This window comes from Rutidosis leptorrhynchoides, chromosome 10 (genome assembly GCF_046630445.1).
Source record: "Rutidosis leptorrhynchoides isolate AG116_Rl617_1_P2 chromosome 10, CSIRO_AGI_Rlap_v1, whole genome shotgun sequence".
Lineage (NCBI taxonomy): Eukaryota > Viridiplantae > Streptophyta > Magnoliopsida > Asterales > Asteraceae > Rutidosis > Rutidosis leptorrhynchoides.
Window position 1 is genome coordinate 297,025,621 of NC_092342.1, and position 144,179 is coordinate 297,169,799.

The following is a 144,179-nucleotide window of genomic DNA, read 5'->3' on the forward strand; positions in this document are numbered from 1 at the left end:
ATATGGTACATGATTATGTTCGTTTTGACTAGCCAACTGAATAAAAATAGCCTCAAGAACGCTTTCTAAATATTGATAAAATACTTTATTTTTGTAGTATGATATGAACATTTAGTTATTTGTGTTTAAATTTGAAATTGTTTTGGTGTTAAAAAGGGTACTGATGAATTTCGGTTGTAATTTTAGTGGAGAATAAAGTACCTGCCATGTAATGAAGATTAGTTGGATTTAACAGATAACAAGCGTTAAGGTGTGGATGAATGATATGTATTTTGATTTAGTTCAGGGATCATGAATATATTTATGAAAAATATAAGGATTATTGATATAATTTGGTGTATAACATAAGGACTATACTATCCATATAATTTACTCGTGGAATAATTATGTGTTTGCCACGTAGTTGTTAAGGTTGATTATAAAAAGGTGTGACATTTTTCTATCACACAATCATCACCTCATACCACCATCACATCTATCACATCACCGCTATAACCCATAAATAAAAACACACTATCACACCATCGTAATTAATAATAGTCTAGGGTTTAGCTTTGTTTTATAACGCTACATGAAGTATTTACCGTGCTTTTGTTTATTTAGAATTGCTGAAGGTGGAAAAGTAACGCCAAAGTTTCTTTTTAATGTTTTGAGTGATGAGTAAAAATGAGTATACAAATTTTGTTTTAAACCAATAGAAAATAAGGAAAAAAAGTTAATGAAAATATACATTCCAAAACAAACGGAAAAATAAGTACATTTCTCCATCCATAGTGATATTCGTATGACTTGTTACAAAAATAAATAAACAAGGCTTATGCGTCATGTTACATCCAGAAATGAATAAGTTATAATCATTAAACATAACATATCCTTTGCAATTTCCATGAGCATTATAACATGTTACAATCTAAAAAAATGACAGAAAAACCATAAATACGGGAATAAGTATCAGATGATAGCCTCACAAAGCATCACGAGCAGCAATTCGACAAGTTATAGCATCTCCAAGTGTCGATACGCCCAGTTCCACCCCAGTAATTTTGTAATGCTGATGAACATAAAACAAATCAATTAACAAAAATGAATATAGACAGTTCTGCACAGAATTTTCAATGACTACTATTTGAAGAGTTTGTAAAAACATGTAATCAATCATGATATAAAATATTAACAGCAATTACCCAATGTGCTCACTATGAAACATAAAAATAATTAATAATAATTCTTATATAGTACAATTATTTCATGCAAGATTTAAAAGGCTGTTGATTGCATCCGAAAATGGTAAGTTGTGCGAGTTATCAACCTTCAACAAACTAAAATATATGATAATCACTGCAAATTTCACATAAGACGGGTTTTTCATGCAATAATTGAATGTGTCTTGCAAAAAAGTTAATATATTGATCATTTATTCCCACACATAAACATGACATTTCACTACACGAAAGAAAACAAAATCAGATCAAACCTTTTGTATTTGAGGTTTGTTTGCTCGTTCTTCCAATTCTTCTAAGTCGATTTCTTTGCCTTTAATAAGTGCCTTCATAGCATTTATCTACATAAACAAAATATCCTCCTTAACAGACCATATTCATCAAAAAATAATAAAATTCAAGAATTCGTTCTTAACATGTTGATCTTACCTCTTCATCAGAAGCACCAAAACGAGCAACAAGAACATACGTAGTGCTATCGGAGATACCACACCGTTTTAACGATTCAGAAATCTAGCCAAAATCATAAATGTAAACATGAGACTTTATATAAACCACATAACAAAACAATAAAAATAAATGGAAGTTAATGTTATAGTACAGGGAAAAAGTTGTTACATGTTTAGACCCCGAGTAGTTATAAACAAGCTCGGAGTGAAGAGTACGAGTTGTCAACGAATCCCTTGATTTAGCTACGAGGGTCTTGTGAGCAGCTGCTAGAACCGGAAATATATCTGGAATCTAATTATGGTTTTTATTTTATTTATGAAAATATGTTAGAACGAACCATTTAAAGGTCATATGAAGCGCAATTTGAACTATGTTTACCAGAGATGCATTGAGAAGGGCTACTTCAGGCTCTAGTGTTCCAGCTTGCATCAGTTCCAAAAGTTCTCTTGCAAATACAACAATAAGTCAAGCTAATAATTTGTCATCTTACACAAGTTAGATAATTCAAGAGTGAATTTCAGAAAAATGTAACGAAAGTTCCAAAATAACTCGATATAGGAAACACGATTTCATTAGCACCTTAAGATAGTAGATAAAGATTTGGTTGTCTACCTGTCTAAGTTGAGCTTTTTGTTTAAAATTACATTTTCAAGAGCAGAATTGAACTTTTCACTTTTTTAATGTACAAATGAACTTACATGATCCCTAAATCAAGCTCTTTGGAACTTTCATTGCCGAGTTTGAATTTTTGCCCAATAATTAATTATACATACCGACGCAGACATCGTCAAATTATAGAAGTTAACCATCAATTACAGGTGTATGGGAGTGTTTAAATAAGTACTCATATGCTTATTTGAACATCAGATTATTTATTAAGGAATAAACACTTAAAAACAAGTAATGCTAAAAAATACTGTAAGCAATATCAGACACTTACTGTATGGAAAAAAATATATCAGAAATTGAGGCCAAAAGAAGATAAATTAACATGTTTTCAGAGTTAAACAAATGCATTTGTATGAAACGGAAGCATCAGTGGCTGTGTTTAATATACATGAACAATTATGAAAATAATATTTAATCTGGCCAATTAAATATAAAAAAAAAAAGGTACTTGGAATTGGCGACTTCTGTAAAGAGAGAAACAGATAGAGTTGTTCCGGAGATGTTGTAAATCTTCATTATATATCTGCAACGAATGGATGGTTTGGGGAATTAGTTAGGGTTTAGCAGATACTTCATACCTGAAAACGAAAAATTACTGGACAATTAAAGGCTGCAGGGTGATTATAAAGATTATACCTTTATGAAGGAAATATTTTCGGCGGTGGTCGGTAGTTTATTCGCCGGAGGTGCCGTGGGCAACAGAGGTACCAAAGAGCTGCCGGCGACCGAAACGGAGTTAAACGGGTTCTGGACTTCTGGTAAATGGTTTGAGGGGTTTTCTTCTTTTTTTCCTTTTTAATTAATTTGTAGTCAATATATAAAAAATACTCCCTAAATTATAAATTATAAATTATAGATAATAACTAGTCTGGGTCCGGCCCGCGCGATGCGGCGGGAACTTTCGGCATGCGTATTCATATTTAACGTAGCTTTATTTATAGAAGGGAAAACGGCCGATGTGTTAAGCGCCGTTGTTGGTGTCGTCGTCTTTAGTGTTTTTTTAAAATATGTCTGGTTCGAACGTAGTTAGTTTCATTTTATTGATAAAATTATTTCGAGTTTAACGGTGCTGGCGAAAAAATTTAACTCCCGACGAGCAGGAAGATACAGGCTGTCGTTGTATTTAGCGTTTTTTAAAAGTGTCCGTTTCGAACGTACTTTTTATAGTTTTGTTCATAAAATTATTTCGAGTAAAACGCTGCTGTCAGAAAAATCTAACTCGCGGCGAGCGGGAAGATACGGGCTGTCGTTGTGTTTAGCGTTTTTTAAAAAATTGTCCGTTTCGAATGTAGTTAGTTTCGTTTTGTTCATAAAAATATTTTGAGTTTAACGGAGTGCTTGGTGAAATTTAACTCAGAGCGAGGAGGAATATACGAGCTGTCGAAGTGTTCGGGTGGAGTTTTTATTTTAAGTGAGGGAATTTACGTTTTACCCCCGGAGTGCAGGGGATTTTTTTTAAGTTGGTTATAGTTAAGGGGGTATTTTTAATTTTTTGGGTTGTTTTTTGGGTTTGACCTGGTTTTGTTCTTGGTTTTGTGTCAAACGACACAATTCTCCACGAGAATTAGTAGTGTAAGGGGTAATAATAATTATAATAATTAATAATAATAATTAATAATAATAATAATAATAATAATAATAATAATAATAATAATGGTAAATTTTACTTTAATATTTTTAAAATTATGAATAAAACTTTTAATGTTTAATTTTTAAAATAAAACTTACCAGTTTATGGTGTTGGTAATTTTCAGTTTAATGTTTAAATTTTAAAATTAACATTAACATTTTGAATAAAACTTACTTTTATTATGTTTTTATTGTATTTGTGATTTTGATAGTTCTATATTTTATTCGGTTTATACCTTGTTGATTTTTGAATCCGTTTATTTATATTTTTCCGTCTCAAATATATGGTTCATTATTCCTTTTTGATATATACTAAATTAATTGTTTAATTCTATAAATGAAAAAAAAATAATGTAATGAATTTCTTTTGTGTCTCTACTTTAAGAAAAGGACTCAGATGATAAGATAGGTTGGTTTCGAAAACTTAGGTTCTCAGAATTACCTGATATAGTGGGATGTTCAAGAGAGTAAGTGTAACCTGGTAGATGATAATTGGGTCGAACATCTATGGGGCTCAGCATCTGTAAACTACATCCAAAAGCCAAAAATCGGTAAATCAGGTGGTATGTTGCTGTTATGAGATCCAACAGTCTTCCATGTCAGTGAGGCGGTTGAAAAGCAATACTTCCTTGCCATCAAAGGACAGTGGAAAGGACGGAATCGGGATACTATTATAATCAACGTCTACGGTCCTCATAAAGATGAAGAAAAACGAAGATTTTGGGATAGTCTGAATAATATTATGAACGTCCCTGATATTGAATGGGTAATTGGGGGGATTTTAACGAGGTTAGATCACAAGGTGAACTGAATTTTCAACGAAAGAAGAGCTGTACTTTATAATGAATTTATTGAACGCAACAACCTTATTGACGTCCCATTAATTGGGAAAAGGTTCACGAGAATTAGCGATAATGGTGTAAAGTTCAGTAAACTTGATAGGTTCCTCATCTCGGAAAACTTCTTGCAAACGTGGGTGATATATCTGTGATTGTGCTAGAAAGAAAAACATTAGACCACACTCCTATGCTACTTCGTGACAAAAATAATGACTTCGGCCCCAAACCGTTCAAAAATTTTGACATATGGCTTGAACAAAAGGAAACTGAATCGATTATAAGTGAAGGTTGGAACAAGGAAGTAGGAGGATCGCGTCCAGATTGTGTATTTAGAAATAAAATGAAAAACGTTAAGGAAGCTTTGAGAATCTGGAGTAAAAATCGTTATGGTCCGATCGATATTAAGATTGATGAATGGAAATCTATGGCTAATGAACTTGAACCAAAAGCTGATTTAGGTGTACTTACTGATTATGAATGTGATGAATGGAAAAAAGCATGGTTCAATTGGTTGAAAAAAGAAAGAATTAAGTCGGATATTGATAATGCTAAAAACGAACATATATTTCATAGCATTATTCCTCAAGAAAGACAAGCTTTTAGTTGCAATTGTTCTATTTAAAAGTGATATTCGTTTAAATAATAAAAAGTGAAGACAAAAGACAGATTCGATGAATTGAAGACGCAAACGACCAAAAAGCTCAAAAGTACAAAATATAATCAAAGAGGTTCCAATTATTGATAAGAAACGTCTCGAAATTACAAGAGTACAAGATTCAAAACGCAAAGTACAAGATATTAAATTATTCGCAAAGACGTTCGAAAATCCTGAACCGGGACCAGAGTCAACTCTCAACGCTCGACGCAACGGACTAAAAATTACAAGTTAACTATGTATATAAATATAATATAATATATAATTAATTATATAAATTATATATATATTATATTTATATAATAATCCGTCGGCAAGAAAGGCTCCAAAATGGTGCGAGCTGTAAAATCGAACTCCGCGACTTGCGGAGTTCAAAGAGGGAAAAGGCCGCGACTCGCGGAGCTCACCTGGACTCAAATCCCTATAAAAGCAAACGCAGTTTGATCGCAAAAAGATCCAAAAAAATTCAATCTCTCTCTATATATGTATACGTAAATATATATAATTTTTATTTTTATTTTAAATTCTAATAATAAGGGTATGTTAGCGAATGTTGTAAGGGTGTAAGTCGAAATTCTGTCCGTGTAACGCTACGCTATTTTTAATCATTGTAAGTTATGTTCAACCTTTTTAATTTAATGTCTCGTAGCTAAGTTATTATTATGCTTATTTAAAACGAAGTAATCATGATGTTGGGCTAATTACTAAAATTGGGTAATTGGGCTTTGTACCATAATTGGGGTTTGGACAAAAGAATGACACTTGTGGAAATTAGACTATGGGCTATTAATGGGCTTTATATTTGTTTAACTAAATGATAGTTTGTTAATTTTAATATAAAGATTTACAATTGGACGTCCCTATAAATAACCATATACACTCAATCGGACACGATGGGCGGGATATTTATATGTACGAATAATCGTTCATTTAACCGGATACGGGAATGGATTAATAGCCACTAGAATTATTAAAACAGGGGTGAAATTATGTACAAGGACACTTGGCATAATTGATAACAAAGTATTAAAACCTTGGGTTACACTCAGTCGACATCTTGGTGTAATTATTAAACAAAGTATTAAAATCTTGTTACAGTTTAAGTCCCCAATTAGTTGGAATATTTGACTTCGGGTATAAGGATAATTTGACGAGGACACTCGCACTTTATATTTATGACTGATGGACTGTTATGGACAAAAACCAGACGGACATATTAAATAATCCAGGACAAAGGACAATTAACCCATGGGCATAAAACTAAAATCAACACGTCAAACATCATGATTACGGAAGTTTAAATAAGCATAATTCTTTTATTTCATATTTAATTTCCTTTATTTTATATTTAATTTCACTTCTAATTATCGCACTTTTATTTATTGTAATTGTATTTAATTGCACTTTTAATTATCGTACTTTTTAATTATCGCACTTTTATTTATCGTAATTTCATTATCGTTATTTACTTTACGCTTTAAATTAAGTCTTTTATTTATTTTTAATATTTTACATTTGGTTTTAACTGCGACTAAAGTTTTTAAAATCGACAAACCGGTCATTAAACGGTAAAAACCCCCCTTTATAATAATAATATTACTTATATATATATTTGTATTTTTATAAATTTAAACTAATATAGCGTTAAGCTTTGTGAAAAAGATTCCCTGTGGAACGAACCGGACTTACTAAAAACTACACTACTGTACGATTAGGTACACTGCCTATAAGTGTTGTAGCAAGGTTTAAGTATATCCATTCTATAAATAAATAAATAAATATCTTGTGTAAAATTGTATCATATTTAATAGTATTTCCTTGTAAAATATAAGCTATTTTATATACACCTCGCATAACATCAAGTATTTTTGGCGCCGCTGCCGGGGAACTTAAACGCCGAAAGCGCAACGCTAATAAAAAGAAAAAAAAATTTATTTTTAGTTTGCTAATATAAAAAAAATACGCTTTTGTAAAAATACGTTTTAAATATTCAAAAATATAAAAAGAAAAATAAAAATAAAAATATTTTTAAGAGTTTGTTAAATATTTAAGTTTTATAAAGTTTCTTTATTTTTATTTTATAAAAAAATTATAAGTTTTATTTAAATATTTTGTTTTTATTAAAACATAAAAAAAACTGAAATATATATATATATATATATATATATATATATATATATATATATATATATATATATATATATATATATATATATATATATATATATATATATATATATATATATATATATATATATATATATATATAAATCTAGTATTAAGATTTTTATTTATAAAATTATAAAGTATTTTATTTCTATTTTAGTTTTTTAAGATAAGTTTTATTTAAATTATATAAATATATTAATTAAATTAAAAACAGAAAAAAATAAAAAATAATTGCGTCGAAAAACTGAAACGAAACAGCCTGTCATCTGAAATTTCGATCCCCGCGACTCGCGGAGTTTGTTGCCTTGAATACCGCAACTCGCGGAGCCGTCTGACACGGGTTACACAGAACCCTAATTTCGCATTAATTACGTAATTATTATTATTATTATTAATTAAAAACCCTAATTAGGTTTTAATTTTTAATTAATTAAGTTTAGTTTATTTATTTAATTTGTATATTTAGTTTAATTAATTTAAATAAATTATAAAATTAACACTCTTAATAAATAAATAATATAAAAATAATATTTTTATAAAAATTGTACTTTTTACAACTTTTAGTATATTTTTATATTTTGTCCCTTTTTAATTGTTTTAACGTAATATTTGTGTTTTTCGCTAGTTTTTAGTTTTAAACATAGTTTTTGCCATAGTTATTTTTACTTCTAGATTTTTAGGCTTTGCCGTAAAATCCCTTAAGTGCTTTTTCTTTAGACTAAGATATAGGTGCTTTAGAATTTTGCGACACCTTTTTAAGTTTTAGTACCTTTTTAAGATATTGCCATTTGGGATATAGTTTTTCCTGTAAGCTTTACTATTTTTAGACGCCTTTTACCTATGTATCAATTATCATTCCAATTAGTAATCTCAATTTGCGATTATAATTTTAAGTTAGTGGTAGTAATAAGGTTGGGTTAATCGAGTGTTTTTAAGTTCTATAAGTCAATTTTTTTTTCTTTCGTATTTTTCAACCCTTTTCTTTTTCGACGCACTCTTTTTCTTTCTTATTTCTCGCTATTCTAGTTTTAGGACATAGATTTTTATTCTACTTCTTATCTAAATTTCTTAAAATTACGAAAATTTATTTTAAGTGGTTAAATTGATAGACATCAAAATTTTCTGGTTCGTAGTAATAGTTGGATTTGTACGTGGACCGGGTTATTGGAGCCAAATAGTCCTCAATTATATTGAGACCAAACGAATCCTGCCCCTCTGCTGCATCTTTTGGCTATTCGAAACGTGGGCAAAATCAGAAAAGTCTATTAATTGGATAACTTATATAATTTTTTCTTTCCTTTTAAAAACTAATAGGATATTCAGTGAATGCACCGAGCAAGACGTTCACCACCTTTTGTACGTTCACCACCTGTAACTAGAGCAAGACATCTAGCAAATATTACCGCCGTTGATTTTCCTTTAGAATCGTCATCCAGTCGACCAAGTACTCCAATTCAAATTTCCGATAATTCATTTTTTGAACCCGACCTCACAATTGAGAATCCGGATAATATTCAGGGACAATTCATAGATCCTGAACCATTAAATTTTCCTCCGGAACCACCAATCATTCAAACAGAGATTGTTGAGGAACGAACCATTAAATCAGAATCCTCTAGTGATTCGGATTCAACAAATTCAATCATGGAAAATCTGGAACCTTTAAGTATGGAAGACCGAATGAGAGCTAAACGCACTGGCTAAGGTCACGCAATTACTCATCCAGACATTAATGCGCCAGATTATGAAATCAAATGACAAATTCTACATATGGTGACTAATCAATGCCAATTTAGTGGTGCGCCGAAGGAAGATCCAAATGAACATCTTCGTACCTTTAATAGGATCTGCACTCTATTTAAAATAAGAGAAGTTGAGGATGAACAGATATATCTCATGTTATTTCCCTGGACTTTAAAGGGAGAAGCCAAAGATTGGTTGGAATCGTTACCTGAAGGGGCGATTGATACATGGGACGTTTTAGTTGAAAATTTTCTTAAACAATTCTTTCCGGCATCTAAAGCCGTAAGACTTCAAGGAGAAATTGTTACGTTCACACAGAAGCCAAATGAAACTCTATATGAGGCGTGGACAAGATTTGGAAAGTTATTAAGAGGATGTCCGCAACATGGTTTAGATACCTGTCAAATAGTACAAATATTCTACCAAGGATGCGACATCACTACAAGGAAAGATATAGATATTGCAGCTGGTGGTTCCATTATGAAGAAAACCGAAACTGATGTTTACAAAATTATTGATAACACTGCTTCCCACTCACATGAGTGGCACCAAGAAAAAGATATCGTTAGATCATCTAAAGCAGCTAGAGTCGATTCTAGCCATGACTTAGATTCCATTTCCGCAAAGATAGATGCTGTCGAGAGACGAATGGAAAAGATGACTAAGGATATTCACTCAATACGAATTAGTTGTGAGCAGTGTGGAGGACCACATTTGACAAAAGATTGTCTCAGTATTGAATTAACAATGGAACAAAGAGAGAATATTTCATACATAAACCAAAGGCCTGGAAATAATTATCAGAATAATTATCAACCGCCAAGACCGATCTACAATCAAAACTAGAATTATAACAGAAATGTTCCATACAACAACCAACAAGGTCCTAGCAATCAACAAGTATCCAATAATACTTACAATCAGCAAAGACCTAATTTTCAAAACAAACCACCACAAACCGATGATAAAAAGCCAAATTTAGAAGATATGATGACGAAGCTAGTTGAAACTCAAACGCAGTTTTTCACATCTCAAAAACAAACTAATGAACAAAATGCTCAAGCATTTAGAAATCAACAAGCTTCTATTCAAAACTTAGAACAAGAAGTAAGTAACCTAGCAAGGTTAATAGGTGAAAGAAAACCGGGAAGTTTACCTAGTGATACAAATGCTAACCCCCGAAATGAAACAGCTAAAGCCATTACCACAAGAAGTGGTACAACACTTAAACCACCTGAAATACCTGTAACTTCTGATGAAGCTATTCCTACTCCACAAGAACCACAACCTGAACAAGATAAGGAAAAAGAACCGGTAGTTGAAAAGGTTAATGAAGATAACACAGTTAAGGCTAAACCTTATGTTAAACCATACCAACCACCACTTCCTTACCCGAGTAAAATGAAAAAAGAGAAACTTGAAGCCGAGCAATCCAAATTCTTGGATATGTTTAAACAGATAAATGTAAATCTTCCTTTCATTGATGTGATTTCAGGAATGCCTAGATATGCTAAATTCTTGAAAGATCTAATCACAAATAGAAAGAAAATGGAAGAACTCTCGGCCGTTACTATGAATGCTAATTGTTCAGCAGTGCTGTTGAATAAGATACCAGAAAAATTATCTGATCCAGGAAGTTTCACAATTCCATGTTTTCTGGGTAGTCTTAGTTCAATAGAAGCATTGGCAGACTTAGGTGCTAGTATAAATTTAATGCCGTATTCACTATACGCTAAACTAGACCTTGGAGAATTGAAACCAACAAGAATAAGCATACAACTAGCCGATTGATCAATAAAATATCCTAGAGGGATAATGGAGAACATGCTAGTTAAAGTTGGTACTTTAGTATTTCCAGTAGATTTTGTTGTTCTGGACATGGAAGAAGATTCTCAAGTTCCTCTCATATTAGGAAGACCATTCTTAAACACGGCTAAAGCAATGATAGACGTGTTTGGTAAGAAACTGACCCTAAGTATAGAGGATGAGAGTGTTACCTTTTCAGTTGATAGAGCAATGCAACAACGGCAATCTGCAGATGATACATGTTATTATATTCAAACTATAGATTCACATGCAGAATTGTTAGAAGAATTTTCAGAATTACAAGGAACATGAGAATGTTCTTTAGGAGAAGGTAATGAACCAATTGATGAAGCTGAAATGTTAGCTACACTAATAGCTAATGGATATAAACCAACAACAGAAGAAATTCAAATACTAAAAGAAGAAGACAGATATCGATATAAATCATCGATAGAAGAACCACCGACATTAGAATTAAAGCCACTTCCAAACCATTTGGAATACGCTTATTTACATGGTGAATCTGAATTACCTGTAATAATATCGTCTTCTCTTACTGAAAATGAAAAATCACAACTCATTTCTGTGTTGAAAGCTCATAAACCAGCCATTGCATGGAAGATTCATGATATTAAAGGAATAAGTCCTTCGTATTGCACACATAAAATCCTTATGGAAGAAGGTCATAAAACGTATGTGCAACGCCAACGAAGACTAAATCCAAATATGCAAGATGTTGTTAAAAAAGAAATAATTAAACTGCTAGATGCAGGTTTAATTTATCTAATTTCTGATAGTCCATGGGTAAGCCCAGTTCAATGCGTGCCTAAGAAGGGTGGCATGACTGTCATTACAAATGAAAAAAATGAGCTTATTCCTACTAGGAATGTAACAAGATGGCGTGTATGTATTGATTATAGAAAATTAAATGACGCCACCAGAAAAGATCACTTTCCCTTACCTTTTATTGATCAAATGTTGGAAAGATTAGCCGGAAATAGTTATTATTGTTTTCTTGATGGATTTTCCGGATATTTTCAAATTCCAATAGCACCCGAAGATCAAGAGAAAACCACGTTCACTTGCCCTTATGGTACTTTTGCTTACAAACACATGCCATTTGGACTTTGCAACGCCCCTGCAACCTTTCAAAGGTGTATGATGGCGATTTTTCACGACATGATAGAAGAATGCATGGAAGTTTTCATGGATGACTTTTCAGTCTTCGGTGATACTTTTGAAACATGTCTAGCTAATCTTGAACGAATGCTGATTAGATGCGAACAATCAAATCTAGTTCTTAATTGGAAGAAATGCCATTTCATGGTTAAAGAAGGCATCGTTCTTGGACATAAAATTTCAAAAGAAGGAATTGAAGTGGATAGAGCTAAAGTAGATGTAATTGCTAAACTTCCACATCCCACCAATGTTAGAGGAGTTAGGAGTTTTCTAGGGCATGTCGGTTTTTACCGACGTTTCATAAAAGATTTTTCTAAAATTGCCACTCCTATGAATAAACTCCTAGAAAAAGATGCTCCATTCATCTTTTCAGATGAATGCATCAAATCTTTTAATATTCTTAAAGAGAAACTCACTAATGCGCCGATCATGATAACACCAAATTGGAATCTACCGTTTGAACTAATGTGCGATGCAAGTGATTTTGCAATGGGAGCCGTTTTAGGACAAAGGATTGACAAATGATTTCAACCTATATATTATGCTAGTAAGACGTTATAAGGAGCACAAACGAACTATACAACTACTGAAAAAGAACTCCTTGCTATTGTCTTTGCTTTTGACAAATTTCGTTCATATCTCGTTCTAGCAAAAACGGTGGTCTATACCGACCATTCTGCTCTTAGATACCTATTTTCGAAACAAGATGCCAAACCAAGATTAATCCGTTGGATCTTACTCTTACAAGAGTTCGATATTGAAATCCAAGATAAAAGAGGAGCAGAAAATCTCGCCGCTGATCATCTTTCTCGTTTTGAAAATCCCGAATTAGAAGTTCTAAATGAATCGGCCATACAAGACAACTTTCCTGATGAATATCTATTGAAGATAGATTATAATGAAATTCCATGGTTTGCAGACTATGCAAACTACTTAGTATGTGGATTCCTTGAAAAATGATTATCGTACCAAAAACGAAAGAAATTCTTCAGTGATATAAAACACTATTTCTGGGAAGATCCACATTTGTTTAAAAGTTGTCCCGATGGAATAATACGCCGATGTGTATTTGGAGATGAAGCTAGTAAAATTTTAAACCATTATCACACAGGACCAACATGAGGGCACTATGGGCCTCAACTAACAGCAAGAAAAGTTTATGATGCTGGATTCTATTGGCCTACAATTTACAAAGACGCACACCTTCTTTGCAAATCCTGTGATGCTTGTCAAAGAGCCGGAAAAATAAGTCAACGTGATGAAATGCCACAAAATGTCATTCAAGTATGTGAAGTATTTGACATTTGGGGTATTGACTTTATGGGTCCATTTCCAAAATCTCATAATAATCTCTATATTCTCGTAGCCATTGATTATGTATCTAAATGGGCGGAAGCACAAGCTCTCCCAACTAACGATGCACGAGTTGTAGTCAACTTTTTAAAACGTCTTTTTGCAAGGTTTGGAACACCGAAAGCTTTAATAAGTGATCCGGGTACTCATTTCTGTAATAATCAACTTGAGAAAGTTCTCAAAAGATATGGAGTAACTCATAAAATCTCCACTGCTTATCATCCACAAACAAGTGGACAAGTTGAAAATACCAACCGAGCTTTAAAACGTATTCTAGAAAAAACCGTAGGATCAAATCCGAAAGAATGATCCATTAAATTGGAGGATGCACTCTGGGCTTTTAGAACAGCCTACAAAACTCCAATTGGAATCACACCTTTTAGACTTGTTTATGGAAAAGCATGTCATCTTCCAGTAGAAACTGAACACAAAGCATTTTGGGCTTTGAAGACATGTAATCTTGATTTACATGAAGCTGGACGTCTACGGTTAAGTCAACTAAACGAATTAGAAGAATTAAGACATGAAGCATACGAAAATTCGTTAATCTATAAGGAAAGAACGAAGAAATGGCATGATAAAAGAATCATAAGTTTAAAAGAATTTAAAGAAGGAGACAGAGTTCTTCTTTTCAATTCACGATTCAAGCTATTTCCTGGAAAATTGAAATCAAGATGGTCTGGACCATTCATAGTCAAAAGAGTTTTCCCATACGAAACAGTAGAATTGATAAATTCAAATGGGATTGAATTTAAGGTTAATGGTCACAGAGTTAAACATTACATAGATAGTCCGATGGAAGTTGACAACGAAGTTAATCACAATTTCGATACCACAGCTAACTAAGTGTGGGGAGAATCAAGTCTTTAAAGGATAATATGTATTTTTGTTAGAGTTAGATTTTCTGTTTTCGTGTAGTTCTCGAAAATGGAACCTGAATGGTCTTTCCCTAGCAGACCCTAAAGAACTAGTCTTCTCTCCCCATTCTGAATTTTTATTTTTTTTAGGAAATGAAGACTTCCTGTGAACTAAACCATGGTCTAATGCTACACGCTTTGATCACTAAACGTAATAATGACACACTTCCGAGTGAAATAGTATCAGTAATCAGAGAAAGATTGGACGGAGTAAGAAAAGAATCCAGATGCGAAGATAATAAGTTACAATTTGGTAAAGGAAAATCAAAATCCAAGAAGAGCACGACACCTTGAAAGATGTCACAAATGCGGAAAATGGTCACATGGAGGTAAATGTTCAAATAATCAAACCTATTCAAACACCGAATTTGTTACTTTATGCAGAGACGGACCGTTCATATGTTTAGAAGAAAAAACACTGAATGCTCGAGGTTACGCCTTTGTAGCTATGGAAAACCAATTAAACCGACTATCTTATGAGTGGGATAGATCATATCACTAAGAATACTATCTCACAGGTAAGTCTGAACAGTTTTTATTTTTTTTATTTTCATTTTTAACCTTTTGATAATAAACGCTAATTTGTTCGCTATAAAGTATTAAATTGGTATTCGATAAAATTAGGTTTGGCGACCGAAATTATTGATATCATACAAAAATTTATTACATCACTGCGAAATTTAACGTTTATTCTTAAGGTATAAATATCCTTAATCAATCAAACCAAAATATTTCAAAAATTCGTCATGAGTTAAATTAGGTCATGGAACCGAAATTACTTTACCGAAAAGAGGGGCGCATATTTTTGATAATATTTGATTGATTAAAGTGGGATAAAAGCCAAAAAGATTTTTAATTTTATTTTTACTTTGTTTTTAAAATTAATATTAAAATAATATTGTAAACTTTTTAAAATCAATATACTTAAAATTGTAAATATTTGAAAAATTAATATTTTTAATATAAGTTTGCATGTATAAAAACAAAAATATAATTTAAGTTTGGTGTGAATTTATAATATTAATTTTTAAATTAAGTTTGGTGTGAATTTTTAATTTTTAAAATATGAATTTTTAATTTTATGCATTTTAAATTTAAGTGGTGTGAATTTAAAAACAAAAATTTACTTTATTTCGCTAAGTTAAAAATATGATTTTTAAAATTCGTTGTAAGTTGAAGACTAGGTCTTTAAACCGAAATTGCTTTACCCGAGGGAGGGACGAGAAATTTTATTATCATTATTTTTAATCTTATTGACTTAAAGTATGCCAAAAACATTTAAAAAACCCAAAAATCTTAGCTTTTAAAACAATCGCTACAAAAAGACAAATTTTAAAATTTTGTCGAGGGACGAACTAGGACATCGATCCGAAACGACCTCATCCTAAATAACAAGGGAAACAAAATTTTAAAATTAATTACTTAATTGTTTTATAAGTTATAGATAGTTAAAAAAAATAAAAATAAAAAAAAAATCAAACACCGCGACTCGCGGAGTTTGAAAGAGTCAAACACCGCAAGTCGCGGAGTTCCAAAAATACAGAAAAAAAATAAAAGGGCCGAACAGATCAGTCTGCACACTACCACACACATAAAACTGCAAAAAATACCGAAAATATCCTCTAAAATCCGAATTTTTTCACCGAAAATCATCACGTTTTTTACTAAAATCATGTTGAGAAGGATGCTATCAAGGAATTACTCAAGAAAAACGGTAAATTTCTACACCTAAACACCATTTAATCTGAAAATTAGTGTTCTTGAGCAATTTTATACCCAATTCGATTTTGATGCTTTTTAGTGTAATTATGCTTAAATTGCTTGTGTATTATGCTTGTATAACCTAGATTGATGCTATTTAACATGATTAGAAGCCTTAAACTTCAAATTTTGAGTAATCTAGGGTTTGTGTTCTTGAGCAATTTGGGGCTTTTTGATATAAACAGGTTATGGCCGATTTTTGTTATGAATTGTTGCTAAATTAAGTAGTGTAACATGTTTAGGTAGTTAAATGATCCAAACTTTGAGCCTAAACATGATTTTGAGAATTAAAGTGGACTTTTTCAAGTCTAAAATTCATGAACTTGATTTTTAAGAGATAATGCCATTTGAAATTTGTTTAATTGCTAGTAATGATTATTTTGACATGTTATTTGAGTTGAATGCTTATGAACTTGGCGAACATTTTCGTATATACTTATTTGAAAAAGTGTAGATTTGATAAAAATATGAAAATGAGCTTAAGTTTGATATAAATTGAACATGTCATTGTAATTATTTTGATTGATGATTTTGCTGACACTAATGCATATTTGGATGCACAAAAATTGTGTTTGATGTGTTTTGCAGACTGAAAGGGGTGAATCTTCATCCCAAGCTAGCAATGCTCCTCCTGAGAATGCGGAACAACAGGATGTTGATAGCTATTATAAACAAGATCTACCTCATCCAGTTATGACATTTTCAGATATGCACTTGGAAGAGTTGCACCCGAACTTAAGATTTGACAGACGTTGGATAGATTATCCAAAATACCAAAGGGGCTTGCATACTCTTCATTCTAAAGCTGTTCAAGTACCCAGGGTAATAGAATGGGCACCGTTAGAAGCTGTAGAATTAGCCGGGCCAATTAGAGAATTACTTACACAGAGGTATGGTAATTCTACTTTTAACGATTGGGTACGATTATTCAGCATACGTAGACCTGTATATAAAGTATGGTGTGAAGAATTATTGTGTAGTATAGAAATAAATGATCGGGTAGTTAGTTTAACCGATCTATCTTTTATTAGATTTTTGTTAGGAGGTTCGATGCGCCACATGTCTTTACTAGACATGGCTCAGGCCTTACGTATATATACGCCTGAGGAGTTAGCATCTGCCGATTGTAGAGGGTTGATATTAAATGGTAGAAATATTGATGAAAATTTTGATACACATGGTGTATGGAGTCAAATGACTAGCCATCACCGATTTAAAGGAGAAAATTACTCTTATTTGGATATAGATAGAGCAGAGTTAAGAGTAATTCATAGGTTTTTAGCTAATTCGATTACACAAAGAGGTAAGAATAAGGAAAAGGTAAATGAACATGATTTGTTTTACCATATGTGTATTCGAGACCCACAAAGCGCTGTAAGTATACCGTACTGTGTGGGTTATTATTTATCAGCTATGGTTAGAGGGATGAGACCGCACAGTATAATAGGAGGTGGTATATTTATTACTTTGATTGCTGAATATCTCGGTGTGGATATAAGTCGAGGGGGATTACTAATCGAAGAACCAGAACCCCACGATACAATTGGTTTAAATGTATACCATGGTGCTAAAGTTTTGAAGAGGCAAAATAACGGCGCAGTACGATATAATGGTAGACATCCACAGGTTGAGAGAAACCAACAGCCAGGTAATGTGGGAGGGGGAAATGAAATGACAGAAATGCAAAGGTTTATAGCTTCACAAGAGTACGAAAATGCTAGACATCGAGCATTTGAAGATTGGCAAGTTCATCAAAACCAAATCATAGCTTATTGCCAACAAATAGGTAGAAACTATATTTCTACTCCATCGCCTGTATTTCCTCCCAGGTCTATAGAGATCCAACCACCGTATCCTACGTATAACCCAGTCGAAGCATTCTATAACACATACGATTATGCATGGAACCCCTACTGGTATCAGTATCATCCCTAGTCTACTTAGTTTTATTTATTTTATTATTTGTAATGTTGATACATTTAATACTTATGTTAATATTGTAATAGTTTTTATAATTTTCTAACTTTTATTATTAGATTTTAATAATTTTTGAATGTGGGGTAATATACCAAACTTCAAAAATATGTATATATGTTTGCAGTTTATCTTATGTACACAACAGGGAAAAACAACGCATTTTCAAAGACTGGCATTAAGTTCAGCAAAAGCAACTAATTTTGACGACAAGATGCAAAATATATGTGAAATAACAACAAGACGGAATGAACAAATGATATGCACCATTTATCATTCAGAAAACAAACGCCAATATGTTTGGAAACTTTGGTAAAATTTAATCATTTTTCTACGCTAATCACCATCAATAATTTAAATTGTTACTGATTTCTTGCAAATGAGGGCATTGCAAGATCTTAAGTGTGGGAAGGGGTTAAATTCTTTCGGATTTTTATCTTAAACACTTGGTTACCATTAAAAATACTAGTAAAGCAGTAGTTGTATTAGAATCTAGTGCTCTCTGATAATAAAGAACAACCCTAGTCTTATATACTGACTACCCAATTCTAGTAAAATTTTTCAAAATTTTCAATTAAATGAACTCAAAATCATGTTTATACATATTTATGAATGATAAAACTAGGTTTTAACACCGAAATTATTGTTACCTCGGAAAGGACATAAATTGAGAAACAAACCAAAATGTTAAAATTCATTTAAAATGGAATAGAGGACAATAAAAAGGAAAATAAAAGCCAAGTGTGGGAAAATTTACCAAGATATTTTAAACATATGTCACATATTTCTGTAACAAATAACTGAAAATACTTTTGCTTTGGACTAAACTAAACTGTTTTACCCGATGAAAGAAAAGAAGAGATGGATCTACACGATGAATCAATTCCATCGTTAAAAGAAAGTAAAGTCTTCCGAAAAAGACACGCGCTTCTTGATTTAGGTCAAGAAGTTGTCATCCAGACCAGCTGTAGGTTGACGAAAAATCTAGAAAAGTCATCACTAAAATCAGCAGAAAATCCACGAACCTCAGCATAAAACAGGGTCGCCAAGTGATCAGATTTATCCTAACCATGAGAAGGATTTATCTCGTACAATGGGGGGCACCGTGCAAATTAGCTTGATAAGACTAATGAATCAGATCCCCAGAAAGGATAATCTCCTTAAAAATTAAAAATCAGCTTTTAAGACTGATATTACTCAATCCTTGAGATTGACCTTAAAGATTGAGAATTCAAACTCATAGAATTCAATGATATCTAAACTCGAGCTTGAACGAGAAAATATTTTGATAAAATTACAAACCGATTTGTTTTCTGAAAACCCTATTTTCAATGCGTTCATTACCATTGAACGTAAAATCCTAGGAATTCACCTGGAATTCATTAGGTCATCTGAACCAAATCGGGTGTCAACCGTAAGAACGGTGGTTGCATAGCATGGTCAAAGACAAGACCTTGTGCCAGACCGAAAAAATTATAAGGGTGAGCTTTACTATTGCTCCTACCAAGGATAGTAATTGCGTCCGACACGTTATAGACCATAATTAAAAGCATGTCAGGGGACATTGCCTTAACAGTTGCTTGTTCAACGCTTTCCTTTACAACCGGACGGTAGTTTATCAAAAGGTAATATACGGGACAAGTGAATTGGACGTGTTGCTTTCCTAATACAAGGTTAGCAAGTGGGTAACACAAAACCACAAGTGTTGAGCTAAAATTTTCAAATCTGAAACCCACACAACCCATAAAAATATTTTGCAAACACCGGTGAAGGGTTATTCCGGAAAACTTATCTAGGGTAAAAAACTAGATTTAATTTTCAAAAGATCAAATGTTTTCATAAAGATCCAATTTCCTTAATGGATCTAAATTTTATAGTCATGTGGGACTGTAAACCATATCGCTACTACCATTGTTTATACCGCCGTATAGAAATCACTGATGTACAAAGTGTGAAGAATAAAGAAGTGATTCTAGTATTTCAAGACTATATTGCTTGAGAACAAGCAACGCTCAAGTGTGGGAATATTTGATAATGCTAAAAACGAACATATATTTCATAGCATTATTCCTCAAGAAAGACAAGCTTTTAGTTGCAATTGTTCTATTTAAAAGTGATATTGGTTTAAATAATAAAAGGTGAAGACAAAAGACCGATTCAACGAATTGAAGATGCAAACGACCAAAAAGCTCAAAAGTACAAAATACAATCAAAGAGGTTCTAATTATTGATAAGAAACTGATAAGGCTAAAAAGGAACATATATTTCATAGCAATATCCCTCCTAAATAATAGGTTTTCATATGTAATTGTATTATATTTTCATTGTAATTGTTTAAATAAATAAGTGCGAAGACAAAAGGCGAAAACGAAGATTTGAAGACACAAACGTCCAAAAAGCTCAAATGTTCAAGATACAATTCAAAAGGTTCAATTTATTGATGAAAAACGTCTAAAAATGACAAGAGTACAAGTTACAAAACGCAAAGTACAAGATATTAAATTGTACGCAAGGACGTTCGAAAATCCGGAGCCGGGACATGAGTCAACTATCAACGCCCGACGCAACGGACCAAAAATTACAAGTCAACTATGCACAAGAATATAATATAATATTTAAATAATTATATAAATTATTTATATATTATATATATTTAAAAATTATGTCGACAAGCTATGAGACAAATGATCCTGAGCTGGATTTTCAAACTCCGCGACTCGCGGAGTTTGAAGGCTAAAAACTCCACGACTCGCAGAGCTGTCAGAAATCAAAACTCCTATAAAAGGTCACGAATTCTGCGAGTAAAAAAAATATATAATAATAATAATACTCCCTAGTATAATATACATAAATATATATATGTATATATAGTATAGATTAGTGTTATATTAGATTAGTTTGGGTTATGTAAAAGTTATTTTTACGGGTTTTTAAAGTCGGAGCTCTGTCCGTGTAACACTACGCGATAAATAATCAATGTAAGCTATGTTCTCCTTTTTAAATTAATGTCTCGTACTTAAGTTATTATTATGCTTATTTGAGCCAAAGTAATCATGATGTTGGACTAAATATTAAAGACGGGGTAATTGGGTTTTGTACCATAATTGGGGTTTGGACAAAAGAACGACACTTGTGGAAATTAGACTATGGGCTATTAATGGGCTTTATATTAAATTAACGATACCTCGTTAATTTAATATAAAGGTTATGATTTGACGTATCTATATATAACCACATACGCTTAATTGGACACGATGGGCGGGATATTTATAAGTACGAATTATTGTTCATTTGACCGGACACGGGGATGGATTAATAGTCAATGGACTCATTAAAACAGGGGTGGATTACATTCAAGGGTAATTGGTGTAATTGTTAACAAAGTATTAAAACCTTGGTTTACACACAGTCGATAACCTGGTGTATTCATTAAGCAAAGTATTAAGACCTTGTTACAGTTCGAATCCCCAGTTAGTTGGAATATTTGACTTCGGGTATAAGGTTAAATTTGCCGAGCAGTTTATAATTATGACCGATGAACTATTATGGACAAAAACCAGATAGGTTTCAAATACATCCAGGACAAAGGACAATTAACCCAGGATAATAAATTAAAATCAAAACGTCAAACATCATGGTTACGGAAGCTTAAATAAGCATAATATATTTTATTTCATATTTCCTCGTACTTTTATTTATTGTCATTTTAATTATTGTTATTTATTTTATATTGTTATTTAAATATCGTCATTTACTATACGCTTCGCTTAAAATATAAATCGACAAACCGGTCATTAAACGGTAAACCCCCTTTTATATATTATTATATATAATTATATATATTTTGTACAAATATAGTTGTTTAAAAATATAGTGTGCAATAAGCCCGCTCTCTGTGGAACGAACCGGACTTACTAAAAACTATACTACTCTACGATTAGGTACACTGCCTATAGTGTTGTAGCAAGGTTTAGGTATATCCCATTTGTAAATAAATAATTAAAACTTGTGTAATTTGTATCGCTTTTCGTATCAAAAATATATAGTATTTCACGTACACCTCGCACGACATCAAGTTTTTGGCGCAGCTGCCGGGGAATTGGCGAAACGCTATATTTTTAATATATATTTGTATAAATATATTTTTAGAAAAACAATATAAAATTTATAAAAATAAAAAAAAAACGCGTCAAATTTTAAACTGTACCTGAGTTGAAAATTGGAACCCCGCGACTCGCGGAGTTTGAAGCCTCGAATACCGCGACTCGCGGAGCCACCCTGACACCAACAGAAACCCTAATCAGCATTTATTACGGGTAATTTATTATTTATTATTATTATTATTATTATTATTAACCCTATTTACTTATTATTATTATAATTAGTTTTAAGTTTTTAATTTAATTTGTATTTTAAATATTAATTAGTATTATTAAATATATATATATATAAATTAATACTTTTATAAAATAAATAATATAAAAATAATATTTTTATAAAAATAAATAATTTTTATAACTTCAAGTTTATTTTTATTTTGTATCTTTTCATTTGTTTTAGCGTAATATTTGTATATTTTTCGTTCGTAGCTAGTTTTAAGACATAGCTTTTGCCGTAGCTTATTTTTATTTTCTAGATTTTTAGGCTTTGCCGTAAAATCCCTTAAGTGCTTTTTCTTTAGACTAAGATTTAGGTGCTTTAGAATTTTGCGACGATTTTAAAATTTTAGTGCCTTTTAAGTCACGACTCGCTACTTTCTTATTTTTATTTTTAGACGTTTGTCGACGCACACTCTTTTTCTTTCTTATTTCTCGACGCTTTAGTTTTTAGGACTTAGAAATTTTCTCTATTTCTTATCTAATATCTCAAACGAAAAGAAAAATTATTTAAGTGGTTAAATTAATGGACGTTGACAATTTTCTGCTTCGTAGTAATAGTTGGATTTGTTAGTGGCTGAGTTGTGAACTTCCGATTTAAAGGGTTCTGGCTCCCTGCTGCATCTTTTGGCTATTCGAAACGTGGGCAAAAGCAGAAAAGTCTATTAATTGGACAACTTATATAAGTTTTTCTATTTTTATAACTAATAGGATAATTAGTAAATGCACCACATTGTAGCTAAAATTTGGCCATCGCAATAAAATGGAAAATTTTGAAAACAAGGCTATGGAAACTCTTTTTGATATCCAAAATCAATTAAATCAATATTCTCAAACGAGTGTTGATGACAATTCGTTCGGTCAATCTTGGATCACGAATGACGAAACAATAACTGGTTGTGAAATCTGTGGAGATTATCACTCAACATGGGAATGTTATTATTACGTTCCTATAAAAAATTACGCACCCACGGAACCCGAATGGAATGATTATGAAGAATACAATTCAAATTGGGATTATTCCCAAGAATATATCCAAACTCAACAACCAGTAGACGAGGAAAATTACGTGTCTGAAAATTTATTAGACAATATGAAAATCAAACTCGAAGAACTCAATGCTCAAAATGAACAAATGAGAGAGTTTGTAAACCAGCAAGCTGAAACTCTATCAGGCTACACACCTGTTGATCTGAGGAGTATTGTGCAAGAAAATCTCATATCATTGAATTTTGATGAATTCAAGAGCTCCGAAATCACCAACTATCCCGATGATACTTTTTATTCAGTCTTACCAATTTCACAACATATCGACACATTAGCCTCTACCGACGAAATCATCGATCCATCAATGGATAAAGAAGAAGTAAGGGTAACAAATTGGTACTCTTGGGAATACGATAACGTTGAAAATTTTACCCCCAAGGCCAAACCGAACTTCACCATTCCACAACCTTCCAACCCAATATTCTCAATAGACGAGTCATCCACCGAAAATGAACTACGAGCTGTAATAGATAATGACACCTCGAATTTCACCCAATTGGGTAATAGAGGTGAAAACTTTGACGTCGAGAATAAAAGGAAGGAAACGTTAGAAATTGTCCACCCTATAATATGTATGTCGGTGTATATCGATCCATTTGACCAAGAACCAGAAAAGAGACATATCCATTTACTAAAAGCTACACTTAAAAAAGAATTAAGTAGTAACGATCGGATGGGTCTAAACTTTAAACCCATTAATATATTTTATACCACCAGAGATGTAAATAACTGGCTCACTATTTTAATTCATGGAACTTATTCTACCGACTTCACATGTCGTCAGCTAAGTGTGGGGAAGTTTAACCTCACTTAACGTTAAATTAGGGGTTCGGGTTAGTGCATAACTCGTTAATAAACATGCATAATAAATTAGGGTAAAAGACGCATTTTTAAAGATTAGCAAACAGTTCAGAAAAGCAACCGTTTTTGAAGAAAAATATGTATGATAAAACAAGAAGGAATGAACGATGAGCCGCGCCATCTATCATTCGACGAGCTTTGTAATTACAAACTGGGTATTTTCAATCACTTTTCTACACTAATCACCCTCATGAATTTATAATTAGAGTCTAATTTCATGCAAATGAGGGCATTGCATGATCTCAAGTGTGGGGAAGGGTTATAAATTCTCTCGGGTTTATACTTGGCTTATTTTCTAAATTTTATGAAAATTTGAAAAATTTTAAACTAAATGAATTTAAAATCATGTTTATATATATTTATGAACGGTGAAAACTAGGTGTTAATACCGAAATTATCGTTACCTCGGAAAGGACATAAATTGAGAAACTCCCTAAAACGATTGAATTCATTTAAAATGGAATAAAGGAGAATAAAAAGGCAAAGAAAGAAACTAAGTGTGGGGAGAATGTGCCAAGTTATTCAATTAAAAACTATCTATCACATGTTTCTGTAAAGTTTATTGCAGGTGCTTTTGTTTTGGACTAAATTAACTATTTTACCCGATGAAAGAAAAGAAAAGATGGATCTACACGATGAATCAATTCCATCATTAAAAGGAAGTAAAGTCTTCCGAAAAAGACACGCGCTTCTTGATTTAGGTCAAGAAGTTGTCGTCCAGACCAGTTGTAGGTTGACGAAAAATCTAGAAAAGTCATCACTAAAATTAGCAGGAAATCCACGGACCTCAGTATCAAACAGGGTCGCCAAGTGGTCAGACTTATCCTAACCATGAGAGGGTCTGTCTCGTAAAATGGGGAGGGCACCGTGCAAATTAGCTTGATAAGACTAATGAATCAGATCTCCAGAAAGGATAATCTCCTTAAAGATTAAAAATCAGCTTTTAAGACTGATATTACTCAATCCTTGAGATTGACCTTAAAGATTGAGAATTTAAACTCATGGAATTCAATGATATCTAAACTCGAGCTTGAACGAGAAAATATTTTGATCAAAATTATAAACCGATTTGTTTTCTGAAAACCCATTTTCAATGCGTTCATTATCATTGAACGTAAAATCCTAGGAATTTACCTAGAATTCATTAGGTCACCTGAACCAAATCGGGTGTCAACCGTAAGAACGGTGGTTGCATAGCATGGTCGAAGACAGGACCTTGTGCCAGACCGAAAAATTCCTAGGGTGAGCTTTACTATTGCTCCTACAAAGGATAGTAATTGCGTCCGACACGTTATAGACCATAATTAAAAGCATGTCAGGGGACATTGCCTTAACAGTTGCTTGTTCAACGCTTTCCTTTACAACCGGACGGTAGTTTATCGAAAGGTAATATACGGAGCAAGTATACTGGACGTGTGCTTTCCCAATACAAGGTTAGCAAGTGGGTAACACAAAACCACAAGTGTTGAGCTAAAATTTTCAAATCTGAAACCCACACAACCCACAAAAATATTTTGCAAACACCGGTGAAGGGTTATTCCGGAAAACTTATCTAGGGTAAAAGCTAGATTGAATTTTCAAAGATCAAATGTTTTCATAAAGATCCAATTTCCTTAAGGATCTACATTTTCATAGTCATGTGGGACTGTAAACCACCTTTCAAATGTGCACTTTGCTTTGAAAACCGAGAGTAAATCGGCTATTTGATTGCAAGTGTCGTTGACCTAAACCCGAGGCAACTGTGGATGACACACCCACCTTTAACCATGGTTCTATCGTTACTATCATTGTTTATACCACCATATCAAAATCACTGATGTACAAAGTGTGATGAATAAAAAAGTGATTCATGTATGTTTTTATTTCAAATTCTGTATTGCTTGAGGACAAGCAACGCTCAAGTGTGGGGATGTTTGATAAGGCTAAAAAGGAACATATATTTCATAGCAATATCCCTCCTAAATAATAGGTTTTCATATGTAATTGTATTATATTTTCATTGTAATTGTTTAAATAAATAAGTGCGAAGACAAAAGGCGAAAACGAAGATTTGAAGACACAAACGTCCAAAAAGCTCAAATGTTCAAGATACAATTCAAAAGGTTCAATTTATTGATGAAAAATATCTAAAAATGACAAGAGTACAAGTTACAAAACGCAAAGTACAAGATATTAAATTGTACGCAAGGACGTTCGAAAATCCGGAACCGGGACATGAGTCAACTATCAACGCCCGACGCAACGGACCAAAAATTACAAGTCAACTATGCACAAGAATATAATATAATATTTAAATAATTATATAAATTATTTATATATTATATATATTTAACAATTATGTCGACAAGCTATGAGACAAATGATCCTGAGCTGGATTTTCAAACTCCGCGACTCGCGGAGTTTGAAGGCTAAAAACTCCACGACTCGCGGAGCTGTCAGAAATCAAAACTCCTATAAAAGGTCACGAATTCTACGAGTAAAAAAAATATATAATAATAATAATACTCCCTAGTATAATATACATAAATATATATATGTATATATAGTATAGATTAGTGTTATATTAGATTAGTTTGGGTTATGTAAAAGTTATTTTTACGGGTTTTTAAAGTCGGAGCTTTGTCCGTGTAACACTACGCAATAAATAATCAATGTAAGCTATGTTCTCCTTTTTAAATTAATGTCTCGTACTTAAGTTATTATTATGCTTATTTAAGCCAAAGTAATCATGATGTTGGACTAAATATTAAAGACGGGGTAATTGGGTTTTGTACCATAATTGGGGTTTGGACAAAAGAACGACACTTGTGAAAATTAGACTATGGGATATTAATGGGCTTTATATTAAATTAACGATACCTCGTTAATTTAATATAAAGGTTATGATTTGACGTATCTATATATAACCACATACGCTTAATCGGACACGATGGGCGGGATATTTATAAGTACGAATTATTGTTCATTTGACCGGACACGGGGATGGATTAATAGTCAATGGACTCATTAAAACAGGGGTGGATTACATTCAAGGGTAATTGGTGTAATTGTTAACAAAGTATTAAAACCTTGGTTTACACACAGTCGATAACCTGGTGTATTCATTAAGCAAAGTATTAAGACCTTGTTACAGTTCGAATCCCCAGTTAGTTGGAATATTTGACTTCGAGTATAAGGTTAAATTTGCCGAGCAGTTTATAATTATGACCGATGAACTATTATGGACAAAAACCAGATAGGTTTCAAATACATCCAGGACAAAGGACAATTAACCCAGGACAATAAATTAAAATCAAAACGTCAAACATCATGGTTACGGAAGCTTAAATAAGCATAATATATTTTATTTCATATTTCCTCGTACTTTTATTTATTGTCATTTTAATTATTGTTATTTATTTTATATTGTTATTTAAATATCGTCATTTACTATACGCTTCGCTTAAAATATAAATCGACAAACCGGTCATTAAACGGTAAACCCCCTTTTATATATTATTATATATAATTATATATATTTTGTACAAATATAGTTGTTTAAAAATATAGTGTGCAATAAGCCCGCTCCCTGTGGAACGAACCGGACTTACTAAAAACTATACTACTCTACGATTAGGTACACTGCCTATAGTGTTGTAGCAAGGTTTAGGTATATCCCATTTGTAAATAAATAATTAAAACTTGTGTAATTTGTATCGCTTTTCGTATCAAAAATATATAGTATTTCACGTACACCTCGCACGACATCAGAAACGTCTCGAAATTACAAGAGTACAAGATTCAAAACGCAAAGTACAAGATATTAAATTATTCGCAAAGACGTTCGAAAATCCGGAACCGGGACCAGAGTCAACTCTCAACGCTCGACGCAACGGACTAAAAATTACAAGTTAACTATGTATATAAATATAATATAATATATAATTAATTATATAAATTATATATATATTATATTTATATAATAATCCGTCGGCAAGAAAGGCTCCAAAATGGTGTGAGCTGTAAAATCGAACTCCGCAACTTTCGGAGTTCAAAGAGGGAAAAGGCCGCGACTCGCGGAGCTCACCTGGACTCAAATCCCTATAAAAGCAAACGCAGTTTGATCGCAAAAAGATCCAAAAAAATTCAATCTCTCTCTATATATGTATACGTAAATATATATAATTTATATTTATATTTTAATTTTAATTTTAAATTCTAATAATAAGGGTATGTTAGCGAATGTTGTAAGGGTTAAGTCGAAATTCTGTCCGTGTAACGCTACGCTATTTTTAATCATTGTAAGTTATGTTCAACCTTTTTAATTTAATATCTCGTAGCTAAGTTATTATTATGCTTATTTAAAACAAAGTAATCATGATGTTGGGCTAATTACTAAAATTGAGTAATTGGGATTTGTACCATAATTGGGGTTTGGACAAAAGAACGACACTTGTGGAAATTAGACTACGGGCTATTAATGGGCTTTATATTTGTTTAACTAAATGATAGTTTGTTAATTTTAATATAAAAATTTACAATTGGACGTTCCTATAAATAACCATATACACTCAATCGGACACGATGGGCGGGATATTTATATGTACGAATAATCGTTCATTTAACCGGACACGGGAATGGATTAATAGCCACTAGAATTATTAAAACAGGGGTGAAATTATGTACAAGGACACTTGGCATAATTGATAACAAAGTATTAAAACCTTGGGTTACACTCAGTCGACATCCTGGTGTAATTATTAAACAAAGTATTAAAATCTTGTTACAGTTTAAGTCCCCAATTAGTTGAAATATTTGACTTCGGGTATAAGGATAATTTGACGAGGACACTCGCACTTTATATTTATGACTGATGGACTGTTATGGACAAAAACCAGACGGACATATTAAATAATCCAGGATAAAGGACAATTAATCCATGGGCATAAAACTAAAATCAACACGTCAAACATCATGATTACGGAAGTTTAAATAAGCATAATTCTTTTATTTCATATTTAATTTCCTTTATTTTATATTTAATTGCACTTCTAATTATCGCACTTTTATTTATTGTTATTGTATTTAATTGCACTTTTAATTATCGTACTTTTTAATTATCGCACTTTTATTTATCGCAATTTCATTATCGTTATTTACTTTACGCTTTAAATTAAGTCTTTTATTTATTTTTAATATTTTACATTTGATTTTAACTGCGACTAAAGTTTTTAAAATCGACAAACCGGTCATTAAACGGTAAAAACCCCCCTTTATAATAATAATATTACTTATATATATATATATATATATATATATATATATATATATATATATATATATATATATATATATTTGTATTTTTATAAATTTAAACTAATATAGCGTTAAGCTTTGTGAAAAAGATTCTCTGTGGAACGAACCGGACTTACTAAAAACTACACTACTGTACGATTAGGTACACTGCCTATAAGTGTTGTAGCAAGGTTTAAGTATATCCATTCTATAAATAAATAAATATCTTGTGTAAAATTGTATCATATTTAATAGTATTTCCTTGTAAAATATAAGCTATTTTATATACACCTCGCATAACATCAGATATGCTCAGGCAAAAATCACGTTTAAAATGGGTAGCCGAAGGTGATGATAATACTGCCTTTTTTCACTCTACGATTAGAAAAAGAAACAACAAGCATAATATCCGGGGGCTGCATGTTAACGGTATTTGGAGTGAAGAACCAACTACAATTAAAAATGCGGGTTTTAATCACTTTCTTAAGGGCTTTAAACAAATCAGAGGGTTTAGTCCAGATTGGAGCACACTTGATAATCTATCTTTCAACAACATTGATGCATCAGAAGCCGAGCTGTTAGAAGCTCCAATAAGTGAAAATGAAGTTTGGAACGCTATAAAAGAGTGTGAACCAAGTAAGGCTCCGGGTCCTGATTGTTTTAGCGTTCACTTCTATAAGATATATTTCTGGCTAATAAAAAATGAATTCATGAAGGCTATAGAGTGGTTTTGGTCAAATGGTTGTATCTCGAATGGATGTAATGCATCCTTTTTTGCCCTAATTCCAAAGGTCGAGGATCCCATGAGCCTTAGTGAATTTAGGCCGATAAGTCTCATAGGGAGCTATTACAAGATTATTGCGAAAATACTTGCTAAGAGAATTCAAAAGATAATTTGCAAAATCATTGGATATGAACAAAGTGCGTTCCTTAAAAAGAGATATATACTTGACGGTATTCTTGTAACTAATGAAGTTGTTGAGCTCATGAAACATCAAAAAAAGAAGTGTTTGATCTTCAAAGCCGACTTTGAAAAGGCATTCGATAGCATAAGTTGGGACTTCTTATTCACGGTCATGAAAAAGATGGGTTTCGGGCACAAATGGATAATGTGGATTAAATCTTGCCTAAGCTCGGCTTCGATCTCGGTTCTTGTAAATGGCTCCCCTACTAACGAATTCTACCTCAAAAGAGGGGTTAGACAAGGTGACCATTTATCGCTTTATTTGTTCATAATAGCGGTGGAAGGATTAAATGCGTTTGTTAAAAAGGCACTAGATACAAAAATGTTTCGTGGACTTGAAGTTGGTGAAGATAAAGTCATAGTATCTCACCTCCAATATGCCGACGACACGATATTTTTGGAGAATGGGATAAAAAGAATATTGGTTATCTCTTTAAACTCCTCAAATGCTTTGAAATATTCTCGGGTGATAATGCTAAAAACTAACATATATTTCATAGCATTATTCTTCAGGAAAGACAAGCTATTAGTTGCAATTGTTCTATTTACAAGTGATATTCATTTAAATAATAAAAGGTGAAGACAAAAGACAGATTCGACGAATTGAAGACGCAAACGACCAAAACGCTAAAAAGTACAAAGTACAATCAAAGTGGTTCAAATTATTGATGAGAAACGTCTAAAAGTTACAAGAGTACGAGCCGCGAAATGCAAAGTACAAGATATTAAATAGTACGCAAGGACGTTCGAAAATCCGGAACCGGGACATGAACCAACTATCAACGCGCGACGCAACGGAGCTAAAATGACAAGTCAACTATGCACATGAATATAATATAATATATAAATAATTCTTAAAATTATATATATATATATATTATATATTAAAAACCGTCGGCAAACTAGCAAACAAGTGAATGTGGTCTGATCCAGCTGGCCATGCGATCGCATGGCCTGGAAGAGTTAATTCCATGCGATCGCATGGTGCACTGTAGCTGGCCACATCTATAAATTGAAGCATTTTTCGGACGAATTACTTACACCTTTTTCTATCTATCTATCTATGATATATTTATATTTATATTTTAATTTTAATTTTAATTTAAGTTTAATAATAATAAGGTTATAGTGGCAAATGTTTTAAGTTTGTAAGTCAAAATTCTGTCCGTGTAACGCTACGCTATTAATACTCATTGTAAGTTATGTTCAACCTTTTTAAATTAATGTCTCGTAGCTAAATTATTATTATGCTTATTTAAGCCGAAGTAATCGTGATGTTGGGCTAAATATTAAGATTGGGTAATTGGGCTTTGTACCATAATTGGGGTTTGGACAAAAGAACGACACTTGTGGAAATTGGACTATGGGCTATTAATGGGATTTATATTAACTAAATGATACCTCGTTAATTTAATATAAAGGTTACAATTTGACGTATCTATATATAACCACATACACTTAATCGGGTACGGTGGGCGGGATATTTATAAATACAAATTATTGTTCATTTGACCGGACACGGGAATGGATTAATAGTCAAGGGACTCATTAAAACAGGGGTGGATTACATACAAGGAAACTTGGTGTAATTGTTAATAAAGTATTAAAACCTTGGATTGCACACAGTCGATAACCTGGTGTAATCATTAACAATGTGTTAAAACCTTATTACAGTTTAAGTCTCCAATTAGTTGGAATATTTGACTTCGGGTATAAGGATAATATGATGAGGACACTCGCACTTTATATTTATGACTGATGGACTATTATGGACAAAACCATATGGACATATCGAATAATCCAGAACAAAGGACAATTAACCCATGGTAATAAATTAAAATCGACACGTCAAACATCATTATTACGGAAGTTTAAATAAGCATAATTCCTTTATTTTATATCTTATCGCATTTTTAATTATCGTACTTTTAATTATCGCAATTTTTTTATCGCACTTTAATTTATCGCACTTTAATTATCGTCATTTACTTTACGCTTTAAATTAAGTTATTTTTATTTTTAATATTTTACATTAGATTTTAATTGTGACTTAAGACATAAAATTAACAAACCGGTCACTAAATTGTATAATAATAATAACACTACTTATATATATATATAAGTATATATATATATATATATATATATATATATATATATATATATATATATATATATATATATATACACACAAATATAGTTTAAAAATATAGCGTTAAACTTGGCTAGCTCCCTGCGGAACGAACCGGACTTACTAAAAACTACACTACTCTACGATTAGGTACACTGCCTATAAGTATTGTAGCAAGGTTTAGGTATATCCACTCTATAAATAAATAAATAACTTGTGTAAAATTGTATCGTATTTAATAGTATTTCGCAATAAAAAAATAACTATTTCGTATACACCTCGCATAACATCATCGGGCTTGAAAGCTAATGAATCAAAAAGTTGTCTCTATGGTGTCGGGGTCCAAAAAGAAAATGTTGTGATAATGGCGGATTATCTAGGTTGTCGAGTAGGAGACTTTCCTTTTACGTATCTTGGCCTCCCAATTGGTAAAAGGATGAATACGCTTCGGGATTGGGAGAACATTATTGCCAAGTTTCATTCAAAGTTAGCGAATTGGAAGACTAAGTCGATGTCGTTCAGAGGCCGCCTTACCCTAATTAAATCGGTACTTAGTAGTCTCTCATTGTATGCCTTCTCCCTATTCCGTGCTCCGTCGTGTGTCATCAACTTGCTCGAGGGATTGAGACGTAAGTTTTTTTGGGGCGGGGCGGGTCGGGTGAAAATGCAAAAATACCTTGGGTCAAATGGGATAATATTTTATTACCGTACGAGGGAGGGGGGTTAAATATCAGGGCTCTTAAAGCCAAGAACTTGGCCTTATTAGCAAAATGGTGGTGGCACTTTAAAGTGGAAAATAATGCTTTTTGGTCCAAAGTGATAAGAAGCATCTACGGGAGGGACGGGGGGTTGGGAACATTAGTTTCAAATCGAAATTTGAGTAAAAACTCGGCTTGGAACACTATACGCCAAGTTGGTACTCAAATTGATAGTCTTAATATATCGTTTACTAACTCGTTTGTGAAAGAAGTTAATAAGGGTGACTACACATTATTTTGAAAAGACAAGTGGTTAGGTGATCAGACGCTCGCAGAAAAATTCGAAAGACTTTTTAGGTTTGATGTCAATGGTGATGCACTGGTTATGGATAGAATGATAAAAGAAGGCAATACATGGACTTCAAATTGGTGTTAGAAAAGGCCATTAACAGGAAGAGTGCAAACTGAGTTTACTGTTCTTAAAAATCTTATTTGTAATTTTAAGTTTGGGACAAAAGAGACAGATGTATGGTCATGCAAGTTCCAAATGGGTGGTGTTTTTTCTACAACTCTGCTTTCAAATGCTTTAAATGATCAAATACCACAGAGTCCAACGGTTTCAGTAGCTACGATGAGAAATAATCTACTTCCCCTGAAAATAGGTATCTTTATTTGGCGTGCTCTCAAGAGAAGACTACTCATCTGTGACGAATTGGACAAGCGTGGAATCGACCTACATTCTCTAAGATGCCCCGTTTGTGATGAAGCAATGGAAACGATTGATCACGTCCTTCTCGGTTGCTCGTTTGCAAACAATATATGGAATAGAATCTATAGGTGGTGGAACTTGGGTAATATGGGACGTACAAACTTAGACGAGCTGTTCAGAGGTGTAAAAGAAGTTAACAAGCCAAATTCCAAATCAAAAATATGGCAAGCTATTGAATGGATAAGTGGGTATATGATTTGGAGAAATAGGTGTAGTGACCCGAACTTTTCCATGATTATATATTATATGAGTTTATTATTTACATGAATAAATGTTTCCAACATGTTAATCAATCAAACTTGTTAAGACTTGATTATTTGAAATGAGTTTAGGTAGACAATTGACCACCCGAGTTGACCGGCGATTCACGAACGTTAAAACTTGTAAAAATTATATGATGTTATATATATGGATATACATATAGGTAACATGATAAAATGATAATTAAGTATATCATTAAGTGTGTTAACAATGAACTACATATGTAAAAACAAGACTACTAACTTAAGGATTTAAAAACGAGACACATATGTAACGATTATCGTTGTAACGACACTTTAATGTATATATATCATATTAAGATATATTCATACATCATAATATCATGATAATGTAATAATTTAACATCTCATTAGATATAATAAATAATGGGTTAACAACATTAAATGAGATCGTTAACTTAAAGGTTTCAAAACAACACTTACATGTAACGACTAACGATGACTTAACAACTCAGTTAAAATGTATATACATATAGTATATTAAGATGTATTAGTACACTTTTGAAAGACTTCAAGACACATATCAAAGTACTTCTACTTAACAAAAATGCTTACAATTGCATTCTCATTCATATTCATCAACAATTCTACTCGTATGCACCCGTATTCGTACTCGTACAATACCCAGCTCCTAGACGTATATAATATTGGTATATACACATAATAATTCAGATCTTAGCAGCCTTTGTGAGTCACCAACACATGTGGGAACCATCGTTTGGCAACTAGCATGAAATATCTCACAAAATTACAAACTAATGGAGCCTATATGGACTCCCCATTTTCACGTGAACTTCACCAACCATAAACACATTCACTTTGCAATTTTCTTGAATCAAATTACTCTCTCTCAAGTGTTCTTCCATTGTTCTAAGTGTTCTTCATTATATTCATCAAAATCTAGCTCAATCTAGCTCATAAATCTTAACCTAGATCAACATACAAAACAACAACTCAAGAAAACACCAAGAACACTTTCAAGTTACTAGCTTACTTCCAACCTTGCAAATCCATTTCAAGTAATCATCCAATCTCAAGAAATCTTTCTTAATTACAGTAAGATATCTTTTTAATTCAAGGTAATACTCATATTCAAATTTTGATTCAATTTCTATAACTATAACAATCTTATTTCGAGTGGAAATCTTACTTGAACTTGTTTTCGTGTCATGATTCTACTTCAAGAACTTTCAAGCCATCCAAGAATCCTTTGAAGCTAGATCAATTTTTGTCACTTCCAGTAGGTTTACCTACTAAACTTAAGGTGGTAATGATGTTCATAACATCATTCGATTCATATATATATATATATATATATATATATATATATATATATATATATATATATATATATATATATATATATATACGAAGAGTTGAACATGTAATCACTAGAACATAGTTTAGTTAATTCTAAACTTGTTCGCAAACAAAGTTAATCTGTCATACGCCGTCCTAATCCATCTGGATGAAGTCACCAACATCTGGTCCCATTGCGATGATCGACTTCAAATAATGTCTTTAAAATGAGAAAATGCACAGCGGAAGATTTCTTTCATACCTGAGAATAAACATGCTTTCAATTGTCAACCAAAAGGTTGGTGAGTTCATAGGTTTATCATAAAATAATTAAATTCATCATTTTGATAGACCACAAGATTTAAATGTTGGATGGTACAAATGGGCCCGAATCCTATACCCACCTGTAATGTACATGCGATATCTTTTAAATACAGTACGCCTTTCTCGTGTACGAAATCCTTTTTCATAAATCTTAGTAACCGTACACATATCTCGTGTACAAAATATAATACACATAACCTGTGTATAAAAAACATTCTCTCGATACATAACATTCACTTTACTTTCATTGCTCAGCTTGGTAACTGACCTTAACATATAATGCGCATCAATAATATCCCCAAAACAGAACATCTCGTCTGTATAATATATAAACTTCGAAGTACTAAACACCACACCCACTAGCTCTTCTGTCTAGTGAACATTCTGGGTGGGGGTGTTAAACCCGGTAGCTACCTTTAGGATTCGTGTGAATTAGGGCCATACCCGATTCTAATTCTTAGGTTACCAAGCAATAATAATTAAGGGAAAAATATTCAAAACAATTAGTGGCAATTATCACGTCCAACTAATTCAATAATAATAATCCACAGAACTTCTGTCTGCATACTAATTCATTCGAGGAATGTTTTGCTTGTGTCTATCTCGTCAAACATTTATAAAAGCATCTCCGTTCAAAAATATAGATTTCAAGGCATTTAATAAAGCAGTTGTAAAAACAGCGCATGTATTCTCAGTCCCAAAAATGTAAAGAGTAAAAGGGAATCAAATGAACTCACCATACTGTATTTCGTAGTAAAAATACATATGACGGCATTGAACGAATGCAAGGTTATATCAACTATGTATATTAATACATATAATAGTAATCAAATAATTTCATTTATTAATCTTATAATATTTATATGTTAAATGTTGTAATTATATGAAATTTAGGGTAAATCCTAAATAATATATATATAATTATGTATATTTTATATCTTAAATTATATGTTATCCATATATATTTTTAAAGTAATTAATATTTACTACACATGATTATATATATATATATATATATATATATATATATATATATATATATATATATTATATATATATATATATTTAGTATTTTATCAAAAGTTAATAATTTGTTATATGTAAAAAAAATGTTAATATGTTCAATATATAATTGTATGTAGTATTAATATAAGTATATTTTTATATACATAATATTTATTTGTTATGAAAATAATAATAATGATAATAATAATAATGATAGTTTTCAATCATTTTAATAATACTAACAATAACCTTAATGATACTACTAATTATAATGATCCTAATACTAATAATAATAATAATATATTTATCGTAATTATATTAAATTTACTTATACATAATAATCATACTTGTAATTAATTTATTATCATACTTAAGTTATTATTATCTTTAACATGCATACCAATTAATATTTGTAAGTAAAACCTATAATAATTTATATCATAATCATAGTAGTAATAACAATACTTATATTAATAGTAATGATAACTCTAAAATTTTTATAATAATACTTTTAATGAAAATATTAAGGATAACAATAATAATAATAATAATAAAAATTTAAAATTTAAAAAGAAAACTACCTTCCCAAAAGCTTTTATAAAAAGATTTGCCCGGAACCGGACTCGAACCCACGACCTCTCGTTACTCAACAACACCCTTAACCAACAATCTGTTTCTCTATTTCTGGAATCTAACATACCCGAGTTTATTTATCCCTCTTTTTTTTCTTTTCGTTTTTCTGCCCAACAACAAAAAAACATTCACGGCCCAACTGCCTCACTAGCCCAAAGAGCAATTCATGGCCCAATATCCACATAATCAAACCCAATTCCATTGTAGTATATTTAGCCCAAGATGTAATAGGGTTTTCGGGGTTCAATTACAACCACGAACAACAGAAGTCGAGAAAAAAATAAATAAATTTTTTTTCGATTACATTGGAAATTATCCGATGGTTTTGTTTGTTCGAATAGCACACGCGATCAGGAAGTGAATTTGCACAAACATTATCATCATCATGAAACCTTTATCATCTCCTCTTTATCATCGTTTTCATTATCATCGCGAAGATGGGTTAGGTTAATTGGTAATGGATGGGATTGTGATAATTCAGGATGGAACAGAAGTACGTACCGTTTGCCTGTTCTGATCGAAATAGAAACAGGTAATAATAACAACAAGTCTAAGGTTATGATGGGTATTTGTTTGGGTGGTTCACGATGGAAACAGACTCGACAACGCAGCAGTTTTTCATGATAACATCTGAAAAGATTTAGTTGTAGGTGACTGTAACAATAGAAGAAAGATAAAGAGAGATGGTGATAGAGTTGAGTTTGTGTGTGGCCTTCGTTAACAGCAAGTAACACTGTATCATCTTCTCCATTACGGCGGTTGTGACAAGAAACAAACATAGCAGAAAATTGAGCTGTTGTTTGATGTGTGAAATCGTGTCTATAATTTATAATGGAAAATGCCGGTTAAAAGATTACTACACACTAACGGGCAGTGTACCCGATCGTGTATTAGTATAAAATTGGTAATTCCGAAATCGTTCCAAGGACAGTTTAAACGTGAGAATTAAGATTGTAACTAATAAAATAAACTAAGTTAATCTATGAAAATCGAAAGTACGAGATAGTTTGTTTTGTGGCTATTTAACGATTAGCCAAATCAAAGATTGATTAAACGTAAAAGACAATATTTTTGTATTTTTCAGTTTATAAAAATAAATGCTGACTCAACGAAAAGTAAAGATATTTAAATTCAATGGATAAAAGAATATTCGCCTAGATCTCCTATTCGTAGTGTCGGATGATTTTGTTATTAAGCACCAGTTCAATTTATCAATACATGCAACTACAAAGTCGGTTTACCCAGAGTTCTCTTTTAGCAAACACGTCAAACTTAGATTTATTGGCTTAGGGTTCCCTTTCACCAAAGACCTCGTTTGTTTGTGACTTAGTAATTAACTAATTACAAGATTAAGATTCAATTGGTTACGCGTTCGCTCCACACAATTCACCCCTATTTTGTTTAATCCTCGTTACCCGGTTTACCCCCTTGGTCCAGTAAGCACCCAATTGGTTAAGACAAATCAATTGAAAACTAGTGTACTAAATTGAAACAGGATTCTCTTTGTTCAAACAAGATCACTAATCAACCTAGTAACAATAATCGACACCCACAAGAATGGTTCTTAATCAAAACTCATAATTACCATGCATTAATCAATAAAATATTAAAGTATCATCCATACACATACGAATATTCAATCTAGACAAACATTAAAAGCTTAGCCAATCATGGCTAGAACAAAAATCATAAATAAACAATTAAGAGTATTCATAATGATGTTAAGAATTAAACCTAATAAAAATTGTGTTCTTGAATGATAGACGGATCGAGACTTGTTTCCGGAATGATTGATGTGTTAGAATGACCTTGAGAAACCCCAAAAATCACCTTGGTTCGTCAAAAAGCTGCTGGAAATCGTCTGGATGCGAAAGTCATTAATTAGGATATTTTTCGGGCCTTAAATAGGAAACAAATCCGCGCGTCGCGCCAAATCACTGCGCGGCGCGCCATTTTCTGTAAGTCTGATTTCTGGTCTTCTGAAAACTGTCGAACTGATTTTTATGCCCATTGGAGCGGCGCTCCAGACCCCTTTTTGCTGAATCTGAGCTGAAAACTCACTAATATCACCTGTTTTCGAACCAAACTCGAATCAAACCAATCCCTTTCACTTGCTTTCATATAAAATCACTAAAAACCATCAAATATCTTCAAAATTCATCTCCTTGGTCTTAGAACTCGAACTTTCAAAACACTTATCAAAATAACACCAAAACGTATCCAAAAGGACCAAAATGTACCCGATATCACTAAGAAAAACGCGTACGAAATATGAGATATCAAACAACCCCACACTAGAGTTTTGCTTATCCTCGAGCAATTAAACTCGATAATAATCTTCTACCATATAATAACTCTTCAAACGTGTATGTAGAACCAAACGAACAAGAAACTAAACAAACAACTAGCATGGGCACAATTTGGAGTAAATAACAACCATGGTTCCCACTTGCATTCCCCTGAATTAACTTCCCAAACCGCAAACAATATGTAATGGATATAGTAACCAAAAATAATCTCGAATAACGTACCATACTGATGCACTAGAGAATCTCGAACCATAATATAAGTCTTCAAAGAAACCGGGAATCAAGTGGAAACCGAGCACCAAAAAGTATAGCAATCGAACATGTGTGCAAAAAGAACGCACGAGCTACCCCGCAATTGGTCAAGCCAAGCCTCCCACAGTACTTAACATCGCGTGATGTCGGTAAGAAAATAATGTGCTTAGGAGGATACACATTACGTCCAGATATCATCGATAATCATGAGGTGATCATCTAATCCGTTAAGTCAACCATAAAGATTGAGGTTCATCAGGCTTAAAAGCTGATATCTTACCTTTTCGGAGGTTATCCACTGGGAATCTGATCAATCACTGACATTTTATGTATCATGGTGCGCTTCCCATTTGGCTAGCAAATCTCCCTCATTGAGACAAGCTTTGACTACCAATTTCCCTGTTTGACGTTGAGGCCTGGTAGATTTTCAGTCGATTTTAGCAATGACTTTTCAAGATTTTTCGTCACCCTACAACTGGTCTGGACTACATCTTCTAAAACAAATCAGCAAGTGTGTCGTTCGGGAGACTTGACTCCCTTAAGGATGGAATGGATACATCCTATGTGGTTAAATAAAGTGGTCGGGTGCAACATTGTCCTTGTTAGGAGAAACAATGAGGATCGCCCTGTTTAAGTTTTCGATCTAGCTCATGGTCCGGTTTCGACCACACGCTACTATCACCGTTCATACGGTTGACACCCGCCTTGGTGCAGATGACCTACGTACGAATTTTTATGTTCATGTAGGATTTCACATTCCAAATAATGAACATGTTTTGAAAGTTCAAGACTTTCTCCTCTAACAGTACCTCATCGTGAAATGATGGGTAATGAAATGGTACAGCTTAAGAGGTATACGTACCAAGTAAAATGGTCGGAAGACTTTACTTCCTTAATGAGTGGATCTGAGTCACTCGGGAATGCTAATCTATTTTAATTGACACTCGGTTCAAATCCCAAAAACCTTTGGGTGCCATAGCTTTTGACTATGGGTTGTGTTGTCTAAGCAAACACAAGCACGTAGCTATTGTTCCTAAAAAGGATAACACTGGTGAATCTCTAAGCTCCTCTTCCCACAGTATCACACCATAAGATGATGTAATAATAAAATGATATAGTTTTGGAAGTCTGCTATACCAAGTAACCAAAAGTTTTTGATCTGGCACGTGATTCGGTCACAATCACGCTATGCAATCACCGCTCTCTCACGGTTTACACCCGTTTTGGTACAGGTGACCTACTATTGAGTTCCCCGAACTCGTAGGATTTCATGTCCAAAATAATGAACATGTGGAACAATTTTGGCTTCTTTGAAAACACAAATTATACCATAAAATACCAAGCCAATTTTCAAAATAACGGTTTTGGCCGAATTTTCAATTATTTTTTTTTTTCAAACTAACTTTTCTGTTTGTTTTTTTTATTTTACCCCTAATTTTTCAATTTTTTTTTACGACCAAAACCCGTGAAACGTCAAGTCTTTTTTAAATCAAAACTAATATGATGATGATTCATTAACAACCAACCCGAGAGATTTTACATCCCCACCCCACACTTGAGATCAAGTAATGTCCCCATCACTTGAGATCAAAAATAGATAAAAATCGAAAGGGTTATGGGAGAAAGAAAATATAAAAACTTATCGAGTTAACCACTAATCGCGGAATGCCAGTGACAGATGGCGCTGAACTGACTGCCAGCATAAGAACATCGTCCATTTCCGATCATCACACCAATATCATCAATCATGCAATTTTGCTGAACTTAATGCCAGACTTGAAAAATCGTTTCACCAACAAACCTAAGAAAATAAAAACATACGAACTACATAAACGGGGCAAGGTGGCACCACCCGATGTCGAAACGCCTTGTCCCTCAAATAAGTTGCAGAGTACATAAACAGAAAATAAAATTATTCAAGTACAAACCAAATGAAAAAGAAATAGTTTCAAACAAATACAACATAACATGCGCAACAATCAATCACTTCTCGGCCAAAAATCTCTGGTAGGGTCCCAATTCACACCATACGTATCCTGACAAGCTTGGTACGGGTCATATGAAGGATCCGGTCTCGGAGGAGTAACTGACGTATAATCGGGAATGGTAGTGCGCGTTGGAATATACGCCTCCGGGTTCTGACGCATCTGACGCTGAATTTGTCGCTGATGGACCTCCCACTGATTGTGGGCCCTAATTCCCCTAACATCGTACTCAACCCTGTCAACACGCTCTCCCAAATGACCCAACTCTGTTCCAAACTGTCCCAAGGTTGTGTTAATCGACCCATAATTGTTTTGGTGCCAAGTCATCAAATCCTCGTTATGCCTACGCTGCTCCGCTAACATCCGCTGATTATGCTCCACCTGAGCATCATACGCTGACCTGCTGTCCCTATACTCTATATGAAGACCGTCTACACTGTTAACCAACGAATTCCAACTCTCTTCACCCATTGACCACGTACCCTGTACGTTCGCAGCACTCGAGCTACCTGCCTCATACGTGGATCGACTAGCCCCACGTCCACGTCTACGACCTGCACCTTCACCTGGCTGTTGCTGTTTCTGTTCATCAGACCACAAAACCCAACCTGCTGGACCACGACGGATAAACTCAGCTTTCGAAAAAAATAGAATGTTAGTAGGCATCGCCTCAAGTCCCACTACATCACACCTACTAGTCGGGACCAAGAACGCACGAGCTAACCTAGTAACAAAATGCCCCCCTAACAATGGGCGTTCCATTCGTGTGTCTGTTCTAATTTCCTGCAACCATACCCCTAACATACACGGGACATCGATTGGCTCCCTCAGTTTAATTTGTTGTAGGATCCAAAGATCCCTTCGCTGAATTTTGTTCGCGTTTCTCCTAGCCATGAACATAGTAGCAATCATCTTAAAAATTATTCGGTCCTCAGGAAGTCTAAGCATCGACTGAACACTTCGACTTGAACTAAACAGACCAGCACTAGCATTTGCCACAGTTGGCCAATAATCACTTTCACTGAAAACTTCCTGCCCAAACACTCTGCAATTCATCAAATGCCACTTCAAATCATTATTAGTCAACTCGGGATATAAATCCAACGCCCGAGCCAACGCAACTTTAGACATGCGACGCTCTAATCCGCCAAGCCTAAATGTCAAGAAATCTACCTCGGTCGGAGAGACTCGAGGGCAACAACTAACAGTTGAGAAGAACTCTATAGTTATCTGCTCATAAATATCTTCATTAATTTCAAATAACCTTTCATAAGGTCTCAACTCATTACCCGCATAAACTACCTACAAGTAACGACGCAACTACCGAACAATATTATTACCCAATGATGAAAGATGCGACCAATCCAAATAAAAAGTTCGCTCAATCGGACGAGCGCTATTTGTTGTGAACCTTTCTTCCAAATCCTCATCATTCGAGATGTGGGATAACCATAATTCAGGATTATTCAGTGGTTGCCTTGGTTGTTCCTGGTTTCCTCTTGATCTCTAAATTCATGAAACAAGTAAAGAAAACAAAACACAAAACTCAAAAGTTAGTGTTAGTCATAATAATAAGCACCAAATACCCTTTACAACCAAACCATGTTTCATTTCAATCCACTTTTGAAAACAATCACCAAGTTAACAAATAACAATTGTAAAACAATGCCAAGACCACAAATCTATCTCATATCATACTATCATGTAAACCAATTCATCATATCAACGACACTCACTTAACACCATTACCAAAATATTAACAAACATGACTACTCATAACACTTTTAATTTCCACAAATCTAGACAAGTTCATCATGTTTACCAATGTTTACCAATGTAAATTACTACCACCAACATACTCATCACAACTCAAAACTTATGTTTAATCCTCACTAGCATGGCATCATACATAACTAAACCAATTTTGCATCAAGTCATTCAAACCAATATGACCCGCCCATATGAACACAACCCCACACTAGTTCAAAAACACATAAATAATTCAAAAACTAGAGCAATTTCAAGCATGTAACTCCTTTATCACCTACAAATTCGCATTCCCAAACATACAAACCCTAGTATCAATTGCAACTTCTAAAAACACAAAATTAATTATGAATTCTAAGCATACAATCATAATCTAACAAAACCCATCACTAATTAGAACACAAAATCCCAATTGAACAAACCCCACACTAATTCATCATATAAATCAAAGATTAAGCGTGTAATTACATAAAATAAGATGAAATTAGTAAGATAGGAAACAAATTCAGGCCTTAGGGTTAACCATTCTTGCAAGATTTGAAGTTAATAGAACAAGTAATTGAAGTATTTGAAATTAGGGTTCTTGGATTTATGTGTTTGTATGTGAAGAAAGTGAGATAGAATAGAAGAAATAAGTGTTTTGGGGTGAAATAAGGCTGTAAAATCCGACTCCTAATTTGTGTGGTTAAGAAAATTCGGTTTTATTTCATTTAAAAAGCAAATAAGGCTGCCCGACAGCAACCGGCAAGGCACGCCAGGTTTTCGCGCGGCGCGCCAAAAGGCCGCGCGGCGCTCCATTTAACTGAAAAATCATTTCGAGGCTTTTTAAAGATCTGGAACTTCAGGTACTTTAATTTGGAGCGGTGCGCAAGGATATGGAGCGGCGCTCCAAGTGCTGTTTCCTCAAAAATTCGCAATTTTAAGCCATTTTAACCCATTTTCTCAACCTAAAAACCAACAAACAACCCCAACAAAAATCCGAGCATGATCACATTGAACATATCATCAAACAAGCACAAAAACGTACAAACTCTACAACTAAGTGAAGTTTATTACCGAGTCATTCACAAGACTCGTTTCCAACTTCAAGTAACCTTAGGATCGGGTTCAACGTGAACCCCGTCATCAATATCCAATGGACCATCAAAATATTTCTTCACACGATGTCCATTTACCTTAAAGGTAGTACCACTAGCATTTTTCAACTCAATCGCACTGTAAGGGTACACCTTAACAACCTCAAATGGTCCCGTCCACCGGGACTTAAGTTTTCCCTGTAAAAGCTTCAACCAAGAGTTAAACAAGAGCACTCGATCGCCCTCATTAAACTCTTTCGGACCCTTTAACCTTCTATTATGCCATAGCTTGGTTTTCTCTTTATAAATTAACGAATTCTCATACGCATCAAGGCGTAATTCACCAAGCTCATTCAATTGCCCCGCCCTTAGGCGTCCGGCTTCCTTCAAATCTAAATTGCACTTTTTAAGTGCCTACATCGCTTTATGCTCAATCTCTAATGGGAGATGGCACGCTTTCCCATAAACTAACCGATAAGGAGTGGTACCAATTGGCGTTTTGTAGGCGGTTCGAAACGCCCACAAAGCTTCATCGAGCTTATTCGCCCACTCCTTCGGGTTCGATCCCACAGTTTTCTCAAGAATCTCTTTAAGAGCTCGATTGGTATTCTCAACTTGTCCGCTCGTTTGGGGATGGTATGAAGTAGAAACTTTATGGAGAACTCCATATCGCTTCAATACCTTCTCCATTTGGGCGTTACAAAAATGAGTACCCCTATCCCCAATTAAAGCTTTAGGAGTTCCAAATCGAGAGAATAAACACTGAAGGAACGAAATCACAACTCGTGCATCGTTTGTAGCCAAAGCTTGTGCTTCGGCCCATTTAGACACGTAGTCAATGGCAACGAGTATGTAACTATAATTCTGATATTTCAGAAATGGCCCCATAAAGTCAATTCCCCAAACGTCAAGTACTTCGCAAACTTGGATACTTTGTTGAGGCATCTCGTCTCGTTTGGTGACTTTACTGGCCCTCTGACAAGAATCGCACGATTTACAAATTCGGTGGGCATCCTTGAAAATTGTCGGTCAAAAGAAGCCGGCATCATAGACTTTACGCCCCGTGATTTGGGGTCCAAAATGCCCACCGGTAGGCCCACTATGGCACTCGGTCAAAATACGCATACACTCCTCACCGGAAACACACCGGCAGATAACCCTATCGGGACAACAACGAAAAAGATAGGGAGCCTCCCAGAAATAGTACTTAAGGTCACTGAAGAATTTCTTCCTCTTTTGATGTGACCACCCTTTTTCCAAGAATCCCCCAACGAGATAATTAGCAATGTCCACGTACCATGGCTCGTCCACCTTGTCCATCGCCATGAGATATTCATCGGGAAAATCATCATGGATACTCGATTCGTGAAGGACTTCGAGATTTGGATTCTCGAGTCTAGACAAGTGGTCAGCCGCTAGATTTTTAGCACCCTTCTTATCCCGGATCTCGATGTCGAATTCTTACAAAAGCAAGATCCATCTAAGCAGTCGAGGTTTTGCATCCGATTTCGAAAATAGGTACTTCAGAGCAGAATGGTTCGTAAAAACAATAGTCTTAGACAAGACTAAGTAGGACCGGAACTTATCAAACGAAAAGACCACCGCAAGGAGCTCCTTTTCAGTGGTAGTATAATTCAATTGCGCTCCCTGCAAGGTCTTGCTTGCATAGTAAATGGGTCGGAAGTGTTTCTCGACCCTTTGACCCAAAACAGAGCCAACAGCAAAATCAGAAGCATCGCACATAACTCGAATGGAAGGGACCAATTCGGAGCAATTATGATTGGCGCATTGATTAGTTTCTCCTTAAGAAGATTGAATGCCTTTAGGCACTCTTCGGAGAAATTCCAAGGCGTGTCCTTTTCGAGGAGTTTGTTCATCGGGTTAGCATTTTTACAAAAATCCTTAATAAACCGCCGGTAAAAACCGGCATGCCCGAGAAAACTCCGAACACCCTTAACATCGGTGGGAGGTGGAAGGTTCTTAATAGCCGTTACCTTCGCAGGATCCACCTCGATACCGTCCCTAGAAATCTTGTGCCCGAGAACTATGCCCTCTTGAACCATGAAATGGCACTTTTCCCAATTGAGCACAAGATTAGACTTCTCACACCTTTCCAACATCCGCTCTAAATTAAGAAGGCATGAATCAAAAGTGTCACCGAAGACCGAAAAGTCATCCATGAACACCTCCATGCAATCCTCTATCATATCGTGGAATATGGCCATCATGCACCTTTGAAAAGTGGCCGGAGCATTGCAAAGGCTAAAGGGCATGCGTCGGTATGAAAATGTGCATACGGGCACGTGAAGGTAGTTTTCTCCTGGTCCTCGGGTGAGATAGGAATTTGTAAATAGCCCGAAAAACCATCAAGAAAACAATAAAAGCTGTTTCCCCCGAACCTCTCTAGCATTTGATCCATGAAAGGTAACGGGAAGTGGTCTTTGCGTGTGGCGTCGTTCAACTTCCGACAGTCAATACAAACACGCCACCCTGTGACAGTCCTAGTGGAAATTAACTCATTTTTATCATTGGTGGTAACAGTCATACCACCTTTCTTAGGTACACAGTGTACCGGGCTAATCCAAGGACTGTCAGAGATCGGGTAAATCAGACCTGCATCGAGGAGCTTAATGATCTCTTTCTTCACGACATCTTGCATGTGTGGGTTCAACCTCCTTTGTCGTTGCACCATAAGTTTGGAGTTATCCTCCATTAGGATTTTGTGGGTGCAATAGGAGGGACTAATACCCTTAATGTCGTGATTTTTCCATGCAATGGCCGGTTTATGGGCCTGCAGCATGGTTACAAGCTCAGTTTTCTGACTTGTAGTAAGAGAAGAAGAAATAATTACCGGGAGCTTAGATTCCTCCTGCAAATAAGCATATTCCAAATGATCAGGAAGTGGCTTCAATTCTAACTCGGGAGGTTCTTCAATTGAAGACTTGCTCCGGTAATCCGCATCACGTTCGAGTTTTTTGAACTCCTCCTCAGTCGGCTCATAGCCATTTTCCATCAAGGTGGTCAAAATATCCACCTCCTCAACCTGCAACTCTTCATCAATTTCAACCAATGAACATTATCCTAAACCCTGTAACTCTGGGAATTCCTGCAACAACTCAGACTGGACATTCACAGTGTTAAGAAAATAACATGTATCATCAGTGTAGGTAGGGTATTTTAAAGCATGGTCGATTGAGAAAGTTGCATGCAAATCATCTATCCTAAGGGTCAACTGTTTTCCATAAACATCAATGATACACCTAGCAGTATTCAAAAATGGCCGACCCAAAATTAGTGGAATCCTCTCATCCACTTCCATATCCAACACCACGAAATCGGCCGAGAAAACCAATGACCCGGTCTTAACTAGCATATTCTTGATAATTCCACGAGGGAATTTAATAGAGCAGTCAGCTAGCTGAATAGCCATACGCGTGGGTTTCAACTCCCCGGGGTCTAGCTTCAAGTAAATAGAATAGGGCATTAAATTTATGCTAGCCCCCAAATCTTCCAACGCCCTCATACAATCCAAATTACCCAGTAAACAAGGAATGGTAAAACTCCCAGGATCCTCAAGCTTCTCGGGAAGCTTGTTTGCAACTACCGCTGAGCATGCGACATTCAACCTGACTGAAGACACATTCTCCAGCTTCTTCCTGTTAGTTAGCAAGTCCTTAAGAAACCTTGCATACTTGGGCATACCTGCAATCACATTAATAAAGGGCAAATTTATGTTAACTTTTTTAATCAAGTCCATGAACTTGGACTTTTCTGCCTCCAGCTTTTCCAATCTCTGCTTCCTCGGGAATGGGAGCGGTGGTTGATACTCTTTAACTACCGGTTTAGTAGCAACAATTTCTGGTACCCTCACAACTTTCTCAATCACCTGTTCTGGCTCCTTATCCCCCTCCAGTTCACTAACAACAACCGGCTCACTATCCTTAACCAACGGTACTCGCAAATCATACTCATCGGGCTTCCTCGGTGAATCATATGCTAAACCACTTTGAGTGGTGATAGCATTAATGTGCCCATTCTTCGGGTTAGTATCTGTCTTACTCGGTAACTCCCCCGGTTTCCTCACATTATTCTGATTAGCAAGTTGACCAATTTGTTTCTCCAAATTTTGAATAGCTGCTTGTTGATTTCGAAACATTTGATCATTCTTCTCATTGTTCTGAGCAACAGTAGTAACAAGCTGAGTTTGAGAAATCACAAGCTTTTCGATCATAGCTTCAAGGTTGGAGTTTTTCTCTTCGGCTTGGGGTTTCTGAAAATACCCGAGAGCTTGCTGTTGATATCCTCCACTAGAACCTGGCTGGAACCTCGAACCTTGATTAACTTGAGGATTATAGGGATTGTTGAAATTCCTATTAAACTGCGCACGTCCCTGAAATTGATTGTTGTTCTATTGACTAATATAAGCAATCTCTTCTTTCTGATTCATAGTCAAACCCGCATCACAATCTTTTGCCAGATGTAATCCCCCACAATACTCACAACCAACCTTCATACCATGAATATCCTTATTTAACTTCTCCAAATTCCTACCAAAGGAATCCAACTTAGCACTTATAGACCCAAAATCGTCATATGCACCATGGGTTTTGGTTCTCTTAACTGAAGCTGAATGGAATGACTCATGATCTTGATGCCATTCATGACAGTAAGCAGGTTGCTTTTCAATTATCTCTAGCACCTCTTCTTCAGTCTTATCCATTAATGTACCACCTGCTGCTTGATCAATAGTCTGACAAGTTGGGATGTCACAACCCTTGTAGAAAATCTGGACCTTTTGTAAATCATTCAACCCGTGTTGTGGACACGAGCATAGCATATTAGAATAACGGTCCCAAGCATCAAATAGTGTCTCACTGCTCTTTTGTCTGAATTGAGAAATTTCTGCTTGAAGTCTAGCAGCTCGAGACGCAGGGAAAAACTTCGATAAAAACTTATCCATCAAAATCTCCCAAGAGGTAATCGTACCCTCTGGTTGCTTATCTAACCATCTCTTTGTTTCTCCCTTAAGAGTCCAAGGAAAAAGTCTTGTCTTGATCGATGTATCGGCAACCTCATGCAACTTAAACAAATTGCAAACATCATTGAAAACACGAAGATGCTCGTTAGCATCCTCACTATCCTTGCCATGAAATTGGCAGTCAGAAGAAATCAAACTCAGGATCGGCCCTGTAATTTGAAAAGGCTGAGTGATGTTCGGTTGAGTAATCGAATTGCCTTGGCCCCCTCGTGTGGCCTTCAACTTTTCTGCCATAGTCTGAGGACGAGGTGGTTGTTCAGCTCGGTCAGCCATATCTTCAGTCTCGAAAAGATCTAATGAAATGTAAGATTCTTCTTCTTCTCTGATTTTAGGTGGTGTATCGGGCACCACAGTCTCAGAACTACTACCCAAATTAATTATATTAGCACTTGAAGAAAAAGATGAATCCATTGTAGACTGTTGCTCTTGACTTAACGCTCTGAATAACTCTCTTTCAGGTTCTGCAAATGGTTGAAGAATCGGAGATTTAGAAGAACGCGTATGTGGCATGCACTACCTGTTATCTGCGAAATCACAACTAACAACTGATTAAACGCACCGATTCAACTGAGAAAACCAAAAAGAAATGATAAAATATAACTAAACTAAACTAAAAACAATTAGATAACAATCTTAATTTTTGACACAACTGTCCCCGGCAGTGGAGCCAAAAACTTGATGTGTGAAATCGTGTCTATAATTTATAATGGAAAATGCCGGTTAAAAGATTACTACACACTAACGGGCAGTGTACCCGATCGTGTATTAGTATAAAATTGGTAATTCCGAAATCGTTCCAAGGACAGTTTAAACGTGAGAATTAAGATTGTAACTAATAAAATAAACTAAGTTAATCTATGAAAATCGAAAGTACGAGATAGTTTGTTTTGTGGCTATTTAACGATTAGCCAAATCAAAGATTGATTAAAAGTAAAAGACGATATTTTTGTATTTTTCAGTTTATAAAAACAAATGCTGACTCAACGAAAAGTAAAGATATTTCAATTCAATGGATAAAAGAATGTTCGCCTAGATCTCCTATTCGTAGTGTCGGATGATTTTTTTATTAAGCACCAGTTCAATTTATCAATACATGCAACTACAAAGTCGGTTTACCCAGAGTTCTCTTTTAGCAAACACGTCAAACTTAGATTTATTGGCTTAGGGTTCCCTTTCACCAAAGACCTCGTTTGTTTGTGACTTAGTAATTAACTAATTACAAGATTAAGATTCAATTGGTTACGCGTTCGCTCCACACAATTCACCCCTATTTTGTTTAATCCTCGTTACCCGGTTTACCCCCTTGGTCTAGTAAGCACCCAATTGGTTAAGACAAATCAATTGAAAACTAGTGTACTAAATTGAAACAGGGTTCCCTTTGTTCAAACAAGATCACTAATCAACCTAGTAACAATAATCAACACCCACAAGAATGGTTCTTAATCAAAACTCATAATTATCATGCATTAATCAATAAAACATTAAAGTATCATCCATACACATACGAATATTCAATCTAGACAAACATTAAAAGCTTAGCCAATCATGGCTAGAACAAAAATCACAAATAAACAATTAAGAGTATTCATAATGATGTTAAGAATTAAACCTAATGAAAATTGTGTTCTTGAATGATAGACGGATCGAGACTTGTTTCCGGAATGATTGATGTGTTAGAATGACCTTGAGAAACCCCAAAAATCACCTTGGTTCGTCAAAAAGCTGCTAGAAATCGTCTGGATGCGAAAGTCATTAATTAGGGTATTTTTCGGGCCTTAAATAGGAAACAAATCTGAACCGGGCTCAAAGTGGCGCGGCGCGCCATATACTCGCGCGGCGCGCCAAATCACTGCGCGGTGTGCCATTTGCTGTAAGTCTGATTTCTGGTCTTCTGAAAACTATCGAACTGATTTTTATGCCCATTGGAGCGGCGCGCCACCTTTTGGAGCGGCGCTCCAGACCCCTTTTTGCTGAATCTGAGCTGAAAACTCACTAATATCACCTGTTTTCGAACCAAACTCGAATCAAACAAATCCCTTTCACTTGCTTTCATATAAAATCACTAAAAACCATCAAATATCTTCAAAATTCATATCCTTGGTCTTAGAACTCGAACTTTCAAAACACTTATCAAAATAACACCAAATCGTATCCAAAAGGACCAAAATGTACCCGATATCGCTAAGGAAAACGCGTACGAAATATGCGATATCATTGTTCGAACCAAAACAAGTAGTAGTTTAGCAGGTATCCAAGTGAGGGTTCGATGATTTTGAATGGTAATTTGAGGTTGAATAGTTGTAATAGAATCAGGTATATATAGTGGTAGAAATCGTAGGTGATGCTGGAAGTGGTGTTGTTGCTCAATGTTGAGTGGTAGTCGTGGGGTTTGTTCGAAGGTAGCAGGTGGTCATGGTCTTGATCGTTAACAGAACTAGTCGAGCAATGGTAGTAGTTTGAGTAGAAAACAAGTACGACGATGGTGGTTGATTTCGATGGTTATTCATGAAAACAGAAGTAAAGAAATAGCAGTTCACGATGATTTAGGCTGTTGTTTTCGAATCGGAAATATAAGTACAAATGGTGGTGTATTTCTGGGTCATCACATCGAGGGTGGATATGGGTTTGAACTGGTGATCTTCATTGAACAACAAATCAATAGTCGCAGGTTGTGGTTTGATTATTGGGTCGAGTCTTACTAGAGAAAGGAATAGCAAATAGAAGTTGTTAGATGATGATGAATGTGCCTGAATAATGATATAAACATAATAAAGAAATAATATAATAATAAATTTAATATAAAATATTAATACAACGTGCTAAAAATATATCTTAGAAGTATAGTCTGCCGACAGTTTTTAAGGGGTATATTTCGTACCCGTTGTTAAACAGTGACGGATAAAAGTCTTCAGAAAAATCCCATATTTTTGAATTAACTATATTTATTTATTTTGGTCATTATGGTATAAAATTCGAGTATTAACTATTAAATAAAAATTACATCAACTGTCCCTCTCATTTATGGGTGAAATATAAAAAGTGTTAAAATTTAATAACTAAATCCTAAATACATTTTTAGTAAGCCTAAATTTTATAGAACTCATTTTCGGATCATCGTTTATTTTAAAATCACATAAGTTCATTTTTAATTGATTAATAACTATCAAGATGACAAACGAGTGCTACGAGCATTTATTAAATAAATTCTAAATCATATATATATATATATATATATATATATATATATATATATATATATTCAATATACTTTTCATATATATATAAATTTATAGTAATATTATATATTATTTTTATTTACACAAATGAATTAAATCACATAAGTTTCTCTTTCATATTTATATATTTATATTTAAATATTTATGTATTTATTTACAGATAGTGTTTCGCGAATCATCGGGAATAGTCGAAGGTCAAATGAATATATGAAACACAGTTCAAAGTTTTTGAGATTTCAACATTTCAGCCTTTGCTTATCGTGTCGAAAACATATAAAGATTAAGTTTAAATTTGGTCGGAAATTTCCAGGTCGTCACAGTACCTACCCGTTAAAGAAATTTCGTCCCGAAATTTGATTGGGATGGTTATGAATAATAATAAGTATGTTTTCATGACACATACGAGTTGATAAATAGAGTTTTATTACCATAGAGTAATATGGATAAAATAATTTGAGTACTCGAAGTGCATAAGTGAAGCTATCGCAAAAGATTAAAATAAAGAAATAGAGATTCGTCTTAACTTTTGACGTAGTCATGGTTGATTTCCGGAAATCAAGAAATTTAGAGGAAATCTTCGTAATAAGATTTGGTATTTCTATAATTAAGGAAATTAGGATCATCTTTGGTTAAATGCGATAATCTGTTTTGATTGTTCTGTCAGATATTTCACTATAAATCCACCCTATTCATTTCCTTTATTTTATGGAGTTCCATCCTTTTGTTTTCCCTTCCAGACTTTAAGTCAAGCGAATAATGGTCCAGAATTCATAGATATAAAGTTTCGAATGAACATGGCTAATGTTCTAAGAGAGAAATCGTAACAGCACGATCTTGTTTGGTTAAGTTACCGGAATTCAAAAGAGAAGATAGAACTATCAGGAAGATATGTTCTCGATATGTTTGGAGATTAAGTAGAATGTAAGAGTCGTGTAACATGACACATGATAACGTTATGGTCTGTGAATCATCATGTTTCATTAGAAGCTCGGCATGACTTACTGCAATATAATCACGTTGATCAAGTGTCATTATATTATACTAACTCATGCTTCAATTTCCAACACTACTTCAAAAACATTCATACTTTAAATTCGAAAGTTTACAGGTTATAGAAACTAACAGTTTCTTATATGATGTAACACTGATAGCGCGAAGAGATAAATGATTTCAGATAAGATTAGTTATGAAAATATCGAGGATATTTATAATGAAAGATACGATGATATCTTAGAATTTCTAATATCGATGAATGATGATGAAGATTTGTCCATAAAGATTTAGAGTCAGGAGCAATGTACTTGATAATGACTTCAGCAGGTACTGAATTATTTGGATTCCTTGAAGGTAGCTTTAGTCTTTATGATTTGTTCACAGCCTCCTTCATAGTTTTGTATAATTTGCTTTTCGGTACTAAATTTTCTATTGAGCGTTTCCAACACTCCATTCTTTATCATCATACTTTTGACTGTTAAAGTCATCAACAGTTTTCTTGTTTTAACAGCTTTCTTAAAATTCAAAGAACTGATTCGTAGACTAGAGTGCTTTTCAGAATTTTAGAATGGGAGATTATAAGTCTAAGAGATAAATGTTATATGTATACATATAACTATTAATGTAGGAACACAGCGAGATTCAAAATACTGATTGCTGATTTCCCGATATTTGGTATGGCAATTCTCTTTACAAGATGCAGATGAGTATATAATAGGGTTTTAATGAACAAATATAATGTTTCTTCAGAAAGACTTAAGGCCTGCTAGCGTGATGGAATATAAACGGTTCCCCTATAACGATGATGAAAGGCAAACTTATATATCAAGGTTATAATAAGGCTAATCCGAATGAAAAGTCGAAGTTGACTTGCTGGAGATGTGACAAAATTGGCTATTCTGAAAAGAAATTGCATTGTTATTTTCGAAAATAACAATGCCAAAGGAGCTAGCACAGATACGTGTTAAGCGTTTACTCAGTTTTCGAGTGTTTTCAGGTGCATAACTATATGCATCAATCTTTTCTTCTGTAGATGAAGTGTGGTTGGTTCATCCTCTCGAGTGAGGTGTTTTCAAGAATCATGAAAGGTTTGAACGCAGATTGTAATCGTCAAGATACAAATGAGGTTTAAGATGAAATCAAATGGCAAACATAAAGAATTGTTTAGTTTCATATGTTATAATCAATATTTTAATTCATTTTAATTGTCCAATGTTGATAGTCCACAGCTAGTAGTCCACAGTTAGCAGTTCAATAATTCATATATAGTTTAATATATTATATTCAAATTAATTAATACATGTCGTGACCCATTATATACATGTCTCAGACTCGATCACAACTCAAAGTATATATATTATTATAGAATCAACCTCAACCCTGTATAGCTAACTCTAGCATTACTGCATATAGAGTGTCTATGGTTATTCCAAATAATATATATAGATGCGTCGATATGATATGTCAAAACCTTGTATACGTGTCCCGATATTTAAATGCGTAAATAACAGTATTTAAATGACGATAAATAAAGTGCGTAAAATAAATAACAGAAATTAAATGACAAAAAATAAAATTACGAGAATTAAAATTGCGATAAATTGCGATAATTAAATGTAATAAGGAAGTAACAGTTAGCTAGGAACAGTTAGCTAGGATTTTGTTAGCGTGGATTCTTAACAAAAAATTTCTCATAATTAATTTGTTTGTTTCTAACAAATTTTATTTTTGTCCAATGTTTTCTTCATTATGCCACTTGTTGGATTCTGGTAAGTCAAAATCCAAATATGAAATTGAATGAAAATGGTTATTCTGTGGTGAACGGATTCATATATCTGTGGATGTAAGTAGGATAGTAAATGACTGTTGAATCAAATTTGAAGAATGTACAGTGTAACTTATTAATGTGAAATCTAAATATTCCTCGGGTATTACCTACCCGTTAAAATATTTTCATCATTAACAGTTTTTACGAAAAAATTTTTAATTACAATCTTTATGAAAACAGATATGCACATATATTTTCTTCAGATGTAATACAGATTTAATGAGTTAATATAATATTAATCTCATTTGTTTTACCATTAGAACTAGAATACATAATCTTTAAAAAATTAGAGATTACATAATCGTCATGCAGAACGGAGATAATTGATGTAGAACGATACGTAGTATGATGATTATAATCGAGGTACAGAATGAGATGTTGAGGCATGTGTTGTTGATGGAATGGGTGTTGTTACTAATGGTATTGTTGGTGCCGGTGATGTTGCTGAAGCTGGTACGTTTTGCACCAGATTTTCCAAGGCTACAACTCGGGCGTGAAGCTCGTTAACTTATTACTCCGGGATGATTGTCGGTAGGAACGAGCGATTGAATAATGTTTAGAATCTGAGTTGTGACACAGTCATGGCGAGATACTCTGGAAATGAGAGAGAAAATGGTGTTTCAAACAGGTTCACCGGTAAGTGCTTCAGGTTCTTCGCCAAGAGGTGAATCCGGTTGATGGAAGGGATCGCCTTCTTCGCGTCTCCATTGATTAAGTCGACTACGATCCCATCAGATGAATTGGGGATGGCTGATTGGTTGATTCATTCTGGTGACACTGCTTTCGGAGCTTTGGTGGACATCCATGTCGGAATAGCTGTCGGAATCTAAGGAATTTTAACTAGTTGCAAGTTCCATCATGTATGGTTAGATAAAAGGGTTTGCGATATGAAATGATTTTCGGCTATCGGGTGGTATTCTAATTACATAGGATATCTATATAGAGCAAAAGATTTCGTAGATTATAGAGGAATTTACGACATATGTCAGGCAAGTCTACAGTAATAGATGCGCTAAGATATGAATTATCAGATACGCTAAGATATGTATTTTGTCTATACACTATTAATGCAATCAATGCAGTAAGATGTGTTTAGACTAAGAGTGATAAGCAAGTGATTTCCTAAGAATGATAAGCAGATAATTTTCTAAAAATGATAAGCAGATACTTTTCGACACAAAATGATAAGCAAAACTTTTGACATGCAGACACGGTCGAAGTCCAGACTCACTAATGCATCTAAACAACTATCAGTTAGACACACTAATGCAAGACCTGATTCACTAAGACCACCGCTCTGATACCACATGTCATACCCCGTCCTAATCCATCTAGACGAAGTCACCAACATCTGGTCCCATTGCGATGATCGACTCCAAATAATGTCTTTAAAATGAGCAAATGCACAGTGGAAGATTTCTTTCATACTTGAGAATAAACATGCTTTCAAGTGTCAATCAAAAGGTTGGTGAGTTCATAGGTTTATCATAATATAATCAAATTCATCATTTTGATATACCACAAGATTTAAATGCTGCATGGTACAAATGGGCCCGAATCATATACCCACCTGTAATGTACATGGGATATCTTTTAAATACAGTACACCTTTCTCGTGTACGAAATCCTTTTTCATAAATCTTAGTAACCGTACACATATCTCGTGTACAAAATATAATACACATAACCTGTGTATAAAAATCATTCTCTCGATACATAACATTCACTTTACTTTCCCTGCTCAGCTTGGTAACCGACCTTAACATATAATGCGCATCAATAATATCCCCAAAACAGAACATCCCGTCTGTATAATATATAAACTTTGAAGTACTAAACACCACGCCCACTAGCTCTTCTGTCTAGTGAACATTCTGGGTGGGGGTGTTAAACCCGGTAGCTACCTTTAGGATTCGTGTGAATTAGGGCCATACCCGATTCTAATTCTTAGGTTACCAAGCAATAATAATCAGAGGAAAAATATTCACAACAATTAGTGGCAATTATCACGTCCAACTAATTCAATAATAATAATCCACAGAACTTCTGTCTGCATAATAATTCATTCGAGGAATGTTTTGCTTGTGTCTATCTCGTCAAACATTTATAAAAGAATCTCAGTTCAAAAATATAGATTTCAAGGCATTTAATAAAGCAGTTGTAAAAATAGCACATGTATTCTCAGTCCCAAAAATGTAAAGAGTAAAAGGGAATCAAATGAACTCACCATACTGTATTTCGTAGTAAAAATACATATGACGGCATTGAACGAATGCAAGGTTGGCCTCGGATTCACGAACCTATATCAACTATGTATATTAATACATATAATAGTAATCAAATAATTTCATTTATTAATCTTATAATATTTATATGTTAAGTGTTGTAATTATATGAAATTTAGGGTAAATCCTAAATAATATATATATAATTATGTATATTTTATATCTTAAATTATATGTTATCCATATATATTTTTAAAGTAATTAATATTTATACACATGATTATATATATATATATATATATATATATATATATATATATATATATATATATATATATATATATGTATATTTAGTATTTTATCAAAAGTTAATAATTTGTTATATGTAAAAAAAAATGTTAATATGTTCAATATATAATTATATGTAGTATTAATATAAGTATATTTTTATATACATAATATTTATTTGTTATGAAAATAATAATAATGATAATAATAATAATGATAGTTTTCAATCATATTAATAATACTAACAATAACCTTAATGATACTACTAATTATAATGATCCTAATACTAATAATAATAATAATATATTTATCGTAATTATATTAAATTTACTTATACATAATAATCATACTTGTAATTAATTTATAATCATACTTTAGTTATTATTATCTTTAACATGCATACCAATTAATATTTTAAGTAAAACCTATAATAATTTATATCATAATCATAGTAGTAATAACAATACTTATATTAATAGTAATGATAACTCTAAAAATTTTATAATAATACTTAATGATAATATTAAGGATAACAATAATAACAATAATAATAATAATAATAATAATAATAATAATAATAATAATAATAATAATAATAATAATAATAATAATAATAATAATAATAATAATAATAATAATAATAAAATTTAAAAAGAAAACTACCTTCCCAAAAGCTTTTATAAAAAGATCTGCCCAGAACCGGACTCGAACCCACGACCTCTCGTTACTCAACAACACCCTTAACCAACAATCTGTTTGTCTATTTCTGGAATCTAACATACCCGAGTTTATTTATCCCTCTTTTTTTTTTCTTTTCGTTTTTCTGCCCAACAACAAAAAAACATTCACGGCCCAACTGCCTTACTATCCCAAAGAGCAATTCATGGCCCAATATCCACATAATCAAACCTAATTCCATTGTAGTATATTTAGCCCAAGATGTAATAGGGTTTTCGGGGTTCAATTGCAACCACGAACAATAGAAGTCGAGAAAAAAATAAATAAAAAAAATTTCGGTTACATTGGAAATTATCCGATGGTTTTGTTTGTTCGAATAGCACACACGATCAGGAAGTGAATTTGCACAAACATTATCATCATCGTGAAACCTTTATCATCTCCTCTTTATAATCGTTTTCATTATCATCGTGAAGATGGGTTAGGTTAATTGGTAATGGATGGGATTGTGATAATTCAGGATGGAACAGAAGTACGTACCGTTTGCCAGTTCTGATCAAAATAGAAATAGGTAATGATAATAACAAGTCTAAGGTTATGATGGGTATTTGTTTGGGTGGTTCACGATGAAAACAGACTCGACAACGCAGCAGTTTTTCATGATAACATCTGAAAGGAATTAGTTGTAGGTGACTGTAACAATAGAAGAAAGATAAAGAGAGATGGTGATAGAGTTGAGTTTGTGTGTGGCCTTCGTTAACAGCAAGTAACACGGTATCATCTTCTCCATTATGGCGGTTGTGACAAGAAACAAACATAGCAGAAAATTGAGCTGTTGTTCGAACCAAAACAAGTAGTAGTTTAGCAGGTATCCAAGTGAGGGCTCGATGATTTTAAATGGTAATTTGAGGTTGAATAGTTGTAATAGAATCAGGTATATATAGTGGTAGCAATCGTAGGTGATGCTTGAAGTGGCGTTGTTGTTCAATGTTGAGTGGTAGTCGTGGGGTTTGTTCGAAGGTAGCAGGTGGTCATGGTCTTGATCGTTAACAGACGTAGTCGAGCAATGGTAGTAGTTTGAGTAGAAAACAAGTACGACGATGGTGGTTGATTTCGATGGTTATTCATGAAAACAGAAGTAAAGAAATAGCAGTTCACGATGATTTGGGCTGTTGTTTTCGAATCGGAAATATAAGTACAAATGGTGGTGTTTGATGATAGTGATATTTTGATGAAGGTGAGTTTGTGTTGTTCTTGATTAGATACATAAGCATATAATAGTAAATGGGTATAGTGGATTCTCTTGATGGTTGTCGAGTGAAACGACCCGTCCATATTACTATAAACGCAGTACGTTCCATTGGTCCCATAGCGAGGTATTTGACCTCTATATGATACGTTTTAGAAAATATTGCATTCGTTTCATAAAAAGCACATCATTATTATACATAATGCATGTTTTAAACAAGTGGGCGATTATTTAATAAATATTCCCCAAAATACATCGGTTTTCAAATACTACACACGTGATGTAACAGTCAAATATAATACATGATAAAGGTTTTATTGAATGCAACACTTTAGTTAAATAAAAGTATGAGACTCCATGCACAGCTTGCTCAGATAATGCAACAGCGGAAGACTTTCTTAAGGACCTGAGAATAAACATGCGTAAACAGTCAACACAAAGGTTGGTGAGATATATAGGTTTATCATCGATATAAATATAGACCACAAGATTTCATAGTTATAAATATATGTACACTCGCAAGTGTATAAAAGTATTCTATAAGTTGTTGAGCGCTTCGGTAACCATACTTAACCATTAATGTGGCATATTCCCTTTATTATGAAATCTCCCTACACTGTACCAAGTGTAGTAAAAATGAAGTACTATGCAACTGTTTACGATAGTAGAGTGACTAGCCCGGTTGGGGTTGTTAAACACGATAGATCTATCAATAGGATTTGCGCTTACATGTTCTTACAACATGTAAATATTAGTTACCAAGCTATTAGGGAAGATATGCAATGTGGTACAACTCAACGTAGAATATATTTTAAGTACTTGTATCCATGGTGTAAAACATAAAATGCATGTATTCTCAACCCAAAATATTTTTAGAGTTTAAAAATGGGACTATATACTCACAGTAGTAAAAGTATATTAATAATAAGTTTTCAACTTATTAAAAATATGACCGTCGTCCTTGGATTCACGAACCTATAACAATAATAACGATTCAGATAATAATACAACATATGAATAAAATAAAGCAAGTTCATAGAATACTTATATAATAATTTTTAACATTTTATGTTAGTAGTCCATTGTTAGTAGTCCTTTGTTAGTAGTCCAAAATAGTCCGAAAAGTCCAACAGTCCAATAATCGGTATACATATATATAATCTTAGAATTACCCCACGACGTATTGTATACGTATTATCTTTGCATCAACCCAGAGACATATTGTATATGTATTGTCTTAGAATTAACTAAGACGTATTGTGTACGTATTGTCTTAGGATTTATCAAAACGTATTGTATACTTATTGTGTTAGGACGTACCAAGAATATTATTATACATATATACAATCACAGAATTAACCAAGATTATAATATTTTGTTATACTACTGATAACATGTCCAAATATATATAGGATATAGAAAAAGTTAACAAGGATATGGTTAATATAGTTTTTATAATATAAATTTCGTCCATACAACGTTAATTTTAGTTTAAGAAAATGTGGAGTAAAAATGAGTTAAAATGGTCCTTATTTATAAGCTTATAATTTTGGCTTTTAGTAAAAATATCTAAGATAAGTTAAATTGTATTAAGTCATGCATGACATATTAAATTGATTAGATCATGGATGACATATTACACAAATAATTACAGATTTCTATTGGTATATACCAATAGTAAATACTTCTAGAAGCTGTGTATAATACGGGTAAAAATACCGTATGAATGCGAGTAGAATTCTTTGAGGATATTGAACGAAAATATGAGTATAGCTATTCTTTATATGTATTGGTATATTATAAAGTGTATTCAATACTTGTAAGGATGTATTTACACTCGTAATACATTATATGTAAATACATTTTAACATAAGTTAATTACGTCATTTAAATAGTAACATATATATTGTTTGAAAACTCTTTAAATTAGTAGTATGAAAATATATATATAATACTTCGTTAATATACTTAATGAGATATTTAATTATCATATTTTCAAGTTATATATATATAAATCTATATATATACACAATAATTAAACAATTAAACAATTAAATCAAGTTATGACGTTCGTGAATCGTCGGAATAAAAGGGTGACCAAAATCTTGTGTAAAACTATTTCTGGAGGTTCAAGATTTATTAAAATTCATTACTTATCAAGTCGGAATTATATAAAGATTAAGTTTTAATTTGGTCGGAAATTTCCGGGTCGTCAAAGTACCTACCCGTTAAAGAAATTTCGTCCCAAAATTTGATCGAGGTCGTCATGGCTAATAATAAGAATGTTATTATGACGAATATATGTTGATTCATAGGGTTTTATCATGATTGAGAAATATGGATAAAATGATTCGATTACTCGAAACGTATGAGTGAAGCTATCGTAAAAGAGTGAAATGAGAAAATAGGGATTCGTCTTATCTTTTGACGTCATCACTGTTGATCTTCGGATTAAAGAAAATCTTTGTAATCTATATAAGATTTGATTCTTCGGCGATTAAGGAAATTATGATCCTCTTCAATTTAATGCAATAATCTGTCTCGATTTCTCTGTCGAATATTTTACTATAAATCAACCTCCTACGTTTCCTTATTTCCACATCTCCCATCTTTTATACTTTCTTCCTTTCTTCGTACTTCCAAAACATTCGTCAATATGCTCCATCCAGTTTTAATTCTTGATATATTCTTGACTATCACATCTGTCATTCTTCTTTTTCATCTTCCACCGGAAGAATCCGTTAATTTCTACTATGCTCTTGGGTTTATAGTGTTCTTAGTTTTTCCGTGTCTTTATATTGTTATACGCATCGATATACACTGTTTGTAATTTCTGCATTGTCTTCGTGCTTATATTTTTCCTTATATTTTGGAGTTTCATGCTTCCATCTTCTTTTCCCGACTTCAAGTCAAGCGAATAATGGTCTAGAATTCATAGATATGAAATTCGGAATGAACATAGCTAATGCTCTAAGAGAGAAAATGTAATAGCACAATTTGACTTGTGAAATTACCAGAATCCAAAGGAAAAGATAGAACTATCAATAGAATATGTTCTTGATATGTTTAGAGATTAGATTGAATGTAAGAGTCATGTAACATGGCACATGATGACGTTATGGTCTGTGAATTATTACATTCTATTTAGAAACTCAGCATGACTTACTGTAATATAATCACATTGATCAAGTGTCATTATATTATACTAACTTATGCTTCAGTTCCTAACACTACTTCAAAACATTCATATTTTAAACTCGAAGGTTACAGAATTTAGAAACTAAAATAGTTTCTTTTATGATGTAACATAGATAGCGCGAAAAGATGAATTATTTTAGATAAAAATAGTTATGAAAATATCTTCAAAAATATGGAGGATATTTATAATGAAAGATATGATGATATCTTAGAATATCTAATATCAGAGGATGATTAAGAATATTGTCCATAATGGTTTAGAGTAAGGAGCAAGGTATTCGCTAAAGACTTCAGTAGACACTGAATCATTTGGATTCTTTGAAGGCAGATTTAGTCCTTGTGATTTGTCCACAGCCTCCTTCAGGGTTTGCTCAATCCGTTTTCCTGTTCTAAACCTTCTCTTTTTCTGTGCTTTGCTAACACAATATTCTTTATCATCAACTTTTGACTGTTACGGTTGTCTACAGTTTCTGCTGCTTCATTCAGCTTTTTCAAAACTTCATAGTACTGATTCATAGGCTGAAGTGATATTCCGGATTTCAGAATTATAATTCCAGGGGATAATGTTATATGTATATGCAGAAATGATGTGAGATTCAAGAATAATTATTGATGCTTCCTGGGGTTTGGTATGACAATTATTGTTACAAGATGTAGATGGGTACATGATAAGGTTTTATAGTGATCTTTCAGATAGATTTAAGTCAAAGAGCAATAAAGTTGCTGGTAAGCTTACTACTAATGTGGTGGAATATAAAAGGTTCCCTGGTAACGATGGTGAAAAGATAACGTATATATCAAGGTTATAATAAGACTACTCCGGATGAAAAGTTGAAGTTGTCTTTTTGGAGCTGTGATAAAATTCTCTATTTTGAAAAGGGATTGTAAAGTTATTTTGGGTAATAATAATGCTAAAGGATCTGACACGGATACGTGTTGAACCTTTGCTTAGGTTTAAGTGTCCTCCGAATGCATATCTATATGCATATATTCTTCGTATATATCGTGTGATTGGTTCGATTATTCCTTAGTTGAGGTGTTTTCAAGAATTTTGAAGGGTTTGGATGCAGGTTGTCATCGTCAATATCCGTATAATGAATTTGTCGTGAATCTTGAATGATACGAATATCTTTATGAGTTCTGTGAATGAAAGTGATGTTCTAGTATAGTTTGAATTTAAAGTATGATTTTGAAGGATGTAGGAATTTAAGATTGATGGCACTTCTTAAATCTTGACTTGGATTTTGATCTGTCAAAATCAGAATATGTAATTGAATTGGTATGGAAAATGGTTGTCTTGAATTTTGTGAAATGATGTATATTGCTATGAAATGAGAGAGTATAATTAACGATTGTCGAAACATCATTGAAAATGTACAGTGTAACATATTAATGTGAACTTAAGTATTTCTCGGGTATTACCTACCCGTTAAAATAAAATTTCACAAGTAATATTTTGTACAAAAGAATTTTTATTACAGTCTTTAGGAAAATATATGTATGTATATTTTCTTCAGATGTAATATGGATTTAATGAGTTAATATTATATTAATCTCATTTGGTTTACGGTTGGAACTAGAAATGAATAATCCCTAAAACTTTAGAGATTACATAATCGCTGAATATTTCTTCAACGTAAATGAAATAATGAATTAATACTTTATCACTCATTATTGTTGGTATCCCTCAGTGTCTGCGGTGCGTATGATGTTGATGCTCGTAATGCGGCTTGTGATGTTGTTGGTACTGCTGGTGCTGGTACTGGTAGTGATTTGATGTGAGTATAGATGATGAGAATTTGTTTTGTTTTGTATTGTGAAAGAAGATGTTTAAAGTTTCTTGAATAAAAAGAGAGGTCAAGAGCTTTATAAAGGGAATGAAATGATGTAGGATGCATTTGCTAATGAAGTTTGCTTTTCATGACAGTAAATAATTCACCATGCAAGATACGGAGTAAAGGTCGGATAGCCTCAATAATATTAGTAATATTATACTCGTTGCGGCATATCCTGGAAAGGAGAGAGAAATGGTGTTATGAACGGGTTCGCCGGTAAGTGCCTCATGTTCTCCACCGAGAGGCGAATTAGATTCATGAAAGAGATTGCCTTTTTCTTGTCTAAATTGATTGATTCATCCACGAACCCACCCCTAATTCATCCAAAAAAAAGTGATGACTAATTGGTTGGTTCATTCTGGTTAAACTACTCTCGGAGCTCAAATGAAATTCCATATCAGAATAGCTTTTAGAATCCAATGAACTCGAGCTTTGTGAAGGATCCGCCTTACACGATCAGAGAAATGATTGTTGATATGAAAAAAAAAATTAGGACTTAGATTGATATTCTTAATACATAATTTACATATGTATATTTAATACCAAAATCCCATAAGTTACGAAGGAATTTACGAAAGATGTTAGGCAGAGTCTACCGTGATAGATATGAATATATCTATACACTATCTATGCAATAATTGTAGTAAAACGTGTCTAGATTAAAAATTGATAGGCAGGTAATTTCTGACAAAAATGATAAGCAAAATTTATAATATGCAGATACGGTCGAAGTCCAGACTCACTAATGTATCCTAACAATTACTAGTTAGACACACTAATGCAAATTCTGGTTCGCTAAGACCAATGCTCTGATGCCAACTGAAACGACCTGTCCATATTACTATAAATGCAGTACGTTCTCATTGGTCCCATAGCGAGGTATTTGACCTCTATATGATACGTTTTAGAAAATATTGCATTTGTTTCATAAAAAGCACATCATTATTATACATAATGCATGTTTTAAACAAGTGTGCGATTATTTAAGAAATAATCCCCAAAATACATCGGTTTCCAAATACTACACACGTGACGTAACAGTCGAATATAATACATGACAAAGGTTTTATTGAATGTAACACTTTAGTTAAATAAAAGTATGAGACTCCATGCACAGCTTACTCAAATAATGCAACAGCGGAAGACTTTCTTAAGGACCTGAGAATAAACATGCGTAAACAGTCAACACAAATGTTGGTGAGATATATAGGTTTATCATCGATATAAATATAGACTACAAGATTTCATAGTTATAAATATATGTACACTCGCAAGTGTATAAAAGTATTCTATAAGTTGTTGAGCGCTTCGGTAACCATACTTAACCATTAATGTGGCATATTCCCTTTATTATGAAATTTCCCTACACTGTACCAAGTGTAGTAAAAACAAAGTACTATGCAACCGTTTACGATACTAGAGCGACTAGCCCGGTTGGGGTTGTCAAACCCAATAGATCTATCAATAGGATTCGCGCTTACATGTTCTTACAACATGTAAATATTAGTTACCAAGCTATTAGGGAAGATATGCAATGTGGTACAACTCAACGTAGAATATATTTTAAGTACTTGTATCCATGGCGTAAAACATAAAATGCATGTATTCTCAACCCAAAATATTTTTAGAGTTTAAAAATGGGACTATATACTCACAGTAGTAAAAGTATATTAATAATAAGTTTTCAACTTGTTAAAAATATGACCGTCGTCCTTGGATTCACGAACCTATAACAATAATAACGATTCAGATAATAATACGACATATGAATAAAATAAAGCAAGTTCATAGAATACTTATATAATAATTTTTAACATCTTATGTTAGTAGTCCATTGTTAGTAGTCCTTTGTTAGTAGTCCAAAATAGTCCGAAAAGTCCAACAGTCCAATAATCGGTATACATATATATAATCTTAGAATTACCCCACGACGTATTGTATACGTATTGTCTTTGCATCAACCCAGAGATGTATTGTATACGTATTGTCTTAGAATTAACTAAGACATATTGTGTACGTATTGTCTTAGGATTTATCAAAACGTATTGTATACTTATTGTGTTAGGACGTACCAAGAATATTATTATACATATATACAATCACAGAATTAACCAAGATTATAATATTTTGTTATACTACTGATAACATGTCCAAATATATATAGGATATAGAAAAAGTTAACAAGAATATGGTTAATATAGTTTTTATAATATAAATTTCGTCCATACAACGTTAATTTTAGCAGATTTTGTTTTGATCGCCAAATATTTATTACAACTCCGTTTAAAGTGAATCAAATTGCTATGGATTCATTAAGAAGTAAATTTTACAAAACCAATTCAAAAATTTCATCCCAAGTAGTAATTTTTAGAGCTTTACCCTCTTTTTGTGTCGATGGACAGATTTGGAAAAATTCCGGCATCCACCCAATATATGATTTTTTATAAAATACTTCCACTTTGTCTAAAATCATGAAAAAAATACTGGAAGTCCTATTTACATATATTAACATATTTACAAAGTCTTAGCCTCGAACTCAAAGTCTAAATAGGTTTTTTATTCTCAATCCAAAACAGCCCGCTTTTTACCGAATGGAGATTAAAGGATATATGTTAAGTTTCAAGGTGTTCTTCATATGTACAAGTTATAAGTTCTTATATTAACTTAATATAACATCATAATACATATAAATAAGTGTTATTAGAGTTAAGTTAGAAAGATTAGATTAGTTTTCAAACAAGCATGGTGCTCACTAAAACAAGTTCTAGTTTTTACAAGTTTTATAAGTATAATAAGATAGCAACTATACAAGGAATTGAACAAGGATTTTGAGAAGTATTTTACCTTGATTATGAAGAGAAAAGTTGCTGAGATTAAAGTATGATATGAGAGCATTCAAGTGTGTGTTTTTAGTTTAAGAAAATGTGGAGTAAAAATGAGTTAAAATGGTCCTTATTTATAAGCTTATAATTTTGGCTTTTAGTAAAAATATCTAAGATAAGTTAAATTGTATTAAGTCATGCATGACATATTAAATTGATTAGGTCATGGATGACATATTACACAAATAATTGCAGATTTCTATTGGTATATACCAATAGTAAATACTTCTAGAAGCTGTGTATAATACGGGTAAAAATACCGTATGAATGCGAGTAGAATTCTTTGAGGATATTGAACGAAAATATGAGTATAGCTATTCTTTATATGTATTGGTATATTATAAAGTGTATTCAATACTTGTAAGGATGTATTTACACTCGTAATACATTATATGTAAATACATTTTAACATAAGTTAATTACGTCGTTTAAATAGTAACATATATATTGTTTGAAAACTCTTTAAATTAGTAGTATGAAAATATATATATAATACTTTGTTAATATACTTAATGAGATATTTAATTATCATATTTTCAAGTTAAATATATATATCCATATATATACACAATAATTAAACAATTAAACAATTAAATCAAGTTATGACGTTCGTGAGTCGTCGGAATAAAAGGGTGACCAAAAGCTTGTGTAAAACTCTTTCCGGAGGTTCAAGATTTATTAAAATTCATTGCTTATCAAGTCGGAATTATATAAATATTAAGTTTTAATTTGGTCGGAAATTTCTGGGTCGTCACATCGAGGGTGGATATGGGTTTGAACTGGTGATCTTCATTGAACAACAAATCAATAGTCGCAGGTTGTGGTTTGATTATTGGGCTGAGTCTTACTAGAGAAAGGAATAGCAAATAGAAGTTGTTAGATGATGATGAATGTGCTTGAATAATGATATAAACATAATAAAGAAATAATATAATAATAAATTTAATATAAAATATTAATACAACGTGCTAAAAATATATCTTAGAAGTATAGTCTGCCGACAGTTTTTAAGGGGTATATTTCGTACCCATTGTTAAACAGTGACAGATAAAAGTCTTCAGAAAAATCTCATATTTTTTAATTAACTATATTAATTTATTTTTGTCATTATGGTATTAAATTCGAGTATTAACTATTAAATAAAAATTACATCAACTGTCCCTCTCATTTATGGGTGAAATATAGAAGTGTTAAAATTTAATAACTAAATCCTAAATACATTTTTAGTAAGCCTAAATTTTATAGAACTCATTTTCGGATCACCGTTTATTTTAAAATCACATAATTCGTTTTTAATTGATTAATAACTATCAAGATGACAAACGAGTGCTACGAGCGTTTATTAAATAAATTCTAAATCATATATATATATATATATATATATATATATATATATATATATATATATATATATATATATATATATATATACTTTTCATATATATATATATATATATATTTATAGTAATATTATATATTATTTTTATTTACACAAATGAATTAAATCACATAAGTTTCTCTTTCATATTTATATATTTATATTTAAATATATATGTATTTATTTAAAGATAGTGATTCGTGAATCATTGGGAATAGTCGAAGGTCAAATGAATATATGAAACACAGTTCAAAGTTTTTGAGATTTCAACATTTCAGCCTTTGCTTATCGTGTCGGAAACATATAAAGATTAAGTTTAAATTTGGTCGGAAATTTCCGGGTCGTCACATAATACTTCTAACTTGAATTTTAAAATCAACTAAACACATGTTCTATATCTATATGATATGCTAACTTAATGATTTAAAACCTGGAAACACGAAGAACACACTTTAAAACCGGACATATGCCGTCGTAGTGAAACAGGGGGCTGTTTTGGGTTTGATAATTAAAAAATATGATAAACTTTGTTTTAAAAGTTGTTCTTCTAGAAAAATGATTTTTATTATGAACATGAAACTATATCCAAAAATCATGATTTAACTCAAAGTGGAAGTATGTTTTTCAAAATGGTCATCAAGACGTCGTTTTTCGACTGAAATGACTACCTCTTACAAAATTGACTTGTAACCTGTGTTTCTGAATATAAACTTATACTTTTTCTTTTTAGTTTCATAAATTTCAGTTCATTATGAAACCATAGCAACTTGAATCACTCAAAACGGATTTAAAACGAAGAAGTTATGAGTAAAACAAGATTGGATAATTTTACTTGTTGTAGCTACGTGAAATTTGTAACAAATCTATACAAATCATAACTTAACTAACTTATATTGTATTATACATGTATTCTAACATATATTATGAAATCTTAGGATACCATAGACACGTATACAATGTTTTGACATATCATATCGACCCATCTATATATATATTATTTAGGAACAACCATAGACACTCTATATGCAGTAATGCTTGAGTTAGCTATACAGGGTTGAGGTTGATTCCAAAATAATATAAATACTTTGAGTTGTGATCTAGCCTGAGACTTGTATACACTGGGTCGTGGATTGATTCGAGATAATTTATATTGATTTATTTCTGTACATCTAACTGTGGACAACTAGTTGTAGGTTACTAACGTTGGACTGCTAACTTAACAAACTTAAATCATTAAAACGTAATGAAAAATGTTGTGAATATATTTCGATCATACTTTGATATATATATATATATGTATATAATTGTTATAGGTTCGTGAATCGATCCGTGGCCAAGTCTTAATTTTCGACGAAGTAAAAATCTGTGAAAGTGAGTTATAGTCCCACTTTTAAAATCTATTATTTTTGGGATGAGAATACATGCAGTTTTATAAATGTTTTACGAAATAGACACAAGTGATCAAAATTACATTCTATGTTGAATTATCGAACCGAATATGCCCCTTTTTAGCTTGGTAGCCTAAGAATTGGTGTTTATGATAATTACCACCAATTGACGCGAATCTTAAAGATAGATCTATTTGGCCCAACAAGCCTCATCCGAGTTATGGATGCTTTAGTACTTCGATTTATCATATCCGATGTGAGTCTCGGAATGATGGGGATATTCTATATGCATCTTGTTAATGTCGGTTACCATGTGTTCATCATATGAATGATTTTTATGCAGATTGCATGTTATTGAGAAATGGAAATGAAAATCTTGTGGTCTATTATTACGAATTGATAAATATATAGGCTAAACCTATAACTCACCAACATTTTTGTTGACGTTTAAAGCGTGTTTATTCTCAGGTGATTATTAAGAGCTTTCGCTGTTGCATGCTAATTTATGGACAAGAGTTGGAGTCAGCATGCTTGTATAATATTGTTTAAAAACTGCATTCGAAGACATATATTGTTGTGTAATATTATTGTAAACCATTATGTAATGGTCGTGTGAAAATGCTATATTTCAGATTATCATTTTTGATAATCATCGTAATATTTTAAAGGTTATGGTTTGTTTTTAAATCGAATGCAGTCTTTGAAAAACGTCTCATATAGAGGTCAAAACCTCGCAACAAAATCAATTAATATGGAACGTTTATAATCAATATGAATGGGACATTTCAATAGGAACCTCACATTATTTCAAAAGAAAAAAGGAAACTGACCGATGACCCTAAATGAGATTCAAATTAAATCTTTCGAATGGATTTCGTGTCGCTCGAAGAAGGTAAATCTCGATTGGAACCAATGACCCAGCCCTGGTCTTATATACTGACTACCCAATTCTAGTAAAATTTTTCAAAATTTTCAATTAAATGAACTAAAAATCATGTTTATACATATTTATGAACGATAAAACTAGGTTTTTAACACCGAAATTATTGTTACCTCAAAAAGGACATAAATTGAGAAACAAACCAAAATGTTAAAATTCATTTAAAATGGAATAGAGGACGATAAAAAGGAAAATAAAAGCCAAGTGTGGGAAAATTTACCAAGTTATCTTAAACATATGTCACATATATCTGTAACAAATAAAAATACTTTTGCTTTGGACTAAACTAAACTGTTTTACCCGATGAAAGAAAAGAAGAGATGGATCTACACGATGAATCAATTCCATCATTAAAAGGAAGTAAAGTCTTCCGAAAAAGAAACGCGCTTCTTGATTTAGGTCATGAAGTTGTCGTCCAGACCAGCTGTAGGTTGACAAAAAATCTAGAAAAGTCATCACTAAAATCAGCAGGAAATCCACGGACCTCAGCATCAAACAGGGTCGCCAAGTGGTCAGATTTATCCTAACCATGAGAAGGATTTATCTCGTACAATGGGGGGGGGCACCGTGCAAATTAGCTTGATAAGACTAATGAATCAGATCCCCAGAAAGGATAATCTCCTTAAAGATCAAAAATCAGCTTTTAAGCCTGATATTACTCAATCCTTGAGATTGACCTTAAAGATTGAGAATTCAAACTCATGGAATTCAATGATATCTAAACTCAAGCTTGAACGAGAAAATATTTTGATCAAAATTACAAACCGATTTGTTTTCTGAAAACCCTATTTTCAATGCGTTCATTACCATTGAACGTAAAATCCTAGGAATTCACCTAGGAATTCATTAGGTCACCTGAACCAAATTGGGTGTCAACCGTAAGAACGGTGGTTGCATAGCATGGTCAAAGACAGGACCTTGTACCAGACCGAAAAATCATAAGGGTGAGCTTTACTATTGCTCCTACCAAGGATAGTAATTGCGTCCGACACGTTATAGACCATAATTAAAAGCATGTAAGGGGACATTGCCTTAACAGTTGCTTGTTCATCGCTTTCCTTTACAACCGGACGGTAGTTTACCGAAAGGTAACATACGGGACAAGTAAACTGGACGTGTTGCTTTCCAAATACAAGGTTAGCAAGTGGGTGACACAAAACCGCAAGTTTTGAGCTAAAATTTTCAAATCTGAAACCCACCAAACCCACAAAAATATTTTGCAAACACCGGTAAAGGGTTATCCCGGAAAACTTATCTAGGGTAAAAACTAGATTTAATTTTCAAAAGATCAAATGTTTTCATAAAGATCCAATTTCCTTAATGGATCTAAATTTTTATAGTCATGTGGGACTGTAAACCATATCGTTACTACCATTGTTTATACCGCCATATAAAAATCACTGATGTACAAAATGTGAAGAATAAAGAAGTGATTCTAGTATTTTAAGACGATATTGCTTGAGGACAAGCAACGCTCAAGTGTGGGAATATTTGATAATGCTAAAAACGAACATATATTTCATAGCATTATTCCTCAAAAAAGACAAGCTTTTAGTTGCAATTGTTCTATTTACAAGTGATATTCGTTTAAATAATAAAAGGTGAAGACAAAAGACAGATTCGACGAATTGAAGATCCAAATGACCAAAAAGCTCAAAAGAACAAAAGACAATCAAAGAGGTTCCAATTATTAATAAAAATGTCTCGAAATTACAAGAGTACAAGATTCAAAACGCAAAGTACAAAATATAAAATTGTACGCAAGGACGTTCGAAAATCCGGAACCGGGACCAGAGTCAACTCTTAACGCTCGACGCAACGGACTAAAAATTACAAGTTAACTATGTATATAAATATAATATAATATATAATTAATTATATTAATTATATATATATTATATTTATAAATAAAAACCGTCGGCAGAGAAAGACTCCAAGGGACTGAGCTGTAATTTCATTCTCCGCGACTCGCGGAGTTTGAAGGCAAAAATGCCGCGAGTCGCGGAGCCCCAAAAGTCGACTTTTCCTATAAAAGCAACCGAATTCTGATCGCAAAACATAATCTTTTTCTTCTTCTCTCATTCATACGATATATTTATATTTATAATTTATATTTTAATTTTAATTTTAATTATAATTCTAATAATAAGGGTATGTTAGCGAATATTGTAAGGGTGTAAGTCGAAATTCTGTCCGTGTAACGTTACGCTATTTTTAATCATTGTAAGTTATGTTCAACCTTTTTACATTAATGTCTCGTAGCTAAGTTATTATTATGCTTATTTAAAACGAAGTAATCATGATGTTGGGCTAATTACTAAAATTGGGTAATTGGGCTTTGTACCATAATTGGGGTTTGGACAAAAGAACGACACTTGTGGAAATTAGACTATGGGCTATTAATGGACTTTATATTTGTTTAACTAAATGATAGTTTGTTAATGTTAATATAAAGATTTACAATTGGGCGTCCCTATAAATTACCATATACACTCGATCGGACACGATGGGTGGGGTATTTATATGTACGAATAATCGTTCATTTAACCGGACACGGGAATGGATTAATAGCCACTAGAATAATTAAAACAAGGGTGAAATTACATTCAAGGGTAATTGGTGTAATTGCTAACAAAGTAGTAAAACCTTGGTTTACACGCAGTTGATAACCTGGTGTATTCATTAAACAAAGTATTAAAACCTTGTTACAATTCGAATCCCCAATTAGTTGGAATATTTAACTTCGGGTATGAGAATAATTTGACGAGGACACTCGCACTTTATATTTATGACTGATGGACTGTTATGGACAAAAACCAGACGGACATATTAAATAATCCAGGACAAAGGACAATTAACCCATGAGCATAAAACTAAAATCAACACGTCAAACATCATGATTACGGAAGTTTAAATAAGCATAATTCTTTTATTTCATATTTAATTTCCTTTATTTTATATTTAATTGCACTTCTAATTATCGCATTTTTATTTATTGTTATTGTATTTAATTGCACTTTTAATTATCTTACTTTTTAATTATCGCAAGTTTATTTTATCGTACTTTTATTATTCGCAATTTCATTTATCGTTATTTACTTCATGCTTTAATTTAAGTCTTGTATTTATTTTTAATATTTTACATTTGGTTTTAACTGCGACTAAAGTTTTAAAATCGACAAACCGGTCATTAAATGATAAAAACCCCCCTTTATAATAATAATATTACTTATATATGTTTGTATTTTTATAAAAGTAAATTAATATAGCGTTGATCTTTGTTTAAAAAAGATTCCCTGTGGAACGAACCGGACTTACTAAAAACTACACTACTGTACGATTAGGTACACTGCCTATAAGTGTTGTAGCAAGGTTTAAGTATATCCATTCTATAAATAAATAAATATCTTGTGTAAAATTGTATCGTATTTAATAGTATTTCCTGCAAAAATTTAATACTATTTTGTATACACCCCCCTACGACATCAAGTATTTTTGGCGCCGCTGCCGGGGACATCTTCTTAAAAGCCGGAAGCGCAACGCTATATATAAAAAAAAAAGATTTTTTGTTTACTTTTATTAAAATTCGCTTTTGTAAAAATACGTTTTGAATATTCGAAAATATAAAAAGAAAAACAAAAAATTTATATATTTTTAAGAGTTTGTTAAAAGTTTTATAAGTTTCTTTATTTTTATTTTAGTTTATAAAAATATAAGTTTTATTTAAATATCTTTTATTTATATTAAAACAGAAAATTAAAAAATAAATAAATAAATAAATAAAAAACGCGTCGAATTTAAATAAGCTGTCATCTGAATTTCTGAACCCCGCGACTCGCGGGGTTTGATGTTTTAAATACCGCAACTCGCGGAGTGACTCTGACACGCGACAGAACCCTAATTCAGCATTAATTACGGGGTATTTAATAATTATTATTATTATTAACCCTAATTATTATTATTATAATTAATTTTATTTTAACTTTTACTTTTTATTTAATTTATGTATTTAGTATTAATTAGTTTAATTAAATTATAAAATTAATAGATTTAATAAACAAATAATATAAAAATAATATTTTTATAAAAATTGTAATTTTTACAACTTTTTGTATATTTTTATATTTTGTCCCTTTTTAATCGTTGTAGCGTAATATTTGTATTTTTTTCGCTCATATTTAATTTTAAACTTAGTTTTTGCCATAGTCATTTTTACTCCTAGATTTTTAGGCTTTGCCGTAGAATTCCTTAAGTGCTTTTTCTTTAGACTAAGATTTAGGTACTTTAGAATTTTGCGACGCCTTTTTAAGTTTTAGTTTCTTTTTAAGTTATTTCCATTTGGGATTTAGTTTTTCTTGTAAGCTTTAATATTTTTAGACAACTTTTACCTATGTATCAATTATCATTCCAATTAGTAATCTCAATTTGAGATTATAATTTTAAGTTAGTTGTAGTAATAAGGTTAGGTTAGTCAAGTATTTTTAAGTTTTATAAGTTTCTTTTATTTTTTCCGTCACCTTTTATTTTTCAACCATTTTTCTTTTTCGACCTTTTTCGACGAACACTTTTTCTTTCTTATTTCTCGCTATTCTAGTTTTTAGGACATAGATTTTTATTCTACTTCTTATCTAAATTTCTTAAAATTACGAAAATTTATTTTAAGTGGTTAAATTAATAGACATCAAAATTTTCTGGTTCGTAGTAATAGTTGGATTTGTACGTGGACCGGGTTATTGGAGCCAAACAGTCCTCAATTATATTGAGACCAAATGAATCCTGCCCCTCTGCTGCATCTTTTGACTATTCGAAACGTGGGCAAAATCAGAAAAGTCTATTGATTGGATAACTTATTATAATTTTTCTTTCCTTTTAAAAACTAATAGGATATTCAGTGAATGCACCGAGCAAGACGTTCACCACCTTTTATACGTTCACCACCTGTAACTAGATCAAGACATTTAGCAAATATAACCGCCGTTGATTTTTCTTTAGAATCGTCATCCAGTCGACCAAATACTTCAGTTCAAATTTCCGATAATCCATTTTTTGAACCCGACCTCACAATTGAGAATTCGGAAAATATTCAGGAACGGTTCGTAGATCCTGAACCATTAAACTTTCCCCCGAAACCACCAATCATTCAAACAGAGATTGTTAAGGAACGAACCATTAAATCAGAATCCTCTAGTGATACCGATTCAACAAATTCAATTATGGAGAATCTGGAACCTTTAAGTATGGAAGACCGAATGAGAGCTAAACGCACTGGCCAAGGTCACGCAATTACTCATCCAGACATTAATGCGTCAGATTATGAAATCAAAGGACAAATTCTACACATGGTAACTAATCAATGCCAATTTAGTGGTGCACCGAAGGAAGATCCAAATGAACATCTACGTACCTTTAATAGGATCTGCACACTATTTAAAATCCGAGAAGTGGAAGATGAACAGATATATCTCATGTTATTTCCCTGGACTTTAAAGGGAGAAGCCAAAGATTGGTTGGAATCGTTACCTGAAGGGGCGATTGATACATGGGACGTTTTAGTTGAAAATTTTCTTAAACAATTCTTTCCGGCATCTAAAGCCGTAAGACTTCAAGGAGAAATTGTTACGTTCACACAGAAGCCAAATGAAACTCTATATGAGGCGTGGACAAGATTTGGAAAGTTATTAAGAGGATGTCCGCAACATGGTTTAGATACCTGTCAAATAGTACAAATATTCTACCAAGGATGCGACATCACTACAAGGAAAGATATAGATATTGCAGCTGGTGGTTCCATTATGAAGAAAACCGAAACTGATGTTTACAAAATTATTGATAACACTGCTTCCCACTCACATGAGTGGCACCAAGAAAAAGATATCGTTAGATCATCTAAAGCAGCTAGAGTCGATTCTAGCCATGACTTAGATTCCATTTCCGCAAAGATAGATGCTGTCGAGAGACGAATGGAAAAGATGACTAAGGATATTCACTCAATACGAATTAGTTGTGAGCAGTGTGGAGGACCACATTTGACAAAAGATTGTCTCAGTATTGAATTAACAATGGAACAAAGAGAGAATATTTCATGCATAAACCAAAGGCCTGGAAATAATTATTAGAATAATTATCAACCGCCAAGACCGATTTACAATCAAAACCAGAATTATAACAGAAATATTCCATACAACAACCAACAAGGTCCTAGCAATCAACAAGTATCCAATAATACTTACAATCAGCAAAGACCTAATTTTCAAAACAAGCCACCACAACAAACCGATGATAAAAGGCCGAATTTAGAAGATATGATGACGAAGCTAGTTGAAACTCAAACGCAATTTTTCACATCTCAAAAACAAACCAATGAACAAAATGCTCAAGCATTTAGAAATCAACAAGCTTCTATTCAAAATCTGGAACAAGAAGTGAGTAACCTAGCAAGGTTAATAGGTGAAAGAAAACCGGGAAGTCTACCTAGTGATACAAATGCTAACCCCCGGAATGAAATAGCTAAAGCTATTACCACAAGAAGTGGTACAACACTTAAACCACCTGAAATACCTGTAACTTCTGATGAAGCTATTCCTACTCCACAAGAACCACAACCTGATCAAGAAAAGGAAAAAGAACCGGTAGTTGAAAAGGTTAATGAAGATAACACAGTTAAGGCTAAACCTTATGTTAAACCATACCAACCACCACTTCCTTACCCGAGCAAAATGAAGAAAGAGAAACTTGAAGCCGAGCAATCCAAATTCTTGGATATGTTTAAACAGATAAATGTAAATCTTCCTTTCATTGATGTGATTTCAGGAATGCCTAGATATGCTAAATTCTTGAAAGATCTAATCTCAAATAGAAAGAAAATGGAAGAACTCTCGGCTGTTACTATGAATGCTAATTGTTCAGCAGTGCTGTTGAATAAGATACCAGAAAAATTATCTGATCCAGGAAGTTTCACAATTCCATGTTTTCTGGGTAGTCTTAGTTCAATAGAAGCATTGGCAGACTTAGGTGCTAGTATAAATCTAATGCCGTATTCACTATACGCTAAACTAGACCTTGGAGAATTGAAACCAACCAGAATAAGCATACAACTAGCCGATAGATCAATAAAATATCCTAGAGGGATAATGGAGAACATGCTAGTTAAAGTTGGTACTTTAGTATTTCCAGTAGATTTTGTTGTTCTGGACATGGAAGAAGATTCTCAAGTTCCTCTCATATTAGGAAGACCATTCTTAAACACGGCTAAAGCAATGATAGACGTGTTCGGTAAGAAATTGACCCTAAGTATAGAGGGTGAGAGTGTTACCTTTTCAGTTGATAGAGCAATGCAACAACCACAATCTGCAGATGATACATGTTATTATATTCAAACTATAGATGCACATGCAGAATTATTAGAAGAATTTCCAGAATTACAAGGAACAGGAGAATGTTCTTTAGGAGAAGGTAATGAACCAATTGATGAAGCTGAAATGTTAGCTACACTTATAGCTAATGGATATGAACCAACAACAGAAGAAATTCAAATGCTAAAAGAAGAAGACAGATATCGATACAAATCATCGATAGAAGAACCTCCGAAATTAGAGTTAAAGCCACTTCCAAACCATTTGGAATACGCTTATTTACATGGTGAATCTGAATTACCTGTAATAATATCGTCTTCTCTTACTGAAAATGAGAAATCACAACTCATTTCTGTGTTGAAAGCTCATAAACCAGCCATTGCATGGAAGATTCATGATATTAAAGGAATAAGTCCTTCGTATTGCACACATAAAATCCTTATGGAAGAAGGTCATAAAACGTATGTGCAACGCCAACGAAGACTAAATCCGAATATGCAAGATGTTGTTAAAAAAGAAATAATTAAACTGCTAGATGCAGGTTTAATTTATCCAATTTCTGATAGTCCATGGGTAAGCCCAGTTCAATGCGTGCCTAAGAAGGGTGGCATGACTGTCATCACAAATGAGAAAAATGAGCTTATTCCTACTAGGACTGTAACAGGATGGCGTGTGTGTATTGATTATAGAAAATTAAATGACGCCACCAGAAAAGATCACTTTCCCTTACCTTTCATAGATCAAATGTTGGAAAGATTAGCCGGAAATAGTTACTATTGTTTTCTAGATGGATTTTCCGGATATTTTCAAATTCCTATAGCACCCGAAGATCAAGAAAAAACCACATTCACGTGCCCTTACGGTACTTTTGCTTACAAACGCATGCCATTTGGACTTTGTAACGCCCCTGCAACCTTTCAAAGGTGTATGATGGCGATTTTTCACGACATGATAGAAGAATGCATGGAAGTTTTCATGGATGACTTTTCAGTCTTCGGTGATACATTTGAATCATGTCTAGTTAATCTGGAACGAATGCTTCTTAGATGCGAACAATCAAATCTAGTACTTAATTGGGAGAAATGCCATTTCATGGTTAAAGAATGCATCGTTCTTGGACATAAAATTTCAAAAGAAGGAATTGAAGTGGATAGAGCAAAAGTAGATGTAATTGCTAAACTTCCACATCCCACAAATGTTAGAGGAGTTAGGAGTTTTCTAGGGCATGCCGGTTTTTACCGACGTTTCATAAAAGATTTTTCTAAAATTGCCACTCCTATGAATAAACTCCTAGAAAAGGATGCTCCATTCATCTTCTCAGATGAGTGTATCAAATCTTTTAATATTCTTAAAGAGAAACTCACTAATGCACCGATCATGATAACACCAAATTGGAATCTACCATTTGAACTAATGTGCGATGCAAGTGATTTTGCAATGGGAGCCGTTTTAGGACAAAGGATTGAAAAACGATTTCAACCTATATATTATGCTAGTAAGACGTTACAAGGAGCACAAACAAACTATATAACTACTGAAAAAGAACTCCTTGCTATTGTCTTTGCTTTTGACAAATTTCGATCATATCTCGTTCTAGCAAATACGGTGGTCTATACCGACCATTCTGCTCTTAGATACCTATTTTCAAAACAAGATGCTAAACCAAGATTAATCCGTTGGATCTTACTCTTACAAGAATTTGATATTGAAATCCGAGATAAAAGAGGAGCAGAAAATCTCGCCGCTGATCATCTTTCTCGTCTTGAAAATCCCGAATTAGAAGTTCTGAATGAATCGGCCATACAAGACAACTTTCCTGATGAATATCTATTGAGGATAGATTATAAAGAAATCCCATGGTTTGCAGACTATGCAAATTATTTAGTATGTGGATTCCTTGAAAAAGGATTATCGTACCAAAGACGAAAGAAATTCTTCAGTGATATAAAACACTATTTTTGGGAAGATCCACATCTGTTTAAAAGTTGTCCCGATGGAATAATACGCCGATGTGTATTTGGAGATGAACCTAGTAAAATATTAAACCATTGTCACACAGGACCAACATGAGGGCATTATGGGCCTCAACTAACAGCAAGAAAAGTTTATGAAGCTGGATTCTATTGGCCTACAATTTACAAAGACGCACATCTTCTTTGCAAATCCTGTGATGCATGTCAAAGGTCCGGAAAAATAAGTCAACGTGATGAAATGCCACAAAATGTCATCCAAGTATGTGAAGTATTTGACATTTGGGGTATTGACTTTATGGGTCCATTTCCAAAATCTCATAATAATCTATATATACTCGTAGCCATTGATTATGTATCTAAATGGGCGGAAGCACAAGCTCTCCCAACTAACGATGCACGAGTTGTAGTCAACTTTTTAAAACGTCTTTTTGCAAGGTTTGGAACACCGAAAGCTTTAATAAGTGATCGGGGTACTCATTTCTGTAATAATCAACTTGAGAAAGTTCTTAAAAGATATGGAGTAACTCATAAAATCTCCACCGCATATCATCCACAAACAAGTGGACAAGTTGAAAACACCAACCGAGCTTTAAAACGTATTCTAGAGAAAACCGTAGGATCAAATCAGAAGGAATGGTCCATTAAATTGGAGGATGCACTCTGGGCTTTTAGAACAGCCTACAAAACTCCAATTGGAACCACACCTTTTAGACTTGTTTATGGAAAAGCATGTCATCTTCCAGTAGAAATTGAACACAAAGCATTTTGGGCTTTGAAAACATGTAATCTTGATTTACATGAAGCCGGACGTCTACGATTAAGTCAACTAAACGAATTAGAAGAATTAAGACATGAAGCATACGAAAATTCGTTAATCTATAAAGAAAGAACGAAGAAATGGCATGATAAAAGAATCAGAAGTTCAAAAGAATTTAAAGAAGGAGACAGAGTTCTTCTTTTCAATTCACGATTCAAGCTATTTCCTGGAAAATTGAAATCAAGATGGTCTGGACCATTCATAGTCAAAAGAGTTTTCCCATACGGAACGATAGAATTAATAAATTCAAATGGGATTGAATTTAAAGTTAATGGTCACAGAGTTAAACATTACATACATGGTCCGATGGAAGTCGACAACGAAGTTAATCACAATTTCGACACCACAGCTAACTAAGTGTGGGGAGAATCAAGTCTTTAAAGGATAATATGTATTTCTGTTAGAGTTAGATTGTCTGTTTTCGTATAGTTCTCGAAAATGGAACCCGAATGGTCTTTCCCTAGCAGACCCTAAAGAACTAGTCTTCTCCCCCCATTCTGAATTTTTATTTTTTTTAGGTTTTTACGAAATGAAGACTGCCTGTGAACTAAACCATGGTCTAATGCTACACGCTTTGATCACTAAATGTAATAATGACATACTACCAAGTGAAATAGTATCAGTAATCAGAGAGAGAATGGACGGAGTTAGAAAAGAATCCAGATGCGAAGATAATAAGTTACAATTTGGTAAAGGAAAATCAAAATCCGCAGCGAAAAGAAGAGCACGACACCTAGAAAGATGTCACAAATGCGGAAAATGGTCACATGGAGGTAAATGTTCAAATAATCAAACCTATTCAAATACCGAATTTGTTACTTTATGCAGAGACGGACCGTTCATATGTTTAGAAGAAAAGACACTGAATGCTCGAGGTTACGCCTATGTAGCCATGGAAAACCAATTAAACCGACTATCTTACGAATGGGATAGATCATATAACTAAGAAATTTATCTCACAGGTATGTCTGTACAGTTTTTATTTTTATTTTTATTTTTAACCTTTTGATAATAAACGCTAATTTGTTCGCTAAAAAGTATTAAATTGGTATTGAATAAAATTAGGTTTGGCGAGCGAAATTATTGATATCATTCAAAAATTTATTACATCACTGCGAAATTTAACGTTTATTCTTAAGGTATAAATATCTTTAAACAATCAACCCAAAATATTTCAAAAATCCGTCATGAGTTAAATTAGGTCTTGGAACCGAAATTCCTTTACCGAAAAGAGGGGCGCATATTTTTGATAATATTTGATTGATTAAAGTGGGATAAAAAGACAAAAATATTTTTAATTTTATTTTTACCATGTTTTTAAAATTAATATTTGAACCCTTTATAAATATTGTAAACTTTGTAAAATCAATATTTTTAAAATTGCAAATATTTAAAAAAAAATTAATATAAGTTTGGTGTGAATTTATAATATGAATTTTTAAATTAAGATTGGTGTGAACTTTTAATTTTTAAAATATAAATTTTTAATTTTATGCATTTTAAATTTTAAGTTTGGTGTGAATTTTTAATATTAATTTTGAATTTCATATTTAAGTTGTGTGAATTTAAAAACAAAAATTTACTTTATCTCATTAAGTTAAAAAATATAATTTTTAAAATTCATCGTAAGTTGAAGACTAGGTCTTTGAACCGAAATTGCTTTACCCGAGGGAGGGACGAGAACTTTTATTTTCATTATTTTTAATCTTATTGAATTAAAGTATGCCAAAAACATTAAAAAACCAAAAATCTTAGCTTTTAAAACAATCGATACAAAAAGACAAATTTTAAAATTTTGTCGAGGGCCGGACTAGGACATCGATCCGAAACGACCTCGTCCTAAATAACAAAGGAAACAAAATTTTAAAATTAAGTACTTAATTGTTTTATAAGTTATTGATTATATAAAAAAAAAAATATCAAACTCCGCGACTCGTGGGGTTTGAAGGGTAAAATGACGCGAGTCGCGGAGGGACCAAAACCAGAAAAAAATAAAACGTAAAAAAACAGATCAGTGCACTCCACAACTCAAAAACACAGCGAAAAACTGCTGAAAATACACCCAAAAACACCCCCAAAATCCCAATTTTTAACCGTTAATCACCAAATTTTTTACTAAAATCATGTTGAGAAGGATGCTATCTAAGAATTACTCAAGAAAAACGGTAAATTTCTACACCTAAACACCATTTAATCCGAAATTTGGTGTTCTTGAGTCATTTTTTTCCCAATTTGATTTTGATGCTTTTTAGTGTAATTAGGCTTAAATTATTTATGTATTATGCTTGTATAACCTAGATTGATGCTGTTTAACATGATTAGAAGCCTTAAACTTCAAATTTTGAGTAATCTAGGGTTTGTGTTCTTGAGCAAATTTGGGGCTTTTTGATATAAACAGGTTATGGCCGATTTTTGTCATGAATTGTTGCTAAAATAAGTAGTGTAACATGTTTAGGTAGTTAAATGATCCAAACTTTGAGCCTAAATATGATTTTGAGAATTAAAGTGGACTTTTTCAAGTCTAAAATTCATGAACTTGATTTTTGAAAGATAATGCCATTTGAGACTTGATTAATTGCTAGTAATGATTATTTTGACATGTTATTTGAGTTGAATGCTTATGAACTTGGCGAACATTTTCGTATATGCTTATTTGCAAAAGTGTAGATTTGGTAAAAATGTGAAAATGAGCTTAAGTTTGATATAAATTGATCATGTCATTGTAATTATTTTGATTGATGATTTTGCTGACACTAATGCATATTTGGATGCACAAAAATTGTGTTTGATGTGTTTTGCACACTGAAAGGGGTGAATCTTCATCCCAAGCCCGCAATGCTCCTGCTGAGAATATGGAACAACAGGAGGTGGATAACTACTACAAGCAGGATATACCTCATCCAGTCATGACCATTTCTGATATGCACTTGGAAGAGTTGCACCCTAACCTGAGATTTAACAGACTTTGGATAGATTATCCAAAATATCAAAGGGGTTTGCATACTCTTCATTCTAAGGTTGTTGAGGTACCGAGGGTCATAGAATGGGGACCCTTAGAAGCTGTAGAATTGGCCAGGCCAATTAGGGAATTACTTGTACAGATGTATGGTAATTCTACTTTTAATGACTGGGTACGTTTATTCACCATGCGTAGACCTGTATATAAAGTATGGTGTGAAGAATTGTTATGTAGTATAGAGTTGAATGATCGGGTAGCTAGTTTAACCGATCGTTCTTTTATTAGATTTTTGTTAGGCGGTTCGATGCGCCACATGTCTTTACTGGACATGGCTCAGGCTTTAAGTATATATACGCCTGAGGAGTTAGCATCCGCTGATTGTAGAGGGTTGATACTAAACGGTAGAAAGATAGATGAAAATTTTGATACACACGGTGTGTGGAGTCAAATGACAAGCCATCACCGTTTCAAAGGGGGAAATTACTCTTATTTGGATATAGATAGAGCCGAATTAAGAGTGATACATAGGTTTTTAGCTAATTCGATTACACAAGGGGGTAAGAACAAGGAAAAAGTAAATGAACAGGATTTGTTTTACCATATGTGTATTCGAGACCCACAAAGCGCTGTAAGTATACCATATTGTGTGGGTTATTATTTATCAGCTATGGTTCGGGGGATGCGACCGCATAGCATAATAGGAGGTGGTATTTTTATTACTTTGATTGGTGAATATCTCGGTGTGGATATAAGTTGGGGGGGATTATTAGTAGAAGAACCAGAACCCCGCGATACTATAGGTTTAAATGTATACCATGGTGTGAAAGTTTTGAAAAGGGGAAATAACGCCGCAGTACGATACCATGATAGACATCCACAGGTGGAGAGAAACCAACAGCAAGGTAATGTAGGAGGGGGGAATGAGATGCAAGAAATGCAAAGGTTTATAGCTTCTCAGGAATACGAAAATGCTAGACAGAGAGCATTTGAAGATTGGCAAGTTCATCAGAACCAAATCATAGCTCATTGCCAACATATAGGTAGAAACTATATTCCTACACCGAAACCCATATTCCCTCCCTGGTCTATAGAGATGCAGCCACCATATCCTACGTATAACCCTGCCGAAGCATTCTATAGCACCTATGGTTATGCCTGGAACCCCTATTGGTACCAGTATCATCCCTAGTATACTTAGTTTTATTTATTTTGTAATTTGTAATTATTGATACGTTTAATACTTTTGTTAATATTGTAATCATTTTTATAATTATCTAACTTTTATTTTTAGATTTTAATAATTTTTGAATGTGGGGTAATATACCAAACTTCAAAAATATGTATATATGTTTGCAGTTTATCTTATGTACACAACAGGGTAAAACAACGCATTTTCAAAGACTGGCATTAAGTTCAGCAAAAGCAACTAATTTTGACGACAAGATGCAAAATATATGTGAAATAACAACAAGACGGAATGAACAAATGATGTGCACCATTTATCATTCAGCAAACAAACGCCAATATATTTGAAAACTTTGGTAAAAATTTAATCATTTTCACACAAATCACCCTCAATAATTTAAATTGTTACTGATTTCTTGCAAATGAGGGCATTGCAAGATCTTAAGTGTGGGAAGGGGTTAAATTCTTTTGGATTTTAAAAAAAATTTTACTTTATACACTTGGTTACCATTAAAAATACTAGTAAAGCAGTAGTTATATTAGAATCTAGTGCTCTCTGATAATAAAGAACAGCCCTGGTCTTATATACTGACTACCCAATTCTAGTAAAATTTTTCAAAATTTTCAATTAAATGAACTAAAAATCATGTTTATACATATTTATGAACGATAAAACTAGGTTTTTAACACCGAAATTATTGTTACCTCAAAAAGGACATAAATTGAGAAACAAACCAAAATGTTAAAATTCATTTAAAATGGAATAGAGGACGATAAAAAGGAAAATAAAAGCCAAGTGTGGGAAAATTTACCAAGTTATCTTAAACATATGTCACATATATCTGTAACAAATAAAAATACTTTTGCTTTGGACTAAACTAAACTGTTTTACCCGATGAAAGAAAAGAAGAGATGGATCTACATGATGAATCAATTCCATCATTAAAAGGAAGTAAAGTCTTCCGAAAAAGAAACGCGCTTCTTGATTTAGGTCATGAAGTTGTCGTCCAGACCAGCTGTAGGTTGACAAAAAATCTAGAAAAGTCATCACTAAAATCAGCAGGAAATCCACGGACCTCAGCATCAAACAGGGTCGCTAAGTGGTCAGATTTATCCTAACCATGAGAAGGATTTATCTCGTACAATGGGGGGGGCACCGTGCAAATTAGCTTGATAAGACTAATGAATCAGATCCCCAGAAAGGATAATCTCCTTAAAGATCAAAAATCAGCTTTTAAGCCTGATATTACTCAATCCTTGAGATTGACCTTAAAGATTGAGAATTCAAACTCATGGAATTCAATGATATCTAAACTCGAGCTTGAACGAGAAAATATTTTGATCAAAATTACAAACCGATTTGTTTTCTGAAAACCCTATTTTCAATGCGTTCATTACCATTGAACGTAAAATCCTAGGAATTCACCTAGGAATTCATTAGGTCACCTGAACCAAATCGGGTGTCAACCGTAAGAACGGTGGTTGCATAGCATGGTCAAAGACAGGACCTTGTACCAGACCGAAAAATCATAAGGGTGAGCTTTACTATTGCTCCTACCAAGGATAGTAATTGCGTCCGACACGTTATAGACCATAATTAAAAGCATGTCAGGGGACATTGCCTTAACAGTTGCTTGTTCATCGCTTTCCTTTACAACCGGACGGTAGTTTACTGAAAGGTAACATACGGGAAAAGTAAACTGGACGTGTTGCTTTCCAAATACAAGGTTAGCAAGTGGGTGACACAAAACCGCAAGTTTTGAGCTAAAATTTTCAAATCTGAAACCCACCAAACCCACAAAAATATTTTGCAAACACCGGTAAAGGGTTATCCCGGAAAACTTATCTAGGGTAAAAACTAGATTTAATTTTCAAAAGATCAAATGTTTTCATAAAGATCCAATTTCCTTAATGGATCTAAATTTTTATAGTCATGTGGGACTGTAAACCATATCGTTACTACCATTGTTTATACCGCCATATAAAAATCACTGATGTACAAAGTGTGAAGAATAAAGAAGTGATTCTAGTATTTTAAGACGATATTGCTTGAGGACAAGCAACGCTCAAGTGTGGGAATATTTGATAATGCTAAAAATGAACATATATTTCATAGCATTATTCCTCAAGAAAGACAAGCTTTTAGTTGCAATTGTTCTATTTACAAGTGATATTCGTTTAAATAATAAAAGGTGAAGACAAAAGACAGATTCGACGAATTGAAGATCCAAACGACCAAAAAGCTCAAAAGAACAAAAGACAATCAAAGAGGTTCCAATTATTAATAAGAAACGCCTCGAAATTACAAGAGTACAAGATTCAAAACGCAAAGTACAAAATATAAAATTGTACGCAAGGACGTTCGAAAATCCGGAACCGGGACCAGAGTCAACTCTTAACGCTCGACGCAACGGACTAAAAATTACAAGTTAACTATGTATATAAATATAATATAATATATAATTAATTATATTAATTATATATATATATTATATTTATAAATAAAAACCGTCAGCAGAGAAAGACTCCAAGGGACTGAGCTGTAATTTCATTCTTCGCGACTCGCGGAGTTTGAAGGCAAAAATGCCGCGAGTCGCGGAGCCCCAAAAGTCGACTTTTCCTATAAAAGCAACCGAATTCTGATCGCAAAACATAATCTTTTTCTTCTTCTCTCATTCATACGATATATTTATATTTATAATTTATATTTTAATTTTAATTTTAATTATAATTCTAATAATAAGGGTATGTTAGCGAATATTGTAAGGGTGTAAGTCGAAATTCTGTCCGTGTAACGCTACGCTATTTTTAATCATTGTAAGTTATATTCAACCTTTTTACATTAATGTCTCGTAGCTAAGTTATTATTATGCTTATTTAAAACGAAGTAATCATGATGTTGGGCTAATTACTAAAATTGGGTAATTGGGCTTTGTACCATAATTGGGGTTTGGACAAAAGAACGACACTTGTGGAAATTAGACTATGGGCTATTAATGGACTTTATATTTGTTTAACTAAATGATAGTTTGTTAATGTTAATATAAAGATTTACAATTGGGCGTCCCTATAAATTACCATATACACTCGATCGGACACGATGGGCGGGGTATTTATATGTACGAATAATCGTTCATTTAACCGGACACGGGAATGGATTAATAGCCACTAGAATAATTAAAACAAGGGTGAAATTACATTCAAGGGTAATTGGTGTAATTGCTAACAAAGTAGTAAAACCTTGGTTTACACGCAGTTGATAACCTGGTGTATTCATTAAACAAAGTATTAAAACCTTGTTACAATTCGAATCCCCAATTAGTTGGAATATTTAACTTCGGGTATGAGAATAATTTGACGAGGACACTCGCACTTTATATTTATGACTGATGGACTGTTATGGACAAAAACCAGACGGACATATTAAATAATCCAGGACAAAGGACAATTAACCCATGAGCATAAAACTAAAATCAACACGTCAAACATCATGATTACGGAAGTTTAAATAAGCATAATTCTTTTATTTCATATTTAATTTCCTTTATTTTATATTTAATTGCACTTCTAATTATCGCATTTTTATTTATTGTTATTGTATTTAATTGCACTTTTAATTATCTTACTTTTTAATTATCGCAAGTTTATTTTATCGTACTTTTATTATTCGCAATTTCATTTATCGTTATTTACTTCATGCTTTAATTTAAGTCTTGTATTTATTTTTAATATTTTACATTTGGTTTTAACTGCGACTAAAGTTTTAAAATCGACAAACCGGTCATTAAACGGTAAAAACCCCCCTTTATAATAATAATATTACTTATATATGTTTGTATTTTTAAAAAAGTAAATTAATATAGCGTTGAACTTTGTTTAAAAAAGATTCCCTATGGAACGAACCGGACTTACTAAAAACTACACTACTGTACGATTAGGTACACTGCCTATAAGTGTTGTAGCAAGGTTTAAGTATATCCATTCTATAAATAAATAAATATCTTGTGTAAAATTGTATCGTATTTAATAGTATTTCCTGCAAAAATTTAATACTATTTTGTATACACCCCCCTACTACATCAACCATATATCCCTAGGAAATTAGCGAAACAAACTAAGTCCGAAGAAGAAGAAACGAGTGAGTCGGAATAAAGAGTTGTAATCATGTTGTGTAATATATGTATTGTAGTGTGCTTGTATTTTCATGTTATATGTAAAAATTGCTTGTATTGTTTGTTAATTATCTTTTACGAATCTAATCCTTGTTTATTTTACAGTATAAAAACAAAAATGGACGTTAAGGATAGACAATCAAAAATTTTAGAAGAACTACCAGGGGATATGATTGATGAAATCTTGTCTAGAGTCGGGCAGAATTCATCAGCACAATTATTTACGGTGAAATTAGTTTGTCGAACGTTTGAAAGACATTCCAGGCATGCCTTAGTTTATAAAAGGCTTTCCTTTGAAAGATGGGGTATATCACATTGGGGAGACTTTAAGTTACGCCAAGTTTTCTTTAAGGCATTTAGTGCGGGAAACACAGATGCAATTTTACGCTACGAGTTAAGAACCTATTTTGACTCAACATATCCTAACATAGGACTCCGTTCTTTAGAAAGAGCTTCTAACATGCAACATAAAGAAGCAGGTTATGCTTACGGGTTAGTAATGTTCGTTTCTCACCAAATTGAGAAAACGAACATTGGGTTGCAACTTTTAAATAAAACATTCCCACAAGTGACGGACTCGGTAGTTGAGGTGAGAAACAAGGTTTTTAGATTGTTACAGGCTGTTGGACATTACGTAACCCTCGTCCTTTTGACATCATTACAATATGCTGCCTAGCCAACGGTCACAACGGTTATTTTTCACAAGACCAAGGATGGGAAATAATTTTAGTAAAACCAAAATGCATGACTTGCTTCTGGACTTATGAATTACGTGTCTTTATTTCTTTTGCTGAACGACTTGCGTATTAACTAGAATTGCCTTTATAGCTACCGTGTAGCAAAGTTATTATGTGCTATATTTCATCCTATATGTAAAATAGTGGTATTGTATGTTTGTAAAATATTGTATAAAAGTTTGAACGCGAAATATTATTGTATTTAGTTTTTCATGTAGAATCATAGTAGTTGAATTGTATATTAGCTACTAAGTATGAACTTAACGGGTAGGTACTACCCGAATTAAAACTATAAAATGCTAATATGAAGAAAAAGCTTTTATAAATAAGTTCATATTATGCTATGAAATACTATTGACTACTCTTAAATTCTATATGAATAACTCAATTCTTTTGGCTATTTTTTTGAAGGAAATGGCACCGACGACTTGTCAGAACTTGAACATGAGTGAGGAAGATTTTCGTGTTTTCCTTGCTGCAAACATAGCCGCAGTGCAGGCCGCAATGCAAAATAACAACAATAACTCTAGTTCTAGCAGTGGAGCTAATTCCACAAGAAATCGTGTATGATGCTCCTACAAAGAATTCACTGCCTGTAAACCTTTGGAATTCGATGGAACCGAAGGTTCAATCGGATTAAAACGGTGGACCAAAAAGGTTGAATCGGTGTTTGCCATAAGTAAATGTACTGAAGAAGACAAAGTAAAGTACGCTACGCATACCTTCACAGGTACTGTGTTAACATGGTGGAATACCTATCTTGAGCAGGTAGGACAAGATGCTGCTTACGCACTACAGTGGTCAGCATTCAAGCACTTGATGAACGGGCAGTATCATCCCAGAAATGAGGTCAATAAGCTCAAGGTAGAGCTTAGAAGATTACGAACGCAAGGTTTTGATATCACCACGTACGAACGACGATTCACAGAGTTGTGCTTATTGTGTCCCAGAACGTTCGAAGACGAAGAAGAAAAGATCGACGCATTTGTAAAAGGGCTACCGGAAAGGATTCAAGAAGATGTAAGTTCACACGAGCCCGCCTCCATACAAAAGGCAAGTCGAATGGCTCATAAACCAGTGAACCAGATTGAAGGAAGGATTAAAGAGCAGGCGGCCGAAGAGGCTAACATAAAACAAGTCAAGAGAAAGTGGGAAGAAACCAGTGACAAGAGTCATCAATACAACAATAACAATCACAACCACAATCGCAATAACTATCCCAACAACCGCAACATCAGTCGCAACAACAACAATCAAAATCCCAACAACAACTTCAACAAATGTCCCAACAACAACTACAATAACCGTCCCAACAACAATAACAACAACAACAATCCCAACAACAATCTCAATAACAACAATGGCGACAACAATCAGAAAACTCCATGCTATAGGTGTGATGGATATCATTCGGATAAATACTGTAAGGTTGTATGTACCAAATTTAAAAGACCGGGTCATGGTGCGACAAAGTGTGAAACTTTCGGACCAACGATTAGAGGAACAAATACCGCCCACATTGTTTGTTTTGAATGCGGGAAGAAGGGCCACTTCAGAACTACGTGCCCAAACCAGGGAAATAATAATGGGCAAAGCTATGGAGGAGTTTTTAACATTAATGCGGAAGAAGCGAAGGAAGAACCGGAGCTTGTTACGGGTACGTTTCTTATCGATGAAAAACCTGCTTATGTTTTATTTGATTCGGGTGCGGATAGAAGTTATATGAGTAGAGATTTTTGTGATAAATTAAGTGGTCCATTGACACCTATGAATAATAAATTTTTACTCGAATTAGCAAACGGTAAATTAATCTCAGCAGATAAAATATGTCGGAATCGAGAAATTAAACTGGTTAGCGAAACATTTAAGATTGATTTGATACCAGTAGAGTTAGGGAGTTTTGATGTGATAATCGATATGGACTGGTTGAAATAAGTGAAAGCAGAGATCGTTTGTTACAAAAATGCAATTCGCATTATACGAGAAAAAGGAAAACCCTTAATGGTGTACGGAGAAAAGAGCAACGCGAAGTTAAATCTTATTAGTAATTTGAAGGCGCAAAAGCTAATAAGAAAAGGATGCTACGCTGTTCTAGCACACGTCGAGAAAGTACAAACCGAAGAAAAGAACATCAATGATGTTCCCGTCGTAAAAGAATTTCCCGATGTATTTCCGAAAGAATTACCGGGGACTACCTCCACACCGATCCATTGAATTTCAAATAGATCTTGTACCAGGAGCTGCACCAATAGCTCGTGCTCCATACAGACTCGCACCCAACGAAATGAAGGAACTTCAGAGCCAATTACAAGAACTTTTAGAGCGTGGTTTCATTCGTCCAAACACATCACCGTGGGGAGCTCCTGTTTTGTTTGTCAAAAAGAAAGATGGTACATTTAGATTATGTATCGACTATAGAGAGTTGAACAAACTTACCATCAAGAACCGTTATCCACTACCGAGAATCGACGATTTATTTGATCAGCTACAAGGTTCGCCAGTTTACTTGAAGATTGATTTACGTTCTGGATATCATCAAATGCGGGTGAAGGAGGATGATATTCCAAAAACTGCTTTTAGGACGCGTTACGGTCATTACGAGTTTATGGTTATGCCGTTTGGGTTGACTAACGCACCAGCTGTGTTCATGGACCTTATGAACCGAGTGTGTGGACCATACCTTGACAAGTTTGTCATTATTTTCATAGATACATACTTATTTACTCAAAGAATGATCAAGAGCACGAAGAACATTTGAGAAAATTGCTAGATTTGTTGAGGAAAGAAAAACTGTACGCTAAGTTTTCAAAGTGTGCATTTTGGTTGGAAGAAGTTCAATTCCTCAGACACATAGTGAACAAAGAAGGTATTCAGGTGGATCCGGCAAAGATTGAAATCGTTGAAAAGTGGGAAACCCCGAAAACTCCGAAGCATATACACCAATTTTTAGGACTGGCTGGTTACTACAGAAGGTTCATCCAAGATTTTTCCAAAATAGCAAAACCCTTGACTGCATTAACGCATAAAGGGAAGAAATTTGAATGGAAGGATGAGCAGGAGAAAGCATTTCAATTGTTGAAGAAAAAGTTAACTACGGCACCTATATTGTCATTGCCTGAAGGAAATGACGATTTTGTGATATATTGTGACGCCTCAAAGCAAGGCCTCGGCTGTGTATTAATGCAACGAACGAAGGTAATTGCTTATGCGTCCAGACAATTGAAGATTCACGAGCAAAATTATACGACTCACGATTTGGAATTGGGCGCTGTTGTTTTTGCATTAAAGACTTGGAGGCACTACTTATATGGGGTCAAAAGTATTATATATACCGACCACAAAAGTCTCCAACATATATTTAATCAGAAACAACTGAACATGAGACAACGTAGGTGGATTGAACTGTTGAATGATTATGACTTTGAGATTCGTTACCACCTGGGGAAGGCAAATGTGGTAGCCGACGCCTTGAGCAGAAAGGATAGAAAACCTATACGAGTAAAAGCTATGAATATAATTATTCATACTAACCTTACTACTCAAATAAAGGAGGCGCAACAGGGAGTTTTGAAAGAGGGAAAATTGAAGAATGAAATACCCAAAGGATCGGAGAAACATCTTAATATTCAGGAAGACGGAACCCGGTATAGGGCTGAAAGAATCTGGGTACCAAAGTTTGGAGATGTGAGAGAAAAGGTACTTAAGGAAGCACATAAAACCAGATACTTAATACATCCCAGAGCGGGAAAGATGTACAAAGACCTCAAGAAGCACTTTTGGTGGCCGGGTATGAAAGCCGATATTGCTAGATATGTAGGAGAATGTTTGACGTATTCTAAGGTCAAAGCTGAACATCAGAAACCATCAGGTCTACTTCAACAACCCGAAATCCCATAATGGAAATGGGAAAACATTACCATGGATTTCATTACTAAATTACCAAGGACTGCAAGTGGTTATGATACTATTTGGGTAGTAGTTGATCGTCTCACCAAGTCAGCACACTTTCTGCCAATGAGAGAAGATGATAAAATGGAGAAGTTGACGCGATTATACTTGAAGGAAGTTGTCTCCAGACATGGAATACCAGTCTCTATTATCTCTGATAGGGATGGCAGATTTGTTTTAAGGTTTTGATAGACATTACAACAAGCATTGGGAACTCGTCTAGACATGAGTACTGCCTATCATCCACAAACTGATGGGCAGAGTGAAAGGACGATACAGACGCTTGAAGACATGCTACGAGCATGTGTTATTGATTTTGGAAATAGTTGGGATCGACATCTACCATTAGCAGAGTTTTCCTACAACAACAGTTACCACTCGAGTATTGAGATGGCACCGTTTGAGGCACTTTATGGCAGAAAGTGCAGGTCTCCGATTTGTTGGAGTGAAGTGGGGGATAGACAAATTACGGGTCCAGAAATTATCCAAGAAACTACCGAGAAGATCATTCAAATTCAACAATGGTTGAAAACCGCCCAAAGTCAACAAAAGAGCTACGCGGACAGTAAAAGAAAAGATATAGAATTTGAAATTAGTGATATGGTTATGCTTAAGGTATCACCTTGGAAAGGTGTTGTTCGATTTGGTAAACGGGGGAAACTGAATCCAAGGTACATTGGATCATTCAAAATTATAGATCGTGTCGGACCAGTAGCTTACCGACTTGAATTACCTCAACAACTCGCCGACGTACATGATAATTTCCACGTATCGAATCTGAAGAAATGCTTAGCCAAAGAAGATCTCGCTATTCCTTTAGACGAAATTCAAATCAATGAAAAACTTCAATTCATTGAAGAACCAGTCAAAATAATGGATCGTGAGGTTAAAGGACTTAAGCAAAACAAAATACCAAACGTTAAGGTTCGATGGAATACTCGTAGAGGACCCAAGTTCACCTGGGAGCGTGAAGATCAGATGAAGAAGAAATACCCACACTTATTTCCAGAAGATGTGTCAACACCTCCAACTGCTTAAAATTTCGGGACGAAATTTATTTAACGGGTAGGTACTGTAGTGACCCGAACTTTTCCATGATTCTATATTATATGAGTTTATTATTTACATGAATAAATGTTTCCAACATGTTAAGCAATCAAGCTTGTTAAGACTTGATTATTTGAAATGAGTTTAGGTAGACAATTGACCACCCGAGTTGACCGGCGATTCACGAACGTTAAAACTTGTAAAAATTATATGATGTTATATATATATATGGATACACATATAGGTAACATGATAAAATGATAATTAAGTATATCATTAAGTGTGTTAACAATGAACTACATATGTAAAAACAAGACTACTAACTTAAGGATTTCAAAACGAGACATATATGTAATGATTATCGTTGTAACGACACTTTAATGTATATATATCATATTAAGATATATTCATACATCATAATATCATGATAATGTAATAATTTAACATCTCATTAGATATAATAAACAATGGGTTAACAACATTAAATGAGATCGTTAACTTAAAGGTTTCAAAACAACACTTACATGTAACGACTAACGATGACTTAACGACTCAGTTAAAATGTATATACATGTAGTATATTAAGATGTATTATAACACTTTTGAAAGACTTCAAGACACATATCAAAGTACTTCTACTTAACAAAAATGCTTACAATTGCATTCTCATTCATTTTCATCAATAATTCTACTCGTATGCACCCGTATTCGTACTTGTACAATACCCAGCTCCTAGACGTATATACTATTGGTATATACACATAATAATTCAGCTCTTAGCAGCCCTTGTGAGTCACCAACACATGTGGGAATCATCATTTGGAAACTAGCATGAAATATCTCACAAAATTACAAACTAATGGAGCCTATATGGACTCCCCATTTTCACGTGAACTTCACCAACCATAAACATATTCACTTTGCAATTTTCTTGAATCAAATTACTCTCTCTTAAGTGTTCTTCCATTGTTATAAGTGTTCTTCATTATCTTCATCAAAATCTAGCTCAATCTAGCTCATAAATCCTAACCTAGATCAACATACAAAACAACAACTCAAGAAAACACCAAGAACACTTTCAAGTTACTAGCTTACTTCCAACCTTGCAAATCCATTTCAAGTGATCATCCAATCTCAAGAAATCTTTCTTAATTACAGTAAGATATCTTTCTAATTCAAGGTAATACTCATATTCAAACTTTGATTCAATTTCTATAACTATAACAATCTTATTTCGAGTGGAAATCTTACTTGAACTTGTTTTCGTGTCATGATTCTACTTCAAGAACTTTCAAGCCATCCAAGAATCCTTTGAAGCTAGATCAATTTTTGTCACTTCCAGTAGGTTTACCTACTAAACTTAAGGTAGTAATGATGTTCATAACATCATTCGATTCATATATATATATAACTATCTTATTCGAAGAGTTGAACATGTAATCACTAGAACATAGTTTATTTAATTCTAAACTTGTTCGCAAACAAAGTTAATCCTTCTAACTTGACTTTTAAAATCAACTAAACACATGTTATATATCCATATGATATGCTAACTTAATGATTTAAAACCTGAAAACACGAAGAACACCTTAAAACCGGACATAAGCCGTCGTAGTGAAACCGGGGGCTGTTTTGGTTTTGATAATTAAAAACTATGGTAAACTTTGTTTTAAAAGTTCTTCTTCTTAGAAAATGATTTTTATTATGAACATGAAACTATATCCAAAAATCATAATTTAACTCAAAGTGGAAGTATGTTTTTCAAAATGGTCATCAAGACGTCGTTTTTCGACTGAAATGACTACCTCTTACGAAATTGACTTGTAACCTGTATTTCTGACTATAAACTTATACTTTTTCTGTTTAGTTTCATAAATTTCAGTTCATTATGAAACCATATCAACTTGAATCACTCAAAACGGATTTAAAACGAAGAAGTTATGGGTAAAACAAGATTGGATAATTTTACTTGTAGCTACGTGAAATTTGTAACAAATCTATACAAATCATAACTTAACTAACTTATATTGTATTATACATGTATTCTAACATATATTATGAAATCTTGGGATACCATAGACACGTATACAATGTTTTGACATATCATATCGACCCATCTATATATATATTATTTGGGAACAACCATAGACACTCTATATGCAGTAATGCTTGAGTTAGCTATACAGGGTTGAGGTTGATTCCAAAATAATATATATACTTTGAGTTGTGATCTAGCCTGAGACTTGTATACACTGGGTCGTGGATTGATTCGAGATAATTTATATTGATTTATTTCTGTACATCTAACTGTGGACAACTAGTTGTAGGTTACTAACGTTGGACTGCTAACTTAACAAACTTAAATCATTAAAACGTAATGAAAAATGTTGTGAATATATTTCGATCATACTTTGATATATATGTATATAATTGTTATAGGTTCGTGAATCGATCCGTGGCCAAGTTTTAATTTTCGACGAAGTAAAAATATGTGAAAGTGAGTTATAGTCCCACTTTTAAAATCTATTATTTTTGGGATGAGAATACATGCAGTTTTATAAATGTTTTACAAAATAGACACAAGTGATCAAAATTACATTCAATGTTGAATTATCGAACCGAATATGCCCCTTTTTAGCTTGGTAGCCTAAGAATTGGTGTTTATGATAATTGCCACCAATTGACGCGAATCTTAAAGATAGATCTATTTGGCCCAACAAGCCTCATCCGAGTTACGGATGCTTTAGTACTTCGATTTATCATATCCGATGTGAGTCCCGGAATGATGGGGATATTCTATATGCATCTTGTTAATGTCGGTTACCATGTGTTCATCATATGAATGATTTTTATGCAGATTGCATGTTATTGAGAAATGGAAATGAAAATCTTGTGGTCTATTATTACGAATTGATAAATATATAGGCTAAACCTATAACTCACCAACATTTTTGTTGACGTTTAAAGCATGTTTATTCTCAGGTGATTATTAAGAGCTTCCGCTGTTGCATGTTAATTTATGGACAAGAGTTGGAGTCAGCATGCTTGTATAATATTGTTTAAAAACTACATTCGAAGACATATATTGTTGTGTAATATTATTGTAAACCATTATGTAATGGTCGTGTGAAAACGCTATATTTCAGATTATCATTTTTGATAATCGTCGTAATATTTTAAAGGTTATGGTTTGTTTTAAAATCGAATGCAGTTTTTGAAAAACGTCTCATATAGAGATCAAAACCTCGCAACGAAATCAATTAATATGGAACGTTTATAATCAATATGAATGAGACATTTCAATAGGAACCTCACATTATTTCAAAAGAAAAAAGGAAACGGACCGATGACCCTAAATGAGATTCAAATTAAATCTTTCGAATGGATTTCGTGTCGCTCGAAGAAGGTAAATCTCGATTGGAACCAATGGCTCATCAATCCGAGCTCGTATGATGATCATGGTTGAGGTTGACATCAATAGGAATATTTGAATTCGTGTTTTTCTTTCAAAAGTAGTTATCTGTTTCGATTTTAGATGCTTAGTAGTAGCCTTTAATCTTGACAATATTCAGCATGCTCTCACATGCTTTGTTTCTTTTTTTCTAATGAAAATTTCTTGCTTTCCAAAAAAATAAAAAAAAAATAAAAAGATATGATAAAAATAGGGAGTAAGACTTTAAAGTTAATAAAAAAGTATAGGTGATATTATTTTTCCTTAAATTGTGTATTTTTTTATGGGGATAATAGATTTGAGACGGAGGAGTATATCGTTTTTTTGCAAAATAATAAAATAAAGAAAAATGTTTTTGATTAGTTTAATCATTTAAAGAGTTAATATAACTAAGTTACTATAATTTAACCAATTAAGGATTATAAGTTTTTTTGACACTTCTATAGTTTATATTATATTGCTAAAATGATGATGTCATTATTATGCTAATTCCTTTGTTAAGAAAAAATCAAAAAGAAAAAGAAAAAAATCTAAGCATGGTGAGTGATATCATTAATTTAAATAATTTTAAATTAAAATTAAATCTTATTAATTAATTATTATTATTAAATCAATAATTATTTTAATTATTAAAATTAAATAATTTTAATTAATTATTTTGAATTGAGTACGAGAAGGTATATAAGTTAGGCAGAAGGAAGTCAATTCTACATTTATATTTTAATTTATACCTTTAAAATAAAATTACAACCGATATTATCTCTTATGATTGGATGTGGATTGTTTAATATGCATTTTAGGTGTTTGATGAAATGTTCAGCTGGCGAGTTTCTTAGTCGGACTATGTGGTTTCACGGGTCATTAAACTAAATAACTTCAGCATTTACGTTCACTTAATACCTAAAACATATCATTAAAGTGTTTCATTTAAACAAACCCGTGATTCCACAGGTCATTTCACTAGTAATTGATTAAAAATGAAAAATGAATCTTGGTCGATCGCAAGTCAGTTAATCTGGTTCGGTTGCAAGTCGCAAGGTCTTCTTAATCAAGACTATGCTGGTCATGATCAAAAATATTCCGATAGCAACTTGAAAATTATCAGTTTATTGTGTTGGTAATTAGGATAGTTAATTCGGAAATTTTCAAGACGCAAGGTACTTCAAACTTGCAAGATTTTTTCAATTTATTTTATTTGAGTGCGCATTACTCGTATTATATTATTCGTGTTTTGTTAATATCCATTGCTTACAAGGATTGAATACAAAAGTGATTGCCTATTTTTTACTCACTTGTATAGATAAAAGGGGAAAAAAGAGATACCGCAAATGACATATATAGTTGATAGTTGATACTAGAGCATTGACATATGCAATATCCTTCTTATAACTTTCTATATAAAGCAAACAGAGATACAAATAAAATTAGGAATACAATACTTGTGTTATATGAATTATAAAGAAGACAACAACATATGGGTTTATAAAGACTGCCCAAATACAGTAGCCATCACAATTCCTTCATATCATAAGCTAATATCAGAATAACATTCAAATCATCGAGTTTTGAGTCATCATAGTCATAAACTCATCCATATCAATCACACCATCCTGGTTCGAATCCACAGCTCTAACCATTTTTCGACAATCTTGCAAGCTACACCTCTCCCCAAGCCTTTTCATCAAATCATACACTTCCTCAACACTTATCTTCCCATCTCCATCCAAATCAAACGTCCTAAACGCACTTTGCACATCACCCGCTTTTATCCCACCACCCTTTCTTTGTACCTCCATAAACTCCTTGAAATCAATAAAACCATCGCCGTCCAAATCTGCCACCTCAAATATCTTTTGTACGTCTCTCTCTGTACCCCCTTGTCGCAAAGCTTTGATTATAGCCTTGTATTCACCCCTCGATATCTTGCCATCTTTATCACAATCAAATTTGTCAAAAACACGCCTCATTTCAGACATGTTTGGTTGGAATAAAGGTAGGCCCGAAAGTTGCCTATCGCTACTAGAGAACATCCGACTTGGTTTCTTTAGAAACTTGCGCTTTGAGATGTTGTATTGGATGTCAAGAAAGCTTGTTTTCGACATTGTTTAGATGAATAGCTATTAAATCAAGTTAGAAATACTTAAAATTTTAAGGTTAGGGGTAGGTGTTTAGATGCCTAATGGGCTATACTTAAAGTTAGAATATTGTGTGAAGCAACTTGTTTGGAGATATAAAGAGAATTATAGAAGGAAATAAAGGAAAGCTGGTGGCATGACAAATGGGCTATACTTAAAGTTATTCTTGATTCTTTGTGTGATTTAAGAAAGCAAGTATTCCATTCAATCCATTAATGGTACATGCCTAAAATGTTCTTTTTAACTAACATAATTTGAGTTTATTATTCAACCAAATGTTTTTGTTTTCTTCCCTGTCAAAATTTACAACCACATCATAAGAGCATAAAACACAAATCGTTTGGTTAGGCCAAACTTTCATGTTACCATCTCACATTTTCAGTTTCTCCTTTTGCATAAAAGTTGTTTATGTTAGTTTACTTGAAAAATAGTCCCTCGTACATGTGAACTATTTAAAAAGGTCCTCAAAACTTTATTTTTCCACAACTTGATTTTTACTTTAATTGCGTTCAACGTCCCTTTATGACTTTCTCGATCGGCGCCGTTTCCTAAGCATACCGAGAAAGAGTTAGCAGAGTCGTCTCCCTCCTCCTAAATGACTCAAGCACAACTAGAGTTCACTCACCCACGTGCCCAATACTTGAAAATGGAAAGCCAGGGGAATGCTACCAACTCCCTTTACTCCCACGTTGGAAAGCATATGAACTTGACTGAACTGAATGACCAGCCCCGGGCAGAGGTAAAATAAGAAGGGATAAGATAAGACAGTAGCACACACCACTTTTTCAGTAGAAGGTTCCAGTCAAGCTAGGGGATGGGATTCATTCACTTGCATTCTGCTACCAGACCGCCCGTGCCCACCCACTTGTCTCGCCTGCGAACAATCGGTCGAAGGAGCGGAGCTTAGACCGAATAGAGCTTACCTACGGCACCTGGATTTCTCCGGCGCATATTAGCTTTTAAAATGTTAAGCATACAATCTAACAAACAAAGTACGTTAATTACCACAAATACTAATGTCTAACTATGTTCGGTGTGACCCGAACTCCCTACCTCTTGATTGAATGTTCCCTCATATTAGGTCAAAGGATCTTTGTTTCACTAGTTGATTTTTAAAATCTATACTATACATTATAATAAAGTCACTATTGAGATATCACTAATTTAGACTTTTGATCATGACCATTGAATCAAGAAAAAGACGTTCCATACCCCTAATTTTCAACCATTAGATCATCTAAAATATAGGTATAACTCAATAACTAAAATATGTGCATTTTTTTCCTTTTTTACCCTTACACTATTACGCTACATACAGACTGGGTTCAGTGAAACAACACAGAAACAATCGAGAGTTTTAAAGAAATCCCTAAAATTCAACTGGTAACACAAAATCGATGAAGACAAACCTTGCAGCTGTTTACCATGTAAACCTTAATTCGATTTATATATCTACACATCTTCGTCATCTCTCAAATGAAGCAATCGTTTAATCAGTCGGTGCACAATCGTGTAAGTTAAATCGAATCCCAATTCATTATTTTAGTTCATAGGTTTTCAAAAAACTACTAATAATCTAAAATATTATTGATTTCATTTAATCAATTACTACGTAACTATTGTATTTACCACTTCGTAATCGTGTATTTCTAGGGTTTAGTTAAATTCTTGAATAATCCTTGATTTCATTCGATTTGTCGGATATATGGAATATTCAGGTTACTTTTTCAATTAGCAATTAAACCTTAACAATTAATATGAAGATTCAGACAATCGCTAATAACATTTAGGGTTAATCCTTGATTGAAATGTTAAATTTGGTTTATACATGAATTCAGTTTAATCACTCATATACAATTTAGTGTAAATCAATAGATTTAATTGTTTGATTTCATGGATACTCAAAATTTCTGTGATATTTTTATTAATGATTATTATTAGTGAGTATGTTTATGTGATTATGATATCTGAATCTAATAGTATGTTTATGTGATTATTGACTTTTAAGGAAGTATGGGGAAATTAGTGCTTCAAGAGTTGAAGACTTGTGTTTCATCATAGATGACAGTATACTAAAAAGGAGGTATCTTCTTTCACTGCTACTACTAAGGGTATGTTTGGCAAAACTAGCTGGAAGCTGCAAGCGTTTAGCTGCAGGCGTTTAGTTGCAGGCGTTTAGCTGAAAGCGTTTAGCTGAAACTTTTTAAATGTATTTAATTGTTTGGCAAAGTAGCTGAAGCTGTTATAAAATAAATAAAATGACAAAAATGGACACTAGAAAAAATACTTAAATATCATTATATGTAACAGACTGAAACCCGGGCTAGTTGTAAGTGGACTATTTTTGCCCTTAGGGTTTGTGCTTAGTCTTAAGTGCTTTTATTTTAATTATTTAATTAGTGTTTTATTATATTTGTGTTGTGTCCAGTTTGTGACAAGGGTCCCAGAACAGGTTTGTTTATTTTATTTGGACTTCGTTTGGGTTACCTAATCCTGTACGAAAGATATCTGATAACTGGTAAATACCCGTGTGTTGCTCAGTGTGGGAATTAAACCCAACTAAGAGACTAGTGTACTGTATTTCCTTCCCATTTCTAGAAAATTCATTCTTCACTCCCGTACCTAACTTCCACCTCTTCAAACCCTAATTCCTAAATTGTGTTCTAGAGCTCAAATTGTTCATACCATCTTGTTTCTTACAGATTACTGAGTCTATAAAGGTAAGTAACATGTGTTTTTGTGTACAATTCGTTGTTAAATTCTTGGTTTTGTGTGAGTTTTGTAAAAAACTTGAATTTGTGTCAAAACAAGTGATTTAAGTGTTGTTATGGTCAAATTGTTGTGAGTTTTGAGTCTATAACAAGTAGTGAACAAGTTGTGGTCGATTTTGGTGTTTAAGACGAGCTCTAGATCGAGATTTGAGGATTTCATCGTGAAGTCCGTAGCCTTTGTTCAGTTTCTGAGGAAGATGAACACAGTCGGCCGACTGTCGGACGACAGTCGACCGACTGAGGGTGAACCGACCGACTGAGGGTGAACCGACCGACTGGCGAGTGAACCGACTGACTGAGATTTGCCTTCGGCCGATTGATGTATTACCCAATGAATTGACCGACTGGACAGGTCAGTCGACCGGTTTTGTCGACAGTCGACCGACTGTAAGTGTCAGTCGACCGACTGTGTGTACAGGGCAGAATGTTTTACCAAAGTGCCTTTTTCTAGCCGTTATACTGCCCGTTTATATTTTGATGTTCAGGATGTAAATTTTGAAAATGCACAAGTGTTAAGCATGAAAATTTTAGCGGAAGCATTTTTTTATGAATTTGCTATAATTCGCTGTCAGTGTGTCAAATCTTGATGGAAACACTATTCTAACTTGGTTTTTGCTGTTCTCAGGAGATAAGGACAAGGAAGAAGCTCAAAAATAATAACTGAGCAGTTGCTGGTAATTGGTGAGTGGGTCTATCTACGGATAGAGTTTAAGTAGCATATCATGCTACTGTGGTTGACTCTTTTACCAGGCATAGTGTAGAAATTGCTATGATAGAATAATATCGTTTGCCTGATGTTGTATGTGAATTATGTGTACACTGTGTGAATGGCACCAGTCGGGCCTAGGGAGACTGGGGACTCGAGACCGTGCCTAGGAGAGGTTAGAGTCCGTATGAGGTCAACCGTGCCGAGGGGAGGTTGGGTCCATAGGCTACTGATTGTGGAGTATAGTGTGAATGATGCATCCCCTGCATCTGGATAACTATACTGTGAATTGAGTAGCAGGGACTATCGGTAGACTCAGGCCCGATCAGCTGAGAGTTGTGTGCTCGTACAAGCCGCCGATCCTCATATTGTCTTATTGTATGCTAGTTGGTAGTTAGCAAGTGTGGTTGTTAGCATATAGCTTGTGTGTGGCTTAAGCTATATCTGTTAGATAGATTCCATTCACTTAGCGGTGCGCTAATCCCCCACATGTTTCCCCCTTTGCAGGTTTAGGTACTGCTAGATGGGATGGGTATTGATGCAGAAGACATGTTTAACAACCCAACTCTGATGTGGACTTTTGTATAAATAATGTTTTGTAATAACGTAACCCCGTTGTGTAAACTTAAACATAATTGCACGGATTAATGTAATGACGTGACTTATATTGTGTTTATTATTAAAGTCTTCCGCTGTGTATTAAAAAAAAAATGGCCGGTGTTACAAGTTGGTATCAGAGCATGGTTTGGCAGCAAATACGTGCGCGTATTTTGTTCCCAAACCCTGAGGCAAGTCAAACATGTCTGTGGGAGTGGGGGCTAAGTGAAAATAGGATATACGTGTGTTAGTTGTGATTGAACTAACTGTTATCCACTAAGCTTTTGTGTGAGCTGTTTTGTAGCACAGGTATGGCTGATAGAAACGCAACTGGCCCATCTAACCCCGGAACATTCAGAGCACCAGAAGAGGGTGTTGAGTCGGATGATGATCAGAGTAGTTACATCCTTCAGTTAGAAAGCAAGCTAAAAGAGGCTGAGGACAAAATTAATGAGCTTGAATTGGCAAGGCATTCTGGAAATGATGATACACCACCTGGATTCCCAACCGCGCAATCCCAAACGATACCTAATGTGCACCAGAACCAGTTTCAGAATCAAATACCTAACCAATATTATATGCCACCGCAAAACACTTTTACTTACCAAAATCCCATGATGATGAATCCATACCAAATGCAAATGTTCCAACCACCTTACATGCAAACACCCAAAAAGTGTACTTATAAGAACTTCCGTGATTGCAAACCCTCCGAGTTCTCTGGAAGTACTGATCCGACTGTAACTCTCAATTGGTTGCGAGAAATTGAAAGGGTATTTGAAGCGTGCCAGTGTGAACCCGAGCTGAAAGTGACATATGCTAGTCGAATGTTGAAAGGTAGGGCTATGATTTGGTGGGATTCCTTGATTTCCAGTATACCGAAAGAACAAGTGAGTATGATCACTTGGGAGCAGTTTCATGGGAAGGTGTGTGAACAGTACTGTAATCCGTTTGATATGAACCGAATCAAGACTGAGTTTCTTGAAATGAAGATGACACCTCAAATGACGATCGACGAGGTAGTAGAGAAGTATATGGATAAACTAAGGTTTGTACAACAGTGGGTGCCAGACGAAGCGTCTCGTATACAACATTTTGTTAATATCATTTTGCCCGAGTACCGAACTTTTGTTAGAACGGCTACGTCGTTGTCTCAAGCGGTTGTGATGGCTAAGATGGTAGAAAGTGATGTTCAGGCCGCCAGAAACAGAATATTTGGTAATGTGCTACAACAAGGTGGGCAAGTATCTGGTCAATCAGGATCTAAATCCAAGAAGTCTAGTGGGTTTAAATCGAAGGGTAAAAGTGGTCAGAGTAGTTCTGGGTCTGGATCAGGTAAAGGGAATTGGTGTCACACGTGTCGATCTTCTCACAGTGGTCAGTGTTCTGAGGCTACAAGAAGATGCTTAAAGTGTGGTGTTGTTGGGCATGAGTCTTCAGCATGCCCGTATCCGAATAGTGTGTGTTGGAGTTGTCACAAACCAGGGCATCGTGCAATTAGTTGTCCGTCGAAGGGTGGTAGTTCTGGGGCAGGGTCAGGGGCGCGTTCAGCATCAGCCGTAGGGTCAACTGCCTCGAGTGGGCAGAAGAGGAAGAACCCTCCAACAGCAGAGGCTAGAGCTTTTCAGATGTCAGTTGAGAATGCTGTGGCAACCGACGAAGTGATCACCGGTATGTTTCTAATCAACTCAATACCTGCTCGTGTATTGTTTGATTGTGGTGCCAATAGGTGTTTTATGTCCCTAGATTTCTGTGCTAAGTTGAATTTACCAGCTACTGTGTTACCCAAGCCGGTTAGTGTAGAAGTAGCCGATGGTAAGACCACACCCGTCACAACATATGTGTCTGGGGTTTGTATAGAGGTCGAAGGGAAGTCTTTCCCAGTGACTTGTTTAGTGTTACCTATTCCTAGCTTTGATTTAGTATTAGGAATGGATTGGCTGAGCTCGCTTAGGGCTAATATTAAGTGCGATAGGAAAATGATTACCTTTCGTTCGACCGATGGAACCCGTGTTGTGGCCCGAGGGGAGCGGGGCGGGTATAATTTTCCGTTGATAACCTTGATGAAAGCGAAAAAGTCGATGGAAAAGGGTTGTGATTCGTTTCTTGCGTATGTGATTGATGCGAAGAAAGAAAAGAGAACAGTGGCCGATATTCCAGTAGTATCAGAATTTCCCGAAGTGTTCCCAGATGAGTTACTAGGTCTGCCGCCGGTAAGGGAAGTCAAATATAAGATTGAGTTGGTTCCTGGAACAACTCCAGTTGCAAAAGCTCCATACCGATTAGCGCCGTCTGAAATCCGTGAAATGATGTCACAGATTCAAGAGTTATTAGATTGTGGGTTTATCCGACCGAGTTCTTCACCGTGGAGTGCTCCGGTATTGTTTGTTAAAAAGAAAGATGGGTCAATGCGTATGTGTATTGATTATCGTGAATTGAACAAAAGAACTGTGAAGAATAAATATCCGTTACCTCGAATAAATGATTTGTTCGATCAGTTACAGGGTGCTTCATTCTTTTCTAAGATAGACTTACGATCCGGATACCATCAGGTTCGTGTTGCTGAATCAGATATACCGAAAACAGCGTTCAGAACAAGGTATGGTCATTATGAATTTCTTGTCATGCCTTTTGGGTTGACGAATGCGCCAGCAGTCTTCATGGATCTAATGAATAGAGTGTGTCGTCCATTCTTAGATAAGTTTGTGATTGTGTTTATTGATGACATATTGGTGTATTCGAAAACAGAGAGTGAACATGCTGAACATCTGAGGTTGGTTTTGAACTTGTTAAAACGTGAGAAACTATTTGCAAAATTTTCAAAGTGTGAATTTTGGTTACGTGAAGTGCAGTTTTTGGGTCATGTGATTTGTACCGAGGGTATAAAAGTTGATCCGACAAAGATAGAAGCGGTAATGAATTGGAATTCTCCGAGGACTCCGACTGAGATTAAGAGTTTTCTGGGATTGGCTGGTTATTATCGCAGGTTTATCAAAGATTTCTCTAAAATAGCGGGTCCATTGACTAAGTTGACTCGTAAAGATGTAGCCTTTCGATGGACTGATGAACAGGAAAAGGCTTTTCAGATTTTGAAACAGCTACTGTGTCAAGCACCAGTGTTAGCTTTACCAGAAGGTTCAGACAACTTCGTGGTATACTGTGATGCATCATATGCTGGGTTGGGTTGTGTCTTAATGCAGAGAGATAAAGTAATCGCCTACACCTCGCGACAGTTGAAAGTTCATGAGAAGAATTATCCAGTGCATGATCTTGAAATGGCTGCAGTAGTGTTTGCTTTGAAACTGTGGAGACATTATTTGTATGGAACTCAATGTGTTATTTGTACAGATCATAAGAGTCTGCAATATATCTTCTCACAGAAAGAATTGAATATGCGTCAGAGACGGTGGCAAGAGTTGATCAAAGATTATGATTGTGAAATTAAATATCATCCGGGTAAGGCAAATGTGGTTGCAGATGCGCTAAGTCGTAAAAAGTCAAGTGAAAATGTGAAATTCCTTCATTTGAATATAACTTCAGATTTGATTAACAGCTTAAGAACCGTTCAGGCCTGTGCTTTGGAGGACGAACATATTAAATCTGAACAAATGACCAAACGAAAAGTGGACTTAATTGAGGACTCACGTGGACTAAAGACTTTAAACAATCGTGTTTGGGTGCCTAAGCTTGGAGATTTGAGGGATTTAATTATGACAGAAGCTCACAAATCCAGATTGACAGTACATCCGGGTAGTAATAAGATGTATCATGATTTGAAAACAGAGTATTGGTGGCCGACAATGAAAACAGATATCGCTCGATATGTCGAAAAGTGCCATATTTGTGCTCAAGTGAAGGCAGAACATCAGAAACCTTATGGTTCGCTACGTCAGTTACAGATTCCAGAGTGGAAATGGGAACATATAACGATGGATTTTGTGACCAAATTACCTCGAACTCAGAAACGACATGATATGATTTGGGTAATAGTGGATCGTCTAACTAAAAGTGCTCATTTTCTTGCTACTCGTGAGACAGCTTCGTTAAGTGAGTTAGCCGATTTATATGTGAAAGAAATAGTTAGTCGACATGGTGTGCCGTTATCGATCGTTTCAGACAGAGATTCCAGATTTGTGTCGAATTTTTGGAACAGTCTTCAACAGAATTTGGGTACACGTGTGAATTTAAGTGCAGCTTATCATCCTCAGACAGATGGTCAGAGTGAAAGAACGATACAGACTTTGGAGGATATGTTAAGGGCTTGTGTGTTAGAATACGGTGGTTCGTGGGATACACATTTACCGTTGGTCGAATTCGCGTATAATAATTCATATCATTCGAGTATAGGAATGCCGCCCTATGAAATGTTGTATGGTCGTCGTTGCAGAACACCGACTTGTTGGTTAGAAGCCGGGGAGAAACAGTTTGCAGGTCCCGAAATTGTTCAAATGACAGCCGAAAAAGTTGCAATTGCGCGAGAAAAGTTGAAAGCCGCTAGAGATAGACAGAAAATGTATGCTGATCCGCGTAGACGTCCGGTAACCTTTAGTGTGGGTGAACGAGTGTATCTGAAAGTTTCGCCGTGGAAAGGGGTTATCATAATTGGTAAACGTGGTAAGTTAGCACCGAGATTTATTGGTCCGTTTCCGATCAGTGAAGTGTTGAATGATCAGACTGTGGTGTTAGATCTTCCGCCAGAATTAGCTGGTATACATAATACATTTAACGTGTGTTATCTTCGTAAGTGCAAAGTCGATGATGAAACGCAACTTCTTCCTTTAGAAGATTTAAGGGTCGATTTGAATAAGAAATTGGTGGAAGAGCCGGTCCGTGTAGTTGACCGAAAGGTGACTAAGTTGAGAAATAAAGAGATACCGATGGTGTTGATTGAGTGGAAACACAGTTTGGGTTCTAATCTTACGTGGGAAACGGAAGAGTTGATGAGAAACCGCTACCCTCATTTGTTTGACCAAGACCAGATTCCGAGGACGGAATCTCCTTAAGGGGGGTGGATTTGTAACAGACTGAAACCCGGGCTAGTTGTAAGTGGACTATTTTTGCCCTTAGGGTTTGTGCTTAGTCTTAAGTGCTTTTATTTTAATTATTTAATTAGTGTTTTATTATATTTGTGTTGTGTCCAGTTTGTGACAAGGGTCCCAGAACAGGTTTGTTTATTTTATTTGGACTTCGTTTGGGTTACCTAATCCTGTACGAAAGATATCTGATAACTGGTAAATACCCGTGTGTTGCTCAGTGTGAGAATTAAACCCAACTAAGAGACTAGTGTACTGTATTTCCTTCCCATTTCTAGAAAATTCATTCTTCACTCCCGTAACTAACTTCCACCTCTTCAAACCCTAATTCCTAAATTGTGTTCTAGAGCTCAAATTGTTCATACCATCTTGTTTCTTACAGATTACTGAGTCTATAAAGGTAAGTAACATGTGTTTTTGTGTTCAATTCGTTGTTAAATTCTTGGTTTTGTGTGAGTTTTGTAAAAAACTTGAATTTGTGTCAAAACAAGTGATTTAAGTGTTGTTATGGTCAAATTGTTGTGAGTTTTGAGTCTATAACAAGTAGTGAACAAGTTGTGGTCAATTTTGGTGTTTAAGACGAGCTCTAGATCGAGATTTGAGGATTTCATCGTGAAGTCCGTAGCCTTTGTTCAGTTTCTGAGGAAGATGAACACAGTCGGCCGACTGTCGGACGACAGTCGACCGACTGAGGGTGAACCGACCGACTGAGGGTGAACCGACCGACTGGCGAGTGAACCGACTGACTGAGATTTGCCTTCGGCCGATTGATGTATTACCCAATGAATCGACCGACTGGACAGGTCAGTCGACCGGTTTTGTCGACAGTCGACCGACTGTAAGTGTCAGTCGACCGACTGTGTGTACAGGGCAGAATGTTTTACCAAAGTGCCTTTTTCTAGCCGTTATACTGCCCGTTTATATTTTGATTTTCAGGATGTAAATTTTGAAAATGCACAAGTGTTAAGCATGAAAATTTTAGCGGAAGCATTTTTTTATGAATTTGCTATAATTCGCTGTCAGTGTGTCAAATCTCGATGGGAACACTATTCTAACTTGGTTTTTGCTGTTCTCAGGAGATAAGGACAAGGAAGAAGCTCAGAAATAATAACTGAGCAGTTGCTGGTAATTGGTGAGTGGGTCTATCTACGGATAGAGTTTAAGTAGCATATCATGCTACTGTGGTTGACTCTTTTACCAGGCATAGTGTAGAAATTGCTATGATAGAATAATATCGTTTGCCTGATGTTGTATGTGAATTATGTGTACACTGTGTGAATGGCACCAGTCGGGCCTAGGGAGACTGGGGACTCGAGACCGTGCCTAGAGAGGTTAGAGTCCGTATGAGGTCAACTGTGCCGAGGGGAGGTTGGGTCCATAGGCTACTGATTGTGGAGTATAGTGTGAATGATGCATCCCCTGCATCTGGATAACTATACTGTGAATTGAGTAGCAGGGACTATCGGTAGACTCAGGCCCGATCAGCTGAGAGTCGTGTGCTCGTACAAGCCGCCGATCCTCGTATTGTCTTATTGTATGCTAGTTGGTAGTTAGCAAGTGTGGTTGTTAGCATATAGCTTGTGTGTGGCTTAAGCTATATCTATTAGATAGATTCCATTCACTTAGCGGTGCGCTAATCCCCCACATGTTTCCCCCTTTGCAGGTTTAGGTACTGCTAGATGGGATGGGTATTGATGCAGAAGACATGTTTGACAACCCAACTCTGATGTGGACTTTTGTATAAATAATGTTTTGTAATAACGTAACCCCGTTGTGTAAACTTAAACATAATTGGATTAATGTAATGACGTGACTTATATTGTGTTTATTATTAAAGTCTTCCGCTGTGTATTAAAAAAAAAATGGCCGGTGTTACATTATAAAAACTTTGTAATAGTTACAAAACATAAATTGACAAATAAATATGATGTATGTGCAGTGTACTCTAAGTATAATATTAATATAACAGTAAGAATGGTGTCATGAATTAAAAACATGACTGGAAAACAACTTAAAGGAAAAATGGCATATAATATTCATTCATAAACATTACATGCAGATATGGATTATTTTTATTAATGGTACGATATGAAAATATTATTTAATGGCAACGAAAAGTTGGTATATATCTCTATTGTTTTGAATATATCAATAAAAATGGATACTCCGTAGTCTGAACGTAAAGAATTTTAAATATTTGGAGAGGGTATTTAAGTAAGCAAAATATCAAAAAGCTCTTCTTGATATCAAACGCTACCTTACAAAGCGTTTAATTTTGAAGCTTTTACATCTCAGAAAAAGCTTTAAGCTTGTTTAACCAAACGGAACTATTTATTTAATAGGAGCTTTTTCGTAAAAATTAAAAGCTAAAAGCTCCAAAAAGCTCGCTCCCAAACATACCCCAAATACTAGCTACTTCTATCATTTAATGATACAAGCTTATACATTTTTCTTTAACTACGTAAGTGATTGCTACCGTCGAAATGCAACCCCTATTTTTCTATATGTATTGTTTTGGTAATGCACATTATTGGATTTTTTAGTTTTTTATACAATAAACGTGAAACTGCTTCTTGCTAATCTTATTAAGTACTGGACATGAAGGGTCAAGTTCTTGATGTGTTAAACTTTCACCTTTATGTTCCAAATATATAAATTTTCCTTCGGTAAAACTCAACTTTAACTTTCCCTTGATATAAAAGTAATCAAAAACTGGAGTTTGTACCATTGTATTACTGGCATTGCAGTTTGAAGTCAAACAATGTGGATCGGGCACTTTTCAATAGAATCTGAGAAAATGGGCGTGTAATAGTGTCGCTTCTTCTGGTATGTAATCACAACTCACTTAATAAAATTTTCTTAGGTAACATGGGCGTGTAAGAGGTTCTAACATCGTGATACTAAAATTAAGAAACAACCCATCTTCATTTAATACCATGAAAACAATTGCAAATATTAAGGTTGTGCATTGCCGTATATGTAATGCCCCTAAATCTGTTCCTCATCTTGCCTTTGTCAAATTTACTGATGTAGCTATCATGTATGACTTATTTGTCTTCAAACTATGTTTTCCCAGTTACATTTAAAATTGTAGTGGCTACTTTGTTGGTTCCATTTTTACAACAAAGAAGAAGATGGCGGGTATGACGCACTTGACTGAGCTTGTGGAGAAGTTTTTTGTTATGAATATGCAATTGTCCGCTTATTTATACGAGTCATGTGTTTTTATTACCTTTGTTGTACATTGCCATTTGACTTGATATGTTCCAATTTAGTCTTATATTACCAAGGCTTTTTCTGCCTTCTTGAGGTCGGGTGATGAGGTAACACCAAATTTTCTTACTTCAAGTCTTCACATGGTTCTATCTTTTGTACAATTTTCCCTTACGAGTATCTAAATGATTGATTCGGTTTCCAACTTCAATGTTGTTGCATGTTGCATGCTCTACCTTATTCGGTATTTCGTTGTTGCAGGTGAACATCTTGAACTTTAATTAATGTGCCGATGTTAGATTTTCTAACTTGTGTGAATATACATCTGAAGTGCATAGGCACATTTACTGAATTTATGTTCATTATCTAACAAAACAAAAACATAACTGAACACACAAAGGCACACTCTAAAGTTTAATATATGTTGTTTTCGTAATCTAAAATGGTATCCCCCGAGTTTTATTTTATACTCAAGTAATAGATACATGATGTCCACTAGAGTATGCAATTTTGTAACTATTGTTATCATTGTGTTTAATATTTATACTTTAAGGTGTTTATTTAACGAGGATATTGTCATTATTAAAATTGGTAGTCATTCCATTGGTTTGAGACAAAGTCTTTTTAAATATCTCAGCTACATACAAAATTCAAAGTTCATTCCCAATAGTCTACATAAACTGTAATAGATGTGTATGTGGGTTATATTTCCAGTTTTGACTTGGGTTATATTTTCAGTTTTGACTTGAGTACTACATGGGCATAACAAACCCATGGACGTAATTGTTGATCTTCATTGCATTAACTATTATGTATAGGATGGCATATGCTAATTATTTGTCAATTATATGTATTATCTAAACTTACAAAATTAATGCATAAGCAAGTACATGAGTTTACTTATATAAATAAAAAACATACATACTAGACTTGTATAAAAACCAATACATAATTACAAAAAAATAATAATAATTAAAATAGCCCAATCGAAAATTATTTCACATCATAATTTAAACATAGATACATACATTGAAAGATGGATTAAGTGAAGGAAAGTAATTAGACTGAAGGTATGTATCAAAGCAAAGTTTCACGTAAGGAAAGTTTTTAATTTTAATAAATACTTGGTCAACATCTATAAGTGACTAATTTTAATCCTCATTTGTAAATTAACAAATTGAAATCGGTCATCAAAACTTGATATGTTTGATTTGTACAGTATTAAGTTGGTCGACAACAGGATTCAGTTTCATATGTTTGTTATAATTCTGATTTCGGTTATGATTTGTATAACTTTCAAGCTTGAAGTCAAAACTTTATAATCCATTTTTTGTCTTAAGTTTTGTTTAAATATTTTGATATCAACAGGCTCACGTGTTTTTGGGTTTAACATACATGTTAACTTCGTAAGATCTTGGTTTTTTAATCGAAATCAAATCATGATATAGGTGTAAGTAATTTATGAGTCAACAAGTGGTTGTCAATATAAAAGTGTTTGAATCCAAATTCAGTCGGGTCAAACTTATAAATTATTGTACATGACTTTTTAGTCGCAAAAATAGTATATTGCTTTTATGCTATTATTATTCACTATATAAACGTACAGAGTCATCCAAAGTAAAGGTGGCTAATGGACGGGTCTGATGCGTTGAGTATAGGGCAAAATTGGCGCATTCATAGTGAGTAGAACTCTCAATAGGACTAACATGTCAAGTTAGCAGAAAAAATTTGAGGAAGGGTGTCGACCCACCCAACCAAATCTAACCTAGAGTTAAGCCAACCCGTTGGATGCTTTCAGAAAATCAAACTAAGCTGAGGCTGTTAATGTGTGTTCAAGAATTTGAGTTTGTCTAAAATATAAAAGTGCTATTACTTATGAACTCGAAGTAACCATCACTTATGTGTTTTTGCAGATCCAAGTATACTCAAAGTAAAGCAAACAACGTTCGCGGTCTATACAATTCATCAACATGTAAAGAGACTGGAATCATGGAGTAAGTTGTAGGAAAGTGGCCCCAAAATTTAACTACAAAGTCTTTGGTTCTTAGCAATTTTATGGTGAGATGATTAACTTTGCAGGTAAATGGATTGCACGCTCTTAACTTGAAGGAGATTCAAGTATACTCAAAATAAAGCAAATAGCGTTCGCGGCCTGTATAATTCATCAAGAGATAAAGAGATTGAAATTATGGAGTAAGTTGTGGGAAACTCGTCAAAAAAATTAACTACAAAGTCTTGCTTCTTAGCAATTTTATGGTGAGATGATTAACTGGTTGGATTATAGGTGAGATGATTACTAAATGACTACTTCAAAGATTGACACTTAATGATTACTTCAAACGATTGATTGCGTTGAATAATTTATGGGAAAGTTGACAAAGAGAAATATTTAACTAAATGATAATGATCTATTATCAAAACCTCAAACTACAACTAAATATCCAACGTTGAGTAATAGATTATCTTTTTTTTAACCATATAGACTTTGGTTATATTTAGTTTTTTAATAATACTTAATTTATATCTACAATTTTGTTCAACTTCATGCTTTGCCTTTATTTGTTTCTTATACACAATTTTGTGTCGCTCATGAATAATATATTATATTTGTAATTTTTATTGTCGAAACCCGCAAATTTTGCGGGTCTTGAGCTAGTAGTTAAATAATAAAGGAGAATAAAATGGAGAAATCCCAGCCTTCGAATGGGTTACTTCTTTAATTTAAAAGTGAAGTGATTACATATTACCTTTTTAATATATATATAAGCTTAAGCTCGTATAAATTTTAAGGTGACTCCTTAATATAAAGTCTATTTAGTTGAAAAACTTTTGAGAATTTAATTTATTTTTCCCGCAACCTTCAACTTCTAACATTGTTTGTCACCAAAAATATAAACAGCTTATTCATAAAAACCAAGGTTGCAAAAGACGTGAGACGGAGGCGAGACGATCGGGTCCTAAAAAGGTCGAGACGTTTGAGACGGGGGTCGAGATGCGCGTTGACCAAAGTTGACTTTTTAAATATATAAGTATATAAATGTATATATGTGTACATATTTTAAAGCTAAAACTTTAATTGACTAATTTGTAGTCATAATTTCTATCACCGTTGATATAATACAGAAAGTTTAAACTAAAATACGACAAATTTGACCGATTTTACTGACTTTCTGGCTTTTCTGAATTTTGAGAGACTTTGACCTGATTTTTTTCAACTTTGACCCGAATTTTGACCGTTGACTGTCATATTAGACGGTTTTCTTCTAGACGGGACGGACTAGACACCAAACCATCGCAACGGGCGTCGAGACGGCTCGAGACGAGGTGTTTTGCAACAGTGATAAAAACAACAACTTAAGGTAACTTTTAATTTTTTTTATGGCAAAAATATTAATATATATATATATATATATATATATATATATATATATATATATATATATATATATATATATATATATATATATATATATAAAGACCGTAAAGATCCGGTGGAGTACACAAACGATTACAATTGAAAGGTCTCGCTCTGACCGTCCTACACTTTGGACGGTAACATTGAAAGAGAGCGAGCACATTAAAAATGTTTGAAAATGAAACTAAAAGATACAATACAATCGTACAACCCACTAAACCTAAATCTAAACACTACATAAAACCGGGCTCGTATCTAACGCCGCAATTATCACAACTCAAAATCCGCGCACTAAAATGAACACCGGACACTCCAGCAACACCTAACCCGAGGCCTGCAAATCAAAATAACCCCTCGTACCCGAAGAACCCCATAACAACTCCTAAACCAGAGAACCACAGGCTTGTCGAGTAAGATCAAATCCCCGTTCGAGCGGAGAAAAGGACCCCGAGAGAACTACTCCAAAATACATCAATTTTTCGAGGTCAACAAAGTCAACACACGTCGGCAACGACATCGAGTCCGCCCGAATAGACTCGACTACGGGAAAGGTATGAACAATACAGCGGAACAGCAACCGAACAATGCAAATCACGAAGTCGAACAATGCAAATCACGAAGTCAAACCAATAGAGACCAGGCTATCATCGCCGAATATTCTGAGGACTTTTACAAACCCGCAACTGCCAGTAGCAAAACCAGTAGTCGGCTCCCGCCGGCGACCGCCAGATGAAACCAACCGCCATTAGGCTCCAGACAGTCACAAAAGGCCGCCAACAACATCATCTGTCGTCGGCAGCCTCTCACAGCCGCTACAGCACTGGTTGAAAGTTGAAACCACCCACACCCACCCAAAGTAGACGTCAGCCGTTAGTAACAAACCTCGGCCGTTAATAGCCGTCATCCGCCCAAGGTGGCCACGGGCGGTGACCGGCCACCGAAAATCGCCAGGTTTCAACACAAAACAAACGCCAACCACAAACCCGCCAATAATAACCCTAACCTCAAAACGAAACCGAGACTTACCAAGATGAAAGTAGAATTCTGGTGGAATTCGTTGCGTGCCACCACCACAGTACAGAAACGGCAGCGACCATTGGAGAGGAAGAACATTAGCGAGCAAACCATCATACGCGAATGACGCCAGCAACACTGTTACCATCCCAAAAACCAATCAACACCCAGATCCCGTATAAAACCACACGGAATCGCCGCCTGGAAGTCAGAAAGGAGACCGGACAAGATGAACGGGCCAAGGAAATCACCGGAGAAGACGGAACGTGGTTGTAATTATTAGACAGAAAGCAGTAAATCCGAACCACCGGCGAGATGCCGGTGGTCGGAGAGGGGTACGATACCGGACTTACAAACCGGCGAACAAGGATTAAGAAAAAGAGGGTGGTGGCTGCTGTAAAGATTAGGGCAACAAGAAGAAGAAGGAGGTGGTTGTTATATGTTCCTTGAGTTTGTAACAAATTTAATAGCAGTAGCTAAAGAATAGAAAAAGAAGAAAACTAAATCAAGAGATCGGAGAACCAGTTGACCGGAGATTTCAAAAAAGATGAAAAGTTGCACAACCTTCAAGTCAGCAGAGCACGTGAAAGAGAGATAAAATTCAAGTATCTCGTTGGTGTTTTTTCTGTGAAATAACTAGTTGCTTTAATAAATGTAGGTTGTAAGCTTGGTTTAATTTGGGACACAAGAAAACTAAGGTGACTTTTAATGATAAACCGCTTGAAGTAGCTTTTAAAGCATCATAAGTAATTGTCACAGAAAATAACTTAGAAGTATATTGATACAATACACAACTAACAAAACAAAACCCGTTGAAATCATTAAAATCCCAAGTGTTCACAAAAGACCAGCTTAAGAAGCATCATAAGTAGTTGTCGCGGACCCGATTGAAGACAGAACTAAATGAAATTCCCGATGACCCCTATGACCACATGAAAAGCCAAGGAAGAGACAGTACAACTATACAACTGTGAGCCATCCAAAAGACAATGCAAACCCGTTGAGCACTCAAGTCGCCCTATCAACTTCAAACATCGACGATCAACATCACCAAATCTCTAAATATACTATAAATAATATAGCCCGATATTAAAATTAAGTAAAAAAAAAACATCAATAATTCTATAACAAAACCGTTATTAAAAGGTAGAAGGTTTTCTCTGTTCAGGCTACTCGGGAGGGCGAGTAATCCGACCCCATACTCTGATGTACACAGCCCAGCAGGATTACTCCCTGGCTGTTTCCAACCCATCCCTGGCCACCACTAACTCTATAAACATAGATAACTCTATAATAGAACTTATAAAGTCGGAAACATAAAGTTAGTAAAAATGGAGTAAATACCAAGTGGAAAAAAGAACTTCGCTTTAAATATGTACACTAGGTTCTCGACTTTAATTATGGAGAGAAAGAAAAGTTAACGAAAGGATGAAAGAGGGTCGGTCTGCCCAACAAGTAGATCGACAAACTAGCTTCTAGTCAAACTAGCTAGAGCCCCAACCCAAGCCTCTAAATCGAAGTTTCTGAGAGCCTTCTCCCATGCGATGAGACGAATTCTGTCTCTCCCTCCTACACAAGCGGTAAAGCATGTGGTTTAATTTTAAACATCGCGCAAAACTTTACCAGCCCTTCACATATGAAAAAAAAAAAAAAAAAAAAAAAAACCTGTCCGCACACAGATAAACAAAAAAAATGGTGTTCTCTAAATTTATTTATATTTTGGAAAGCAAAAGAAATAGGAAAGGAAAAAGAAAAGGGAATTTAGTAAATTTTATTTATTTTATTTAATTTCATTTGAAATTCATTTTCTACCCTTTGAATTTTTTTTTTCTTCTCTTCTTTTGCACTGCTCAATTGTTCAATTGGTACAGGTTCTAACATTTTACCGCCATTTTGGTATCAATTCGAAACGCAACTATCGTACTGAACACTCTAAATTGAATCAAGTAACAAGTTAGCCCTAAATTTTCGAAATAAGAACACTAGCTAGGGTTTATGGAAGACGATGAACCTTTTATCTCCATCTCCGATTCCACCGATTCCAGCGACGATTTCACCTGCGAAGAATCTGAATCTGAAGACGAATCTCTATCTACATCTGACATCGATGCTAATTGTAAACCAAACGATGTCGTTCCACCACCACCAGAGCCTAATCTGAAATCGCAAAACGTTAATGCACTTTTGAGGTACACCTGCTTTTAGGTGAAACTTTGTTACAATACACTGTAACTTCATTTATATCAAATTCATATAAATTTGAATTATTATTTATTTATTTATTTTTATTGAATTATTATACATAGCTCAAATTAATCAATGATGTTCATATCAGAGGGAATTTAGTTGTTAGAAGGCAGTCACTACTTCCGCGAGTTCTTTCGGTGACCGAAAGAGAAGCCGTGCTTAGGAAACCGTTTAAGCCTCCTTGTGCTGATGGCTATTCGAATCAGAATGATCAGTTGGCTCGTCGACTTTGTGCTCGCAAACGGTTTGTACCGTGGGGGTCGAACAGGCCTGTTTTAGTTCCCATTACAAACAGGTTGAATATTCCTGTTTCTGTGGAGGAAGAAGTGCCCGAAGAGAGTACAAAGCTGCCGCCGGATATTGAACCTTTGATTTTATGGCAGTCGGAAAAGTGTGAAGACGGTGATGGGAGGTTAATACGTATAGAAGTTGATCATATACTCGTTAAGTTCCTTCGACCCCATCAAAGGTACTTCATTAGATTACATATTTTTTGTCCCCGCGATGGTAGCTTAGTGGTTGGGGGACATGCAGCATAAAGCGGTGGTCATGGATTCAATCCCTGCCCCATGTCCCTTTAAGCATGGGTTACGCGATTTTCCTCTCACATGTTGGCCGTGGGACCGGTCGGTGTGGGGCTGCCAGAGGGTCGGTTTTACCCTTTTTAGATTACATATTTTGTCAGATCTACTGACGTTTACATGTAAGTGGTATATTGGTATATGAGAATTCAGTTGCTTGCTCACAAATTGTAGTTGAATAAATGTTGCAGGGAAGGGGTACAGTTCATGTTCGAATGCGTTTCGGGTGTATGCAGTCCTGATATCAATGGCTGCATACTGGCTGATGACATGGGGTAAGATTGCAAATTTTTACTTGCTATTGCGCATAATGGTGCGATGATGTATATTGATCGTTTCTTATGTATTACATTTGGATTATGTTACATAGGTTAGGGAAGACGTTGCAGTCAATTACATTGTTGTATACTCTTCTTCGTCAAGGATTTGATGGACAGGCAATTGTTAAGAAGGCTATAATTGTAACTCCCACCAGTCTAGTAAGCAATTGGGAGGCTGAAATTCAGAAATGGGTTGGCGAAAGAGTTAAACTTGTTGCATTATGTGAAAGTAGTCGTGATGATGTCATCTCTAGTATTGATAACTTCAGAAGCACCCATAGCCGATTACAGGTAAAGGTCGTTAATGTTTCTTGATGTAAGAAGTAGACACCATCTGATCTTGACTCTGTACTAGGTACTGATTGTTTCTTACGAGACCTTCCGGATGCACGCATCAAAATTTAAAGATAGCGGCTCTTGTGATCTTCTAATATGTGATGAAGCACACAGGTTGAAAAATGACCAGACCTTGACTAATAAAGTAAGAATAGGGATCTTATAAATCTTCTATAACACTAATAAATTGTGGTATGCTAACACCTAATCTGTGACCTTTGTATCTTGTTGAATCAGGCATTGGCTGCTGTATCTTGTAAACGACGCATTTTATTGTCTGGGACTCCGATGCAAGTGAGGGTTATTTCAATATGTTTACTCCTTTCCTTCCTCCCACAAAGATGGCAAAATCTTATCTAACACCTAGCTAAATTTGTTTGCATATTAGAAAATTGTTTAAAATGTCTTTCAGTAACAACAAGATGAAATCTTTTTGAGCTCAAATAATACTATCAACGTATGATAGTTAGTGAAATCAGTGACTAGGTAATTATGGACTGAAAGTCCAACAGAAAAGGTATAAGGTGCAATCAATATAGGATAAGGTGCAATCAATACAGGTCATTCAAAGTCTAAATCTGTTGTGGTTATTATGGGATAGGGGAGGACTAAGTGCTCATTGTTGTCAATTCTTTCCTCTGTTTCATAACACAGTTTTCTTTTCACTTTGTATGTTAAACCACCAGAATCACCTAGAAGAGTTTTATGCCATGGTTAACTTCACTAACCCAGGGATTTTGGGTGATGCTGCACGTTTTCGACGTTACTACGAGGTCAGTTATGTAAATTAGGTTCTTTTTGTTACCGTACAGCTGATTATTCTCTTAACTAATAAACATGGATTTAGACTATCGTTAATTTGAACTTATACTCCTTCGAAATTTTAAATTTCTGCTACTACTTGGCATGTCAGTTATCAATGTATAATAAGTTAAAATGTGCAGTACAACCATCATTGGTCTAATTTATGTATCACTGTGTTAACTTTTGTTCTTTATTCTCTTAAAATTCAAATTACTTATCTGAAGACACCCATCATTTGTGGAAGAGAACCTACTGCTTCTGAAGAAGAGAAAAATCTTGCCAATGAGCGTTCAGCAGAATTGAGTGCAAAGGTCAATCAGGTAATTTTGTCTTATTTAATAAATTTGGGAGATCCACAAGTTTTAGCATCTGCTTATCGTTGCGACCTGTTATCAGTTTATATTGAGGAGGACTAATGCATTGCTATCAAATCATTTACCACCAAAGGTATGAACGTCTTTTTCTAGTTATCAGGCTATGGATTTTTTTATGACAATAGATGTTGTTTTTGTTTTCTCCTTGATTTATTTTATTATAGTTTTTTTCCTTAATGAACTTGTCAATTGTTAATATTGAAGTCACTAGCTTTGTGATTAATCTATTCTTGTTAACGGATGAGTGCAAATATGCAGATAGTCGGGGTCGTTTGTTGTAAGCTGACTCCTCTCCAAAAAGAACTGTACAATCATTTTATTCATTCGAAAAATGTACGTATCTAACTCTACGTTCTTCGTATATGCCTTGATAATGGTCTAAAGTTAAACATCTGGAGTCCGAACACATGATTATTCTCTTTTGGTGTACTGTTTACAGGTGAAACAAGCAATTTCTGAAGACGTGAAACAAACTAAAATTCTGGCTTATATAACGGCCCTGAAAAAGCTCTGTAACCATCCAAAGGTAAAACTTTAGTTGAAGAATTAAAACTTGTGGTGTTTGGTTAATACTATATAGAAAATGTTTTCTGATTAATATACATTACATATGAAGCTGATTTATGATACTATGAAAAGTGGGAACCCCGGGACAGCAGGATTCGAGGGCTGTATGCGCTTTTTCCCTCCAGAAATGTTCTCCGGAAGGTAACATTTTTAGACATTTTTAATTATTTTCTGCCTTTTTGTGCAACGTTTTCCAATTTTTTTTTATCATTCTGTTACTTTAATAGATCTGGATCTTGGACTGGCGGTGATGGAGCGTGGGTTGAACTATCAGGGAAGATGCACGTATTAGCTCGTTTATTGGCTCATTTGCGTAAGAAAACAGATGACCGAATTGTACTGGTTTCAAATTATACACAGGTTTGTAGATTTCACTTTTTAAAAGAAGAGCGTGTATTTTTGTTTGTGTGTTAAGGACTTTAATGCAGTGGTTCAATGTTAGAACACCAGTATTTTGATGTTTGTAATATATCAACTAGTTAATAATTAATTATTTACAAGTCTTTCAGGCTGATCATAATAGCTTTGATTCCGCAGACATTGGACCTTATTGTTCAATTATGCCGAGAAAGAAGATATCCATTTTTGAGGCTTGATGGAGCTACATCAATCAGCAAAAGACAAAAGCTGGTCAACTGCTTCAATGATCAATCGAAGGTATTCAATATTTTATCAAAATCATTAAAAAAATAAATTGGCATTGCTTATATAGTACGACAAGATTCTTCATTATCTTGTAGGACGAGTTTGCATTTCTTTTGAGCAGCAAGGCTGGTGGATGTGGCCTTAACTTGATCGGCGGAAATAGACTTGTTCTGTTTGATCCCGATTGGAATCCTGCTAATGACAAACAAGTACGTTTTGATACAAATTGTTTACTATAGTTGTTCCTTCACAGGATGAAATTACGATTTTTTTTTTTTGTTTTTAAATTTTTTTTTGTGTAGGCTGCTGCAAGAGTGTGGAGGGACGGACAGAAGAAGAGAGTATACATTTATAGATTTCTAAGCACTGGAACCATCGAAGAGAAGGTAATAGATTGTAAATTTCTGTTTCATGGTCAATACTTGAGCAAGGATAAATCATGTGTGATTAGATGTTGGTATTGTGCAGGTGTACCAGCGTCAGATGTCGAAAGAAGGACTTCAAAAAGTAATCCAACAAGAGCAATCTGATTCCAAGATCCAGGTGTCTGTTATTTTGTATTTCCCTTTTTTCAACATAATAAAATTCTTTTGAGTGCGTCATTTAAATATCATAACGAATGAATGCAGGGGAACAATCTTTCAACGGAGGATTTGCGCGATCTATTTACATTTCATGAGGATGCAAAGTAAGTTACTGTTAGTGTTGCAGAACTCAGAATTACTCGGCAAGTACCCGGTCAAACTCGGTCAAAAACCGGTCAAACTCGCCAAAACTCGGGTTTAGTTAGAAAATCAACCAAAACTCGGTATTACTCGAAAATCAGTCTATATTGGTCAAAATTCGGTCGACATCAATCGAAGTCAAACTTGGTCAACATCCAAGTACTCCCAGAGTTTCCAATTACCCCCTAAAAAGTCCTTACCAAGTACCTGCGATCAGTGATTTTTGCAACCCTGGTTACTGTAAACTGTATCCAAAATGAACGAAAGTCATATTAATTAGCATTAATCGCTCAGTGATTGATTCCTTCTAATATATGATATCTTTATAGATCTGAAATTCACGAGAAGATGAACTGCACACGTTGTCAAAACTCTGGAGGACGAGCAGCAGAGGAAATAGCTGATGCGAGCATCGATGAATTTTTAGATGAAGGGTCCCACTCTGACGAAGAGGATATTGGAGGGTTTGCAGGTATTTCGGGATGCTTGCATAACTTAAAAAGCTCGGAAAAACAGGTGGGGTCACCATTGGAAGAGGATCTAGCTAGCTGGGGTCATCATTTTTCTCCGAATACGGTACCTGATACCATTCTGCAAGCATCAGCTGGAGATGAGGTAATTCAGATTAATATTTGACTTAGATACAGTTTTGTTGAACATAAGTTCAGTAGTAGTAGGTTTACATAAACATAACGAAATTCGAATTATGATTGCTCGTATACTCTAGTTCAAATCGAAATAAATATTTACGATTTAAAACTCTAACAGCAACTGATGTGTAGATCTTGTTTCAGGTTACTTTTGTTTTTACAAATCAGATCAGTGGAAAGCTTGTACCTGTGGAGTCAGCGGTTAGGTCAAAAACAGAAAATTTAAACGAGGAGATACACACATCGAAGGGTAATGGATTTAAAAATCAGTGTGTCTCATTAAAACGACAACAAACGATACCGTTTAGTTGGTCCAAAGGCAGGCCCATCAGAAGCAAATTACCAACTGCTATTAGGAAGTCTACTGGAAAACCAATAGAAGGTAAAAGTTGTGTTGCATTAAAACCCAAATCTTTTTTTGAAAATTTGTTGCCTCAAAAGCGATTGTATACTTGTCCTGTAGATGATGACGATGATTTTGCATAACTCAATCAAAGTTTACTACATTTTTCTTGTTTTCACTAAATTATTTCTTTTGTCCATTGGTTATGATTAGCCCCATTTCTGATTTACTTATGACGCAAGCACTTAAGTTTTAGTTTTAGATGCAAATAAACAAATTGAGAAATTCACTATTTGATCTAGTAATGGAGCGTACCCCCGTCATCGGGTATGCTTATTAACGAAAAGTCCTCCAAAGTCTTGATGTATTCGTTTCTAAACTGGGGTGGCAAAGGTGTTCGTATTGATAAGATAGACGAGAAAGTGATCCCTCCCTCCACTCGAGGCCAAAGAGACCGCTTCTAGAAGGACCTTTAACCAGTATGTATAATAAAAAGGAAAAGCGCGCATAGGTATAAGTATGGAAAAAAAGATAGATACCTTACCAAGGCGTGGCAAACCTAATCGTTTTATGTTGAGTGTGGGTGGGTTTGTTGGTAGTTGTAGTTGCTTGTTTAGTAACGTTGATTGTTTCCTGTCTTCGAGTTTATTAGCTTGTTGACATTCTTGTAATTGTTCAATATTAATAATATTTACGGGTGAAAACCCTTTAAGCATAAAAAACTACGGCGTAGATGTTAATAAAGGAAGACCTAGCACACACGTACAACCAAACAATGCGTATGCTTTAAGTGTAGTTAGTCTCTACATGTACAATCCCCGAACCATATGAAAGTGTGGAGCGTATATTGAAATCTTTAGTGTCTGCAGCTAAAAATGATTTAGTTTTATATAAATGCATGTCAATCATCAATATGTTGTGGTCAATTATGATGTGGATTGTGCAATATCAAAAGATAATGGTTGATCTACACCTACTTACTTTACATTTGAAAGTGGAGGAATTTGGTGACTTAAAAAAAGCAAGAAGAAAATGTGATCATTTGATCAAGGATCCAGAGGAGTGACTCATGGACTATGTGACCCACTATGGGTGAAACGTCTCTTACAGGATTTTGGTTTTCCTTTCAAAGAGCAGGCCCGGCCCTAGGGGTGGGCCACACGCCACAAGGGTGACCGCTCAAGTCATCAAACTAAAGGGGGCATCAAATTGTGAAAATGGTTGATTGGTACGTGTCAAATTCTGATATTTCAGACCATGGACTTTTATTCATTCTTACACGTTGAGTTCTAATATCAAACTAATGTACATCTTTAAATATGTAATGTACGTGTGGCATTGAAATTCTGATTTAACAAAAGAAGTGCCACAAGAATGAGAATTACTGTAATAAAATTTGCATTGTGTGAAGGTGCTAAAATAAGATGGTACATTCTTGTCTACTAATTTAATGATATAAAACTTTTTTTAATTTCTCTTTACTTTAATTATTTTTTCTATTTCTATTTCTACATGTTACATTATATTAAACATCTATTGACGTGGCATCTTTGTGGAGAATGACGTTGGTGATACATCGGAACAAATCATTTTTTATATAGCCTACATCGGAACAAAATTGAAATTATATGACTTATTTGTAGCCATATAAAATGCAAAAAAATGTTAAATAATTAAGTTTACCAGTTAAGCAGGTAACCAATCACCAATAACCTACATTAGAACACTTTTCGAAAGTATATAGCCTAAACTAGTATATTTTGAGGTATATAGACTACACGGAGACAAAAGTGAAAGTATATATATATATATATATCTTATTTATAGTTATAATCCTAAAATTTAATAGGGGTATTATTTGATCGTCTTGCCCGGACCAATAAAATACTCAGGACTGACATTGTCAAAGAGTACAAACATATATTGTCATAACAAAGCAACTCGGGATCTTACACACATTCTAGTGCACCATAACTATAGAACACTCGTTAAAGTTGGCACATTCTTCTTCATCAAGAAAAAAACGAGTGTTTAATAGCTACGATCGTCTAATGTACGATCAAATATTTTTCGAAACGAGACCTCTAAAGCCTTCATTTTTGCCTTTTTTCGATTTTGACCGTTTTGAATTTCATTCATATTATTCCTTTTGTGTATGCATGACTTAGCATGGTACATATTCTTTTAAGGCCTATTATTTCACTCGCAATGTAATTATGTACAACGCGTATAAACTTGAATCTAATGTCACTTCATTAAACACGCTTTTTTAAATTATTAATATGCGCCGCCAGATGGAGTACCATTTGGCGGCGCATAACCTTCGGTTTCAGATTGTGCAGAAATTTTCGAGATCAACCTAAAACGACCCTAACATCAAGACTCCTGGATAGTGTCTTGACATTTGAGGTCGTCAGGATGCCGAAATAAGACATTTTACTCATTTTTAATGTTATCTTTGAACGTTTTCAATTTATATCATATTATTAGTTTTGTGTATGCATGACATAGCATGGTATATATCGTTTCAAGGCCTATTATTTCACTCGCAATATAATTATGTATAACGGGTATAAATTTGAATCTAATGTTACTTCATTAAACACTTTTTTTAAATCATTAGTATGCGCTGCCAGATGGAGTACCATTTGGCGGCGCATAACCTTCGTTTTCAGATTGTGCTGAAATTCTCAACATCGTCCTAAAACGGCCGAACGACCAAGACTCTCTGAACGTGCTTTCCATTATAGGTCGTCTAGATTCCAAAAAATACATCTTTCTTCGCAAAATCGCACCACGCACCAAACACCACCGACGGTTCGTGGTGCTTGGTGTTTTGTATCTTTGGCTAAAATGTTCAATCTATCGTATCTTTTGACGCGTAGCTCCGATTTAGTCACCGTTTTTTTTTCAAATCGTGTATTTTTTCGGGATCTATCCGTTGCCAAACTGCCGTAGGCGGTTTGTCCCAAATATTTTTCGAAACGAGACCTCTAAAGCCTTCATTTTTGCCTTTTTTTGATTTTGACCGTTTTGAATTTCATTCATATTATTCCTTTTGTGTATGCATAACTTAGCATGATACATATTCTTTTAAGGCCTATTATTTCACTCGCAATGTAATTATGTACAACACGTATAAACTTGAATCTAATGTCACTTCATTAAACACGCTTTTTTAAATTATTAATATGCGCCGCCAGATGGAGTACCATTTGGCGGCGCATAACCTTCGGTTTCAGATTGTGCAGAAATTCTCGAGATCACCCTAAAACGACCCTAACATCAAGACTCTTGGATAGTGTTTTGACATTTGAGGTCGTCAGGATGCCGAAATAAGACATTTTACTCATTTTTAATGTTCTCTTTGAACGTTTTCAATTTATATCATATTATTAGTTTTGTGTATGCATGACATAGCATGGTATATATCGTTTCAAGGCCTATTATTTCGCTCGCAATGTAATTATGTATAATGGGTATAAATTTGAATCTAATGTTAGTTCATTAAACACGTTTTTTAAATCATTAGTATGCGCTGCCAGATGGAGTACCAATTGGCGGCGCATAACCTTCGTTTTCAGATTGTGCTGAACTCAAAGACGTGTTTTGCGAAACGAGAACTTGTTATCTCCTTTGATGAACTCACTATCGACGATAACCCTCACTTCCTAGGAGGACCGGTTGAAACCATAAATCGTGAAGCCAAACCTTAAAACAACATATGATCCCGACCGTCAAAATTCGTTGAAATACCCTAGAACGTACTTCTCCCTCATTCGTAGAATTGGCAACACAAAATCTCGAAGAAGATTCAACAACTACTACTTCCAACTAAATTTCGGGACGGAATTTCTTTTGAGGTGTGGATAATGTAACATCCCGCGTTTTTCCGTTAAATTTATTTTTAACACCGTCTTTTTTTTAATAATACCTTTCGTTATTTAAATTCGTAGTTTCCGTTGACTAACGTTCATAATAATTCCGTCATTTAATTATAACATCTCTCGTTAACTTGCGTTTTAAAAATATTCGATCGGTTAAATCCCGCACCCGCTTCTAACCTCGAGGGACTAAAATTGACACGGGGCAAACTAGTTGACTAGGTCAACTAGTCCACCCCAATCACCACCATTCAATCATCTCCCTCTCTCTCTCTTTCTCTCTAGCAAGAACACACACACAAACCCCAACTTCATAGAATCATCATCTAAATTCGGATCGGGAAGCAAACTTCAAAACAAATTACATATTCGTGATCCTCGCATCATCCTCTTCGATTTGGTACCAATTTCATCCATTTTGGGTAACATTTCTAAAACACTAAATTTCTCTAAATTCGTTTTATATACTTGAAATTGTGTTAGTTAGTGTCTATGGCTCGTGTGTAACATGAATATATGTTTTGTTTGCTCGATTTGTGGTTTGGAGTAACTAGTTTGAGTTTTTGAAATGGGTTTGCTTAATCCTTGATTTTGGATGAGTTAATGTTGTTAGATTGTTAAAGTGCATGTTTTAATTGTGTTACTAGTATCATTAGCCACATTTGGATGTGTAGGTTGATTAAGAAAACTTCAAAAACCCGATTAATGATTTTGTGATGTTTGATTAGGGTTTGATAGACTTAAAACGAGCTTTTGATGTTTCGAATGCCATGAAATGTTATTAGTAAGTGTTTAGTTGTAATGTATGCTTCATTACCTTCGAAACGGCATATCGTATGTGTAAATTGGATTCCCGAATCATAAAATACGTTTTACGAACTTGAAACTTTGAAAATAAACCTTTCTTGATCAATTGACGAGTTTTCAGTTATTGTAAATGATGTTTTTGATTGATGATATGTGGTTAGTTGTATTCCTTGTCGAAATAGCTTTCCGATGATATAAAATACATGTTCTAATTGTTTGCGGATCATAAAATGTGATTGTTTGTGTTTTGGTTCGTGCATACTTTGAAAACTGACCAGAATTCTCTGCCCAGATGGTGGCGCGGCGCGCCCCATCCCCGCGCGGCGCGCGGATTGGCCTGGCCAGATTCTGCTTTGTTTGGCGCATTTCACGCGAAATGTTTGACTAGCTATCGACCTCCGATTCACATGAAACTTGTTTTAATATACTTGTATATGAATATTTAGCATAGAAAAATAGACCGGGACCCGACCCGAACGCGTTGACTTTTTCGTTGACTTTGACCAAGTTTGACTTTTAGTCAAACTTAACCAAACTTTTATACAATCATTCTAACATGCTTTTATACTTGTTTCTTGTATGAAACTTGACAACGTGATTCACATGCTATACTTAATCGAGTCGTAACGAGCCATAGGACTAATTGAACACATTTCACCCGACCTTGTGTCGTAACCGGTTAATTGATACAACTTATTTGTTTAGGTCAAGGCTAAGCAACTTTCATGCATACGTTACTTTGTGAAGTACTTTTATACTCGTGCACTCGAGGTGAGATCATAGTCCCACCTTTTCAACAACTTTTTATACTTTTAAATTGTGGGCTGAGAAACATATACTTTGTTACATTTTGTACTACTTACTTTTATACTTTGAACACAAGTACAAGGAAAACAAACATTCCACAGCGAGTTAGAACAAAAATCCTCAATTCGATTATCATTAGTTACACTTGCAGGGTGTAAGCGAGAACTTATATTGTGTGGCCATACGGGTTTGACAAACCCTCATTACGGACGGTTCGCTACCGTCTACGGATGAAATATATTTTCGGGAAACAGTGTATGTTCTAACACTATTGTGATGGGGTTCTATGGAAGGAAACGTTAAGTCTTGATAATTGGGTGCTCGCGAACAATACTTTTGGAATGCAAACGATTTTGATAATCAACTATGGGAATACTAAATCTTGTGGTTCAAAAACAACGTTTACAAATACATCTATGATTTCACCAACGTTTTTCGTTGACAGTTTTCTATATGTTTCTCAGGTTCATACTTGGCTATTTGATACATGCTTCCGCGTACACTCATACTTGCTTGGAGTCGAGCATACATACATACATACGCTAGGGATATCATTTTTGGATTCAAACTTTTGTTTACTTACTTACGCTATTTATAGCAACTGTGGTTTCAAACTAATTATGTCGCAAGTTATTTCATTTATACTTTATGACTTTTGTAAACTTAAACTTATTGTCGATCCGTTTGTTAAACTAAACTTTGTACCTTTCAAATGAACGCGACATAATTTTGGTCAAACGAGTCTCATATAGGGACAACGACCACGCAACGGGACCTAAGTTAACGATGCCGTCAATAACGGTTTTGGTCGGGTCGTTACATATTATTTCACTCGCAATGTAATTATGTATAACGGGTATAAATTTGAATATAATGTTACTTCATTAAACACGTTTTTTTTAATCATTAGTAAGCGCTGCCAGATGGAGTACCATTTGGCGTCGCATAACCTTCGTTTTCAGATTGTGCTGAAATTCTCAAGATCGTCCTAAAACGGTCGAACGACCAAGACTCTCTGAACGTGCTTTCCATTCTAGGTCGTCTAGATTCCAAAAAATACATCTTTCTTCGCAAAATCGCACCACACACCAAACACCACCGACGGTTCGTGGTGCTTGGTTTTTTGTATCTTTGGCTAAAATGTTCAAACTATCGTATCTTTTGACGCGTAGCTCTGATTTAGTCAACGTTTTTTTTTTCAAATCGTGTATTTTTTCGGGATCTATCCGTTGGCAAACTGCCGTAGGCGGTTTTTCCTAAATAATTTTCGAAACGAGACCTCTAAAGCCTTCATTTTTGCCTTTTTTCGATTTTGACCGTTTTGAATTTCATTCATATTATTCGTTTTGTGTATGCATGACTTAGCATGGTACATATTCTTTTAAGGCCTATTATTTCACTCGCAATGTAATTATGTACAACGCATATAAACTTGAATCTAATGTCACTTCATTAAACACGCTTTTTTAAATTATTAATATGCGCCACCAGAAGGAGTACCATTTGGCGGCGCATAAACTTCGATTTCAGTTAGTGCAAAAATTCTCGAGATCACCCTTAAACGACCCTAACATCAAGACTCCTGGATAGTGTCTTGACATTTGAGGTCGTCAGGATGCCGAAAAAAGACATTTTACTCATTTTTAATGTTCTCTTTGAACGTTTTCAATTTATATCATATTATTAGTTTTGTATATGCATGACATAGCATGGTATATATCGTTTCAAAGCCTATTATTTCACTCGCAATGTAATTATGTATAACGGGTATAAATTTGAATCTAATGTTACTTCATTAAACACGTTTTTTTAAATCATTGGTATGCGCTGCCAGATGGAGTACCATTTGGCGGCGCATAACCTTCGTTTTCAGATTGTGCTGAAATTCTCAACATCGTCCTAAAACGGCCGAACGAGCAAGACTCTCTGAACGTGCTTTCCATTAGAGGTCGTCTAGATTCCAAAAAATACATCTTTCTTTGCAAAATTGCACCACGCACCAAACACCACCGACGGTTCGTGGTGCTTGGTGTTTTGTATCTTTGGCTAAAATGTTCAATCTATCGTATCTTTTGACGCGTAGCTCCGATTTAGTCACCGTTTTTTTTCAAATAGTGTATTTTTTCGGAATCTATCCGTTGGCAAACTTCCATAGGCGGTTTGTCCTAAATATTTTTCGAAACCAGACCTCTAAAGCCTTCATTTTTGTCTTTTTTCGATTTTGACCGTTTTGAATTTCATTCATATTATTCCTTTTGTGTATGCATGACTTAGCATGGTACATATTCTTTTAAGGCCTATTATTTCACTCGCAATGTAATTATGTACAACGCGTATAAACTTGAATCTAATGTCACTTCATTAAACACGCTTTTTTAAATTATTAATATACGCCGCCAGATGGAGTACTATTTGGCGGCGCATAACCTTCGGTTTCAGATTGTGCAGAAATTCTCGAGATCACCCTAAAACGACCCTAACATCAAGACTCCTGGATAGTGTCTTGACATTTGAGGTCGTCAGGATGCCGAAATAAGACATTTTACTCATTTTTAATGTTCTCTTTGAACGTTTTCAATTTATATCATATTATTAGTTTTGTGTATGCATGACATAGCATGGTATATATCGTTTCAAGGCCTATTATTTCACTCGCAATGTAATTATGTATAACGGGTATAAATTTGAATCTAATGTTAGTTCATTAAACACGTTTTTTAAATCATTAGTATGCGCTGCCAGATGGAGTACCAATTGGCGGCGCATAACCTTCGTTTTCAGATTGTGCTGAAATCCTCAAGATCGTCCTAAAACGGCCGAACGAGCAAAACTCTCTGAACGTGCTTTCCATTGTAGGTCGTCTAGATTCCAAAAAATACATCTTTCTTTGCAAAATCGCACCACGCACCAAACACCACCGACGGTTCGTGGTGCTTGGTGTTTTGTATCTTTGGCTAAAATGTTCAATCTATCGTATCTTTTGACGCGTAGCTCCGATTTAGTCACTGTTTTTTTTCAAATCGTGTATTTTTTCGGCATCTATCCGTTGGTAAACTGCCGTAGGCGGTTTGTACCAAATATTTTTCGAAACGAGACCTCTAAAGCCTTCATTTTTTCCTTTTTCGATTTTGACCGTTATGAATTTCATTCATATTATTCCTTTTGTGTATGCATGACTTTGCATGGTACATATTATTTTAAGGCCTATTATTTCACTCGCAATGTAATTATGTACAACGCGTATAAACTTGAATCTAATGTCATTTCATTAAACACGCTTTTTTAAATTATTAATATGCGCCGCCAGATGGAGTACCATTTGGCAGTGCATAACCTTCGGTTTCAGATTGTGCAGAAATTCTCGAGATCACCCTAAAACGACCCTAACATCAAGACTCCTGGATAGTGTCTTGACATTCGAGGTCGTCAGGATGCCGAAAAAACACATTTTACTCATTTTTAATGTTCTCTTTGAACGTTTTCAATTTATATCATATTATTAGTTTTGTGTATGCATGACATAGCATGGTATATATCGTTTCAAGGCCTATTATTTCACTCGCAATGTAATTATGTATAACGGGTATAAATTTGAATCTAATGTTACTTCATTAAACACGTTTTTTTAATCATTAGTATGCGCTGCCAGATGGAGTACCATTTGGCGTCGCATAACCTTCGTTTTCAGATTGTGCTGAAATTCTCAAGATCGTCCTAAAACGGTCGAACGACCAAGACTCTCTGAACGTGCTTTCCATTCTAGGTCATCTAGATTCCAAAAAATACATCTTTCTTCGCAAAATCGCACCACACACCAAACACCACCGACGGTTCGTGGTGCTTGGTTTTTTGTATCTTTGGCTAAAATGTTCAAACTATCGTATCTTTTGACGCGTAGCTCTGATTTAGTCAACGTTTTTTTTTTCAAATCGTGTATTTTTTCGGGATCTATCCGTTGGCAAACTGCCGTAGGCGGTTTGTCCTAAATAATTTTCGAAACGAGACCTCTAAAGCCTTCATTTTTGCCTTTTTTCGATTTTGACCGTTTTGAATTTCATTCATATTATTCGTTTTGTGTATGCATGACTTAGCATGGTACATATTCTTTTAAGGCCTATTATTTCACTCGCAATGTAATTATGTACAACGCGTATAAACTTGAATCTAATGTCACTTCATTAAACACGCTTTTTTAAATTATTAATATGCGCCGCCAGAAGGAGTACCATTTGGCGGCGCATAAACTTCGGTTTCAGTTAGTGCAAAAATTCTCGAGATCACCCTTAAACGACCCTAACATCAAGACTCCTGGATAGTGTCTTGACATTTGAGGTCGTCAGGATGCCGAAAAAAGACATTTTACTCATTTTTAATGTTCTCTTTGAACGTTTTCAATTTATATCATATTATTAGTTTTGTATATGCATGACATAGCATGGTATATATCGTTTCAAAGCCTATTATTTCACTCGCAATGTAATTATGTATAACGGGTATAAATTTGATTCTTATGTTACTTCATTAAACACGTTTTTTTAAATCATTGGTATGCGCTGCCAGATGGAGTACCATTTGGCGGCGCATAACCTTCGTTTTCAGATTGTGCTGAAATTCTCAACATCGTCCTAAAACGGCCGAACGAGCAAGACTCTCTGAACGTGCTTTCCATTAGAGGTCGTCTAGATTCCAAAAAATACATCTTTCTTTGCAAAATTGCACCACGCACCAAACACCACCGACGGTTAGTGGTGCTTGGTGTTTTGTATCTTTGGCTAAAATGTTCAATCTATCGTATCTTTTGACGCGTAGCTCCGATTTAGTCACCGTTTTTTTTCAAATAGTGTATTTTTTCGGAATCTATCCGTTGGCAAACTTCCGTAGGCGGTTTGTCCTAAATATTTTTCGAAACCAGACCTCTAAAGCCTTCATTTTTGCCTTTTTTCGATTTTGACCGTTTTGAATTTCATTCATATTATTCCTTTTGTGTATGCATGACTTAGCATGGTACATATTCTTTTAAGGCCTATTATTTCACTCGCAATGTAATTATGTACAACGCGTATAAACTTGAATCTAATGTCACTTCATTAAACACGCTTTTTTAAATTATTAATATGCGCCGCCAGATGGAGTACCATTTGGCGGCGCATAACCTTCGGTTTCAGATTGTGCAGAAATTCTCGAGATCACCCTAAAACGACCCTAACATCAAGACTCCTGGATAGTGTCTTGACATTTGAGGTCGTCAGGATGCCGAAATAAGACATTTTACTCATTTTTAATGTTCTCTTTGAACGTTTTCAATTTATATCATATTATTAGTTTTGTGTATGCATGACATAGCATGGTATATATCGTTTCAAGGCCTATTATTTTACTCGCAATGTAATTATGTATAACGGGTATAAATTTGAATCTAATGTTACTTCATTAAACACGTTTTTTTTAAATCATTAGTATGCGCTGCCAGATGGAGTACCATTTGGCGGCGCATAACCTTCGTTTTCATATTTTGCTGAAATTCTCAAGATCGTCCTAAAACGGCCGAACAACCAAGACTCTCTGAACGTGCTTTCCATTATAGGTCGTCTAGATTCCAAAAATACATCTTTCTTCTCAAAATCGCACCACGCACCAAACACCACCGACGGTTCGTGGTGCTTGGTGTTTTGTATCTTTGGCTAAAATGTTCAATCTATCGTATCTTTTGACGCGTAGCTCCGATTTAGTCACCGTTTTTTTCAAATCATGTATTTTTTTCGGCATGTATCCGTTGGCAAACTGCCGTAGGCGGTTTGTACCAAATATTTTTCGAAACGAGACCTCTAAAGCCTTCATTTTTGCCTTTTTTCGATTTTGACCGTTTTGAATTTCATTCATATTATTTCTTTTGTGTATGCATGACTTAGCATGGTACATATTCTTTTAAGGCCTATTATTTCACTAGCAATGTAATTATGTACAACGCGTATAAACTTGAATCTAATGTCACTTCATTAAACACGCTTTTTTAAATTATTAATATGCGCCGCCAGAAGGAGTACCATTTGGCGGCGCATAAACTTCGGTTTCAGTTAGTGCAAAAATTCTCGAGATCACCCTAAAACGACCCTAACATCAAGACTCCTGGATAGTGTCTTGACATTTGAGGTTGTCAGGATGCCGAAATAAGACATTTTACTCATTTTTAATGTTCTCTTTGAACGTTTTCAATTTATATCATATTATTAGTTTTGTGTATGCATGACATAGCATGGTATATATCGTTTCAAGGCCTATTATTTCACTCGCAATGTAATTATGTGTAACGGGTATAAATTTGAATCTAATGTTACTACATTAAACACGTTTTTTTAAATCATTAGTATGCGCTGCCAGATGGAGTACCATTTGGCGGCGCATAACCTTCGTTTTCAGATTGTGCTGAAATTCTCAACATCGTCCTAAAACGGCCGAACGAGCAAGACTCTCTGAACGTGCTTTCCATTAGAGGTCGTCTAGATTCCAAAAAATACATCTTTCTTTGCAAAATCGCACCACGCACCAAACACCACCGACGGTTCGTGGTGCTTGGTGTTTTGTATCTTTGGCTAAAATGTTCAATCTATCGTATCTTTTGACGCGTAGCTCCGATTTAGTCACCGTTTTTTTTTTCAAATAGTGTATTATTCAGAATCTATCCGTTGGCAAACTTTCGTAGGCGATTTGTCCTAAATATTTTTCGAAACGAGACCTCTAAAGCCTTCATTTTTGCCTTTTTTCGATTTTGACCGTTTTGAATTTCATTCATATTATTCCTTTTGTGTATGCATGACTTAGCATGGTACATATTCTTTTAAGTCCTATTATTTCACTCGCAATGTAACTATGTACAACGCGTATAAACTTGAATCTAATGTCACTTCATTAAACACGCTTTTTTAAATTATTAATATGCGCCGCCAGATAGAGTACCATTTGGCGGCGCATAACCTTCGGTTTCAGATTATGCAGAAATTCTCGAGATCACCCTAAAACGACCCTAACATCAAGACTCCTGGATAGTGTCTTGACATTTGAGGTCGTCAGGATGCCAAAATAAGACATTTTACTCATTTTTAATGTTCTCTTTGAGCGTTTTCAATTTATATCATATTATTAGTTTTGTGTATGCATGACATAGCATGGTATATATCATTTCAAGGCCTATTATTTCACTCGCAATGTAATTATGTATAACGGGTATAAATTTGAATCTAATGTTACTTCATTAAACACGTTTTTTTAAATCATTAGTATGCGCTGCCAGATGGAGTACCATTTGGCGGCGCATAACCTTCGTTTTCAGATTGTGCTGAAATTCTCAACATCGTCCTAAAACGGCCGAACGAGCAAGACTCTCTGAACGTGCTTTCCATTATAGGTCGTCTAGATTCCAAAAACTACAATCTTTCTTCGCAAAATCGCACCACACACCAAACACCACCGACGGTTCGTGGTGCTTGGTGTTTTGTATCTTTGGCTAAAATGTTCAATCTATCGTATCTTTTGACGCGTAGCTCCGATTTAGTCACTGTTTTTTTATCAAATCGTGTATTTTTTCGGCATCTATCCGTTGGCAAACTGCCGTAGGCAGTTTGTACCAAATATTTTTCGAAACGAGACCTCTAAAGCCTTCATTTTTGCCTTTTTTCGATTTTGACCGTTTTGAATTTCATTCATATTATTCCTTTTGTGTATGCATGACTTTGCATGGTACATATTATTTTAAGGCCTATTATTTCACTCGCAATGTAATTATGTACAACGCGTATAAACTTGAATCTTATGTCATTTCATTAAACACGCTTTTTTAAATTATTAATATGCGCCGCCAGATGGAGTACCATTTGGCGGCGCATAACCTTCGGTTTCAGATTGTGCAGAAATTCTCGAGATCACCCTAAAACGACCCTAACATCAAGACTCCTGGATAGTGTCTTGACATTCGAGGTCGTCAGGATGCCGAAAAAAGACATTTTACTCATTTTTAATGTTTTCTTTGAACGTTTTCAATTTATATCATATTATTAGTTTTGTGTATGCATGACATAGCATGGTATATATCGTTTCAAGGCCTATTATTTCACTCGCAATGTAATTATGTATAACGGGTATAAATTTGAATTTAATGTTACTTCATTAAACACGTTTTTTTTAATCATTAGTATGCGCTGCCAGATGGAGTACCATTTGGCGTCGCATAACCTTCGTTTTCAGATTGTGCGGAAATTCTCAAGATCGTCCTAAAACGGTCGAACGACCAAGACTCTCTGAACGTGCTTTCCATTCTAGGTCGTCTAGATTCCAAAAAATACATCTTTCTTCGCAAAATCGCACCACACACCAAACACCACCGACGGTTCGTGGTGCTTGGTTTTTTGTATCTTTGGCTAAAATGTTCAAACTATCGTATATTTTGACGCGTAGCTCCGATTTAGTCACCGTTTTTTTTTTCAAATCGTGTATTTTTTCGGGATCTATCCGTTGGCAAATTGCCGTAGGCGGTTTGTCCTAAATAATTTTCGAAACAAGATCTCTAAAGCCTTCATTTTTGCCTTTTTTCGATTTTGACCGTTTTGAATTTCATTCATATTATTCCTTTTGTGTATGCATGACTTAGCATGGTACATATTCTTTTAAGGCCTATTATTTCACTCGCAATGTAATTATGTACAACGCGTATAAACTTGAATCTAATGTCACTTCATTAAACACGCTTTTTTAAATTATTAATATGCGCCGCCAGAAGGAGTACCATTTGGCGGCGCATAAACTTCGGTTTCAGTTAGTGCAAAAATTATCGAGATCACCCTTAAAAGACCCTAACATCAAGACACCTGGATAGTGTCTTGACATTTGAGGTCGTCAGGATGCCGAAAAAAGACATTTTACTCATTTTTAATGTTCTCTTTGAACGTTTTCAATTTATATCATATTATTAGTTTTGTGTATGCATGACATAGCATGGTATATATCGTTTCAAAGCCTATTATTTCACTCGCAATGTAATTATGTATAACGGGTATAAATTTGAATCTAATGTTACTTCATTAAACACGTTTTTTTAAATCATTCGCATGCGCTGCCAGATGGAGTACCATTTGGCGGCGCATAACCTTCGTTTTCAGATTGTGCTGAAATTCTCAACATCGTCCTAAAACGGCCGAACGAGCAAGACTCTCTGAACGTGCTTTCCATTAGAGGTCGTCTAGATTCCAAAAAATACATCTTTCTTTGCAAAATTGCACCACGCACCAAACACCACCGACGGTTCGTGGTGCTTGGTGTTTTGTATCTTTGGCTAAAATGTTCAATCTATCGTATCTTTTGACGCGTAGCTCCGATTTAGTCACTGTTTTTTTCAAATCGTGTATTTTTTCGGAATCTATCCGTTGGCAAACTTCCGTAGGCAGTTTGTCCTAAATATTTTTCGAAACGAGAACTCTAAAGCCTTCATTTTTGCCTTTTTTCGATTTTGACCGTTTTGAATTTCATTCATATTATTCCTTTTGTGTATGCATGACTTAGCATGGTACATATTCTTTTAAGGCCTATTATTTCACTCGCAATGTAATTATGTACAACGCGTATAAACTTGAATCTAATGTCACTTCATTAAACACTCTTTTTTAAATTATTAATATGCGACGCCAGATGGAGTACCATTTGGCGGCACATAACCTTCGATTTCAGATTGTGCAGAAATTCTCGAGATCACCGTAAAACGACCCTAACATCAAGACCCCTAGATAGTGTCTTGACATTTGAGGTCGTCAGGATGCCGAAATAAGACATTTTACTCATTTTTAATGTTCTCTTTGAACGTTTTCAATTTATATCATATTATTAGTTTTGTGTATGCATGACATAGCATGGTATATATCGTTTCAAGGCCTATTATTTCACTCGCAATGTAATTATGTATAACGGGTATAAATTTGAATCTAATGTTACTTCATTAAACACGTTTTTTTTTTAAAATCATTAGTATGCGCTGCCAGATGGAGTACCATTTGGCGGCGCATAACCTTCGTTTTCATATTTTTCTGAAATTCTCAAGATCGTCCAAAAACGGCCGAACGACCAAGACTCTCTGAACGTGCTTTCCATTATAGGTCGTCTAGATTCCAATAATACATCTTTCTTCGCAAAATCGCACCACGCACCAAACACCACCGACGGTTCGTGGTGCTTGGTGTTTTATATCTTTGGCTAAAATGTTCAATCTATCGTATCTTTTGACGCGTAGCTCCGATTTAGTCACCGTTTTTTTTCAAATCATGTATTTTTTTGGCATCTATCCGTTGGCAAACTGCCGTAGGCGGTTTGTACCAAATATTTTTCGAAACGAGACCTCTAAAGCCTTCATTTTTGCCTTTTTTCGATTTTGACCGTTTTGAATTTCATTCATATTATTCCTTTTGTGTATGCATGACTTAGCATGGTACATATTCTTTTAAGGCCTATTATTTCACTCGCAATGTAATTATGTACAACGCGTATAAACTTGAATCTAATGTCACTTCATTAAACACGCTTTTTTAAATTATTAATATGCGCCGCCAGAAGGAGTACCATTTGGCGGCGCATAAACTTCGGTTTCAGTTAGTGCAAAAATTCTCGAGATCACCCTAAAACGACCCTAACATCAAGACTCCTGGATAGTGTCTTGACATTTGAGGTCGTCAGGATGCCGAAATAAGACATTTTACTCATTTTTAATGTTCTCTTTGGACGTTTTTAATTTATATCATATTATTAGTTTTGTGTATGCATGACATAGCATGGTATATATCGTTTCAAGGCCTATTATTTCACTCGCAATGTAATTATGTATAACGGGTATAAATTTGAATCTAATGTTACTTCATTAAACACGTTTTTTTTAAATCATTAGTATGCGCTGCCAGATGGAGTACCATTTGGCGGCGCATAACCTTCATTTTCAGATTGTGCTGAAATTCTCAACATCGTCCTAAAACGGCCGAACGAACAAGACTCTCTGAACGTGCTTTCCATTAGAGGTCGTCTAGATCCAAAAAATACATCTTTCTTCGCAAAATCGCACCACGCACCAATCACCACCGACGGTTCGTGGTGCTTGGTGTTTTGTATCTTTGGCTAAAATGTTCAATCTATCGTATCTTTTGACGCGCAGCTCCGATTTAGTCATCGTTTTTTTTTCAAATCGTGTATTTTTTTCAGAATCTATCCGTTGGCAAACTTCCGTAGGCGGTTTGTCCTAAATATTTTTCGAAACGAGACCTCTAAAGCCTTCATTTTTGCCTTTTTTCGATTTTGACCGTTTTGAATTTCATTCATATTATTCCTTTTGTGTATGCATGACTTAGCATGGTACATATTCTTTTAAGTCCTATTATTTCACTAGCAATGTAATTATGTACAACGCGTATAAACTTGAATCTAATGTCACTTCATTAAACACGCTTTTTTAAATTATTAATATGCGCCGCCAGATAGAGTACCATTTGGCGGCGCATAACCTTCGGTTTCAGATTGTGCAGAAATTCTCGAGATCACCCTAAAATGACCCTAACATCAAGACTCCTGGATAGTGTCTTGACATTTGAGGTCGTCAAGATGCCAAAATAAGACATTTTACTCATTTTTAATGTTCTCTTTGAGCGTTTTCAATTTATATCATATTATTAGTTTTGTGTATGCATGACATAGCATGGTATATATCGTTTCAAGGCCTATTATTTCACTCGCAATGTAATTATGTATAACGGGTATAAATTTGAATCTAATGTTACTTCATTAAACACGTTTTTTTAAATCACTAGTATGCGCTGCCAGATGGAGTACCATTTGGCGGCGCATAACCTTCGTTTTCAGATTGTGCTGAAATTCTCAGGATCGTCCTAAAACGGCCGAACGAGCAAGACTCTCTGAACGTGCTTTCCATTATAGGTCGTCTAGATTCCAAAAACTACATCTTTCTTCGCAAA

At 34.3% G+C, this 144,179-nt stretch overlaps 4 protein-coding genes across 4 annotated transcripts; 2 read left to right on the top strand and 2 right to left on the bottom strand.

The window, feature by feature from the left end:
- Positions 1–768: 768 nt before the first annotated feature.
- On the bottom strand, positions 769–3,110 carry LOC139873245 (uncharacterized). The gene is made up of 7 exons (XM_071861178.1): positions 2,976–3,110; positions 2,788–2,862; positions 2,049–2,115; positions 1,839–1,961; positions 1,650–1,733; positions 1,475–1,561; positions 769–1,051 (listed from the first exon to the last, which is right to left on the bottom strand). Exons 2-7 carry the CDS (start codon positions 2,853–2,855, stop codon positions 965–967), a joined length of 516 nt encoding a protein of 171 aa, XP_071717279.1. The 5' UTR covers positions 2,856–2,862; positions 2,976–3,110; the 3' UTR covers positions 769–964.
- On the top strand, positions 2,980–38,650 carry LOC139871179 (uncharacterized). The gene is made up of 6 exons (XM_071858916.1): positions 2,980–3,097; positions 4,559–4,734; positions 4,911–5,308; positions 30,239–31,352; positions 34,221–34,672; positions 38,368–38,650. The coding sequence occupies exons 1-6, from the start codon at positions 2,980–2,982 to the stop codon at positions 38,648–38,650; spliced, it is 2,541 nt and encodes an 846-aa protein (XP_071715017.1).
- Positions 38,651–101,492: 62,842 nt separating this feature from the next.
- On the bottom strand, positions 101,493–102,388 carry LOC139873153 (calmodulin-like protein 30). Its single transcript, XM_071861083.1, has one exon. It carries the CDS (start codon positions 102,312–102,314, stop codon positions 101,763–101,765), a length of 552 nt encoding a protein of 183 aa, XP_071717184.1. The 5' UTR covers positions 102,315–102,388; the 3' UTR covers positions 101,493–101,762.
- Positions 102,389–120,956: 18,568 nt separating this feature from the next.
- Positions 120,957–126,851, top strand: LOC139872220 (protein CHROMATIN REMODELING 25). Its single transcript, XM_071860062.1, has 20 exons — positions 120,957–121,285; positions 121,432–121,812; positions 122,116–122,199; positions 122,295–122,535; positions 122,600–122,725; positions 122,818–122,874; positions 123,267–123,353; positions 123,609–123,704; positions 123,781–123,831; positions 124,017–124,091; positions 124,198–124,284; positions 124,375–124,466; positions 124,553–124,685; positions 124,863–124,982; positions 125,066–125,179; positions 125,273–125,356; positions 125,439–125,513; positions 125,600–125,658; positions 126,025–126,310; positions 126,490–126,851. The coding sequence occupies exons 1-20, from the start codon at positions 121,092–121,094 to the stop codon at positions 126,829–126,831; spliced, it is 2,784 nt and encodes a 927-aa protein (XP_071716163.1). The 5' UTR covers positions 120,957–121,091; the 3' UTR covers positions 126,832–126,851.
- Positions 126,852–144,179: the final 17,328 nt, after the last annotated feature.

Excerpts from the sequence above, each read along its gene's own strand:
- LOC139873245 (XM_071861178.1), bottom strand. The coding sequence starts at position 2,855 with ATGAAGATTTACAACATCTCCGGAACAACTCTATCTGTTTCTCTCTTT. Across the intron at positions 1,734-1,838 it reads ACTACTCGGGGTCTAAACAT|ATTTCTGAATCGTTAAAACG; the intron begins GTAACAACTTTT and ends GATTTTGGCTAG. Across the intron at positions 1,562-1,649 it reads TTGGTGCTTCTGATGAAGAG|ATAAATGCTATGAAGGCACT; the intron begins GTAAGATCAACA and ends TTGTTTATGTAG.
- LOC139871179 (XM_071858916.1), top strand. The coding sequence starts at position 2,980 with ATGAAGGAAATATTTTCGGCGGTGGTCGGTAGTTTATTCGCCGGAGGT. Across the intron at positions 3,098-4,558 it reads AAACGGGTTCTGGACTTCTG|TCTTCCATGTCAGTGAGGCG; the intron begins GTAAATGGTTTG and ends GAGATCCAACAG. Across the intron at positions 31,353-34,220 it reads ATGCTTTGAAATATTCTCGG|TTTGGGACAAAAGAGACAGA; the intron begins GTGATAATGCTA and ends TGTAATTTTAAG.
- LOC139873153 (XM_071861083.1), bottom strand. The coding sequence starts at position 102,314 with ATGTCGAAAACAAGCTTTCTTGACATCCAATACAACATCTCAAAGCGC.
- LOC139872220 (XM_071860062.1), top strand. The coding sequence starts at position 121,092 with ATGGAAGACGATGAACCTTTTATCTCCATCTCCGATTCCACCGATTCC. Across the intron at positions 122,200-122,294 it reads ATACTGGCTGATGACATGGG|GTTAGGGAAGACGTTGCAGT; the intron begins GTAAGATTGCAA and ends TATGTTACATAG. Across the intron at positions 125,514-125,599 it reads AATCTGATTCCAAGATCCAG|GGGAACAATCTTTCAACGGA; the intron begins GTGTCTGTTATT and ends GAATGAATGCAG.